Source organism: Oncorhynchus mykiss, chromosome 8 (genome assembly GCF_013265735.2).
Source record: "Oncorhynchus mykiss isolate Arlee chromosome 8, USDA_OmykA_1.1, whole genome shotgun sequence".
In the NCBI taxonomy this organism is placed as follows: domain Eukaryota; kingdom Metazoa; phylum Chordata; class Actinopteri; order Salmoniformes; family Salmonidae; genus Oncorhynchus; species Oncorhynchus mykiss.
Window position 1 is genome coordinate 17,955,626 of NC_048572.1, and position 144,179 is coordinate 18,099,804.

At 42.9% G+C, this 144,179-nt stretch overlaps 2 protein-coding genes across 2 annotated transcripts; one reads left to right on the forward strand and one right to left on the reverse strand.

Annotated features, from left to right (window-relative positions):
- Positions 1-3,525: 3,525 nt before the first annotated feature.
- Positions 3,526-100,103, forward strand: LOC110529519 (heparan sulfate glucosamine 3-O-sulfotransferase 5). Its single transcript, XM_021611763.2, has 3 exons — positions 3,526-4,039; positions 97,833-97,974; positions 98,214-100,103. Exons 2-3 carry the CDS (start codon positions 97,868-97,870, stop codon positions 99,145-99,147), a joined length of 1,041 nt encoding a protein of 346 aa, XP_021467438.1. The 5' UTR covers positions 3,526-4,039; positions 97,833-97,867; the 3' UTR covers positions 99,148-100,103.
- Positions 100,104-113,526: 13,423 nt separating this feature from the next.
- Positions 113,527-116,969, reverse strand: LOC110529520 (myristoylated alanine-rich C-kinase substrate). The gene is made up of 2 exons (XM_021611765.2): positions 116,543-116,969; positions 113,527-115,383 (listed from the first exon to the last, which is right to left on the reverse strand). The coding sequence occupies exons 1-2, from the start codon at positions 116,636-116,638 to the stop codon at positions 114,703-114,705; spliced, it is 777 nt and encodes a 258-aa protein (XP_021467440.1). The 5' UTR covers positions 116,639-116,969; the 3' UTR covers positions 113,527-114,702.
- Positions 116,970-144,179: the final 27,210 nt, after the last annotated feature.

Below are 144,179 nucleotides of genomic sequence, written 5' to 3' on the forward strand. Positions count from 1 at the left end.
TAGTACCCACATAACACCAGTCTCAATGTCAACAGTGAAATAGCAACTCTGGGATACTGGCCTTCTAGGAGTCGTATGGCTTGGGGGTAGAAGCTGTTTAGAAGCCTATTGGACCTGTTTAGAAGCCTCTTGGACCTCTCTGAGGTAGCAGAGAGAACAGTCTATGACTAGGGTGGCTGGAGTCTTTGACACATTTTAGGGCCTTCCTCTGACACAGCCTGGTATAGAGGTCCTGGATGGCAGGAAGCTTGGCCCCAGTGAGGAACTGGGTGGATCGCACCACCCTCTGTAAGTGCATCGCGGTCGGAGGCTGAGCAGTTGCCATACCAGGCAGTGATGCAACCAGTGCTCTCGATGGTGCAGCTGTAGAACCTTTTGAGGATCTGAGGACCCATGCCAAATCTTTTCAGTTTCCTGAAGGGAAATTGGTTTTGTCTTCATGACTGTCTTGGTGTGCTTGGACCATGTAAGTTTGTTGGTGATGTGGACACCAATTAACTTGAAGCTCTCAACCTGGTCCACTACAGCCCCGTCGATAAGAATGGGGGTGTACTCTGTCCTCTTTTTCCTGTAGTCCTAAATCATCTCCTTTGTCTTGATCACGTTGAGGGAGAGGTTGTTGTCCTGGCACCACACGGCCAGGTCTCTGACCTCCTCCCAATAGACTGTCTCGTCGTTGTCAGTGTTCAGGCCTACCACGGTTGTGTCATTGGAAAACTTAATGATGGTGTTGGAGTCGTGCCTGGCCGTGCAGTCATTAGTGAACAGGGAGTACAGGAGGGGACTGAGTACGCACCCCTGAGCGGCCCCTGTGTCGAGGATCAGCATGGTGGATGTGTTGTTATCTATCCTAACGACCTGGGGAAGGCCCATCAGGAAGTCCAGGGTCCAGTTGCAGAGGGAGGTGTTTAGTCCCAGGGTCCTTAGCTTATTGATGAGCTTTGAGGGCACTATGGTGTTGAATGCTGAGCTGCAGTGAGTGAGTAGCATTCTCACATAGGGTGTTCCTTTTGTCCAGGTGGGAAAGGGCATTGTGGAGTGCAATAGAGATTGCATCATCTGTGGATCTGTTGGGGAGGTATGCAAATTGGAGTGGGTCTAGGGTTTCTGGGATAATGTTGTTGATGTGAGCCATGACCAGTCTTTCACAGCACTTCATGGCTACAGACATGAGTGCTACAGGTCAGTAGTCATTTAGGCAGGTTACCTTAGTGTTCTTGGGCACAGGAACTATGGCACTACTAAGGCACTACTAAGACACTTGCTAGTTGGTCAGCGCATGCTCGCAGTACACGTCCTGGTAATCTGTCTGGCCCTGCGGCCTTGTGAACATTGACCTGTTTAAAGGTCTTACTCACATCGGCTGCGGAGAGTGTGATCACACAGTATTCCGGTACAGCTGGTGCTCTCATGCATGTTTCAGTGTTACTTGCCTCGAAGCGAGCATAGAAGTAGTTTAGCTTGTCTGGTAGGCTTGTGTCACTGGGCAGCTCTCGGCTGTGATTCCCTTTGTGTCTCCAATGGTTTGTAAGCCCTCCCACATCCGACAAGCATCGGAGCCGGTGTAGTATGATTCAATCTTAGTCCCGTATTGACGCTTTGCCTGTTTGATAGTGCGTCGGAAGGCATAGCGGGATTTCTTATAAGCCTCCGGGTTAGAGTCCCACTCCTTGAAAGCGGCAGCTTAGTGCGGATGTTGCCTGTAATCCATGGCTTCTGGTTGAGGCTTGTACATACGGTCACTGTGGGGACAATGTCATCGATGCACTTATTGATGAAGCCAATGACTGGTGTGGTGTACTCCTCAATGCCATCGGAGGAATCACGAAACATATCCCAGTCTGTGCCTGCAAAACAGTCCTGTAGCTTGGCAGGCAAAGGGTGGCTATTTGAAGAATCTCAAATATAAAATATATTTTGATTTGTTTAACACTTTCTTGGTTACTACATGATTCCATATATGTTATTTCATAGTTTGATGTCTTCACTATTATTCTACAATGTAGAAAATAGTAAAAATAAAGAAAAACCCTTGAATGAGTAGATGTTCTAAGATTTTTGACCGGTAGTGTACAGTAGGCACACGGTAAGGGTTTAAAAATGTACATTTCTACAATTATCGACTTTTAATGTAGTGGGAGATACTGTATAGTCCATGTGAAGTACGTTTTGGAGTTGAATTTTTCTTAGCTAGGTTTACACCTGTTGTATTCTGTGCACGTGACAAATAAACGTTGATTTGATTTGGTTCTGTTAATGTGACAGGAGCGATCTTGTTAATATATTGGTATAATAATCATACATGCAATCATTAAAGCTTCAATCTAATATCACTAATGGCCAATATGGTAATTGTGGACCATTAAATGTCTTAACCTTCACATAATGTCTCTTTAGTGAATTTATGACCAGGTTTTGTTTTATTGCTTTTCACACATTCTTCTCCAACTTTTGGTAATTTCTATAATTGCATTTGATTTTATGTGATGCATTAGTGAACGGAGCAAACATTCAACATCTATTAAAAGGAATAACATGTTTTTTTTATGTGCAGATAAGTGCTGTGTGGTTAGTAAAAGTTGGAACAGGTAAATAAGGTTTTTTCACCTCTGCAATGAAAACGACACATTCTGCTCTCCAAAACAATTACGAAGCTTAACTACTGTAACTAAATCTTGAGCAACAGCACCTGCATACGCTTTATTAGTTACATTTGAATATGCAGGAATGTATATTCATTTATTGATGTAAAAAAATTGGTACCAACTCACTAGTACATATCCCATTGTTCCACTTGCAGCACAGGAAAAGACCAGCCAGGTTTTCTTACGCTTGACAGATTCAATCTGCTCTGGGATGACTGAATAATTAAAAAATCTAACGTATGACCATCTGGCAGCTGTGAATGCTACACATCCAGACTAGTTCTTCAAATAGCTTTTGTGACCAAACTAGCCTAGTGACTGAGAAGCCTCGTTATCGATATTACAATATACAACTGTATTAGGAGGTTGATCATCTTCTAATGTACTAATTGATATTTGTGGCACTGCGTCCAAAGGTATGCTTTGGATGCATCTTTATCAAATACCGACTTCAGTGCCAAATTATCTAGGGCATTCTCAGTAGAGCTGATGATATGAGTTATCTGCTAATTGTCCTATTATGTAATGTCATGACAGTGGCAAGCATGAAGCCCCTGGAAAGTCTTTCAAATATTAAGTGGTACTATTGGTTTTATGGATATTTAAGGACTTCTCCTTGTCAATAGCACACACAATTTGCCCTGGTTATGAATTATTTACATTCTACATAGTTGAGGATTTTTATATAAAGGACCACATGTGTTTTTATGGTAGGCTAATTTGATTCACATTTGATCATGGAAGTTGCAGTAGCCTACTTCACAAGAAACTTATTGCACTAGCTCCGACCATCACTTTTCTTGTCTGAGCTGAGCTGCATGTCTTTTCCGCATCCACCTTTCTTCTCCAAGAAACACGCCCAAACTATCAACATCAGTCGTCCGTCAGAAGTCTGCTGCTACTGGTCGAGGTCTGTGGTGGGGGGCGATCCTATTGTATTTGGAACTCAAAAGCTTGAACGCGCATATTCCAACAGCACAGTATTTGTTCAAGGTCCCCTAAAACCAGAGAGAACAGGAGTGGACGTACTTTAATGCAGATCTAACATTTCCGCGGGACAGCTCTGAGATTCACCAACACCATTAATATCCCACTAATTTAGCAGATTTACACCTGTCTTCTTATCGCCAAGACTGGTGACAGTCTGGAACCATCGAGATGATTGTTTAGAATACTTTGAGAGCATATGAAAACAGCCGACCAGAACATTTTCTAGACGACTCGCTCCGGGACAACTCTTCCGGCAGTGTGTGTTGGTGCTTGAGACGGAGAAGCACCTGCTCTAGCCTGCGGGAAGTTGATTATGTGTAGGCGCTTTCTGACCTCTACTGCGTCAGTTTTTGTGCATTTCGCTGCTGAGAGGATAGCCGTGTCCCGAGGAGGATGCCGTACAGGTACAGTAACATTTTGTTGGTTCAAAACCTTTTTCTAGACGTGTCGTGCGTTTCACAATGTCGGTACAGCGCTGGGTCCTGACTAGGCTGTTTTCTACCGACTAATTCGTCACTAAGGCATTTAGACAGGTAACTAGAAGGAAGCATAGGCTGTATTGACTAATTTTAAGTTTTCATCCCAAAGTAACTTAGTTCATAGAAATAATAGGCCTTTGCATTTTCCTCCATAATTCCACCTGTCAGGACAGAGCTCAAATTGACCTTCTAGACACCATTATTTTTGCCCATGATTTAATAATATAATATGTATAAACAAACAAACAAAGGTTTTCTTTTTGTCGCCTTTCAGTTCACAGTTAAACTAACTTCTGTATTGGACACAAAGTATACTATATCTCCATCTAATAACCATGTAATAACCTCCAGAATTTCAAATATATTTCCACTAAATTCATTTGTAACACTTTATCACCTGCTTATAGTTGATGTATTATAAACATGCACAGCCTCTACAGTATGTGTTTATGCTGTTATTTGCTGTAAATTGCTTTATGAATTCTTATAGCATGTTTTAGTATATACCGTACTATGGGAGTGATAGAGATCACTAAATGCATTACACAGGCAGTTCATAAAAATTGTTGATGATAAAACAAAACATCATATAGAGATAGCTTTTGAGATACATTCACCTACAGATTGCTTTTTAGGATGTACTGTAATACACTATATGAAGAAAAGTATGTTGACACCCCTTAAAATGAGTGGATTTCAGCCACACCCATTGCTGACAGGTGTATAAAATCGAGCACACCGCCATGCGATCTCCATAGACAAACATTACCAGTAGAGTGGCCTAACTGAAGCGCACATTGACTTTCAACGTGGCACCGTCATAGGATACCACATTTCCAACAAGTCAGTTCGTCAAATTTCTGCCCTGCTAGAGCTGCCCCGGTGAACTGTAAATGCTGTCATTGTGAAGTGGAAACGTCTAGGAGCAACAACAGCTCAGCCGCGAAGTGGTAAGCTACACAAGCTCACAGAACGGGACCGTGCAGCGCGTAAAAATCACCTGTCTTCCGTTGCAACATTCACTACTGAGTTCCAAACTGACTCTGGAAGCAAAGTCAGCACAATGACTGTTTCGTCAGGAACTTCATGAAATGAGAGAGCCCTGACCTCAATCCCATCGAACGCCTTTGGGGTGAATTGGAATGCCAACTGCGAGCCAGGCCTAATCGCCCAACATCAGTGCCTGAACTCACTAATGCTCTTGTGGCTGAATGGAAGCATGTCCCCGCAGCAATGTTCCAACATCTAGTGGAAAGCCTTCCCAGAAGAGTGGATGGAGGCTGTCATAGCAGCAAAGGGGGGACCAAATCCATATTAATGCCCATGATTTTCGAGTGAGATGTTCGAAGAACAGGTGTCCACATACTTTTGGTCATGTACTGTATTTTCTTAGACCTGTTCTCAAAGTTTTCACTTTCATCCAGCAAATTAAAATCAATAGAACCTGATTACTCTGATGTGCAAATAGAGCTCCCATGTCAGACATTTTCAGATCTTAAACAGGTCTGGGCTTCTAGTGATTGGGTAGGTAGATTGAAGAGGGTCTTTGCTTTATAAACACAAGAGCTAGTGTATTTTAATGTATCATTCAAATCAAATCAAATCAAATTTATTTATATAGCCCTTCGTACATCAGCTGATATCTCAAAGTGCTGTACAGAAACCCAGCCTAAAACCCCAAACAGCAAGCAATGCAGGTGTAGAAGCACGGTGGCTAGGAAAAACTCCCTAGAAAGGCCAAAACCTAGGAAGAAACCTAGAGAGGAACCAGGCTATGTGGGGTGGCCAGTCCTCTTCTGGCTGTGCCGGGTGGAGATTATAACAGAACATGGCCAAGATGTTCAAATGTTCATAAATGACTAGCATGGTCGAATAATAATCAGGCAGAACAGTTGAAACTGGAGCAGCAGCACGGTCAGGTGGACTGGGGACAACAAGGAGTCATCATGTCAGGTAGTCCTGGGGCATGGTCCTAGGGCTCAGGTCAGTTGAAACTGGAGCAGCAGCACGGCCAGGTGGACTGGGGACAACAAGGAGTCATCATGTCAGGTAGTCCTGGGGCATGGTCCTAGGGCTCAGGTCCTCCGAGAGAGAGAAAGAAAGAGAGAAGGAGAGAATTAGAGAACGCACACTTAGATTCACACAGGACACCGAATAGGACAGGAGAAGTACTCCAGATATAACAAACTGACCCTAGCCCCCCCCCCCGACACAAACTACTGCAGCATAAATACTGGAGGCTGAGACAGGAGGGGTCAGGAGACACTGTGGCCCCATCCGAGGACACCCCCGGACAGGGCCAAACAGGAAGGATATAACCCCACCCACTTTGCCAAAGCACAGCTCCCACACTAGAGGGATATCTTCAGCCACCAACTTACCATCCTGAGACAAGGCTGAGTATAGCCCACAAAGACCTCCGCCACGGCACAACCCAAGGGGTTGACAGGATGTCCCAGACAGGATGACCACATCAGTGAATCAACCCACTCAGGTGACGCTCCCCCTCCAGGGACGGCATAAGAGAGCCCCAGTAAGCCAGTGACTCAGCCCCTGTAATAGGGTTAGAGGCAGATAATCCCAGTGGAAAGAGGGGAACCGGCCAGGCAGAGACAGCAAGGGCGGTTCGTTGCTCCAGAGCCTTTCCGTTCACCTTCCCACTCCTGGGCCAGACTACACTCAATCATATGACCCACTGAAGAGATGAGTCTTCAGTAAATACTTAAAGGTTGAGACCGAGTTTGCGTCTCTGACATGGGTAGGCAGACCGTTCCATAAAAATGGAGCTCTATAGGAGAAAGCCCTGCCTCCAGCTGTTTGCTTAGAAATTCTAGGGACAATTAGGAGGCCTGCGTCTTGTGACCGTAGCGTACGTGTAGGTATGTACGGCAGGACCAAATCAGAGAGATAGGTAGTAGCAAGCCCATGTAATGCTTTGTAGGTTAGCAGTAAAACCTTGTGTGTGTAATGTGTATGTATGTATGTGTGTTTGCATTGTGTTGGTTCACAGGTTTACTCTTGAGGTTTCTCTGTGTTCTCTTTTGAAGGATGGAGACCAAGGCATTATTTAGACAGGAAAGTGCTGGTTGTATTGCACCCTAAGTTTGCTATGTGCTATCCAGTCATATTGTTCCTGTGCCAATGAAATTCATGAGTTTTAAGTGATACCAGACCGACCAACACAATGCAAACACACATACATACATACACATTATACACACACACACACACACACACACACACACACACACACACACACACACACACACACACACACACACACACACACACACACACACACACACACACACACACACACACACGTTATTATCTATCCTGATGCCTAGTCACTTTGCCCTGCCTTCATGTACTGTAAATATGTACCTCAACTACCTCTTACTTCTGTACATCTGTTACCGGTACTCACTGTATATACTATAGCTCCTTTCTTGTGTTTTTTATTTTATTCCTCCTGCGTTAGTATTTTATTTTTTATCTTTAAACTCTGCATTGTTGGGAAGGGATCGTAAGCAAGCATTTCACAGTAAAGTGTACACAAGTTGTATTCTGCGCATGTGACAAATACAATTGGATTTTGAATTGATTTCGATTTGATATGTAACAATACAACCAAATAATGGATAACATCAACAGATTCTCTCTCTCTCTCTCTCTCTCTCTCTCTCTCGCTCTCTCTCTCTTTGTCTCACAGCCTCCACTCTCTTTCATTTCCTATGTGTAGGCTCTTTGTTCTGTGTTCGTTTTTATCTCTTTGTGTCTTCCGCTCATTTCTCTGTGGTGATTTAGTTTCATTACTGTCTACAGATGCTTTTTGCAGTGTAGATTGGCCTGTCATCATTATTCTGCATTTATAATAGGTATTTTGCAATTAGTTAAGTGTCCAACCTCATCTATAACAGTCTGTGTAAACAAAGACATAAACCACACAGACCAATACTGAATAATGTGCAATGGCAGAATGAACCACGTTAGTATCTACACATTGCAGTACCATGTTATTGGATGTTCAACATGGGTAAAAAGACAACGGCATAACTACCTTAAGCCACCTGCCTCTGTGTTCTCCAGCTCAGTCTTGAACATGGGTGCACCTCAGCCACGCTCATGGTCCTAAACAATATCATAGCCGCCATTGATAAAAGACAGTGCAGCCGCCTTCATCGGCCTGGCCAAGGCTTTTGACTCTGTCAATCACCACATTCTTATTGGCAGACTCAATAGGCTTGGCTTCTCAAATGACTGCCTCGCCTGGTTCACCAACTACTTCTCAGATAGAGTTCAGTGTGTCAAATCGGAGGACCCATTGTCCGGACCGGTGGCAGATTATATGGGGGTGCCACAGGGTTCAATTCTCGGGCCGCCTCTTTTCTCTGTATATATCAATGATGTCGCTCTTGTTGCTGGTGATTCTCTGATCCACCTCTACGCAGACGACACCATTCTGTATACTTCTGGCCCTTCTTTGGACACTGTGCTAACAAACCTCTAAACGAGCTTCAACGCCATACAACACTTTCTGTGGCCTCCAACTGCTTTTGAATGCTAGTAAAACTAAGTGCATGCTCTTCACCCGATCGCTGCCCGCACCCTCTCGCCCGACTAGCATCACTACTCCGGACGGTTCTGACTTAGAATATGTGGACAACAACAAATACCTAGGTGTCTGGTTAGACTGTAAACTCTCCTTCCAGACTCACATTAAGCATCTCTAATTCAAAATTAAATCTAGAATCTGCCTCCTATTTCACAACAAAGCCTCCTTCGCTAATACCGCCAAACATACCCTCATAAAACTGACTATCCTACCGATCCTTGACTTTGGCAATGTCATTTACAAAATAGCCCCCAACACTCTACTCAGCAAACTGAATGTAGTCTATCACAATGCCATCCGTTTTATCACCACAGCCCCATATACTACCCACTGCGATCTATATGCTCTCGTTGGCTGGCCCTCACTGCATATCCGTTGCCAAACCCACTGGCTCCAGGTCATCTATAAGTTTTTGCTAGGTAAAGCCCCACCTTATCTCAGCTCACTGGTCACCATAGCAACACCCACCCATAGCACACGATCCAGCAGGTATATTGCACTGGTCATCCCCAAAGCCAACACTTCCTTTGGCCGCCTTTCCTTCAAGTTCTCTGCTGCCAATGACCTGAACAAAATGCAAAAATCACTGAAGCTGGAGTCTTATATCTCCCTCTCTAACTTGAAGCATCAGCTGTCAGAGCAGCTTACCGATCGCTGTACCTATACACAGCCAATCTGTAAATAGCACACCCATCCCCATATTATTACTTACCCTCTTGCTCTTTTGCAACCCAGTATCTTTACTTGCACATCATCATCTGCACATCAATCACTCTAGTATTAATGCTCAATTGTAATTATTTTCGCCTCTAGGGCCTATTTATTGCCTTACCTCCCTACTCTTCTACATTTGCACACACTTTACATAGTTTTTTCTATTTAAAAAAAAAATGTGTTATTGATTGGACGTTTGTTCATGGGTAACTCTGTGTTGTGGTTTTTGTCGCACTGCTTTGCTTTATCTTGGCCAGGTCGCAGTTGTAAATGAGAACTTGTTCTCAACTAGCCTACCTGGTTAAATAAAGGTGAAATAAATCTAATTAAAATAAAACATGGGCACCAGTAGACTTCACTAGAGAGCTTGATATCCTTCTCCTTCTCAGCAGAAACTGTAAGCAAAGGATGGATCTCATGAAAGGAGTGTCTTTCCCCTCTCCACTCACCTTCCACCCCACATAGGCAACAGTACACCACAGGGATGAACTAAGGGCTGCTGAATTGTTGAAAGCCTAATTTGAGATAATAAATGCCATAATGGCAAACAGTGGGAGGCAGCCAGGGCACCATATTGTTGTATTGATCTTAATGATTCCCGCTGGGTAGGGCTGCAGCAGGGTTCCCAGGCAGGAAGCTGAAAGCTGAATACAGGCCAGTCTCTGTTGACCTTCTGGAGGTAAAAAATGAGGTGTCCTGCTACTGGCTGATGAAACAACAGGCCTGGCTGGAGAGCTTGCCAAGCACTGTAAAACTCCCAGGAAAGAAATATATATATATATATATATATATATATATATATATATATATATATATATATAGAGAGAGAGAGAGAGAGAGAGAGAGAGAGAGAGAGAGAGAGAGAGAGAGAGAGAGAGAGAGAGAGAGAGAGAGAGAGAGAGAGTAAGTAACATGTCACTCAGAGTTTACAGTGTACTTTATGGTGAATACATTTTCTCCATCTCTCAAAACCCAAGATAGTTATGTTACATTTTATTCACGTTTGGGTGCAGAAGCACTAATTTAATGTATTTAGTATACAAGATAAACCATTAAAAACATACACAGTAGAAGCATGCCCTTATGAAGCAGTGTCATCATTTCTGATCCATAATAATCCATTGTGTTTGCAGAACAACAACTGAGATGAATTGCTTGCTTGCAATGAATGCAATTAGAGAAAGAGAAGAGATGGGCAAAGGTGTTAAAACCTGCTGCATATCATGTAAAAAATGTGTCAGTCCTCTGTGCTGACACCCCTATCTAAGTCATCTATCTACCTGTGGCTGGTGAGTTATAGCTAAGGTGACTGTGATCATTATTCACAGACCGATCTGCTCTTCCCTTGCATTCTGTTCCTCTTGGGTCTGATCAAGTGTGCTCTGTTATACCTCCCAGTAATGATTTGTGGAGGTCTGGCTGTGTAACGTCTGAAGGACAGCGGTGCGTACTAGCACCTTCCAAAACAATATCACAATCCACATCCTTTGGGCATATGGGTTTCATTCTCAGGATTCATCTGAAGCAATTTAGACGCCCTTTGTCATGTACTGTCATGTTGTGTCTTGTTTCTGTCCTTTCCCTTCACCCTGTCTCCCTCTGCTGGTCGTTGTTAGGTTACCTTTTCTCCCCCTCTTTTCCCCAGCTGTGCCTTGTCTCCTCCTAACTACCTCGTCACCCCTTTTCCCACCTGTTCCCTTTTTCCCTCTGATTAGTCCTCTATATCTCTCTCTGTTTCTGCTCCTGTCTTTGTCGGATTCTTGTTTGTGTTGTTCATGCCTGAACCAGACTATCGTCATGTTTGCTGCAACCTTGTCCTGTCCTGTCGGAACCTGCCGGTCCATCTGAGCCTACGTTTTGTTTTGTTATTAAAGAAGCTCTGTTTACGTTAATTCGCTTTTGGGTCCTCATTCACGCACCGTAACAGAAGAATCCGACCAAGAATGGACCCAGCGACTTCGGATCCTCTCCACTCAGCCGTCGAGATCCAGGGAGCGATGCTAGGCAGACACAAGCAGGAATTGTCTGCTGCTCGGCATGCCGTTGAGACCCTGGCCACCCAAGTCTCCAACCTCACAGAACAGGTTCACCATCTCCGCCTCGATCCACCGGCCACTTCCAGGGCTTTCGAATCTCCGGAGCCCAGAATCAATAACCCGCCGTGTTACTCTGGGGAGCCCACTGAATGCCGCTCGTTCCTCACCCAGTGTGATATTGTGTTTTCTCTCCAGCCCAACACTTACTCCAGGAGCACTGCTCGTGTCGCCTACGTCATATCTCTCCTTACTGGACGGGCTCGTGAGTGGGGCACGGCAATCTGGGAGGCAAGGGCTGAGTGTACTAACCAGTATCAGGACTTTAAGGAGGAGATGATACGGGTTTTTGATCGATCTGTTTTTGGGGAGGAGGCTTCCAGGGCCCTGTCTTCCCTATGTCAGGGTAATCGATCCATAACAGACTACTCTATTGAGTTTCGCACTCTTGCTGCCTCCAGTGGCTGGAACGAGCCGGCTTTGCTCGCTCGTTTTCTGGAGGGTCTCCGCGCAGAGGTAAAGGATGAGATTCTCTCCCGGGAGGTTCCTTCCAGCGTGGATTCCTTGATTGAACTCGCTATTCGCATTGAGCGACGGGTTGATCTTCGTCACCGAGCTCGTGGAAAGGAGCTCGCGTTCTCCGTTGCCCCCCTCTCCGCATCACTACCATCTTCCTCTGCCGGCTCGGGTGCTGAGCCTATGCAGCTGGGAGGTATCCGCATCTCGACTAAGGAGAGGGAACGGAGAATCACCAACCGCCTCTGTCTCTATTGCGGTTCTGCTGGTCATTTTGTCACTTCATGTCCAGTAAAAGCCAGAGCTCATCAGTAAGCGGAGGGCTACTGGTGAGCGCTACTACTCCTGTCTCTCCTTCAAGATCCTGCACTACCTTGTCGGTCCATCTACGCTGGACCGGTTCGTCAGCTTCCTGCAGTGCCTTAATAGACTCTGGGGCGGAGGGCTGTTTTATGGACGAGACCTGGGCTCGGGAACATGACATTCCTCTCAGACAGTTAAGGGAGTCCACGGCCTTGTTCGCCCTGGATGGTAGTCCTCTCCCCAGGATTCAGCGTGAGACGCTACCTTTAACCCTCACTGTTTCTGGTAATCTTAGCGAAACCATTTCTTTTTTAATTTTTCGTTCACCTTTTACACCTGTTGTTTTGGGCCATCCCTGGCTAGTTTGTCATAATCCTTCCATTAATTGGTCTAGTAATTCTATCCTCTCCTGGAACGTCTCTTGTCATGTGAAATGTTTAATGTCTGCTATCCCTCCTGTTTCCTCTGTCTCTTCTTCACAGGAGGAGCCTGGTGATTTGACAGGGGTGCCGGAGGAATATCACGATCTGCGCACGGTGTTCAGTCGGTCCAGGGCCACCTCTCTTCCTCCACACCGGTCGTATGATTGTAGTATTGATCTCCTTCCGGGAACCACTCCCCCCCGGGGTAGACTATACTCTCTGTCGGCTCCCGAACGTAAGGCTTTCGAAGATTATTTGTCTGTAGCTCTTGCCGCCGGTACCATAGTCCCCTCCTCCTCTCCCGCCGGAGCGGGGTTTTTTTTTGTTAAGAAGAAGGACGGGTCCCTGCGCCCCTGCATAGATTATCGAGGGCTGAATGACATAACAGTGAAGAATCGTTATCCGCTTCCTCTTATGTCTTCAGCCTTCGAGATCCTGCAGGGAGCCAGGTTTTTCACTAAGTTGGACCTTCGTAACGCTTACCATCTCGTGCGCATCAGGGAGGGGGACGAGTGGAAGACGGCGTTTAACACTCCGTTAGGGCACTTTGAATACCGGGTTCTTCCTTTCGGCCTCGCTAACGCTCCAGCTGTCTTTCAGGCATTAGTCAATGATGTCCTGAGAGACATGCTGAACATCTTTGTTTTCGTTTACCTTGACGATATCCTGATTTTTTTCACCGTCACTCCAGATTCATGTTCAGCACGTTCGACGTGTCCTCCAGCGCCTTTTAGAGAATTGTCTTTTTGTGAAGGCTGAGAAGTGCTCTTTTCATGCCTCCTCCTTCACATTTCTCGGCTCTGTTATTTCCGCTGAAGGCATTAAGATGGATCCCGCTAAGGTCCAAGCTGTCATTGATTGGCCCGTCCCTAAGTCACGCGTCGAGTTGCAGCGCTTTCTCGGCTTCGCGAACTTCTATCGTCGTTTCATCCGTAATTTCGGTCAGGTGGCAGCCCCTCTCACAGCCCTTACTTCTGTCAAGACGTGCTTTAAGTGGTCCGTTTCCGCCCAGGGAGCTTTTGATCTCCTCAAGAATCGTTTTACATCCGCACCTATCCTTGTTACACCTGACGTCTCTAGACAGTTCATTGTCGAGGTTGACGCGTCAGAGGTGGGCGTGGGAGCCATTCTTTCTCAGCGCTCCTTCTCTGACGACAAGGTCCACCCTTGCGCGTATTTTTCTCATCGCCTGTCGCCGTCGGAACGTAACTATGATGTGGGAAACCGCGAACTGCTCGCCATCCGCTTAGCCCTAGGCGAATGGCGACAGTGGTTGGAGGGGGCGACCGTTCCTTTTGTCGTTTGGACTGACCATAGGAACCTTGAGTACATCCGTTCTGCCAAACGACTTAATGCGCGTCAGGCGCGCTGGGCGCTGTTTTTCGCTCGTTTCGAGTTCGTGATTTCTTATCGTCCGGGCTCTAAGAACACCAAGCCTGATGCTTTATCTCGTCTCTTCAGTTCTTCAGTAGCCTCCACTGACCCCGAGGGGATTCTCCCTGAGGGGCGTGTTGTCGGGTTGACTGTCTGGGGAATTGAGAGGCAGGTAAAGCAAGCACTCACTCAAACTCCGTCGCCGCGCGCTTGTCCCAGGAACCTTCTTTTCGTTCCCGTTCCTACTCGTCTGGCCGTTCTTCAGTGGGCTCACTCTGCCAAGTTAGCCGGCCACCCTGGCGTTCGGGGTACGCTTGCTTCCATTCGCCAGCGCTTTTGGTGGCCCACCCGGGAGCATGACACGCGTCGCTTCGTGGCTGCTTGTTCGGTCTGCGCGCAGACTAAGTCCGGTAACTCTCCTCCTGCCGGCCGTCTCAGGCCGCTTCCCATTCCCTCTCGACCGTGGTCTCACATCGCCTTAGATTTTGTCACCGGACTGCCTTCGTCAGCGGGGAAGACTGTTATTCTTACGGTTGTCGACAGGTTCTCTAAGGCGGCTCATTTTATTCCCCTTGCTAAGCTTCCTTCTGCTAAAGAGACGGCACAAATCATCATCGAGAATGTTTTCAGAATTCATGGCCTTCCGTCAGACGTCGTTTCGGACAGAGGTCCGCAATTCACGTCTCAATTTTGGAGGGAGTTTTGCCGTTTGATTGGGGCTTCCGTCAGTCTCTCTTCCGGCTTTCACCCCCAGTCTAACGGTCAAGCAGAACGGGCCAATCAGACTATTGGTCGCATCTTACGCAGTCTTTCTTTTCGCAACCCTGCGTCTTGGTCAGAACAGCTCCCCTGGGCAGAATACGCCCACAACTCGCTTCCTTCGTCTGCGACCGGGCTATCTCCTTTTCAGAGTAGCCTCGGGTACCAGCCTCCGCTGTTCTCATCTCAGTTCGCCGAGTCCAGCGTCCCCTCCGCTCAGGCTTTTGTCCAACGTTGCGAGCGCACCTGGAAGAGGGTCAGGTCTGCACTTTGCCGTTATAGGGCGCAGACTGTGAGGGCTGCTAATAAGCGTAGAACTAAGAGTCCTAGATATTGTCGCGGTCAGAGAGTTTGGCTCTCCACTCAGAACCTTCCCCTTAAGACCACTTCTCGCAAGTTGACCCCGCGGTTCATTGGTCCGTTCCGTATTTCTCAGGTCATTAATCCTGTCGCAGTTCGACTTCTTCTTCCGCGATACCTTCGTCGCGTCCACCCGGTCTTCCATGTCTCCTGTATCAAGCCCGTTCTTCGCGCCCCCGCTCGTCTCCCCCCCCCCCCCCCCCCCATCCTTGTCGAGGGCGCACCCATCTACAGGGTCCGTAGGATTTTGGACATGCGTCCTCGGGGCCGTGGTCATCAGTACCTAGTAGATTGGGAGGGGTACGGTCCTGAGGAGAGGAGTTGGGTTCCCTCTCGGGACGTGCTGGACCGTGCGCTGATCGATGATTTCCTCCGTTGCCGCCAGGTTTCCTCCTCGAGTGCGCCAGGAGGCGCTCGGTGAGTGGGGGGGTACTGTCATGTACTGTCATGTTGTGTCTTGTTTCTGTCCTTTCCCTTCACCCTGTCTCCCTCTGCTGGTCGTTGTTAGGTTACCTTTTCTCCCCCTCTTTTCCCCAGCTGTGCCTTGTCTCCTCCTAACTACCTCGTCACCCCTTTTCCCACCTGTTCCTTTTTTCCCTCTGATTAGTCCTCTATATCTCTCTCTGTTTCTGCTCCTGTCTTTGTCAGATTCTTGTTTGTGTTGTTCATGCCTGAACCAGACTATCGTCATGTTTGCTGCAACCTTGTCCTGTCCTGTCGGAACCTGCCGGTCCATCTGAGCCTACGTTTTGTTTTGTTATTAAAGAAGCTCTGTTTACGTTAATTCGCTTTTGGGTCCTCATTCACGCACCGTAACACCCTTCTCACGGGTTTACCATTGGAATCCTTACATTAGAGTTTGTGCTTCTGATTCTCCTTTTCTTTTTTCCAATTGAGCTTCTCTTTCAAACACACATTTTTATTTCACATATGATATAAGCATGGTTTAATTAGAAATACAAAAATGCATGCCATAGTATTGGTGATATGTTGAGTAGCTTTTGCTACAGGTTTTCGAATCAGTCGCAGGGTAGATCAGGAATTGTATCTTTTTTCGTTTGTGTTTGGATGAACAATGAAAGTGATAGCTCTCCCTCTGTGGTGCTTGTGGTTTTAAAGCCGTTGAATGAAAACGCAGGGAATTACCCCTATCATGGATCCATATTTACTACCAGTGCTCTGTACTGTGTGTAAATGACTTTGGAATGCATAAATAATGACGATGACTCCTTCTGTGAGTGATGCCTACGACCTCGTTCCCTCCCGTGTTCCTCATCGTCCCTGTTGCAAGCTCTCGCTGTTCATTACTTACCCCACCCAGTCTCTGTTGTAGGCTAAGCCATGATAGCGCACCTGTAGCAGGGCTTCCATTAGGAATAGTGAGTGACCTGAGTGGAGGAATGTGTGCACTGTTATGCACTGTATGTTCAGTCCCATGGAAGACCCAATGCAGAAAGCTGCAGAGAGAAGGTCAACATTCCTAATAACAGGCATAATCTCCTCTATGCATGTCAGTCATCCCTTGTGTGTCTCTGTCCAGCTCTTTCCACAGCTTTCAATCATATGACACAAGTGATTGACTGTTGACTGACCATATTGGCCACTGGCTGAATACAAACACAAGATCAGATCATTCAAGATCGTTCAAATGTTATACATAAAGTGTCTCTTATAAGATGTAGTTTTAAATGAATGTTTAATTCTGGCATAAATCTGGCAACACAAAAAAAGATTCTGGGGAAGATATTACAATCTCCCCTTCCCCCTTCAAAGCTTCATAAAGTCTCACGCTTGTGAATCAATTGATAAACATCAAGTTTTATCTGATCTGCCTTCCTCTCCGGCTGTGTCCAGGGTATCATTCTCCAGCCTGACCTCTCTGTTGACAAAAATGATGAGAGCAATATTTGTTTGTTGTCTGACTGCAGAGCACTCACTCATCACTTCACAGACAGACAGAGGTTGTGGTGTTTTTTTCCCTTCTCCTCTGTGGCGTGTCGAGTTGCGTCAGGGTTCAGCGTTTTCTTGTTTTCTTTTGCATTAGTGCGTCGCTGCTGAAGTCTTGACCGTAAACAATATACACGGTTGAAGCTTGGTTGACTAATGGTATACATAACTAAATAAGAGTCAGGTTCATCAATTTCACAGAAATCACCTTCCTGGCCCCCATGTCTGCCAAGAATGAGGGGGAAAAGGACAGAGAGAGAGAGAAGGGACCTAATTTCTCTTCTTCAATTCACTCTGCTGAGAACAAGATATGAGAACTAATATATTCTGTAATGTTACCTTACAAGTGGCATCACAAACAATACCACCAAGTCATATGTCTGGTTTAGTGTTTACTACAGTATATAGACTTGAGATTATTTTTGGTGATTTATGCTAGTGAAACAACATCCCATTCTTGGCGAAGATGATTTGATATTTTTTAGGACGTCTAGACAAGTCTGTCAGTTTTTTTTATGTAGTGATAGAGTACTCTCCTAACTTGGGCCACATAGGAGCACAGAGTTACGGGGATACAGATTTGATCTGTCTGACAGTAGAATACAACACAAAGTGATAGAGAAGCGTGATTCATTTTGAGCTGCTATTCACCGCTATCAATTACACGTTTTATAGGGAGGTGCTCTCAGAGTTGCCATGGCAACCCCATGTCTTTGGGAGAGCTATGCATCCCCTGTAGGGCTTGTGGATGGAGTGCTACAAGTTTTACTGCCCTGTATCATTTTAAAGATTCAAAGTCTTCAGCGTCCAGGGACAGAAACAATAAGCATGAATACTTAGCAGTGTTGGCAGAGCGAGCATAGTGTGTACCGTGGACCCAGTTTCTCCACTGGGTTCTTTCGGCTTAGCTAGGATTGCTGAGGCTATTTCTTGCAAAAAGATTGGCTTTGACAATTTTGTACCGAGGCAAGAGTCTTTCAGAGGCAGTCATACAGCGGCATCGGTTCCAAGCCCCGGAGTATTTTGAGTTTAATATTTCCACTTTTCAACAGGAAATTGCCTGCGATAGGACAGTTAGACAAGCCTCTTAGATGGATCCAGGCAAATGAAAATGGATGGGTTGACAACTTGATTCAAGTCAAATAGTATTGAGATACAAATTCTGTACACAGTCTCCTCTGATTTAACCCTCAACCCTGAGTTTGCATCCACAGACTGAAACATCTAGGAATCTGCCATCTTGGACATACTGCTACTGGCGGCCAGGAGAGGTGAACCTGAAACATACAGAGATGAATGGAGAGACAGGGACATGGAGTCTGCAGTGCTTGATGTCAGTCAGATCTGGCTGAGCCACTGGAGAGTGATGCTGATGAGGAGTAATCTAACCGGCCCTCGGACAGAGAAAAATCTCTCTCTCTCTCTCTCTCTCTAGTCTACCCACTCTGAGTTATGGGCGGCATTTATCTGATGGAGTGCTTAGTTGCTGTTTGAGCCTTGTTTTCAAGTCCTTTTTTCACTTACGTTGTATCGATCTCTGTTGCCAGAGTGTTAATGATGAGTCATACTAATAAATGGGATGACCCACACCGTATTCAATTACCTCCCTTTCTTATAGAGATGGCCCCTTGTAATTGAGGTCTAAGCAGATGCACTTAGAAAAGAAGAACAGCAGGCAAAACACAATTACCCAGATAGCCTTCACACTGATACCAGTAGAGAAGAAATATGGAGCAGAGCAGATCTAAGGTTGTGTAAGTTTATAGTTGTCATTTTTTATTGGTTTTTCTCACTAAAAGAGATGAATGATTCGGTGAAACTAGTGAAATAAAATACTGGTGTGAAACTGACAGGATAATAATTTATTGGAATTAATAGGGGAGCACATGCTTTTTTAATTCTTACGGTGTGGTATTTTCCCCAAGTTGACTGTACTGTAGGTTGTGTTGGGAATGTGCAGTCACAGTTGTAGATGTAATGCCGAGGGCCTCCGGTCAGGCTAAGGGTTTATATACATGAATAATTGAATGTAACGAGGTTGTGTAGGACAGAACTGTGTAACCACAAGGCAAAGTGCTTCTGTTCAGCCCGTCATCACTCGAGACATCTTTTGACTTCATGTAGGCCACATGGAATGTAAAGAGTCTTAAAGTTCTATGTTGAATTCTACTGACTTGCTGTATATTTTTAGAGAGGAGGAGGAAGAGGAGGAAGAGGAAAAGGGCTATGGGATATTCTTGTCAGTGCTGGCCACCCTGTCTGGGTGTGTTATAAGCAGTGGAACTGGGGGGGGGAGCTGGAGGCTGCGTAACTTTCATCTAATAGCAAGCTGACTAATTCAAGAGAACCAACCAAGAAAGGTTTTAGGTAGAAATGGTCTGGATGTCTCCTGGGCACGTCTGACTTCTCACAGGAAACCAGTTAGAACACCCTGCTGCCCATTTAAACTATGTTCTGGGAAAGAAGTTGACCCAGGACTGCTTTGATTCATGTGAACATCTTTTCCTAATGCATAAGAACGTTGATCACTTAAACCATGACAAAACCTTCATGTTTGATCTCCAGTGCTTATGTGGATCAACGATTACATTTGATTGATTTGTGTTTTGCTTGCAGGCAGCATAACAAACACGAGGATCAAGTTTACATGGTTTCAGAATATCAGTCTACCAGCTCCTCTAAAATGGATTCATTTCATAGCCAGTTTACTCCCTGAATCTCTGAGAGGGCAGACTCCTCTCCTCATAACTTTATTATATTCTCAGGACAGTCTTGTGTCTGATTGCGTATTCAGGTCACCCTGTTGCAGCCCGAGGGGCGTTAAAAAGAGACATGTCAGAGGCCATAAAGGCTGTGAAACTGGAAAGTTTCTGCTGTCAAAACAGCAAAATCCCATTAATATTCAATTGGTCTCACATAGCAGAGCTAGGAGGCTACAGCATTCCTTTAGTCATCAATTAGCCCACGGAGTAGGGCACATAGGCTGAGTGACACCCAGTGCTCGCCCACGTCAAAGCCCTAAAATAGTCAGTCAGAACACCAGCATTGTCCTTTAGTTTGACGGCCCTGACTCCAGTGCTGCCCTACCACCAATAATAATTAGAGAACAATAAGAGAATGATGCTGTTGAGGACACTGTTTTGAATAGACAATGCAATCTGTTACGTGCATTTGAATAAGATATTCAACATTAGGTTAATGCAATAGACTGCAGGCCCTTTCTTAAGGCCGACAGGTGAAGGAAGAGCTGCTAGATCATCTTAACTCCAACTCTTACTGGCATCTGATTAACTATGTTAGAACAACTATGTTCTAACTATGTTATGGAGCATAATGGTTTAACATAGACTAACCAGGTATCCTAGATTTTAGTGACGTGTTTGTAGAAGGTAGTGGGTCGTTCCACCAATTCAGTGCCTTTTGTTTAAGAACGAAAAATAACCGATCCTCAGCACTAATTACTTGGTCCTTCTGTGAACTGTCATTATCCTCCCCCCTCATGAGGAACAGAAATGAGAAAATATCTTAAAGATATGTGGGTTTTTGGTAATGGACTTACAAGGCAAAAGTTACTGCTTCTTACAGAAGGTAAATAATTGATCCAAAACTAAATATGTGTTGATATTAGTTGTCAGTGGTTTTTACGTCAACATTATTGTGTGTTGATGTACACTGAGTGTACAAAACATTAAGAATCCCTTCCACAAGGTGAAGAAAGCTTTCCACAGGGATGCTGGCCTATGTTGACTCCAATGCTTCTCACAGTTGTGTTGAGTAGACTGGATGTCCTTTGGGTGGTGGACCATACACACGGGAAACTGTTGAGCGTGAAAAACTCAGCAGCGTTGCAGTTCTTGACATAAACCGGTGCGCCTGGCACCTACTACCATACCCCATTCAAAGGCACTTCAATATTTTGTGTTGCCCATTCAAAATGGCACACATACGCAATACATGTCTCAATTGTCTCAAGGCTTAAAAATCCTTCTTTAACCTGTCTCCTCCCCTTCATCTACACTGATTGAAGTGGATTTAACAGGTGACATCAATAAGGGATCATAGCGTTCACCTGCATTCCCCTGGTTTGTCTATGCCATGGAAACAGCAGATGTTCCTAATGTTTTGCACACTTAGTGTATTTCTGATACCTTTTAAGGCTTTTTCTGGTAGATGTTTTCTAAGATCCCTTTTCTATCTGTTTATCCAGAAACCAAAGCCTTTACTTATGCCTAATTTGTAAGATGGAAAATGGTTGAAAATGTATATACTGTATGCCTTAATTTCCCCAAAATATGGACTCTTACTGTAACTTTCATTTGACACCCAATTTGATATGCTCCTATGAACTTCCCATGTTGGTGCTCAAGGGTCCTTTTTGATGGAAATGCCTTGCTACAGCAAACAATATTACTATCATAAGATCATTACCCTCAAGCAGAACTATCAGGGACCTCGACTTAAAGTACTCTGACACTGTTGGCTTTTTGAAATATTAAAATCATCCTGAAAGCAAAAACTGTCACTTTTGCTTAGAAACTCATGTTCTCACTCGGCCAAACGTAAAGTTTTGTGTCTGAGCCCTCTCCAGGCCTGAGAGTGCAGTGCCCTTGCCCTTGCCAGTTAAATAAAGGTTAAATAAAAAATTTAAATTAAAACAAGACTCACCTAATGCGTTTCAATGTCAGATCCCACAATTACAAATACTCCCCTTCCCTCTACTTTTTGGTGCATGTGCTCAAGTATTAATGTGCAGGGTTGTTTCATGGCTAGCTTTATTTTTTGTATTTTTTTTGTTGTGTCTCCTAATAAAGTGGAAATAACCACACTCAAATGCAGTATTCAATTTGGTAATATTAGTGTGTAACATTTGCTGAAACTGTTCCAGTGCACCTCTTGCACTCCTCTGCTCTCTCAGATGCACACACAATCCATCATTACATTTTTTGTCACGGATAGAATGAGGTTCAAGTGGAGCTTGGCACAAGTCAAGGTACAGTACATCCTCCGGGATGTAACCTACAGGTTTTTATCCTCTCAGAGCTGCAGCCTTGCCTGCTGCATAACCTGCTTCTTAAGCTTACTGAAAATAATTCAGTTTTTAGTCATTTTTGTTTCGACATCTCTGTGCTCACACATTGTAAGCATGTTCCATGGTTGTATCCAGTCTCTCTCTCTCTCTCTCTCTCTCTCTCAAATGGCGTTTTCCTGAGCTGTGTAATATCCCAGAGGTCTCAATTGTAAGTGTTGATGGTCTTTTAGTCTTCAAAGCGGTTCTGTTGACTTTCTGTTTCTCTGTTTACTCCACAACACTGCATCAGCCATCCAGTTTGGCCCTTTCCGCTGCAGACAACATCACGTTTGCTGGGTTGTCTTTTAAATTTGCTGTACTAATTATATTATATGCAGAAATCTGACCTAATGCTAATGTACCAAAACACTGTAACCAACACAACAATGTAACTACAGTAGAAGAAAGGTACACTGTTCAAGCTTTAGGTTCATTCAATTGCTTCACTACTTACCCTAGACTCTGCTACTTACACATGCAGTGTTGAGTTCATATGAACACAATACATGCATGAACTGGGATGTATTATTCATTCTTCCATGTTTCTCTCTGCGTTTTGGATGATGTGGTAGGTGGTGGGGGGTAAAAGCTGAGGCAGCAGACAAAAAGGCCTTGAGAATAACAGTTTGCGTTGAGCACCGGAGCTGATGACCTCAGGGTCAACAAATGCATTTGCAGGTCATAGGTGCTCTCCATCTCCGACAGCCACTTCCATTAAGCAGCGGACAGCTGAGCGTCTTCCAAGATTAGGTGCAGCCTCTGCATCGCAAGGTGCAATGGAGATGAGGAGGATGTAGGGTGGGAGTAAGGGAGGGGGGTATGGACACGGACCGGGGGGAGATGGACTGGGGGTTGCAGCGAGCGAGGTCATCCATTCTGGAGCTCTAGCTACTGTCTAGGTCAGTAGATGTACATATATACACTACCGGTCAAAAGTTTTAGAACACCTACTCATTCATGGATTTTTCTTTATTTTTACTATTTTCCTACATTGTAGAATAATAGTGAAGACATCAAAACTATGAAATAACATATATGGAATCATGTAGTAACCAAAAAAAGTGTTAAACAAATCAAAATGTTTTCTATTTGAGATTCTTCGATTAGCCACCCTTTGCCTTGATGACAGCTTTGCACACACTTCTACAGTATAGAAAATAGTAAAAATAAGAGTGAGTAGATTTGATTTAGTGGTTCTCTCTAAATCAATACGCATGACTAATCCAGCTCCAGAACCAGCTGTTGAGCCAGCTGGCTAATCTTTTGAATACGGTGTAGTTAAAAAAAAACCCAGCAATAACAGATAACATTAGCTAGGTAGCTAGATAATGTCAGCATGCTAGCTAGCTACACTGACAGCTGTCAGTGCCTTATTTGTTGATGTTTATCAACTCCACGTGGAAATTCCCCAAACCCAATTTGTGAATATGTATCAGTAGCCTTCATCATTCTTTAGAGGTGAAACCTAAACATGCATTTTCTCTATAGGACAGGAAATTGCATCTAAATAGTGGTGGCAACTTCCTCTGGGGTGTTCCTTTAAATACTATTGAATACATATATTTACATTCAAGTGTTAGACATCGACAGCTAATGTGTTGGAACCATTACCAATGCAACCAGTGGCATAGACAGACCACAGAACTATAATGCGATGATATTTCTATGGGACAGACCTCCCTCCTAGATTGTGTAGGGCAGGCTACAGTATCCTCAGCCCCAGGGCTTCGTAGTACAGGATCTATAGATGAGAGCAGAGCAGGGCTGAGTGAAGGAGTCTGCAGGGTTGCTGTCTATGGTGCTGATTCAGCCCAAGGAGCAGGGAAAGCTATCACTCAGACTCAACTATGAACACTTTTACTAGAGTGAAGATACATATTTGCTTTTGGTCTGAATAATTCCATGACTGCGAGTCTGCGAGTGAATAGATCTGTGTCTCAATTATCCCTCATGCTTGTCATTTGACAGATATTAGGTGTATTTATTCAATTCAAATATGTCCCTGAGCAGTTCCCAAGTAGTGCATAAGCAGTGCTACTCATTTGTGCAAATAGATAGATTTATTTCCAAGGTATGCCGTTGTTCTTATCAGTCAAACGCTGCATCGTAGTATTGGTTCAGCAGAATTAAATCCAATAGACGTGGCTCTGTGTCTAAATGGATTTGCTGCTCTGTGATTTGTGGGATCGGTAGTGTCCTTTTAACACCATTTCACGGAACAAGAGATTATTGATAACAAGCCATGAATATAATGGCCGGCTGTTGCGTGCGTGGTCAGTGAGGACGGAAGTGTCATACGTTGGGGAAGATTGATGCAGGCCACCCTGTGTGGGGTCAAACACATTTCCAGAGCTGTGGCTAGGAAGACATGGCCAAGGCAAAACTCTACATCTACATACTATATGTGTAATATATCCTGTCAAACAGTTCTGCACTATGAGCCCAAGGCAAGGGGAAAAAGTTGTAAATAAACCCATTGCGATGCGATATGCATTATACAGCTCTGTCTAGACATGATAAAGCCATGAAAAGTTTAGACATGATATTATTGTACAGTATCTGCAACTCAAAGAAAATAGATGACTATCAACAGTCGGGTTATGAGGCAGAGTTTATATGAGCTCTAATCATTGGAATGCATGTTTATACCCGCTGTAAATAAACCATGGTAACAGTGGCCATGGTTAGATGAGCCTCCGTAAAAACCGCAGAATCCTATTAAAAAATATATTAAAGTGGCCATGTTTTATGAAGTCAAATCCACTCAATATTATTTCCAAGGTTCATAGCTTAGCATTGGGACTTGGGAGGGAGCAACTGACAGGATCTTATTACACAGGATGTATCAATGGACAATAACAATCCATAGATCTCAGGGCCCTCCACATTGAAGTCAATGTCTCTTGTATTCCATTTTACCGGAAAAAGTATTCATTTTGATGTCATCGGTTCCTATCAACAACCTCTCATGTGATAGCTGAAGAGTTATGTCTCTCTGTTGAGCATTGACAGGTCACTGTGGTGCTGTGCCTCAGAGAAACTATGTTCACATCCAGCCATCACAATAACAACTGAAATAGAGCCGTCCGCACTTCTACACTTCTAACCCACCTGAGCTTTCATTTTCTGCTGGGTTTCTTAACTAGTGATGCATCACAGCACACAGCATGCACAGAAAGGGCTGCTTCGTGGGAATAGCTGTTGCCTTGGCTGTTACATGACTTTTGGCTGAGTGTGTGATTTAATTTACTCTGTGGCCCCAGCTGATGCACTCTTCATTATTTGTCAACACAGCAGAGCATGACTTATTAATGATTTCTTCATGGTTTATTAATCTCACAGTCAAGAAACTTCACTGGGGACCTCTTTGGGGTAAAATTCCCTTTCTCTCCTCCCCCTGACAAAACAATTTCATGCTGAAAGAAGTTTAAAAAAAACCAGTTGTTTTTGCTTTACTCACAACACCTGAGTCACTGTACTCAACACGGTGTAAGGAAAACGATACTCCTGGGAACTTGATCATCACACGGGACTGGATTACTGCTTGTGTGCACTTTGCCTTGCGGTCATCTTGGAGCAGATTGTCCATGTTATTGCAGAGCTGTGTGTGCGGTATCAATCAGGCTTGCTTACCCTTAACCATTCATCCTTCGGCCTGTAGATGCCATTTAGAGGCCCTCCTGGTCAATGATTTCAGCCATCTACAATTATCACCGCCTCAACAGTGAGTGGCGGCCATGCCAAATGGAGCCACCTCAGGTCAGGAAGCACTGCCATCAAGAAGGCTCTGCTTATTTTATGCATGGCTCCTTTCCTCTACCCTGTCTGCATTATGGATGTGACTTGCTCTTGGAGCACATGGCAGCCTTGGAGTGAGACTAGAAATTTACTTTAGAGGGGGTTCTCTCTACCCTCTACAGTCTACACCGAGCACTGAGGTCTGAGAGACAAATGTTATTTTCCTGATTCTGTTTACTAGGTGGGCTCGGAGCCAGCGAAGCCAAGTTTACCACTGTGCTTGTTACTTTGCCTGTATCTATGTCTAGACCAACTCCAACTGTGTGATGTTCATGCAAAAAAAAGCAGAATCATTTTAGAGTTGGCAGGAAGAAATGTTCAGAATGACTCATTGTAAAACTAGATATTAAATCAGTGATCAAATAGTTCTCTGAGCAATTGTGTTAGTATAAAATAAAATAATTTCCCCAATTTCTTTTGCATACAATATAGATCAGTATGTGTGTTATTTATTTTCTACATCATTTTTTGCTCATCTTTATCAAGGGTGCCAATCATTTTGGACATATATGTGTGGAATTGTCATGGGTCTAGTTATACAATGACAACCCAGAGACTCTTCTGGTGTTTTTGCGCTTAGAGACAAATAAGATAACACATCAGTTGGGAATGACTTCATGTTGCTACATCTCAGCTCAAGTGATCAAAGTGGAGAGAAAACAAGCTAATTGGATCTCCTCAGGGAAATCAGGCAGGAAGACAGATCTTGCTTGAAATGTAGTTCAAAACACTGAAAAGACAGTCTAAATATATACAGTACAGTGCAATAGTATTTATGTCATATCAAATCATGTACACAGAGATTAGCATATGTTAAAACAGGCACAGCGAAATGCTTGTGTTTCTAGCACCAGCAGTGCAGTAAATGTCTAACAGTAAAAATACTAACACACAACTAATTTCAAAAGATGAAAAAAAAAGAAAAAGAACGACGAATGTCGGAGTCCGGAATATAAATATGTGGTGTGTATAGACAGTATGGACAGTATATAAGTAGGAAAATGTATGTATAACAGTAGATAGATAGGATGAGCTATGTCCCGAAGACAGTATGTACAGTTGAAGTCGGAAGTTCACATACACTTAGGTTGGAGTCATTAAAACTTGTTTTTCAACCACTCCACAAATTTCTTGTTAACAAACTATAGTTTTGGCAAGTTGGTTAGGACATCTACTTTGTGTAGGACACAAGTCATTTTCCCAACAATTGTTTACAGACAGATTATTTCACGTATAATTCACTGTATCACAATTCCAGTGGGTCAGAAGTTTACATGCACTAAGTTGACTGTGCCTTTAAACAGCTTAGAAAAATCCAGAAAACAATGTCATGGCATTAGGAGCTTCTGATAGGCTAATTGACATAATTTGAGTCAATTGGAGGTGTACATGTGGATGTATTTCAAGGCCTACCTTCAAACTCAGTGCCTCTTTGCTTGACATCATGGGAAAATCAAAAGAAATCAGCCAAGACCTCAGTAAAATAAATATAGACCTCCACAAGTCTGGTTCATCCTTGGGAGCAATTTCCAAACGTCTGAAGGTACCACGTTCATCTGTACAAACAATAGTACTCAATTATAAACACCATGGGACCACGCAGCCGTCATACCGCTCAGGAAGGAGACATGTTCTATCTCCTAGAGATGAACGTACTTTGGTGCGAAAAGTGCAAATCAATCCCAGAACAACAGCGAAGGACCTTGTGAAGGTGCTGGAGGAAACAGATACAAAAGTATCTATGACGTCAGTAAAATGAGTCCCATATCGACATAACGGCGGCAGGGTAGCCTAGTGGTTAGAGCGTTGGACTAGTAACCGGAAGGTTGTGAGTTCAAACCCCCGAGCTGACAAGGTACAAATCTGTCGTTCTGCCCCTGAACAGGCAGTTAACCCACTGTTCCCAGGCCGTCATTGAAAATAAGAATTTGTTCTTAACTGACTTGCCTGGTTAAATAAAGGTAAAATAAAAATAAAAAAAAAAAAATAACCTGAAAGGCCGCTCAGCAAGGAAGAAGCCACTGCTCCAAAACCGCCGTATAAAAGCCAGACTACGGTTTGCAACTGCACATGGGGACAAAGATCATACTTTTTGAAGAAATGTCATCTGGTCTGAAAATTAGAACTGTTTGGCCATAATGACCATTGTTATGTTTGTAGGAAAAATGGGGAGGCTTGCAAGCTGAAGAACACCATCCCAACTGTGAAGCACAGGTTGGCAGCATCATGTTGTGGGGGTGCTTTGCTGCAGGAAGAACTGGTGCACTTCACAAAATAGATGGCATCATGAGGCAAGAACATTATGTGGATATATTGAAGCAACATCTCAAGATATCAGTCAGGAAGTTATGGGTCTTCCAAATTGACAATGACCCCAAGCATACTTCCAAAGTTGTGGCAAAATGGCTTAAGGACAACAAAACTCAAGGTAATGGAGTAGACATCACAAAGCCCTGACCTCAATCCCATAGAAAATGTGTGGGCAGAACTGAAAAAGTGTGTGTGAGCAAGGAGGCCTACAAACCTGTCTCAGTTACACCAGCTCTGTCAGGAGGAATGGGCCAAAATTCACCCAACTTATTGTGGGAAGCTTGTGGAAGGCTACCCGAAACGTTTGACCCAAGTTAAACAATTTAATGGCAATGCTACCGAATACTAATTGAGTGTATGTAAACTTCTGACACACTGGGAATGTGAAATAAATAAAAGCTGAAATAAATCATTCTCTCTACTATCATTACTAGGATTAAATGTCAGGAATTGTGAAAAACTGAGATTAAATGTAGTTGTCTGAGGTATATGTAAACTTCCGACTTCAACTGTACATATAAAGTGAGTAATCAATTAGCTTAATTTCTCAGAAATCAAATTACATTTCAACAAAATAATGTTGCAGGGATGCTAATATTACATGCATGAAACGATTTCAGAGCAATAAACATTATGTAAAAAATTATTTAAGTGAACAGTGTTCAATGAGTCATTTACATTATGGCAATTCATCTTTTCATACACTACTTGACCAAAAGTATGTGGACACCTACTCGTCGAACATCTAATTTCAAAATGATTGGCATTTATATGGAGTTGGTCGGTCTCCCCTTTGCTGATATAACAGCCTCCACTAGAGATCGACCGATTATGATTTTTCAACGCCAATACCGATTCTGATTATTGGAGGACCAAAAAAAGCTGATACCGAATAATCGGCCGATTTTAAAAATGTATTTGTAATATGACAATTACAACAATACTGAATGAACACGTATTTTAACTTAATATAATACATCAATGAAATCAATTTAGCCTCAAATAAATAATGAAACATGTTGAATTTGGTTTAAATAATGCAAAAACAAAGTGTTGGAGAAGAAAGTAAAATTGCAATATGTGCCATGTAAGAAAGCTAACGTTTAAGTTCCTTGCTCAGAACATGAGAACATATGAAAGCTGGTGGTTCCTTTTAACATGAGTCTTCAATATTCCCAGGTAATAAGTTTTAGGTTGTAGTTATTATAGGAGTTATAGGACTATTTCTCTCTATACGATTTGTACTTCATATACGTTTGACTATTGGATGTTCTTATAGGCACTTTAGTATTGCCAGTGTAACAGTATAGCTTCCATCCCTCTCCTCGCCGCTACCTGGGCTCGAACCAGGAACACTTCGACAACAGCCACCCTCGAAGCAGCGTTACCCATGCAGAGCAAGAGGAACAACTACTCCAAGTCTCAGAGCGAAAGACGTTTGAAACGCTATTAGCGCTCACCCCACTAACTAGCTAGCAATTTCACATCGGTTACACCAGCCTAATCTCGGGAGTTGATAGGCTTGAAATCATAAACAGCGCAATGCTTGAAGAATTGTGAAGAGCTGCTGGCAAAACGCACGAAAGTGCTGTTTGAATGAATGCTTATGAGCCTGCTGGTGCCTACCATCGCTCAGTCAGACTGCTCTATCAAATCATAGACTTAATTATAACATAACACACAGAAATACGAGCCTTAGGTCATTAATATGGTCGAATCCGGAAACTATAATTTCGAAAACAAAACGTTTATTCTTTCAGTGAAATACGGAACCGTTACGTATTTTATCTAACGGGTGGCATCCCTAAGTCTAAATATTGCTGTTACATTGCACAACCTTCAATGTTATGTCATAATTACGTACAATTCTGGCAAATTCTGGCAAATTAGTTCGCAATGAGCCAGGCGGCCCAAACTGTTGCATATACCCTGACTCTTTGTACAATGAATGCAAGAGAAGTGACATCATTTCACCTGGTTAATATTGCCTGCTAACCTGGATTTATTTTAGCTAAATATGCAGGTTTAAAAATATGTCCTTCTGTGTATTGATTTTAAGAAAGGCATTGATGTTTATGGTTAGGTACACGTTGGTACACGCACCGCATTCGCTAGATAAACTAGTAATATTATCAACCATGTGACCATAACTAGTGATTATGATTGATTGATTGTTTTTTATAAGATAAGTTTAATGCTAGCTAGCAACTTACCTTGGCTTCTTACTGCATTCGCGTAACAGGCAGGCTCCTCGTGAGGCAGGTGGTCAGAGCGTTGGACTAGTTAACCGTAAGGTTGCAAGATTGAATCCCTGAGCTGACAAGGTAAAAATCTGTCGTTCTGCCCCTGAACAAGGCAGTTAACCCACTGTTCCTAGGCCGTCATTGAAATCAAGAATGTGTTCTTAACTGACTTGCCTAGTTAAATAAAGGTATATAAAAAATAAAAAAAACTGTCAAAATCGGCATCCCAAAAATATTTCCAATTGTTATGAAAACTTGAAATCGGCCCTAATTAATCGGCCATTCCGATTAGTCGGTCGACCCCTAGCCTCCACTCTTCTGGGAAGGCTTTCCACTACATTTTGGCCATTGCAGCTTGGACTTGCTTCCATTCAGCCACACGTGCATTAGTGAGGTTGGGCACTGATGATGGGCGATTAGGTCTGGCTCAAAGTCGGCATTCAAATTCATCCCAAAGGTGTTCGATGGTGTTGAGGTCAGGGCTCTGTGCAGGCCAGTCAAGTTCTTCCACACCAATCTCGTCAAACCATTTCTGTATGGACTTCGGTTTGTGCACAGGGGCATTGTCATTCTGGAAAGGGAAAGGGCCTTCCCCAAACTGTTGCCTCAAAGTTGGAAGCACATCATTGTCAAGAATGTCATGTATGCTGTAGCTTTAAGATTTCCCTTCACTGGACCTAAGGGGCCTAGCCCGAACCATGAAAAACAGTTTAGGCCATTATTCCTTCTCAACCTAACTTTACAGTTGGCACTATGCATTGGGGCAAGGTAGCGTTCTCCTGGCATCCACCAAATCCAGATTCGTCTGTCGGACTGCCAGATGGTGAAGCGTGATTCATCACCCCAGAGAACGCATTTTCACTGTTCCAGAGTCCAATGGCGGCGAGCTTTACACCACTCCAACCAACGCTTGGCATTGCGCCTGGTGATCTTAGGCTTGTGTGTGGCTGCTCTGCCATGAAAAACCATTTCATGAAGCTTCCGACTAACAGTTTTTGTGCTGACATTGCTTCCAGAGGCAGTTTGGATCTCGGTAGTGAGTGTTGCAACCAAGGACACGATTTTTACACGCTACACGCTTCAGCACTCGGCTGTCCCGTTCTGTGAGCTTATGTGGCCTACCACTTTGCGGCTGAGCCGTTGTTGCTCCTAAACATTTCCACTTCACAATAACAGCACTTACAGTGGACCTGAGAGCTTTAACAGGACAGAAATTTGACGAACTGACTTGTTGGAAAGGTGGCAACCTATGACAGTGCCATATTGAAAGACACTGAGCCCTTCAGTAATGTAACGGTTTTCTTGCGGTGAAGGAGAGTCGGACCAAAATGCAGCGTGGTATTCTTGATACATGTTTAATAACGAATAAACACGAACAATACAAAAACAACAAACGTAACGTGAAAACCTATACAGCCTATCTGGTGCAAACAAACACAGAGACAGGAACAATCACCCACGAAACACTCAAAGAATATGGCTGCCTAAATATGGTTCCCAATCAGAGACAACGATAAACACCTGTCTCTGATTGAGAACCACTCCAGACAGCCATAGACTATGCTAGAAAACCCCACTAAGACACAATCCCAAAACCTACGAAAAACCCCAAGACAAAACACACCACATAAAAAAAAAATGTCACACCCTGGCCTGACCAAATAAATAAAGAAAACACAAAATACTAAGACCCCCCCCCCCCCCAAGGTGCGGACTCCCGACCGCACAACTAAACCCATAGGGGAGGGTTCGGGTGGGGCGTCTGTCAACGGTGGCGGCTCCGGCGCGGGACGTGGACCCCACTCTAACAAAGTCTTAGTCCATTTTCCTCGCGTCCTTAGATAGGCGACCCTCGCCGCCGACCTTGGCCTAGTAGTCCTCACCAAAGGCCCCACTGGACTGAGGGGCAGCTCGGGACTGAGGGGTAGCTAGGCACTGAGGGGTAGCTCGGCACTGAGGGGTAGCTCGGCACTGAGAGGAAGCCCAGTACTGAGAGGAAGCCCAGTCCTGAGAAGAAGCTCAGTACTGAGAGGAAGCTCAGGCAGGTAGTTGGCTCTGGCAGATCCTGGCTGACTGGCGGTTCCGGCAGATCCTGGCTGACTGGCGGATCCTGGCTGACTGGCGGATGCTGGCTGACTGGCGGATCTGGAAGATCCTCCCTGACTGGCGGATCCTGGCTGACTGACGGATCCTGGCTGAATGTCGGATCCTGGCAGAATGGCGGATCTGGAAGATCCTGGCTGACTGGCGGATCCTGGCAGACTGGCGACTCTGGCTGATCCATGCTGACTGGCGGCTCTGGCTGCTCCATGCTGACTGGCGGCTCTGGCTGCTCCATGCTGACCGGCGGCTCTGGCTGCTCCATGCTGACCGGCGGCTCTGGCTGCTCCATGCTGACCGGCGGCTCTGGCTGCTCCATGCTGACCGGCGGCTCTGGCTGCTCCATGCTGACCGGCGGCTCTGGCTGCTCCATGCTGACTGGCGGCTCTGGCTGCTCCATGCTGACTGGCGGCTCTGGCTGCTCCATGCGGACTGGCGGCTCTGGCTGCTCCATGCGGACTGGCAGCTCTGGCAGCTCCTTGCAGACTGGCAGCTCTGGCAGCTCCTTGCAGACTGGCAGCTCTGGCAGCTCCTTGCAGACTGGCAGCTCTGGCAGCTCCTTGCAGACTGGCAGCTCTGGCAGCTCCTTGCAGACTGGCAGCTCTGGCAGCTCCTTGCAGACTGGCAGCTCTGGCAGCTCCTTGCAGACTGGCAGCTCTGGCAGCTCCTTGCAGACTGGCAGCTCCTTGCAGACTGGTGGCTCCTTGCAGACTGGCGGCTCCTTGCAGACTGGCGGTTCCTTGCAGACTGGCGGCTCCTTGCAGACTGGCGGCTCCTTGCAGACTGGCGGCTCCTTACAGAATGGCAGCTCCTTGCAGACTGGCAGCTCTGAACAGGCAGGAGACTCCGGCAACGTTGTAGAGGCGGAAGGCTCTGGCAGCGCTAAACAGGCGGGAGACTCCGGCAGCGCTGTAGAGGAGGAAGGCTCTGGCAGCGCTAGATAGGCGGGAGACTCCGGCAGCGCTTGAGAGGAGTAAGGCTCTGGCAGCGCTGGACAGGTGCACTGTAGGCCTGATGCGTGGTGCTGGCACTGGTGGTACTGGTCCGAGAACACGCACAGGAAGCATGGTGCGGGGAGCTGCCACCGGAGGGCTGATGCGTGGAGGTGGAACTGGAGAAACCGGACCGTGCAGGCGCACTGGAGCTCTTGAGCACTGAGCCTGCCCAACCTTACCTGGTTGAATACTCCCGGTCGCCCTGCCAGTGCGGCGAGGTGGAATAGCCCGCACTGGGCTATGCAGGCGAACCGGGGACACCGTGCACAAGGTTGGTGCCATGTAAGCTTCATGACACTTGGCTCGATGCTCACTCTAGCCCGGCCGATACGCGGAGCTGGTATGTACCGCACCGGGCTATGCACCCGCACTGGAGACACTGTGCGCTCCACAGCATAACACGGTGCCTGCCCGGTCTCTCCAGCCCCCCGGTAAGCACAGGAAGTTGGCGTAGGTCTCCTACCTGGTGTCGCCATACTCCCTGTGAGCCCCCCCAAGACATTTTTGGTGCTGACTCTCGGCTTCGATCCGCGTCGCCGTGCTGCCTCCTCATACCAGCGCCTCTCCGCTTTCGCCGCCTCCAGTTCTTCTTTGGGGCGGCGATATTCTCCAGGCTGTGCCCAGGGTCCTTCTCCGTCCAATTCGTCCTCCCACGTCCATTCCTCTTTCTGCTCCTGCTGCCGTTTCTCCTGCTGCACCTTGGGGCGGCGACACTCCCCTGGCTTTGCCCAGGGTCCTCTCCCGTCAAGGATTTCTTCCCAAGTCCAGAAGTCTTTATTACGCTGCTCCTGCTGCTGCCCGTTACCACGCCGCTTGGTCCTGTTGTGGTGGGTGATTCTGTAACGGTTTTCTTGCGGTGAAGGAGAGTTGTACCAAAATGCAGCGTGGTATTCTTGATACATGTTTAATAACGAATAAACACGAACAATACAAAAACAACAAATGTAACGTGAAAACCTATACAGCCTATCTGGTGCAAACAAACACAGAGACAGGAACAATCACCCACGAAACACTCAAAGAATATGGCTGCCTAAATATGGTTCCCAATCAGAGACAACGATAAACACCTGCCTCTGATTGAGAACCACTCCAGACAGCCATAGACTATGCTAGAAAACCCCACTAAGCCACAATCCCAAAACCTACGAAAAACCCCAAGACAAAACACACCACATAAAAAAAACACGCCACACCCTGGCCTGACCAAATAAATAAAGAAAACACAAAATACTAAGACCAGGGCGTGACAAGTAAGGCCATTCTACTGCCAATGTTTGTCTATTTTTTTAAATAATTGAATTGAATTTTTAAAATTTAACTAGGCAAGTCAGTTAAGAACAAATTCTTATTTACAATGACGGCCAATTCCGGACAAATCCGGACAACGCTGGGCCAATTGTCCGTCGCCCTGTGGGGCTCCCAATCAAAGCCAGATGTGATACAGCCTGGATTCAAACCAGTTATAATAGTGATGCCTCTTGCACTGAGATGCAGTGCCTTAGGCCGCTGCACCACCATAAGGAGATTGCATGGCTGTGTGCTTGATTTTGTACACCTGTCAGCAACGGGTGTGGCTGAAATAGCCGAATCAACTAATTTGAAGGGGTGTCGACATACTTTTGTATATGTTGTGTATCATGCAACACATGTAATGAACCATCCAATAAAACTTCATTTTTTATCATTTCTCAAAATGCAATTTGCCTGAAACCATTCTAAACACCGCACCTGATGCAAGCGGCATGCCAGTGACACTGATGGACTGGTTTGTGGTTCGGCTAGCTTTAACTAACATTAAATGGCACTTAAGTTTGACACTTTCTATAGACTGTAAGAGCAAAATTGGTTAAACTTCTTCAGGGTTGTGTACTATTTAGGAGAGGGGAGGATTGCTCAGGAGTTTTTTTAAATAATAATGTATTATTTTGGGGGTTTTGGTCAATCTGATTGGGTGGGCCTGGCAGAGCCTGGCTCGCCAGGCCTGCTCGCTGCTGAGTCATTACTCTATTTTCAGGGTGGTAATAGGTGACTGGCACATGCAGTTTGTCTGAGCTGGGTAATTACGTGGGCAGAGAAAACTACATTATCTGAACACTTGCAGGCAGCCGCTTTAAAAGCTTCCAAGTCTGCCATGGGAAAGAAGAAGAAAAGGAAGTGCTGGTACTTACTTACCATCAAGGTTGTTGTGTGCCCTCGCCCCTCTGTGGAGTTGCTCCCGCACTCTTGTATCTTCTCAGAGGCTGCACCTACTCTATTGTGTCTATTGTGGGTAAACATTGGATTTGTGCCGTTGGGTTGTGTTGTGATGGTGCATAACATTTGGATAATGTGCAGGGCTCGACACGTGCCCCGCTTGCCCGGAAAAAAAATGCCTGTCCTCTGTCGAGTTGATCCAACACTCTTGTATCTTCTCAGAGGCTGTACCTTCTCCATTGTGGGTAAACATTGGATTTATGCTGTTGTGTTGTGATGGTGCATAAAGTTTGGATGATGTGCAATGCTTGACACTAATGCTTGTCCGCTTTCCCGGGGCAAGTAAAAAAAAAAATGTCTCACAACAAGAATATAGATTTCAGTTATCCGAACGAATAAGTAAAAAATAAATCACAATATCAAACAAATACTCCAATAAGAATTGGATCAGAGAGGCCAACATGGGAATAATATTCAAATCTATTTTTCATAAATACAAAGGCCTACATGTCAAAGTGTAGGTGACATGCATATTGGCTACAGCCTCATGTCCAAACCGATGCTGAAAAGAGGGTTGCGCCAGAAAATGTTGCCAAAAGTTAATGAGACTTTTAATTACATAAATATAGCCTAGGCTAAACGGCAGTCGTGTTTTACTAATATAATGAAGGATAATTAACATCTAAAGGCTTGATTCTGTCAACATACTCGAGGCACGGTTTATTCAGATCAAATGGTCACAAGACCAGTGAGTGAAGGACAGTGCCTGCCCTGTTGCCCACTGCACATCACTTGCCTTGAATCTGAGTGGAGGTGGTCAGCATTTTTTTACTATTTAACCATAAACTTCATTGTTTAAAACCTGGACGTTTTATGTAATTTTATGAAGCATGTCTTACTTTGTTTCAAATTAGCTTAGTCCAGACAAAATACCACCATAGAAATGTTGAAGGAATTATTTTATAAACGCTTCATGTGCCATTGAAACCAGCATTTTCTCATGTTCTATTGGTTTACAAATCGTTATTTTATTGTCCAGCAACAAAGGGCATAATCCAACAGTGGCGAACAGTGCATATTGGACCTAGGCCTTCAGTTGGGGAAAACATTCCAATATAACATATCAAATTTAAAAAAATCTCGAAAATAACAGAAACAGAGAATCACTTAACCTTTCTGATCTCCCCATCCCGGATCCGGGTTCGTGAATACAGACTCAAGCTCATTACCATAACGCAACGTTAACTATTCATGAAAATCGCAAATGAAATGAAATAAATATGCTAGCTCTCAAGCTTAGCCTTTTGTTAACAACACTGTCATCTCAGATTTTCAAAATATGCTTCTCAACCATTGCAAAACAAGCATTTGTGTAACAGTATTGATGGCTAACGTAGCATTTAGCATTAGCATTCAGCTGGCAACATTTACACAAAAAAACAGAAAAGCATTCAAAAAAATCATTTACCTTTGAAGAACTTCAGATGTTTTCAATGAGGAGACTCTCAGATAGCAAATGTTCAGTTTTTCCTGAAAGATTATTTGTTTAGGACAAATCGCTCCGTTTTCTGCGTCACGTTTAGCTATGAAAAAAACCCTGTATCCAGGATTGTGTAAATCTATCAGCAAGCTCATTAGCATAACACAACGTTAACTATTTATGAAAATCGCAAATGAAATGAAATAAATATGCCATCTCTCAAGCTTAGCCTTTTGTAAACAACACTGTCATCTCAGATTTTCAAAATATGCTTCTCAACCATAGGAAAACAATCATTTGTGTAAAAGTAGCTAGCTAGAGTTAGCATTTCGCGTTAGCATTTAGCGTTAGCATTAGCGTTAGCATCCAGCACGCAACATTAACAAAAACATAAAAGCCTTCAAATAAAATCATTTACCTTTGAAGAACTTCTGATGTTTTCAATGAGGATACTCTCAGTTAGATAGCAGATGCTCAGTTTTTCCAAAAAGATTCCTTGTGTATTAGAAATAGCTCCGTTTTATACATCACATTTGGCTACCAAAAAAAATCCATAAATTCAGTCCTCAAAACGCAAACTTTTTTCCAAATTAACTCCATAATATCGACTGAAAACATGGCAAACGTTGTTTAGAATCAATCCTCAAGGTGTTTTTCACATATCTCTTCATTGATACATCGTTCTTGGAAACATGCTTTCTCTCCTGAATCCCAGGAGAAAATGCCTGCACCTGAAGATTACGCACAAATTTAGACAAAGGACACCGGGCGGACCTCTGGAAAATGTAGTCTCTTATGGCCAATCTTCCAATGATATGCCTACAAATACGTCACAATGCTGCTAAGACCTTGGGCGAACGACAGAAAGTGGAGGCTCATTCCTTGCGCAATCACAGCCATATAAGGAGAGAATGGAAAACAGAGCTTCAGAAATTCTGCTAATTCCTGGGTGATGCATCATCTTGGTTTCGCCTGTAGAATGAGTTCTGGGGCACTTACAGACAAAATCTTTGCAGATTCTGAAACTTCAGAGTGTTTTCTTTCCAAAACTGTCAAGAATATGCATAGTCGAGCATCTTTTCGTGACAAAATATCGCGCTTAAAACGGGAACGTTTTTTATCCAAAAATGAAATAGCGCCCCTAGAGCTCTAAGAGGTTAATGCGCCCAACATTATATTGTGTAGGCGGACTGTAAGAAAGGCTAACCTGCTCCCCTCCTCTCTACCTAACTTTCCCTCACAGTCCCCTTAGTTCCCCCACAACCCCCCAGCTATCCATCTCAGCATTTCGGATTCAGCCAATCAGCGTGCCCAAATGCACATCTGGACTCTTCCCCCTCCCTCCCCAGGTCAGAGTGTTATAGTCCTCGGAAGAAGACATTGTTTTTGGCTGATGAACAAGTTGACTGTGTTTACTAGAAAGATTGTGCTTGCATCTAAGAAAGGGAGTTGTGGGGCCTACAGTAGGGGATTTTAAGCTGCTAAACGATGCTTACTAATAGTACTAAGTACTAATAGTACTTGTATTGTATTGTAATAGTACTATGTTATCTTGCAGCTGTATATTTCAGATTGTGTATGTTGTTTTATTGTCTAAGTTGCAAGCATTGCCTTAATTGCATGAGTATTTGACAGTAGATGTTATTGTATAGAGATTGTTATTTGTATACCCTGTATGCGTAGCGGTATTCTGCGCTTTCATGGTTCTTGCTACTGTTATGCCATGGTGAGTTCTAGAACCTGCCAGAAGTCTCGGAGACATCTAAGCTCCCGCATGCACGGTAAGATGTAAGACTCTGTGGCACCCAGACACAGATCAGATAATATCTCCACCAGGCTGGCGCGAGAGGGCAATACATCTAGCCTATCAGAGTAATTTGTTTCTCTCTCAGAGATTTGTATATACTTACACTACATGACCAAAGGTATGTGGACACCTGCTCATCGAACATCTCGTTCCAAAATCATGTGCATTAATATGGAGTTGGTCCCCCCTTTGCTGCTATAACAGCCTCCTCTCTTCTGGGAAGGCTTTCCACTAATTGTCGAAACATTGCTGTGGGGACTTTCTTCCATTCAGAATCGTCTAGAAAGTCATTGTATGCTGTAGCATTAAGGTTTCTCTTCACTGGACCTAAGGGGCCTAGCCCGAACCATGAACAACAGCCTCAGACCATTATTCCTCCTCCACCAAACTTGACAGTTGCCACAATGCATTGGGGTAGGTAGCGTTCTCCTGGTCTCAGCCAAACCCAGATTAGTTTGTTGGACTGCCAGATGGTGAAGCATGATTCATCACTACAAAGAATGCATTTCCACTGCTCCAGAGTCCAATGGCGGCGAGCTTTACACCAATTCCAGCCGACACTTGGCATTGCTCATGGTGTGACAGTACACCCCCCCCCCCCCCCCCCCAAAGGTGCGGACTCCGGCCGCAAAACCTGACTCTAAAGGGGAGGATCCGGGTGGGCCTTCCTTACGGCGACGGCTCGGGTGCGGGACGTGGACCCCACTCCACCTCAGTCTTGGCCCACTTAGGTGGCGCCTCTGGAATGGGGACCCTCGCAGCGGGCCCGGACTGAAGACGCTCGTAGATGGCGCCACTGGACTGAGGGGCGCCTCTGGACTGAGGGGTGCCTCTGGACTGAGGGGCACCTCTGGACCGAGGGGCTGCGATGCTGGCAGCTCCGGATTGAAGGGCGACTCTGGCAGCTCCGGAGTGAAGGGCGACTCTGGCAGCTCCGGACTGACGGGCGGTTCTGGCGCCTCTGGACAGGAGGGTGGCCCTGGCAGCTCTGTACAATGAGGAGATGGCACGTGGGTATCTGCTTCTATAAACCAATGAGGAGATGGGAGAGGCAGGACTTGCACCGCGATCTGCGTCACAAATAGAATTGACTTCTACTTTAGCCCTTGGCAACGCAGACACTCTTTGATTCGCGCGAGCAGTGTGGGTGCAATAATTGAATAATATAGATTTCACATTTTATTTAGCAACGCACGTGATGCGAGCGGCGTAGTCAGGGTATGAGTTTTGTTTCGGGCTGCAGCTCACACAGAGACAGCACATGGACACAACAGTGAGAGACACATCAATAGCACCGGTGCATGTAAACACCACGTGTTTCCCAATGTTTCATCAAAATGTACAGTTGTGTGTTGTCCGCATAGCAATGAAAGTTGACAATGTCTTTCCGAATAACATCACCAAGAGTTAAAATATATATAGTGAAAGAAATAGTGGTCCTAAAACGGAACCTCGAGGAACAACGAAAATTACAATTGATTTGTCAGAGGACAAACCATCCACAGAGACTAACTGATATCTTTCCGACAGATAAGATCTAAACCAGGCAAGAACTTGTTTGTGTAGACCAATTAGGGTTTCCAATCTGGTCGTGGAAATTCTAATCAATAATGAGGAGAGACAAGGTCAATCACCAATCAGGATATTACTTTATTCAAAACTTATTAATAACATCGAATTAATTATTGCAATGAAGCTGGTCGACGAACCACCCTTAGATGATTCTTGAAAGCCCAACAAGCAGATTTGAGCCACAGCATTTTATAGCACATCCTCCTGAATGTTCATGGCACACAACAGATGTCTGATTCTCTATGTTGAAAAAGATAGCTTTTGAACTTGTAAAAAAAATGGCTAAAAAAGTGAATGATTTGATGCGAGGTAGCCACACAGCTAGTGACTCACTTCTGATGGGTTTGCCTGTATTGTTTCACTGATTACTGACTCGATCACACAACGATCTCCCTGATCAACTCTATCGGAGTAATTGACACGTAGACACTGAGGACTTGGGCCTGACAGTTTTATCAGTCACATCTCACACATGATTCAAACTTTAGTGTTTGCCCTTTTAGTCTTTGTCTTCATTTTATTTCCCCTTCAATCCCCCTGAAATTTCAACTAGGTACAGTGACTTTTTCCACATTTTGTTGTGTTACAGCCTGAATGTAAAATGTATTAAATTGAGATGTTGTGTCACTGATCTACACACAATACCCCATAATGTCAACGTGGAGTTATGTTTTTAGAACTTTTTACAAAAATATTTAGTCAATAAGTCAATAAGTATTCAACCCAAGTAAAAATGTGTTTAACACGTCACATGATAAATTGCATGGACTCACTCTGTGTGTTTAACACGATTTTTGAACAACTACCCCGAACATACAATTATCTTTATGGTCCATCAGCCGAGCAGTGAATTTCAGATTCAACCACAAAGAGCCGGGAGGTTTTCCAATGGTTCCCAAAGGAGGGCACCTATTGGTAGCAGACATTGAATATCCCTTTCAGTATGGTGCTGTAATTAATTACACTTTGGATGGTGTAACTCAGTTGCTTGAGAGGAAGGAAACCGCTCAGGGATTTCACCATAATGCCAGTGGTGATTTTAAAACAGTTACAGAGTTTAGGAGATAGGAGATAACTGAGGGTTGATCAACAACATTGTAGTTACTCCACAATACTAACATAAATGACGAAAAATATTCCACACATGCATCCTGTTTGAAATATGGCACTAAAGTAATACTCCAAAGAAATTGTACTTTTTGTCCTGAATACAAAGCATTATGTTTGGGGCAAATTCAACATACCACTGAGTACCATTTTTCATATTTTCAAACATGGTGGTGGCTGCATCATGTTAATGTATGCTTGTCATCGGCAAGGACTAGGTTTTTTTTTTTTTTGGGGGGGGGGGGGGGCAAAAATAAATGGAATAGAGCTAAGCATAGGCAAAATCTTAGAGGAAAAGTTGGTTCAGTCTGCTTTCCAACAGACAAGGTGTCACGTATGCTCCCGCTCCTCCTCTCTGGCAGTCCAGGGCGCCAGGTTGCCCATCATTACGCACACCTGTCATCATCATTACCCGCATCAGCACTTGCCGGACTCTGTTACCTTGTTGATTACCCCTCCTATATCTGTCTGTTCCTCAGTTAGATCCCTGTTTCAGCATTATTGTCGTTTTGCTTTCCCCTGTCCAGACGCTGTCCGTATTCTGTTCATGTCCGTGTTTCATTAAATGTTCACTCCCTGTACTTGCTTCTCGTCTCCAGCGTCTGTCCTCACACTGGGAGACATATTCACCTTTCAGCAGGACAATTACCTAAAACACAAGAACAAATATACACTGGAGTTGCTTACCAAGACAACATTGAATGTTCCTGAGTGACCTAGTTACAGTTTTGATCTAAATCGGCTTGAAAATCTAGGGCAAGACTTGAAAATGATTGACAGAGATTGAAGAATATTTAAAAGAATGATGGGCAAATTTTGTACTATCCAGGTGTGCAAAGCTCTTAGAGACTTACCTGGAAAGTCTCACAGCTGTAAATGCTGCCAAAGGTGATTCTAACATATTGACTCAGCGGGTTAAATACTTATGTAATCAAAATGTATGAGTGTTATATTTTAATAAAATAATATTCTAATAATTCTAACACTTTGACATTACAGAGTATTTTGTGCAGATCGTTGACAAAAAAATTACAATTAAATCAATTTTAATCCCACTTTGTAACACAACAAAATGTGGAAAAAGTCAAGTGGTTTGAATACTTTCTGAAGGCACTGTAAGCTCTGCCTTGGGTGCTGACAATAGAGATGATTTTTATTTATTTATTTAAACACAAGTTCCAGCTTTAAGTTTTACCAGAAAACCAAGCACTTGAACATAACTGACAAACAAACACAGAAGGCAGAAGGCATAACTTGGCTTTGATTGGCCACTTTTATATGTCAGTGAAATACCATTAGCTCAGTTGATTTGCATAAATCACTCACAAAGCCTGATGCAGCAGAAATAAAAGGGAAAATTAATGATGAAAATTGAGTGATTATGGGTTTCTCAGAGTGATACTTCCGGGTGTGAGTGCTGCTGTCACAGATATGTTGCTACCAGCCAACTGAAGAACAAGTAGAGAGAGTTTATTATGCACCCAGTAAAATAAAACGGGTACAGTATTTCCTGTTCCCATGGAGATTGTTCATAAAGTACAGCATGCTACTGGAGGTAGACCAACCAAAGGTGAAGTTCAAAGCCACTTAAATCTTTATGGTTCACTGTTCACACTAGCTAATTGGCTGTCCTTATGGGTCTGTACTCTGGCCACATACAGAACTGTCCTGCGTTTTACTGACCAAGCTTTAAAGGTCTCAGCATGATACTATGTAGCCACTAAGTGCTATTCTTTAAGCTGGTCAGTGATCATGTGGCACTGGCAACAGCTGATAAACTGGGAGATGAGGAGGAGATGAAGCCTTGGCTAGTAGTGGGCTGCTGCCGCTGTTGTTTGAAGGCTGTCAGTTTTACAGCTGACCTTGAGCAGAGTTCCAGTAATTTATGGGAAATAATGTTTTAAGGAGACCCATTTCCATGATTCACTGTCATTTTCCACTAAAGATCACTCTGCCTCTAAAGACAAATCTACACTCCTGACAAGGCAATCCTATAAAAAATATTGCCCGGCCCCTAGGTGTCCTATACAATAAGGTGGAGTGGAAATTAATACTTTTAAAAGTTGCTAGTTTTTGAATGGTAATTGCAATTTATTCTAGCCGGTTCCCTAGCGTTATGATCTGTTGTCTTATGGCATCATTAGTTTCTAGTGTGAGCGCCTTGCCTTGCAAAAGTGAACTGCATTGCCAACTCATTGATGTAATACTTACTCTAAATATTGAAGTCTGAGGGCAATCTATGTCACGAGCAGCTTGGTAATGGGTGACATTAGACCACTATATTTGAAGAATCTCAGGCCTGAACTTTGGTTTAAGAAAGGTTTTTACCAAAATAAATGATCAATTCATGTTAATGTATTGGTTATATATTAAAATATTGGTTATCAATTTGCAATGCGTTAATACTAAATAACCACATTTCCTAGCTGTATGTGTCGTTAGATTGTTGTTACAGTGCCTTCGGAAAGTATTCAGACCCCTTGACTTTCCACATTTTGTTAGGTTTTAGCCTTATTATAAAATGTACTACATAGTCCCCCCCATCAATCTACACACAGTAGCCATAATGACAAAGCAAAAACAGTTTTAGACATTTTTGCTAATACATTTTTTAAATCTGAAATATCACATGTACATAAGTATTCAGACCCTTTACTCAGTACTTTGTTGAAGCGCCTTTGGCAGCGATTACAGACATGAGTCTTCTTGGGTATGACGCTATAAGCTTTGCACACCTGTATTTGGGGAGTTTCTCCCATTCCTCTCTGCAGATCCTCTCAAGATCTGTCAGGTTGGATAGGGAGCGTTGCTGCGCAGCTATTTTCAGGTCTCTCCAGAGATGTTCGATCGGGCTCTGGCTGGGCCACTCAGCCAGAGACTTGTCCCAAAGCCACTCCTGCATTGTCAGAGACTTGTCCCAAAGCCACTCCTGCATTGTCTTGGCTGTCTGCTTAGGATCGTTGTCCTGTTGGAAGGTGAACCTTCGCCCCAGTCTGAGGTCCTGAGCGCTCTGGAGCAGGTTTTCATCAAGGATCTCTCTGTACTTTGCTTCATTCATCTCTGCCTCGATCCTGACTAGGCTCCTAGTCCCTTCCACTGAAAACTATCCCCACAGCATGATGCTTCACCGTAGGGATGGTACCAGGTTTCCTCTAGACGTGACACTTGGCATTCAGGCCAAATAGTTCAATCTTGGCTTCATCAGACCAGATAATCTTGTTTCTCATGGTCTGAGAGTCTTGCAGTGCCTTTTTTGCAAACTCCAAGCCGGCTGTCATGTGCCTTTTACTGAGGAGTGGCTTCTGTCTGGTCACTCTACAATAAAGACCTGATTAGTGGAGTGCTGCAGAGATGGTTGTCCTTATGGAAGGTTCTCCCATCACTACAGAAGAACTCTAGAGCTCCGTCAGAGTGACCATCGTGTTCTTAGTCACCTCCCCGACCAAGACCCTTCTCCCCCGTTTGCTCAGTTTGGTGGTTCCAAACTTCTTCCATTTAAGAATGATGGAGGCCATTGTGTTCTTGGGGACCTTCAATGCTGCAGAAATGTTTTGGCACCCTTTCCCAGTTCTGTACCTCGACACAATCCTGTCTCGGAGCTCTACGGACAATTCCTTTGACCTCATGGCTTGATCTTTGTTTTGACACTCACTGTCAACTGTGGGACCTTATATAGACAGGTGTGTGCCTTTCCAAATCATGTCCAATCAATTTAATTTACCACAGGTGGACTCTAATCAAGTTGTAGAAACATCTCAAGGATGATCAATGGAAACAGGATGCACCTGAGCTCAGTTTTGAGTCCCATAGCAAATGGTCTGAATACTTATGTGAATAAGGTATTTCTGTTTTTTTTAAAACATGTTTTCGCTTTGTCATTATGGATCCTGCTCTGGCACAGGTTGACCAAGGCCCTGGCCCAGGTTGCATCCCACATTTTTGGGGTCCCAAATGGGAGCCTATTCCCTTAATAATACACTACTTTTGACCAGGGCCATATAGGGCCCTATAGTGCCTCTAAGCAGCTCTGACTGGGATAAAGTGTGGAACTTCTCAGCTATTAATAATTAGAGTCCGGCACTCAAGGACATCTGTTTCCCCAGGCTGGATCAGCACATAAATACAGTAACTTGATGCAGGAGGGCTAAAAGTGAACTCACTGGGTGACACTGCAGTTTCTCACCAACCTTTCTTTGTCTTCATCTTGGTCCAATGCCAGATCATGTTATAAATTAGTGGATTAGCATTTGGTCTCCTTTCCCGTTCCCTACCCTGATAAAAACAACAGCCCATATTAGAGCAAGTGGAAAAACCCTGCCTCACAGCTGTAAAGAATGGATAAGACCTGAGTGGATGCTAAAGCCATTTGTTATCATAAAAAAATTGACTGCTGGGTCAAAAGGCATTCAAAAAATAGAGGGGGGATCCTGGCGAGATTAACCTCTTCCCTCTGTTCTACTGGTCACTTGATAATAAGATGGGTGACCTTCGATCATGGATTTGCTACCAATGGGAATCCCGAAACTGCAATATTCTCTGCTTTTCTCAAACATGGCTCTCGGACAACATACCCCCAATAGCCTATCCAACTCGATGGGTTCTCCATTCACTGTGCGGACAGGACAGTGGAGTCAGGGAAATCGAGAGGGGGAGGGGTTTGCCTCTTCATCAACAACAACTGGTGTGCTGATTTGAGCGTGGTGGAGGTGTCGACCCACTGTTCACCCGTCTTGGAATACCTGATGATCAAATACCGACCCTACTACCTCCCGAAGGAGTTTTCAACTGTTGTCTTGACTATTGTATACATTCCACCTCAGTACAATAAAAATAACAAGCTGGCTCTTAATGAACTGTACAAGGCTATAAACAAGCAGGAAGACGTACATCCAGTGGCTGCTTTTCTGGTTGCCGGCAATTTTTATTCTCGCGTCATCAAGACACTTGATACAAGAAGTCCCTCTATGACCTCTGCAAAGACATCAACCGAGCAAAAGGACAATATAGGAATACGGTGGAATCATATTACACAGGCTCTGACACTCCATTACGGATTACAAAGGAAGATCCAGCCATGAACTGCCCATGATGCCTCTCTACCAGACAAATTCCATGCATTGTATGGACACTTCGACAATAATAACATCGTGCTTGGTGTGTGGGCCGCCACCGACTTAGAGGATTGGGTGATCTTGCTCTCTGAGGCCGACGTGAGTAAGCGCTTTAATCAGGTCAACACCCGCAAGGGCGCAGGGCCCGGTGGTATTCCAGGGCGCGTTCTCAGAGCATGTGCAGAACAGCTGGCAGGCATATTCACAGTCATTTTCAACCTCTCCTTGTCCCAGTCTGTAATACTCAATTGTTTTAAGATGGCCGCCACCATCATTCCTGTTCCCAAGAACTCTAAGGCTTCATGCCACATTGACTACCGCCTTGTAGCTCTCACATCTGTAAGCATGAAGTGCTTTGAGAGGCTGGGTATGCCACACATCAACTCCATCATCCCAGACACTCTAGACCCACTCCAATTTGCATACCACCCCAACATACGTATAGACGACGCAACCTAAGTTGCACCCCAATGAAACTCTCTTGCCCATGTTCATTCCAATCCAATGCTTTTTAAACTTTAGTAGTAGATGTAAGAAGAGGAAAAAACTATAAGTCATGGCACATTTCACAATGTGCCAACTCCAAGCTGTGTTATGTTTATACAATATTAAACATGTATCACTGACTAACCCCTTCAAATAGGGTTAATAAAAACAACAGCAAAAACATTAGCAATTCAACACTTTTCACAAATCTATCAGTTCACAGCCTGTGTGTGTGTGTGTGTGTGTGTGCATGTGCGTTCCGCAGCTTACACGTGGCACTTAATGCCCTGCCAAGTTGCCCCTCCGGCTGGACAGTGACCTCAGACACAAACTTCGATGTGAGAAAGCTATATTTCTGAAGCACTGTGGTCCAGATGCTTGCTGGATTCATCATGCTGGCATCTTCCCGAGCACGCCCCTATCCATATCGACGGGACCGCAGTGGAGCAGGTGGAAAGCTTCAAGTTCCTCGCCATAAACATCACTGACGATCTGAAATAGTCCACCCGCATAGACAGTGTGGTGAAGAAGGCGCAACAGAGGATGGTGTGGTCTGCCCAACACATCACCGGGGGGAAACTACCTGCCCTCCAGGACACCTACAGCACCCGATGTCACAGGAAGGCCACAAAGATCATCAAGGAGAACAACCACCCGAGCCATTGCATGTTCACCCCGCCATCAGAAGGTGAGGTCAGTATAGGTGGATCAAAGCTGGGACAGAGAGACTGGAAAACAGCTTCTATCTCAAGGCCATCAGACTGTTAAACAGCCATCACTAGGTGGCTCCCACCCGGATACGTAACCCTGCACCTTAGAGCCTGCTTGCTTCCCCATATACATAGACTTGAAATCACTGGCCACTTTAATAATGGAACACTAGTCACTCTAATAATGTTTACATATTAATGCTTTACTCATCTCATATGTATATACTGTATTCTATTCTACTGTATTTTTGTCCATGCCACTCTAACATTGCTCATCCTTATATTTGTATATTCCTTAATTCCATTATTTTACTTGTAGGTTGTGTGTTTGTGTGTATTGTTGTGACTTGTTAGATATTACTGCATTGTTGGAGCTAGAAACACAAGCATTTCGCTACACCCGCAATAACATCTGCTAAACATGTGTATGTGACAAATTTGATTTCATCCCTGGTGTCCTGCTGCCCCACGGCTGTACGCTCAGATTTTCTGAAGTACAAAACACTGCTTCCCTCATCAATGGCATAATCTCTGATGAGTGAAGTGCCAGAGACACACGTAGGTCCATCAGGCAAGCTGCTGTAGGGGTTGGATCGAAGTTGGCTGCCGGAGGATTTAGTATGCATGCAAATTGCTCATGCAGTGACTATAGTGCTATTTATATTGGGAAAATTACAGGAGATGTTGTTCCACTTGAAACCAATAGGTTGCTCAACCATATTCATTGTTTCATCACACATAAAGGTGGTGGAATTATGAGGGAATTAAGTCAAGGTCAGAATATGGAGTGTCTTAGACACACCTTCGCCATACCTTAATTTCTTTGATCTTCACCCAAAACGAATAGCGGGTGTATAGCATGTGTCGTGGAAATTCTTACACAGGGACACTCAAAGTCAATGTTAAATGAATCATTGTTTATTATCAGAGTGCTAGAGAGGTTCCAACAAACTTGACACACCATAGTGCATGATTTAGCTTATTCATCATTCATAATTGATTAACGTTTGCTTCATTCGTGTGACCGACCAATACTGGTTCATGCATGTGGCAGACCAATACCTCACGAGGCTTCTTCTCTCTAAGCTGAGACCTTGAAACTGATATATCATTCTCAAAACAAGGGTCTTTGGTTACTACCAAATTGCAGATAATACAGTGAGGATTTCTCCCAGGCGTTCAATCAGTCACTTGCATGAACACAGAAATTTGTTTATAGAAAAGCACAAACAGAACACTGAAATGTGTTATTTAGAAAAGCATAAACATTTCCATCACATTCCATCCTTTTATTACTTGTAATAATCATTACATTTTAATGTAAGCATTTCATGTTTAGCTTCTATATCATATTTCAATTAAAGTAAGGGAAATCAAAACATAAAACCAGACACTTCATATTTTCAAACCCTTTGTTCTGGGTTATACAATCTAATTATTATGGTAATACTATCATCATAATAAAGGTTATCTTCTTACGGCTGAAATCCCGTTAACGGGATCGATTTGACAACAGCCAGTGAAAGTGCAGGGAGCCAAATTCAAACAACAGAAATCTCATAATTAAAATTCCTCAAACATACAAGTATTATACACTATTTTAAAGATAAACTTGTTGTTAATCCCACCACAGTGTCCGATTTCAAAAAAGGCTTTATGACGAAAGCATGCCATGCGATTATATTAGGTCAGCACCAAGTCACAGAAAAACCCAGCCATTTTTTCAGCCAAAGAGAGGAGTCACAAAAAGCAGAAATAGAGATAAAATTAATCACTAACCTTTGATGATCTTCATCAGATGACACTCATAGGACTTCATGTCACACAATACATGTATGTTTTGTTCGATAAAGTTCATATTTATATAAAAAAATCTCAGTTTACATTGGCGCGTTATGTTCAGTAATGTTTTGCTTCCAAAACATCCGGTGATTTTGCAGAGAACAACATCAACTTACAGAAATACTCATCATAAATATTGATGAAAATACAAGTGTTATGCATGGAATTAAAGATATACTAATGCAACCACTGTGTCAGATTTCAAAAAAGCTTTACGGAAAAAGCACACCATGCAATAATCTGAGTACAGCGCTCAGGCACCAAAACAAGCCATACAGATACCCGCCATGTTGTGGAGTCAACGGAAGTCAGAAATAGCATTATAAATATTCACTTACCTTTGATGATCTTCATCGGAATGCACTCCTAGAAATCCCAGTTCCACAATAAATGTTTGTTTTGTTCGATAAAGTCCATAATTTATGTCCAAATACCTCCTTTTTGTTTGTGCGTTTAGTTAACCTCTAGCGACGAGCAATCCCGTATCCGGGAGCGTAATCATAGCCTCAAGCGCATTACCATAACGCAACTTTTCCTATTCATGAAAATCGCAAATTAAATGAAACAAATACATTCAAACACAAGCTTATCCTTTTGTTAACAACACTTTCATCTCAGATTTTCTAGACAAGCATTTGTGTAAGTTTATCATGGCATAATGCTATGCTAGGCTCTGCTGGCAGCAGGCAACATTTTCACAAAAGTAAGAAAAGCAACCAAATTAAATCATTTACCTTTGAAGAACTTCAGATGCTTTCACTCAGGAGACTCCCAGTTAGATAGCAAATGTTCCTTTTTTCCAAAAATAATATTTTTGTAGGCGAAAAACGTCCCGTTTGTTCATCCTGCTTGGCTGAGAAATCGACCGAAAAATAATTCAACTATAACGGCAAACTTTTTTCAAAATTTGCTCCATAATATCGACAGAAACACGGCAAACGTTGTTTAGGATCCATCCTCAAGGTGTTTTTAACATATGTATTCGATAATATATCCGTCGAGGCAGTTGGTTTCTCATAAGAAACGATTGGAAAAATGGCTACCTCAGTATTTTACGCAAGGTTTTCTCCGGGAGACACCATGCGACCACACGCCCTATATGGTCTGTTACAGCTATTCTCCAATGGAAATGCCTAAAAAGACGTCACAATGCTGTAGACACCTTGGGGAAAACGTGGAAAACGTAAGCTGACTCCTAGCTCCTTCACAGCCATATAAGGAGTCATTGGCATGAGGCGATTTCAAAAAATGCGGCACTTCCTGATTGGATTTCTATCTGGGTTTCGCCTGTAACATCAGTTCTGTGGCACTCACAGACAATATCTTTGCAGTTTTGGAAACATAGCATTCTGCCAGACCTCTTAGTCAAACAGCTCTTATTCGCTCCCCCTTCACAGTAGAAGCCTGAAACAAGTTTCTAAAGACTGTTGACATCTAGTGGAAGCCTTAGGAATAATAATAATTGGAAATGGTCAAAAACGTGTTATTCAATTATTCATAACTCTGTCCCAAATTCCCACACTGTCCTTACCCCTTCACTGTGTCCTGTACAACCAGTTTGAGTACAGTGTGTACTGGCGTCTATCTATTTTTCCACAGGAAGCTTATCTCTAACACAAAGACCAGATGGCTGCCTCTAATTTCATATCAGTCCCAATGCTCAATCCCTGTTTGTCATGTAACCTTGTGTTGAAACATTTACCTCTTCACATTACTAAGACATTGCATTATTGGAATGCTTTCTGAAAGCCAATTACCATTCACTTTGTTACTTTCACTGGTCTCCATATCCGTTTCCTTCAACTAAGACTCCCTTCCCAATAGGAAGACCTCAATCACTACTGCTAATAGACACAGATCACTCTCAAACACATTCTGCTTTTCCACCTATTGCAAGGTTTAAAATGAAACAAAACAAACATGATAACTTTCTCTATATTGTAAGGCATTGTTTTAATTTGAGTCTACCTTCTATTTGAGTCTACTATTTGTATTGCCAGTCTCTGTTGGATATTCGCTTTCTGCTTCAATATTAATTATTTTAAGATTCATATTTAATGTTTTGAAGGGGTCATTATGTATTAACTGAGCTGGCACTGTCTATCAGTCTCCTGTAGATACTACAACCCTACTGATGGAAAACTGCTCCAAGGAACACTACTACTAAGGGCCTCTCAGATGAAGGGGGGGGGGGGATAGGGAGGCGCACAGATTGACTTGTTTATCACCTCAAGGTAAAGCCTTGAGGTGATATGTAGTGGCGTAATAATGTTATATGATGTACTGTTTTATATTTTGTTTATATTGTAGCAGGCTCAAGGGTGTGGGGTTTCCATGTCACCAAGTTCAATAACAAAACATACACCAGGAGCACAACAAGAATGCAAATGGGGAGTTTATTATGGATTTTTGTACATTGGGGAAGAAGGGGGAATTCACCAATTACTTCACAGTCCACTAGCCATTCTTGTTGTCCGTTCCGTTCTCTAGGGGTAATCCTAAAACTCGGGTCCTCAGCCAATCCGGTTCAGTACAAAAGGGGGGTAATCCGATAGTCCAGGTCACAACGGGTAATCTCACAGATTTTATTCTCTCTTCTCCCACTTTTCATAATGCACATTGGTCTCTCCTTACTCTGCCCCTTTATGCAGACTGCTTCCTCCTTTATCCCCAAGCACTCCCTGGCTTAACGAACAGCAGCCTCGCCTTGTTGGGGCAGGAAGTCCATATAAGGCTCGGGGGTGGAGCCAGCGGGCTGCACGATATCTCCCCTCAATAACCACTCCCCTCACCATTCCCTGCCGCCTACCACAATATGTAATGTAAGTGCTTTAATATGTTTGGACCCAAGGAAGAGTAGTAATAAATACAAATACAAAGGCTGCCCGTGCACATGTTTTTGTTCTCTACATTCAATTGCATATAATGGTATTATATATGTAGATACAGTGTGGAGATAGAGAGGTAAGAAGAAAGGAGAGGTCATTAAAATACAGTGCATTCAAATCAAATCCAATTCTATTGCTCACATACATGTGTTTAGCAGATGTTATTGTGGGTTTTGCGAAATGCTTGTGTTTCTAGCTCCAACAGTCCAGTAATATCTAACAAGTAATATCTAACAATTTCACAACAATATACACATTATACACAAATCCAAAGTAAAGGAATGGAATTAATAATGAATATATATATATTTGGACGAGCAACGTCGGAGCGGCATAGACTAAGCTACTGTAGAATATAATACAGGATATACATATGAGATGAGTAATGCAAAATATGTAAACATTATTAACCTTTCTGGCGCAGGCGTTCCGCTAGCAAACCCACCTCGACAACATCCGTTGAAATTGCAGGGCGCGAAATTCTAATTACAGAAATAGTAATATTTAGCATTCATGAAAATACAAGTGTCATACATCAGAAAAAAGCTTAACTTCTTGTTAATCCAGCCGCTGTGTCAGATTTCAAAAAGGCTTTACGGTGAAAGCACACCATGCGATTATCTGAGGACAGCGCCCCGCACACAAAATCATTAAAAACATTTTTCAACCAGGCAGGTGCGCCACAAAAGTCAGAAATAGCGATAAAATAAATTCCTTACCTTTGAAGATCTTCTTCTGTTGGCACTCCAAAAGGTCACAGCTACATCACAAATGGCCCTTTTGTTTGATGAAGTCCTTCTTTATGTCCCCAAAAACTCAGTTTAGCTGGTGCACTTCATTCAATAATCCATCAGTTTCACTTCTTCAAAATGCATACAAAATGAATCCCAAACATTACCAATAAACTTCTCCAAACTAGTCAAACAACGTTTATAATCAAACCTCAGGTACCCTAATACGTAAATAAACTATAACATTTAAGACAGATAATCTTTATTGTCTTTCCTGGATTTAAACAACAAAGAGCACACTCATCCACGAGCATGAAAACACGACAGCCAAAATGGGAAAAACTACAAATTCTAGCTCATTTTTCCAAAAACAAGCCTGGAACTCTTTCTAAAGACTGTTGATATCTAGCCCTAAGAACTGCAATCTGGGAGGTTTTCCCTTCATATTAAACATGACAGCCATTGGAAACAGTGATAGGCTGAAATATTTATTTTTCTGGATGGTTTGTCCTGGGGTTTTTGCCTGCCATATCAGTTCTGTTATACTCACAGACATTATTTGAACAGTTTTAGAAAGTGTTTTCTATCCAAATCTATATGCATATCCTAGCTTGGGGCACGCTTTTCATACAGACGTCAAAGAGGTTTTAAAGTGACCAGTATTAGTGACCAGTATTATTCCATTATTTTTTTTTCTCCCCAATTTTGTGGTATCCAATTGTTTTTTAGTAGCTACTATCTTGTCTGATCGCTACAACTCCCGTACGGGCTCGGGAGAGACGATACACAACCCAACCAAGCCGCACTGCTTCTTAACACAGCGCGCATTCAACCCGGAATCCAGCCGCACCAATGTGTCAGAGGAAACACCGTAGCGCACTGCGCCCGGCCCGCCACAGGAGTCGCTGGTGCGCGATGAGACAAGGATATCCCTGCCGGCCAAACCCTCCCTAACCCGGACGACGCTAGGCCAATTGTGGCCAGTGATTTCAAGTCTATGTATATAGGGCAGCAACCTCTAAGGTGCTTCTGATGGCTATTTAACAGTATGACGGCCTTGAGATAGAAGCTGTTTTTCAGTCTCTCGGTCCCAGCTTTGATGCATCTGTACTGACCTCGTCTTCTTTTTGGCCTTCCTGTGACATTGGGTGCTGTATGTGTCATGTAGGGCAGGTAGTTTGCCCCCGGTGATGCGTTGGGCAGACCGCACCACCCTTTGGAGAGCCCTGCGGTTGAGGGCGATGGAGTTAACGTACCAGGTTGTGATAGAGCCTGACAGGATGCTCTGAATTGTGCATCTGTAAAATTTTGTGAGAGTTTTAGGTGCCAAGCCAAATTGCCTCAGCCTCCTGAGGTTGAAGAGGTGCTGTAGCACCTTCTTCACCACACTGCCTGTGTGGGTGGACAACACAGTTTGTCAGTGATGTGTACTCAGAGGAACTTGAAGCGTTCCACCTTCTCCACTGCGGTCCCATCGACGTGGATAGGGGGGTGTTCCCTCTGCTGTTTCCTGAAGTCCACAATCAGCTCCTTTATTTTGTTGACATTGAGTGAGAGGTTATATTCCTGGCACCACACTCCCAAGGCCCTCACCTCCTCCCTGTACGCTGTCTCATCATTGTTGGTAATCATGCTTACAACTGTTGTGTCATCTGCAAACTTGATGATTGAGTTGGAGGCATGCATGGCCACACAGTCATGGGTGAACAGGGAGTACAGAAGTGGACTGAGCACGCACCTTTGTGGGGCCTCTGTGTTGAGAATCAGTGAAGTGGAGATGTTGTTTCCTACCTTCACCAACTGGGGGCGGCCCGTCAGGAAGTCCTGGACCCAGTTGCACAGGATGGGGTTCTGAACCAGGGCCCCGAACTAAATGATGAGCTTGGAGGTCACTATGGTGTTGAATGCTGAGTTACAGTCAATTAACAGCGTTCTTACATAGGTAGGGCATCGTGTGATGGCGGTTGCATCGTCTGTGGATCTATAAGTGCGGTAAGCAAATTGAAGTGGGTCTTGAAGAGTGTCAGGTAACGTAGAGGTGATATGATCCTTGACTAGTCTCTCGAAGCACTTCATGATGACAGAGTGAGTGCTATGGGGCGATAGTCATTTAGTTCAGTTACCTTTGCTTTCTTTGGTACAGAAACAATGGTGACCATCTTGAAGCATGTGGGGACAGCAGACTGGAATAGGGAGAGATTGAATATGTCCGTAAACACTCCAGCCAGCTGGTCTGCGCATGCTCTGAGGGCGCTGCTAGGGATTCCGTCTGGGCCGGCAGCCTTGCGAGGGTTAAAATGCTTAAATGTCTTACTCACGTCGGCCACAGAGAAGGAGGGCCCATAGTCCCTGGTAGCGGGCTGCATCGGTGGCGCTGTGTTATCCTCAAAGCAGGCTAAGAAGGTGTTTAGCTTGTCTGGAAGCAAGACGTCTGTGTCCACGACGTGGCTGGTTTTCCCTTTGTAGTCTGCCACATACATCTCATGTCTGAGCCATTGAATTGCTACTCCACTTTGTCACTATTCTGACGTTTTGCCTGTTTGATTGCCTTATGACGGAAATAACTACACTGTTTGTATTCTGCCATATTCCCAGTCACCTTGCCATGGTTAAAAGCAGTGGTTCGCTCTTTCAGTTTTGCTCGAATGCTGCCATCTAGGGTAGGATTTAATAGTCACAGTGGGTACAACATCTCCTATACACTTCCTGATATACTCAGTCACTGTATCAGTGTATTCGTCTATCTAATCTTGGAGGCAACCCGGAACATATCCCAGTACGCGTGATCAAAGCAATCTTGAAGCGTGGATTCCAATTGGTCAGACCAGCATTGAATAGTCCTTAGCACGGGTACTTCCTGTTTGAGTTTCTGCCTATAGGAAGGGAGGAGCAAAATGGAGTCCTGATCAGATTTGCCGAAGGTCGCGCCTGGGAGGACCTTATAGGCATTCCGGAAGTTGGAGTAGCAGTGGTCGAGTGTTTTAGCAGCGCGAGTACTACAGTCAATGTGTTTGTATTTTTGTTGGTATTTTATTAGGATCCCCATTAGCTGTTGCAAAAGCAGCAGCCACTCTTCCTGTTGATGAGAACCCAACTGGTTGTAAATCAAATCAAATCAAATTTTATTTGTCACATACACATGGTTAGCAGATGTTAATGCGAGTGTAGCGAAATGCTTGTGCTTCTAGTTCCGACAATGCAGTAATAACAAGTAATCTAACTAACAATTCCAAAACTACTGTCTTGTACACAGTGTAAGGGGATAAAGAATATGTACATAAGGATATATGAATGAGTGATGGTACAGAGCAGCATAGGCAAGATACAGTAGATGGTATCGAGTACAGTATATACATATGAGATGAGTATGTAAACAAAGTGGCATAGTTAAAGTGGCTAGTGATACATGTATTACATAAGGATACAGTCGATGATATAGAGTACAGTATATACGTATGCATATGAGATGAATAATGTAGGGTAAGTAACATTATATAAGGTAGCATTGTTTAAAGTGGCTAGTGATATATTTACATAATTTCCCATCACTTCCCATTATTAAAGTGGCTGGAGTTGAGTCAGTGTCAGTGTGTTGGCAGCAGCCACTCAATGTTAGTGGTGGCTGTTTAACAGTCTGATGGCCTTGAGATAGAAGCTGTTTTTCAGTCTCTCGGTCCCAGCTTTGATGCACCTGTACTGACCTCGCCTTCTGGATGATAGCGGGGTGAACAGGCAGTGGCTCGGGTGGTTGATGTCCTTGATGATCTTTATGGCCTTCCTGTGACATCGGGTGGTATAGGTGTCCTGGAGGGCAGGTAGTTTGCCCCCGGTGATGCGTTGTGCAGACCTCACTACCCTCTGGAGAGCCTTACGGTTGAGGGCGGAGCAGTTGCCGTACCAGGCGGTGATACAGCCCGCCAGGATGCTCTCGATTGTGCATCTGTAGAAGTTTGTGAGTGCTTTTGGTGACAAGCCGAATTTCTTCAGCCTCCTGAGGTTGAAGAGGCGCGGCTGCGCCTTCTTCACAATGCTGTCTGTGTGGGTGGACCAATTCAGTTTGTCTGTGATGTGTATGCCGAGGAACTTAAAACTTGCTACCCTCTCCACTACTGTTCCATTGATGTGGATAGGGGGGTGTTCCCTCTGCTGTTTCCTGAAGTCCACAATCATCTCATTAGTTTTGTTGACGTTGAGTGTGAGGTTATTTTCCTGACACCACACTAAGAGGGCCCTCACCTCCTCCCTGTAGGCCGTCTCGTCGTTGTTGGTAATCAAGCCTACCACTGTTGTGTCGTCCGCAAACTTGATGATTGCGTTGGAGGCGTGCGTGGCCACGCAGTCGTGGGTGAACAGGGAGTACAGGAGAGGGCTCAGAACGCACCCTTGTGGGGCCCCAGTGTTGAGGATCAGCGGGGAGGAGATGTTGTTGCCTACCCTCACCACCTGGGGGCGGCCCGTCAGGAAGTCCAGTACCCAATTGCACAGGGCGGGGTCGAGACCCAGGGTCTCGAGCTTGATGACGAGCTTGGAGGGTACTATGGTGTTGAATGCCGAGCTGTAGTCGATGAACAGCATTCTCACATAGGTATTCCTCTTGTCCAGATGGGTTAGGGCAGTGTGCAGTGTGGTTGAAATTGCATCGTCTGTGGACCTATTTGGGCGGTAAGCAAATTGGAGTGGGTCTAGGGTGTCAGGTAGGGTGGAGGTGATATGGTCCTTGACTAGTCTCTCAAAGCACTTCATGATGACGGAAGTGAGTGCTACGGGGCGGTAGTCGTTTAGCTCAGTTACCTTAGCTTTCTTGGGAACAGGAACAATGGTGGCCCTCTTGATGTATGTGCATGTGGGAACAGCAGACTGGTATAGGGATTGATTGACTATGTCTGTAAACACACCGGCCAGCTGGTCTGCGCATGCTCTGAGGGCGCGGCTGGGGATGCCGTCTGGGCCTGCAGCCTTGCGAGGGTTAACACGTTTAAATGTCTTACTCACCTCGGCTGCAGTGAAGGAGAGACCGCATGTTTTCGTTGCAGGCCGTGTCAGTGGCACTGTATTGTCCTCAAAGCGGGCAAAAAAGTTATTTAGTCTGCCTGGGAGCAGGACATCCTGGTCCGTGACTGGGCTGGATTTCTTCCTGTAGTCCGTGATTGACTGTAGACCCTGCCACATGCCTCTTGTGTCTGAGCCGTTGAATTGTACGTGTTTAGACAGTGTATCCCAAGAGAGCCATGTTTCCAAGTATGTTATAATCCCTGATGTCTCTCTGGAAGGAAATCCTCTCCTTGAGAATGTAAATTTTATTTGTTTGGGATCAGCTTCTGGAATCAGTTTAATTGCCCTGGGGAGTTCCTACATATGATCCGATTCGGGAAAGTCGTATTCCTGGTCATAATGCTGGTAATGCTGATATCCAAAAGTTATTCCAGGCTGTCATAAAACAAACACAATTATTGGCTAATAATGTAAGAAATAACACATACAAATCTAAATAGTGCCAATTTGCCTAAGAACAAGAAGCATGGCTGCCCTATCTGTCGGCGCCATTTTACATTGTTAGTATTCAGACCCCTTGACTTTTTCCACAATTTGATTCTTGATTAAAAAAATGTCCCTCATCAATCTACACACAATACCTAATGACAAAGCAAAAACAAGCATTCAGGCCAAAGAGTTCAATCTTGGTTTCATCAGACAAGATAATCTTGTTTCTCATGGTCTGAGAGTCCTTTAGGTGCCTTTTGGCAAACTCCAAGCAGGCTGTCATTTGCCTTTTACTGAGGAGCGGCTTCCGTCGGGCCACTCTACCATAACTGCCTGATTGGTGGAATGCCCTTCTCCCCTGATTGCTCATTTTGGCTTGGCAGCCAGCTCTAGGAAGAGTGTAAGTGGTTCTAAACTTTTTCAATTAAAAATGATGGAGGCCTTTGTGTTCTTGGCGACCTTCAATGCTGCAGAAATGTTTTGGTACCCTTCCCTAGATCTGTGCCTTGACACAATCCTGTCTCGGAGCTCTACAGACAATTCCTTCGACCTCATGGCTTGGTTTTTGTTCTGACATGCACTGTCAACTGTGGGACCTTATATAGACAGGTGTGTGCCTTTCCAAATCATGTACAATTCATTGAATTTACCACAGTTGGACTCCAATCAGGTTGAACATCTCAAGGATGATTAATGGAAACAGGATGCACCTGAGCTCAATTTCGAGTCTCATAGCAAAGGGTCTGAATATATATGTTCGCTTTGTCAATATGGGGTTCTGTGTGTAGACTGATGAAGAATACGTTTTATTTAATAAATTTTATAATAAGGCTGTAACGTAACAAAATGTGGAAAAAGTGAAGGGGTCTGAATACTTTCAGAATGCGCTGTAGTTATCTGCACCTGCGAGTAGTGTGAAGATGGTTATCATCTCTACGGGCGAATGTTGGGATATATCCTGTATTCCTGTACCTGCTTCACAGGTTGTATTCTACCTCATCAAAACATAGGGCTGTGGTTCATAATTAGGTAGGTGTAAGACACGGCAATCTGTTGCATGGAGAGCTGTCTCTTTTTTAATTATTAAAATGAATATACTCTTATCCCTATTTGCATAAGTTAAATTAATATTTGTTCTGCACCGCTAGGCAAACACATTCCCATTCCTAACAGTGTACAAGCTTTCTTACTTGCAATGTGTGCGTTTTTGTGGATCCTACAGGAGCAATATTCTCCATAGCTCCACTGATAGCAGAGAGAGGACACAGTTCAATGCCCTTAAATATGACCCTATCATATATGATTAATCTCCTTTCAATGCTGTCATGACACTAACTATTTTAAGTGATTCAAGTACTGTGCATTCCTTGAGGTCAGACCAACAACACCCTTTCCTTTTGACCTTTTGACCCTGTGACCTTTGGGGTCATTATAGAGCTCTGTAATCGCAATATTGCCTGCCTTCCTCCTATCTCCATCTCTGCCTTCTGCTACTAGTCCATAAGGATCAAGGAAATAGAGCCCAGCATATGAGTCTTATTGATTGTCATGAGCCCCCTACTCCAAACTGATGTTATAATATTATTGTGATGGAGCATAGTCCCATTGCATCAGCCTGCATGGAATACATTTTGGAGAGGCTTAAAGCCAGTTCAAATCAATACATTATATAAAGAGAAAGGTCTGTGAATAATTTTGGGGGGGATTTTGTGCTTTCGTGTCTGTATTGCATTCCTCCCTGAGCCTCAGAGTTCTAAGCTCAGAGACTTCCTATTGTCTGGGAGAATGTAGCTAGCAGTCCAGCCTGCCTGGGCAGGTTACATTTACAGCTTGATACTTTTGTGATGGTCAAAGTGGTTGAAGGTGAAGGCAATAGTAATTACAAGGTAGTAGACTTGCTGTGTAACTAACCACTGTGGCCCATCTGTTTACATAATGTTGTCTGAAAGTCCAATTGAATCATACTTAAAACCCCTTGTTTCCAGGGTTTCCAGGCGCTTGGCGGACCAAGATTGTTTCAGCGGAGAGAGAAACAGCATTAAAAATATAATAATTAAGTCTTATAAGTACAAGCAGTGCGGTTGTAAATACATTGTTTCCAGAAGCTTCCCGGAAAAAACTGCTTGTGTTTATGCTAATGTTTTGTTATAGCAATGAGTTCTGTGTTATTCTCGTCTGCTTGGACGCTTTTAACACAGCACAGTATCCCCCTGGTGTATGCCAGTCTATTTATCATACCTGCTAGAGGTGAATGAGCTTCTCCCTGCGTGTGAGGTAAAGAGATGTATTAATAATTTAATTTACAGATGTTTACTCTGATTTATACCACAGTATTGTTGAATACTCATTTCTGATTGGTTAGAAGGGCTAGAATGGACAAGGTTCCTTTATTAAAGTGTTTTAATTACCTACCATTCAAATTAGATGTAGTCCTGAAAAAATGATGACTCCATGTATTTTTGTCTCAAGGTGACATAGATGTATGTAGGTGAGTTTTTTATGTTTGTGTATTGTTGTGCGGTACTTGAGTACTGCACGTGTTTATATGGTCGTAGTAAGTGTTGCCTAACAGATGCAGTGAAAATTACGGCGCAGGATTAGCTGACCTTGTTGTCTGGCCTTGACTGTTTATGTTGCTGCAGGGTTACCTGTCCTTGGTGGTGACTTTGTCCTGTTCAGTGTTCACTTGTCAACAGTTGAGCTGAGAGGGGAGATGGCTGGCGAGCCCTGCTGCCTGCCTTTGTACACACTGTGAGGGGTGGTTGGGTGCCAGCATCGTCTGGGCTGGGGGGTGGCAGGCCACTAAATCTCCCCCACACTCATCCATCAATCTTCACATATTTCTGCTCTCTTCTCGCTCTCTCTCTTCCTCTCTCTCTCCCCTATCTCGCTCTCTTTCTCTCTGTCTCTTTCTCGCTCTCTTTTTCTCACCTTCCCTCCCCTTCTCTCTTTTAGCAGAGGCTGAGAAACCTCTGTGTCTACACAATTCCTGGGCTGCATGATTAATCCCACCTCTCATATCTCTGCTGATGTGTCAGCACTGTCACTGGTTTATAGGATTATTTTCAGATCAAGTGACAGTTCCACACTAAAATATCACCAAATTAAGATCACTGGCATGTGGAAACAACACAAATATAATTCTATATCGTAAATAAATATTTGAACCTGGTTGTTTTAACACTTCATTGGCCAGTAGTGCTGCTGTTATTCACTGGATATCAAATGCATGTAGTGTGTGTATAATCAGTTTACTATTAGCCAGTGGGGACATGTTTATTGCCTATACAGTACATTCAGAAAGTATTTAGACCCCATGACTTTACCCATATTTTGTTACGTTACAGCCTTATTCTAAAATTGATTAAATAAAAAAGTTCCTCATCATTCAACACACAATACCCCATAATGGCAAAGCAAAAACAGAAATACCTTATTTACATAGGAATTCCAACCCTTTGCTATGAACCTCGAAATTCAGCTCAGGTGCATCCTGTGTCCATTTATCATCCTTGAGATGTTTCGACAACTTGATTGGAGTCCACCTGTGGTAAATTCAATTGATTGGACATGATTTGGAAAGGCACACGCCTGTCTATATAAGGTCTCACAGTTGACAGTGCATGTCAGAACAAAAACCAAGCCATGAGGTCAAAGGAATTGTTTGTAGAACTCTGAGACAGGATTGTGTCAAGGCACAGAGCTAGGGAAGGGTACCAAAATATTTCTGCAGCATTGAAGGTACCCAAGAATGCAGTGGCCCCCATAATTTTTACTTGGACGAAGTTTGGAACCACCAACATTCTTCCTAGTGCTGGCTACCCAGCCAAACTGAGCAATCAGGGGAGAAGGGCCTTGGTCAGGGAGGTGAAGAAGAACCAAATGGTCACTCTGACAGAGCTCCAGAGTTCCTCTGTGGAGATGGGAGAACCTTCCAGAAGGACAACCATCTCTGCATCACTCCACCAATCAGGCCTTTATGGTAGAGTGGCCAGATAGAAGCCACTCCTCAATAAAAGGCACATGACAGCTCTGTTGGAGTTTGCCAAAAAGGCACCTAAAGTACTCTGACCTTGAGAAACCAGATTAAAAACCTGTTTTTGCTTTGTTATTGTAGGGTATTATGTGTAGATTGATGAAGAAAAAAAATATTGAATTACTTTTAGAATAAGGCTGTAAAGAAACAACATGTGGAAAAAGTGAATGGGTCTGAAAACTTTCAGAATGCACTGTATAAGAACATGTTATACAGATGAGCTCTACAAAGGTTTTGAGGTTTTGAGAGAAACTTTTCTGATCAGAGTTTATTTATTTATCTTTCTTGTCAGTTTTCCATAAACTTTTTACTTCTAAGTATTTCTCTATAACCTCAAGTAATATTTTCAACCCACATCTTTATCCAGAGCATATTTACTTTGAGCTTGTATCAAGTCACAGGGAGCATTCTGTTGTGTAACTACTTGAAAGTTTGTCAGGGTAAGTTTGTCAACTTGGTGGAAGTGTGAAGCACTTTGACGGGAGGGAAGGAAGGGAGCTTCTCCCACTGGAGTCTAATCCAAGGCAAGGCCCTGCAGTAGCCCCGCTGTGTAGCAGACAGATGGGTAAGGATTTTTACTGTGCAAGTTTTAGAGAAACGCTTACAGTCTGAGATCTGACTTACCTGCATATGCATGAAGTTAATTTGCTAAGTGTGTTGAATCCGCCAGGAAAAAAACGTGAAATAAGCTCCATCTCAAACACATTGTTTTGGCACAGCTCTGTAACCACATTTCAGACTGTTCAAGCATGTTTGAGTTATCACCCATCAGGACGGATTTAGCCCTGCTACTGAAGGGGGCTGGAATTTCATTTCTCAGATCTACCAGAGAAATAATTTTCTCCTTTCCATCCGCCATAAAATACAGGCATCTGTGAGACAGAAGCCTACCTATCAATATTCTTAATTTCTCTTTGGAAATGGAGGGATTTATCTCACGTTTACCCAGAATGCTTTGCACAACGATTAAGAAGTAGGAAGGGAAGGATATAAATGGAGTTCTGTAAGCTGTCCTAAGCGTGTTGACAGATGACAGCAATTATGGAAAAAAATCAAATACACAGAATTATTCAAGAATATGAGAAAAAAGAATATGATTATTCCATCTGAGCTTTCAGATATTTTCTTCCCCTCAGTCGGGTTTTTTTCATACACAGAGTATCTGTGCTAGGCCTACTAAACTGGGCTGAAATGTGACAACAGCTTGTGGCTAATTGTATTGACAGAGAAACATACATCATTTAGGCCATTTACATTTTCATCAGCTGAATCATTATCACTTTGACAAGACCAGCTGAAGGACAACAGCATTATGAAGTCTGCATTTTCTGCTTTGTTTATGATCAGCTGGCTGTTGAATCACGATGGAGGGATAACAGTGTTAGCTCACCTTTTGGAAAACATTTTGTATACAAGTAACTGGCCACAAGCAAATGGCACTAAAAGTAATGATGCAATGACCTTTAATTTTATGCAAATGGGATGCCTAGGTCCCAGACCTGAAACGTTCAATCAATGCGATCAAAGGCGGCCATCGGCCATCCTGTTGTGCCCTAAATGTTCCAGCAGAAATATCAAAGTTCTGCACTACTTACTGCCCCTCTCTCACCTTCAGGTGCTGCAATATTTCATCAACTCAATAGAATATATTGTTGGGCTGGCTTATTTATGGATCGACGGTGCTCCCTTTTAGTTTGCAGGGCAGAGCTCGGCCACGCTCTAATGAGGCAGAACACGAGCTGAAATCAATAGCTGCTTCAAGTGCAATGCAACGAGTTCTAAGCCAAGGCAACACAGCTAAGACACCAATAATTAAATGTATTTCACCATGTATAACAGCAGACTGGTTAAAGGTTGTAGGACCAAAGAATTACTCTGTAGATGCTGCCTGGCTGTCAGAATGGAGGTTATTCTTCTGTTGGAGGGAGACCATTTCACACTGGCCCTGGTACTGAAGAACATTTGCTTCATAGGGTTAGTGTACGTTGAAGGCCTGTTAGTTTTCACTGTAGGAGACAGAATACTTTGGCCCCGATGTTAAAGCTTGATGTAGCACAAATGACTAACATAGGACAGGAACAGGTCAAAAACCAGGAGGATGAGGAAAAAGATAGACTAGGGAAAAACAGGAGCTGAGACAAAACTTTGGTAGGCTTGAACAAACAAGACGAACTGGCAACAGACAGACAGAGAACACAGGAATAAATACACAGGGGTTAATGGGGAAGATGGGCGACACCTGGAGGGGGGTGGAGACAAGCACAAGGTCAGGTGAAACAGATCAGGGCCTGACAAGGTGGTGTAATACAGATGTTCAAATTTAAACTATATGTAACGTCTGAAGAAGAGGACCAAAGCGCAACGTGTTCATGATTATTTATTCAAACTGAACACTGAAACAAAATAACAAAGTGGAACAAAACGAAACCGTTCTGTCTGGTGCAAACACAAAACAACTACCCACAAAACACAGGTGGGAAAAAGCTGCCTAAGTATGGTTCTCAATCAGAGACAACGATAGACAGCTGCCTCTGATTGAGAACCACACCTGGCCAAACACACAGAAATAGAAAACATAGAAATAAAGAAACTAGAATGCCCACCCTAGTCACTCCCTGGCCTAACCAAAATAGAGAATAAAAGCCTCTCTGTGGCCAGGGCGTGACGCTATAAGAGATTTACAGCTTGTTTTAGGTTTTGGTAACACAGTATGTAGTTTTAAACAATACACATTGCACTCAGTTCTTGGAAATAGCAGATATTAACATCAGGGTCTGCAAGAGAACACAGCAAGCTTTTGCATCATAACCTCAGTAATGTCTTCTATTGACACAAATAATCGAAAAATACCACTTCCCTGTTTTATAATCAGCCTGTTATAATTTCCATATTTCCTATTATTCAGGAGTTTCATAAAACAAAGGAATATTCAGGGCCATTGCTCCAGGCACTGTGGCTTTATATTGCTGTATCCCGGTGCTAGGCAACCTTCCTGTGGAGGGCCATAATTGAAGTTGATATCATGAGAGGAACAGGACGAGGTCATCGGAGGAATACATCCAGCACGTGGCCAGATGACACGCTGGTGTAACCGAGCAGTCTACTGCCACCAGGGCGAGGGTACACAGTGGCGAAATGGATGCATAACCCACGGCCTTTCAAACAGGCCTTTGCCTTAGATACTTTGGCATAATTACATTGTGTATAGAGGTTTTTGTTATAATTTTGCTTGAGATGTACAGTGCTGTATTAGCTATAAGAGAATGTTTATTTATTTTTTATTTCACCTTTATTTAACCAGGTAGGCAAGTTGAGAACAAGTTCTCATTTACAATTGCAACCTGGCCAAGATAAAGCAATGTAGTTTGAAGGACAACACATGTTTTTTAAAGAGAGTTGAATGACTGTGTTCTTCATACGTACTGTATACGTATGACAGTGCTCTTCACATGCAATAGACTTAATATTTTAGGAGGCTACAACAGTGAGAGGTTTTTATGGAAGGTTTTGTCTGATTAGCTTTAGCAGAAATAAAGTTTGAGTTGAAATAGATTTGTTCAGGTTTGAGAGTAAATAGCAACATGTGTTAACAGTTTCATTCCACAGGTGATTAATTAACAGTCTAAATGGCTTGCAGGTTCTGTAGCCCAGATGGGGAAAACACAATATATTATATTCTGGAGTTCCAATTCACACTATCACACATTGCATGTTGTTTTTTGTGTTTTTTTTTCACCCCCCAAAGATTCAACGGATTCTAATCATACGCTTGTCTAGTTTCTACTGACAGGATTATACTGTGCATCCTCTCACTGAAGTAGGAAATTGGATACATACTATATTTCATTACACTCCAATACATGAACAGTTAATAGAGTTGATCTCTGCCTACATTTGTAGAACGTATAGACTGTAATATCTCCTAATGGGCCACTAGTGACATCTTCTAGACAGAGCCTGTAAAGTACAGTGCGATGGTATGTAAGAGTGTATGTATGAAGTCTTTATCCTACCCCAGAGTGCTTGGACTCTATGAGATATTCCTAAGATCACAGTCAATGCATGGCTTAGATATGTTTAGCAAGCACTGGGTTCACCAGGCACGTACACAAAATGAGAGAGAGAGAGGAGAGGGAGGAATGGTGTTATTCAGCAACACAGCAACACACTGAATCCATTATTCATGAGCCGTGTACTCAATGCAGTCTTCATTTCGTGTAACAAGGCTTTTCGATTCCATCCACCCGGCTTTGGAGGCAGAGCACCCTTCTATATGAAATGGTGGGTTTTGCCTACCTAATGTGGCCTTATAAATAATGAATTGTAATAAGTGGAGCGTCCAAGCTTCTATGTTTTATTGCCTCCCTCCCTCTGCATTGCCCTGGCATTCCAGAACTGGCAAATATGTCTGGAAATGGCCAGAGCACATTAATAATAGAGAAGGCTTTAGTTCTTTTGAGACTTCTCTCTCTAGCATGGCTTCAGAGCTGCACTTCTACTCCACATAGCAGGGTTTTCACCTCCGCGTTAATTCCCTTTCCTATTACCTCTTCCATTGTGCAAATGTTATGATGGATATAATATGGGGCGTAATACATGTTTTCATACAAAGCTTTATAAGTCGTTCATAAAGTCACCAGAGCCACGTGCTGTGGAACTGAAGGGAGGTTTTGGAAGCAGGACAAATGTCAGAACCTATTTGAGCAAAGCTATACTATGCAGAGCAATATCCGTACCTCTGTTTCTCGTTCTCTCTCTTCCTTCCCTTTCAGTCTTCCACTGAGCTCCAAATTCTCAGCTAGGACAAATGCGTGGTCCATCAGTGCTGTCTCTCTGCAGAGAAAAAAAAATGTCATTATTGTTCTCCATGCATTAGATAAATCCACCTCTCCACACTGTGACACATGGATTGACTATAGACTCTACTACTTTGAGCTTTTAGGTAATACTTCTCCGTGTGGCTTTGAGCAATGATTGTTCTAACACAGGGGTGTCAAAGTCAAATGGACGGAGGGCCAAATAAAAAAATCAGCTACAAGACGAGGGCCGGACTGTTCGAATGTTCATTGAAAAATTTTTAAATGACGCATATAGTCTAGTGAACCTAATTGAACCTACTGAAAACCTAACAAATATATTACAATATGATCAGATAAATAAAGCAATATTTTCTTATGGCTCTGTCAGTAATCTTTAATTTTCAACAGACACAAAAGACAAATTTCCTTTATATAAATATCCCCATAACATGAACATTAAATGAAAGAAACCGGTATTCAAGGCACCATCAGTAGACTATATTTTCTATTTTAGCAAAAGTGGGCTAAATTTACTTCAAAGAAAAAACAATAATAGCAATTTTCTATCATCCACTCAACTGAAATATTTTAAAAATATAATTGGATTGAAATACAAAAAAAATAAAGTGCAAAAATCTATTAATCAAAAACAACACTTTGTTTAAGGAGAAGTAACATGCAGTGAAAACAAATATTAAATTTTAACTTTTAAACTTGAACTGAGTAAAAACTCTAAATATGTGATTGCACAGTAATGTTCACTTGTTTGAGGTTGAGGGTGATACTTGGTGGTGTCCCATCTTTTCCACAAGTTCATCAATGTTCGGGGTAAGGCTCTGAGCTGAAGAAATCCTCAGAATTGAGTGGAGGTGTTCAGCAGTAAGTCGACTTCTGTGTGATGTTTTGTTCAGGTTCATCAAAGAAAACAGTTGTTCACACAGGTATGTGCTGCCAAACATAGACAACGTTTGAGCAGCCTGGATGCGCAGCTGGGGCATTGTGCCGGGGAGGAAACGGGCGAACTCCGCAGCACCCACTGCCGCATATTTTGCCCTCAGTGCATCATTGCATTGGAGGTCAATCAACTCCATTTGGAGGTTTGGTGGTGAGCTTTCCACGTCAACAGCAAATGGGTTACCGAGCAGTTCCAACCTGCTTTTTTGTGCTTCAAAGTCAGCAAATCGGCGTCGAAAGTCAGCGGCAAGCATACCTATTTTATCAGCCAACTGTGTGCTCGGGAACGCACTGGTAGAGAGCTTCTCTTTCATGGTCTGGCAGCTGGGAAAGTGGCTCAAATTTTCTTTCCGCATCTGCGTCTCCCACAGAGTCAGTTTGGTTTTAAATGCCTTCACTGTACTGTACATATCAGAGATGACACGATCCCGACCCTGCAGCTGCAAGTTTATTGCATTCAGATGACTCGTAATGTCACACAGAAAAGCCATTTCACACAGAAACATTTCGTCTCGGAGTTGTGTTGTGTCTTTCCCTTTGCTGTCCAAGAACAGACAAATCTCCTCACGAAGCTCGAAACATCTTTGAAGCACCTTTCCCTGGCTTAGCCATCGCACCTCTGTGTGATAAGGCAAATCACCATGCTCCGTTTCTAACTCCGTCAGAAATGCCTTGAACTGGCGGTGATTCAAACCTTTGGCTCTGATAAAGTTAACTGTGCGCGTGATGATGCTCATTACATGCTCCATTTTCAAGGCTTTACCGCACAACGCTTCCTGGTGTATGATACAATGATAAGCTGTCAGCTCACCTGTCGCGTTTTCCTCTTGCATCTTTTCCCGTATCTTCGCCACCAGTCCGCTCCTGTGTCCACACATCGCAGGTGCTCCGTCGGTTGTCAAACCCACGAGTTTTTCCCAAGGCAGCTCCATCTCATTTACACATCTTGACACCTCTTCATACAAATCATGCCCCGTAGTTGTGCCATGCATAGGACGTAAAGCCAAAAACTCCTCTGTCACGCTTAGGTTGGAGTCCACTCCGCGGATGAAAATTGACAACTGGGCAATGTCAGAAATGTCGGTGCTCTCATCCACAGCCAAGGAATATGCAATAAAATCTTTTCCCTTTTTCACAAGCTGCTCTTTTAGATTGATGGACAACTGGTCTACTCTCTCGGCAATGGTGTTTCTGCTCAGACTCACATTTAAAAAGAGTTGCCTTTTTTCTGGGCAAACTTCGTCACAAACTTTAATCATGCAGTTTTTGATGAAATCCCCCTCCGTAAATGGCCGGGCTGATTTAGCGATCTCTTCTGCCAAAATAAAACTGGCCTTGACAGCAGCCTGGCCTTGTGATTTGGCTTTTTTGAACAGAGCCTGTCGAGATTTGAGGCCTCGTTTTAATTCCTCTGCCTTTTGTAGCCTTTGTTCCATGTCCATATTCTTGTTTTTGTCCGCGTGTTTCGTTTCATAATGTCGTCTCAGATTATACTCTTTCAGTACCGCCACACTTTCTCCACACAGAAGACACACAGGTTTTCCAGCTACCTTCGTGAACATATACTCCGACTCCCACCTTGTTTGAAACCCCCGGTTCTCAGTATCCACCTTCCGTTTTGCCATTTTTGATGGGTATCTGAAAGTTAATTTTACTGTGATGCTGACGACTGCTGTGCCAATAAATATTGAAATGAAGCAGCCTACTGCTCGGTGCGTCACCTTTGCATTGTGGGAAATGTAGTATTGGTGCGTGTAAAAGATCTGCGGGCTGCCGGCTTGCTGCGGGCCGGTTCTAATAATAAATCAAGATCATCCCAGGGGCCGTAAAAAACCTTCTTGCGGGCCGGATGTGGCCCGCGGGCCTTGACTCTGACATATGTGTCTAACAGATGGCTGAAAAGAAGGTATAGGACAGGAGCTGCTACTGCCCATGTTGTCGTCCCTGATGAAGGAGTAGGGATGCACACAGAGGTTAAAAACATGGATTGTAAGTTATTCCTTGCATATGCAGCTGGTTTTAATCATACTGCTAATAGATTTGAGAGAAAAAGAGCCTGCAACAAATTCACAAATACCCCAAAATATGATATGATTTACAAAAGAAGCACGCAAACTATGTTCTCACATGGGGTTTTGTAGATGGACATCATGTTTATTTCAGTTTGATTGTGTCTGACAAAAAATAAAACAGAGCCTCTTTCTAAAAGTGAATCTGTTTGAATGTCTGTATTAGACGACATCGACAGGAGCACAAACAGGCCAGCATAAATATTTCATTCCTAGTTGAGAGGTATTCCACAAACAGAAAAACATGGCTACATATATTTAGAATACATTATTAATAGCACATCAGCTATTTAATGCGTTAGTATTCTCCGAAGACTCAATTTGATTTGACTGCTTTGCTGTATGAGATGGATCTAATGAGCCAGTTCTTCAGTGACACCATTAGTCGGGAGTGAGGGGTGATCCATTAGAACTAATTTTCTGTTTCGCTCACCCAGGTGATTCTGTTTTACCTTTAGTAGTGATGGACAAATCCTCTAAGAGTATGACATATACTTTGGTGATGAAGCTAATGCATAATGACACCAGGATGGACTTTGTTTGGCAACATGGTGAAACAGGCACTTAAGGAAAGAATCCGAATGTGCCGCCAATTAGTTTAGAGTGTGGCAAACCACCAGAAGCTGCCCGCCCGGGGCGACAGCACACTAGGCACACTTATTGGCCTAGATGGTGTGAATCTCCCCAGTGTTCAGTGGTAGAGAGAGGGTCTTCCTCCCACAGTGGGGTCTAACATTGTGTGACAGTTCCACTAATCAGCCGATCCACCGCGGCAATCTCCACGCTGTGGTTGGTCAGTACAATCAATCGCCTGATTGACCGGAGGCATTGACTGGGCTTGATGGAGTGTGATGGAGGAGGACGAGAGTCTAGAGACAATGAATTGTTAAAGGAGTGGATACATGATGTAAACAGAACTGATCAGCATTGGGACTACAGTAGCTATATACTCTATGTGGGTTTAGCTATTGTCAGCTGACATTTTAATCCAAAAAGGAAGCATGTTGTCAGTGGTGGAAAGTACTTAAGTTAAAATACTTTAAAGTACTACTTTTACTTCACTACATTCCTAAAGAAAATACTGTACCTTTTACTCCATACATTTTCCCTGACACCCAAAAGTACTCGTTACATTTTGACAGGAAAATGTTCCAATTCACACACGTATCAAGAGAACATCCCTGGTCATCCCTTACTGCCTCTGATCTGGTGGACTCGCTAAACACAAATGCTTTGTTTATAAATTAAGTCTGATTGTTGGAGTGTGACCCTGGCTCTCTGTCAATAAAAAAAGAAATGCTTAATATAAGGAATTTGAAATGGTTATACTTTTACTTTTGATACTTAAGTACATTTGAGCAATTCAATTTACTTCTGATACTTAAGTATATTTAAAACCAAATACTTTTAGACTTTTACTCAAGTAGTATTTACTGGGTGAATTTCACTTTTACTTGAGTCATTTTCTTTTAATGGTAATGGTGGTGAGACTTTAATGAAAGTTCCTAGTTTCACATTTGTTCATGATTATTAAGTTATAACAGTGATGATTCAACTCAACAGGGTTAAAGTTATCTGGACAGGGGACACCACTGAGGCAATTGCCCTGGAGCCCATTTTGTCGTCTCCACCTTGTTCACATCTCCCATTTTTCACTCTCGTAGACCAGACGAGGCCTTGAGCGGTGCACACTAACAAGGAACCAATTACAGCGAGAACATGGTGCTCAGGATCAGCTCATTACAGGGACTGAAGGAGTGCTTGCTTCGCTTCAGTCCGTTACAGCAGGGGATAAGTATCTACAGCCATTCAAGTGCAGGGAACAGCGATGGGGATCTCACTCACTCCAGTTCTCCACTGTGAATTTCCATTTAGATTCCCTGCGAGAACAAACTGCTTGTGTGATTGAAACATGAGATTGAATCTATCGATCCGGCGCTTGATTCAATATCATTGTTTTCCACCCCAAATGAAAAAAGTGTCAAATGCTAATATTGATTTGATTGTACGTGGCTGGTCTACTATTAAAGACATAGGAGATAAGACTATAACAGCATTAATAGGGATGTCATGCTGTGCTGAGATGGGCTGTTTGCTGACAACCTGATAGAGCAATGAAATCCTGGGCACCAATAGGTCTCTGCGGATCGGAATGGATGAAATGTTAAACAGCTTGGTGGGGTAGATTCTTTATGCAAGGCAGAGCAGCAGACCTGTCACTGAGAATCAGAAGGATCTTGATGGCTGTACACAGAGAATGTTCTGGGTAAGAAGAGCCTGCTGCATATATGGGTTAAAAGGTCCATGTGCATTTTGTTGTCTCTTGCCAGGGGGTCCCCCCACCCAGAACCCCTTCTCCCCCACACCTCTCCCCCACCAAATCGACCCTGGGCCCATTACCCATGAGCACTCAGGCAGACACCAATAAGCCTCATCTTCACCACTGCTGGAAGACAATTGAAAGCTGTGTGCACATACATTACCACAGTAGTAGTTACAGTACTCCATTTTCATACCAATATCTTGTGATACATTATCGTGTGCAATATGTCTGAAATGGATATCTTTATATAATGTACTGATGCTTCAGCACTAGGATATAAAACCTTCTTACATGCAGATACCCTTGTATGTTGCATTGCATTGCACATGAAACCTTCAGAGAGGAAGAAGCAGCCAGTATGAGGAAATGCTGACCCAAAAGGCTGGGATATGTTTCACATGACTCACAGGGTTGCATCTCAAATGTCACCCTATTCCTTATATAGTGCACAACTTTTACCAGAGCTCTGACAAGAGCCTCAGAGTCTGATAACTTACACATTAGTCAGCTTTTAACCTCCACGTGCACCTGCCTTGATCTGCTGTCCCTCAGACCCTTCATAGACCAGCTTTAAAATCATGGATGTGTCCCAAATCCCAAATGGCCCCTTATTCCTCATATAGTGCACTAATTTTGACCAGCTCTATGTGCCCTAGTCAAAAGCAGTGCTTTTTAGGGAATAGGAGGCATAGATGGTACAGCCAGACAGGGAGGAAGAGATATCTGACAGAGGCCACAAAGCTCTTCATCGAGCACCTCGTTGTCTTTAATAGCCACGGCTTCTTGTCTGTAGGTAGGCTGGATCGTCTACTACTGAAATTTAGCAGCCACCTGGGTGATGCTTCGGCAACTGTAAAGCACCAGTAACATCACCACACCTCAGCAGTGGTCCAGAAAAACCCTCTATAAAGCAAGCCTTTATATCCCCTTACACCGCAGTCCACTTCCCTCTAGTTACTGGGGCAGGGAGACAAAAAGCTGATGCTGTTGATCTGGTTTTGCTGCATCATTCAAATGGCTAAGCTCAATAAAAGCAGACTTGCCGTAATCAGTCCTGCAATTCAGTGGGTCACCACCAGATATTTCAGTTCATATATCAGCAAAAAAACTCTGCCTAGGCTACCTCACGGCGCTATGGTAACCCCGGAACCTCCGCGTACCTCAAAACACACACACAGTCCACACAGACCCACATTAATGCACCCTCATGCAGGCATGTCTCCTTTTAGATCCTGCCAACAAAAAAAGCCTTCTAGTCAGCGTGCTATGTCTAGATGACGGTATCCGCCTAGGAAACATACAGACACGGCACTGTTCTACAGAACTAAGCTTGTCTCCCCTGGATATCTGGATTAAGTTGTTTCCACTTGACAACCTCTGTTTTAGCCGTGCCTGCCCAGTCTCCTAGCTAGCTGTAATAGTGGGGGGCAGAGCAGTGCCCAGTACAGGCAGGGAACAAAGTTCATGTAGCAGTAATGGAATTGAATCAGAGGAGTTGAAGCAGCAGCAGTGGCTCTGGCTCTCGGGAGGTTGTGATTGTGCAGCACTGCTCCTCTGGTGGAGTACCAGACAGACAGACAGACATACCGACATCAGCCTGCCGATGGCCGAGCCGGGCGCTTTACTGAGCACTGAGCACAGCCAGCCAGCCTACATGGCCCAGCCGGCCTTCAGAGGAGAGTCTGCTGATAGGGAAGGGGGGTTGGGGGGCACAACTGTTAGGGGATCCAGCTGCTCCAGAACAGAGCCCATCTGTCAGATATGGCCCATGTTCTCCCCAGAGAGGAGAAAGGCAGCCAGAGGCGCCCCATAACCCCCTCGTACACCCCCACCCTATTGCATTCCCACACAACTAAAGTACATCACAAGTAAAATTAGCATATTTAACTATAAAAGTAAAAAAGGCCTTAATTCTATTAGCATACTTATCTACAATGGTAAAATCCCCCCTTCCCTGATACACGTGTAAATATTGGACTATAAATTGTGCCTTCCTATGTTATACTGATGCTAAAATGTCTATTCTATTCTACTGAGTTATTTACGTTATGTTCGTATTCTTTTATTATTTCTTATTGTTGTTGCATTGTTGAGAAGGAACCTGCAAGTAAGCATTTAGTTGGACATGTGGTACCTGTACATACACTTTATATACAAAAGTATTTGAACAGCCCTTCAAATTAGTGGATTCTGCAATTTCAGCCACAAACAGGTGTATAAACTCGAGCACAAAGCCATGCAATCTCCATAGAAAAACATTGGCAGTAGAATGACCTTACTGAAGAGCTCAGGGACTTTCAACGTGGCACCGTCATAGGATGCCACCTTTCCAACAAGTCAGTTCATCAAATGTATGCCGTGCTAGAGCTACCCCGGTCAAGTGCGGTTATTGCGAAGTGGAAACGTCTAGGAGCAACAACGGCACAGAACGGGACCCTGAGTGCTGAGGCGTGTAGCGAGTAAAAATGGTCTGTCCTCAGTTGCAACACTCACTATCGAGTTCCAAACTGCCTCTGGAAGCAACATCAGCACAAGAACCCATCGGTTTCTCGGCCAAAGAGTTTCCATGGACGAACAGCCAAACACAAGCCTAAGTTTACCATGAACAATCTCCGTTATTGGACTCTGGAGTGTGGAAACGTGTTTCCTGGAGTGATGAATCACTCTTCACCATCTGGCAGTTCGCCGGACAAATCTGGGTTTCGCGGATGCCATGAGAACGGTACCTGCCCCCCAATGCATAGTGCCAACAGTAAAGTTTGGTGGAGGAGGAATAATGGTCTGGGGCTGCTTTTCATGTTTCGGGCTAGGCCCCTTAGTTGACAATGCAGGGTATCTTGTTAGTCGTCAGTGTCTGTGACGATGCAGGGTATCTCGTTAGTCGTCAGTGTCGATGCAGGGTATCTCGTTAGTCGTCAGTGTCTGTGATGATGCAGGGTATCTCGTTAGTCGTCAGTGTCTGTAACGATGCAGGGTATCTCGTTAGTCGTCAGTGTCTGTAACGATGCAGGGTATCTCGTTAGTCGTCAGTGTCCGTGACGATGCAGGGTATCTCGTTAGTCGTCAGTGGCGGTGATGATGCAGGGTATCTCATTAGTCGTCAGTGTCTGTGATGATGCAGGGTATCTAATGACAGTTCACAACACAACACCTCCAGTTACAGATGTCTGTTTGCATTAACAAACCTAAGCAAACCACAGCCACATGGAGAACATGGCTGCTCCGAATGCAGTTAGCTGTGGTTTTGCTGAGGTTTGTTAATGCAAACAGACGTCTTTAATTGGAAGTGTGGTGCTCTCCTGTGCCTCATTTGTAAATGACATCTCATTCCTCTGTGAAGTAAGCTAAGTCTAAGTCACACAAATAGAGAAAGCATTTGTCTTACCTCGCAACGACGGTGTCTGTACTCGATTGAGGGACGAGCGTCCATAGGAGTTACGCCACCTGTCGGAAGACAATGTGTGTAACGGTTTTCTGTATGTGAAGGAGAGTCGGACCAAAATGCAGCGTGTAGATTGCGATCCATGTTTTAATGAACAAACGTAAAACACGAATCAATGCAAACACTACAAAATAAAGAACGTGATGAACGTAACGAAAACCTAAAACAGCCTATCTGGTGAAAAACACATAGACAGGAACAATCACCCACAAACACACAGTGAAACCCAGGCTACCTAAATATGGTTCCCAATCAGAGACAATGACGAACACCTGCCTCTGACTGAGAACCATATCAGGCTGAACATAGAAATAGACAAACAAGACATGAAACATAGAATGCCCACTCAGATCACGGGGCGGCAGGGTAGCCTAGTGGTTAGAGCGTTGGACTAGTAACCGGAAGGTTGCGAGTTCAAACCCCCGAGCTGACAAGGTACAAATCTGTCGTTCTGCCCCTGAACAGGCAGTTAACCCACTGTTCCCAGGCCGTCATTGAAAATAAGAATTTGTTCTTAACTGACTTGCCTGGTTAAATAAAGGTAAAATAAAAATAAAATAAAAATCACACCCTGACCAATCAAAACATAGAAATTACAAAGTAAACTATGGTCAGGGCGTGACAGTACCCCCCCCCCCCCAAGGTGCGGACTCCGGCCGCAAAACCTGAACCTATAGGGGAGGGTCTGGGTGGGCATCTGTCCGCGGTGGCGGCTCTGGCGCTGGACGTGGACCCCACTCCATGACAGTTTTAATCCCCCTCCTAAACGTCCCTAAATAGGTTACCCACCACAATGATAACATGGGACAGAGGGACAGCTCGGGACAGAGGTAACTCGGGACAGATGGGTAGCTCAGCACTGAGAGGAAGCTCAGCACTGAGAAGAAGCTCAGCACTGAGAGGAAGCCCAGGCAGGTAGTAGAAACTACCAGAACCTGGCTGGCTGGCGGTTTCAGCAGATCCTGGTCGACTAGAAGATCTGGAAGAATCTGGTCGACTGGCGGATCTGGGAGAATCTGGTCGACTGGCGGATCTGGGAGAATCTGGTCGACTGGCGGATCTGGGAGAATCTGGACGACTGGCAGATCTGGGAGAATCTGGACGACTGGCAGATCTGGGAGAATCTGGACGACTGGCAGATCTGGAAGAGTCTGGTCGACTGGCAGATCTGGAAGAGTCTGGTCGACTGGCAGATCTGGAAGAGTCTGGTCGACTGGCAGATCTGGAAGAGTCTGGTCGACTGGCAGATCTGGAAGAGTCTGGTCGACTGGCAGATCTGGAAGAGTCTGGTCGACTGGCAGATCTGGAAGAGTCTGGTCGACTGGCAGATCTGGGAGAGTCTGGTCGACTGGCAGCTCTGGCTGCTCCATGCTGACTGGCTGCTCCATGATGACTGGCAGCTCTGGCTGCTCCATGCTGACTGGCTGCTCCATGCTGACTGGCTGCTCTGGCTGCTCCATGCTGACTGGCTGCTCCATGCTGACTGGCAGCTCTGGCTGCTCCATGCTGACTGGCTGCTCCATGCTGACTGGCAGCTCCATGCTGACTGGCTGCTCTGGCTGCTCCATGCTGACTGGCTGCTCCATGCTGGCTGGCTGCTCTGGCTGCTCCATGCTGACTGGCTGCTCCATGCTGACTGGCGGCCCTGGCTGCTCCATGCTGACTGGCGGCCCTGGCTGCTCCATGCTGACTGGCGGCCCTGGCTGCTCCATACTGACTGGCGGCCCTGGCTGCTCCATGCTAACTGGCAGCTCTGGCGGCTCCTTGCAGACTGGCAGCTCTGGCGGCATCCTGCAGACAGGCAGCTCTGGCGGCTCCTTGCAGACTGGCAGCTCCTTGCAGACTGGCAGCTCTATGCAGACTGGCAGCTCCATGCAGACTGGCAGCTCCTTGCAGACTGGCAGCTCCATGCTAACTGGCAGCTCTATGCTAACTGGCAGCTCTATGCTAACTGGCAGCTCTATGCTAACTGGCAGCTCTATGCTAACTGGCAGCTCAATGCTAACTGGCAGCTCTTTGCAAACTGGCAGTTCTGAACAGGCGGGAGACTCCGGCAGCGCTGTAGAGAAGGAAGGCTCTAACAGCGCTAAACAGGCGGGAGACTCCGACAGCGCTGGAGAGGAGGAGGGCTCCGACAGCGCTGGACAGGCGAGGCGCACTGTAGGCCTGATGCGTGGTGCTGGCACTGGTGGTACTGGGCCGAGGACACGCACAGGAAGCCTGGTGCGGGGAGCTGCTACCGGAGGGCTGGGGTGTGGAGGTGGTACTGGAAAAACCGGACCGTGCAGGCGCACTGGAGCTCTTGAGCACCGAGCCTGCCCAACCTTACCTGGTTGAATGCTCACGGTCGCCCTGCCAGTGCGGCGAGGTGGAATAGCCCGCACTGGGCTATGCAGGCGAACCGGAGACACCGAGCGCAAGGCTGGTGCCATGTAAGCCGGCCCAAGGAGACGCACTGGGGACCAGCTGCGTAGAGCCGGCTTCATGGCATTAGGCTCGACGCTCAATCTAGCCCGGCAGACACGTGGAGCTGGAATATACCGCACCGGGCTATGCACCCGCACTGGAGACACCGTGCGCACCACTGCATAACACGGTGTCTGTCCGGTCTCTCTAGCCCCCCGGTAAGCACAGGGAGTCTGCCCAGGTCTCCTACCTGGCATAGCCATACTCCCTGTTAGCCCCCCCCCAAGAAATTTTTGGGGCTGCCTCTCAGGCTTCCATCCGCGTCGCCGTGCTGCCTTCTCATACCAGCGCCTCTCTGCTTTCACCGCCTCCATTCTTCGGTAACCTTCCTCGCACTGCTCCAGCGAATCCCAGGCGGGCTCCGGCACTCTCCCTGGGTCGGCCGCCCACCTGTCGATCTCCTCCCAAGTAGTATACTCCATACTGTACTCCTCCTTGGGCTGTTCCTGTTGTTTCTTCTCCCGCTGCACCTTAGTGCGGCTACACTCCCCTGGTTTAGCCCAGGGTCCTCTCCCGTCGAGGATTTCCTCCCATGTCCAGAAATCCTTATTGCGCTTCTCCTCGCGCTGCTCCTGCCTGTTGACACGCTGCTTGGTCCGTTGGTGGTGGGTGATTCTGTAACGGTTTTCTGTATGTGAAGGAGAGTCGGACCAAAATGCAGCGTGTAGATTGCGATCCATGTTTTAATGAACAAACGTAAAACACGAATCAATGCAAACACTACAAAATAAAGAACGTGATGAACGTAACGAAAACCTAAAACAGCCTATCTGGTGAAAAACACATAGACAGGAACAATCACCCACAAACACACAGTGAAACCCAGGCTACCTAAATATGGTTCCCAATCAGAGACAATGACGAACACCTGCCTCTGACTGAGAACCATATCAGGCTGAACATAGAAATAGACAAACAAGACATGAAACATAGAATGCCCACTCAGATCACACCCTGACCAATCAAAACATAGAAAATACAAAGTAAACTATGGTCAGGGCGTGACAATGTGATAGAATCAGGGTGACTGCAAGTGTTATCAAGCAATTGACTTCAAGGGATATCTCCAGTTTACATAGACAAAATGAGGTTGTGAATATTGTTTGTTTGCGCACATATGATTCGTATTTCATCAGTGTCTGGGATCTATGGTGCCATTCATATCATCTTCAGAATGGGTGGGGAAATTAGATGTAGAGTAAATGCCACCCTATAGACAGACTTTGTCTTGAGGGGTAGAAGCATAAACCTTGTATCTCTCCCTCTCTATCTCCAGGCTGTGAGTTTATTGCATCAAGGTCGCAGCATAGTCAGCAATAAAGCAGATATTGTCTTTTGAGTTAATTGCAGTGATGCTGTTTATTATTTCACCCCACTAGTTAACTTCCTCTGACCATGTCTGCATGACCTTTGTATGGATATTCTAAAGACCTCTCAAAGGGACTTCTACCAATTAGTGTCTTTATATTTGGCGTTGTGTCTGGTAGCAGCTTGCCTGGAGTTAAAAGGGAAAGCTGGCATTTATGAAGAGCTGAAGCACTTTCAGGTTGTCTAATTGAGCCTGACATTAGTAAAGTCGCTTGACATTAGTCATGTCCTGGGAGGATCAAGCCTTCACAAAGGCATGAATGGCTTAGTCAGTTGACCTGAAGAGATAGCGCTTTTTCGTGATTATATCCCCCCCCCCCACTTACCCTCAAAACAACCTCAATTCATCAGGGCATGGACACTACAAGGTGTCGAAAGGCTTCCACAGGGATGCTGGCCCATGTTGACTCCAATGCTTCCAACAGTTGTGTCAAGTCAGCTGGGTGGTCCTTTGGGTGGTGCACCATTCTTGATACACACCGGAAACTGTTGAGTGTGAAAAACCCAGCAGCGTTGCAGTTCTTGACACAAACCAGTGTCAAGGGTTTATGGTACTACCATACCCCGCTCAAAGTCACTTACATTTCTCAATTGTCTCGAGGCTTAAAAACCCTTCTTTAACCTGTCTCCTTCCCTTCATCTACACTGATTTGAAGTGGATTTAACAAGTGACATCAGTAAGGGATCATAGCTTTCAGCTGGTGAGTCTGTCATGGAAAGAGCAGGTGTTCTTAATGTTTTGTATACTCAGTGTATCATTTTGATATTAGCTTATTATGTTCCGTTGTGTACTGTGTTTGTCTTTACTGTGTAGCCAAAGCAGCCACCAACTGCTTCTTTTGATATGTAAATCATAACATTATCCCAATGTTCATGGCTTCTCTGCTGTCTATTTCCCCCAAATCACATGTTGATAATTCTCTCACTGTTGTGTCACATACAGCTGGAGTGTGAGGAGTGGGATCCTCTCCACGGACATGAACAGCACTTTTGAAATGTATTTTAAAATAACAGAATGCAGCACAGCGTAGACTTATTGAGTATAGGGTCAATCACTGTCCATGTCTGTGTGGTATAGAGCTTCAAAGCTGACTCACTGGATGGACACAAGCAGGGGTGTGCGTGCAAGCAAGCGTGTGTGTGTGTGAGTGTGTGCATGTGTGTGAGGGGGTGTGTCTGTGGACAATGAGGGGTGGCGGCTGGGCTGGCTGCAGCCAGGAGCGGACTGAGGCACGCAGACACGTTGGTGCCAGAGGAGAGTTCAGGACAAAGCCAATGCAGTGTGCTGGTGATAAATAATGTAGGTGTAATATCACAAAATGAAGGCTTGGAGAGGCTGGTGGAAGGGCTCGGGTGGAGGCTGGATGCAAACAGAACAGTAAAATCATTCCCCAGTGCATAAGCATACAGATCAATAATAATAATAAACCTCACACACACTGGTGAATTATTCATAACCATTCTGTATTTTTTCATCTCTTTCATCCATCCACGTTGTCCTCAGATGGCATTACTGGGCATTAGATGGAATAATGGGGCCAAAGTCTGTCTCCATTAAACTTCATTGGGATTTTTTTCATTAACAAAGAGCCACTTCGAAATGTGAGAGATCCAATAAAGTTGGTATATGAATATGTTCAGATGAATGGGATGGAATGTTGTTTGGCCTACATCAATAGTCTGTATCCTTCCTTGTGCACCGTCTACTGCCCAATCCCAGTCTTCTGTCAGCTATGGAGAATGAGATTCCTATTAATCCCAGTCTTCTGTCAGCTATGGAGAATAAGATTCCTATTAATCCCAGTCTTCTGTCAACTATGGAGAATGAGATTCCTATTAATCCCAGTCCTGTCAGCTATGGAGAATGAGATTCCTATTAATCCCAGTCTTCTGTCAGCTATGGAGAATGAGATTCCTATTAATCCCAGTCTTCTGTCAGCTATGGAGAATGAGATTCCTTTTAATCCCAGTCTTCTGTCAGCTATGGAGAATGAGATTCCTATTAATCCCAGTCTTCTGTCAACTATGGAGAATGAGATTCCTATTAATCCCAGTCTTCTGTCAACTATGGAGAATGAGATTCCTATTAATCCCAGTATTCTGTCAACTATGGAGAATGAGATTCCAATTAATCCCAGTCTTCTGTCAGCTATGGAGAATGAGATTCCTATTCCTGTGTCAAGTAGACTGTCAATTCTAGTGGTAGTTTCTCTGCTGCTGGACTCTTGCCAGCAGCAGTGTTACAAATAAATGGTATGAGGTAAATCACTCAACTCAAAGTACTTGCCCCAAAAGTAAGTGAATTTCACCTCTAATATTCAGCAGTCACATTACATGAGCATAACTCAAGATGGGACATGATTCTGAATAAAATATAGTAATTTGCTGTGAACAATGACTCGTTTGAGGAAAAATGTTCCTCCTGGAAATAGTTCCTCATATCACTTCTTTGTGTGGATCATTACCATTTCCTAATGTTCCGCTCAATCCCATAGACATTCTGTTTCCCCAATGGTTTATTTGAAGTGGAGAAAATGGTATTGATCTGACATGATAGTTTAGATCAGAGACAATGTGTTTCTCTAGACAGTTCTTACGGTATCCATGTGATGTGACACTCCACAGCTTCTGACTGTTGCTGTTGCTGCTACTGCAGGTGTCCCTGTGCCCTAGCCGCCTGTCTGTCCTCATGGTCCTTGTGACAAACAGGGAGTAGCCTAGCAGGCAGTAGCCCTGAGACTCTACTCTGTGAGGCTCTTGAGGGGCAGGCAAGACCAGAGACTAGGGCGGGTTGGGGTAGGGATAGGGGGTGCTGGGGGTCTTCCCTGGCTTGTCTATCAACACTGGCCCACTCAGGTGTTCTACTATGAGCTCAGACGACCATGGACTCCACTGAGACCAACTGCAGCACTGATCTATTCTTACCACCCGACCACTGCATGATGTCCTGAGAATTAGAACAGCAGCATAGCGGTGTACACATAATTAGCAGAACACAGCAGGCACCTTAATAAGTCAACAAGATTTTATGCAGTATCACTGTCTATAAGCACATGCTACAGTACACTAATATGAGGGCTTTATTATAGGGTGCAATAGTCTATATTTAAATGACTGTTATTATGTAGCCTGTGGATATTAAACATTTACTCAATGTAGCATATAATGATCTCCATGCTATTTGCAATTGCAGAGGACGCATTGTGGTAAAAAAAACATTGTATTTTGAAGCCTATGCTGTACTTCAGAACTCATGTCAGTCAAAATAAATGTGGGAAACAAATAGTCTGCCCTCTAGCTCTGATTAGCATACAATAAATATTTGAGGTAAGAATGCTCTGAGACAGTTACAGACATGCTCTGGAACTTTTTCGACTAGTAAGTCATTTTTAAGCCTCCCGCTTTGAGCTGGATGTGTCAATGTGTAGTTCAGACATGTGTAATCTATGAGCAATTTTCGGGGACCACTTTTGGCTTGTGAACGTTACTTTCTGAACTACTGGCTAAAAAGTATACAAAAGGTCAGGAGCATAGATGAGAAAAAATTGAAAATTACTGAATAAAAGGTTATTTATCCGAGAACTGAAATATCAGAGTGCCTTATTATGGATATCCATGCTTTGATGTAAAAAAAATCTACACAAGAGACTACCAGATTTAAGACTAGAATCCCATACATTAATGTAAATCCCTTGTGTTGTCTGTTAAACTGTATATTTGCTTAGAGTTGGACAGAGCAAGACTTTTTTGTCAAACTGAGAAACTAAAAATAAATGCATCTTGTCATAAACTTGCTTCCAGAATCTAGTAAAATTGTCAAGGTGAAAGCGATTCCTTCTCAAAATGTGTATTGATGCTGCTGTTCAATTTATTTGTATACAATTCCATTTCTCTCTCAAAGGACCTGCCTGCTTACAAATGCATCAAAACACATGTCAGTCTTCATTTCCCTCTGTCACTAGTAGCTGTACACTCTCTACTCTGATTGTTCAAACTTTTCTCTTTGTCAAATCCATCAAAGGGAATATCTCTGAGGCTCATCTCGGTTTATTTAGGTCACATTGTGTGAGTCTGCTGCTCGATTGCCTTCTGAGACTATTGTGCTCCTAACTTAGTTTTTGCGGCTATAGACTATATATACAGTGCCTTCAGAAAGTATTCATACCCCTTGACATAATCCACATTTTATTGTGTTACAGCCTGAACTCAAAATGGATGAAATAAATAAGAAATGATGTCACGCATCTACACACAATACTCCATAATGACAGTGAAAACATGTTTTTAGACATTCTCACACATTTATTGAAAATGTAAGACAGAAATATCAAATTTATATAAGTATTCACACTCGAGTCAATACTTTGTGGAAGCCCCTTTGGCAGCGACTACAGCTTTGAGTAGTCTTGGGTATGTCTGTATCAGCTTTTGGGATTATCTCCCATTCTTCCTTGCAGATTTTCTCAAGCTGTGTTACGTTAGATAGGGAGCAACGGTAAACAGTAATCTTCAAGTCTGAGTTGTCCTTATGTTAGGCCCTGATCTGGCTATGCCATATTGGTGTGGGCTACACCAGTTCATTTAGCAGACAAGATTTGTTTAGAATTCTGTGGCATTATTGGTATTATTTAAAGTATGAAGAATACAATTGAACATAGCTAAATCAAATAGAAAGGATGTTTTCTCCAAGCGATTTGAAAAAGTGTGCACATGCGGCTATTCTGTGCTGAGCGGTTAACAAAGAAACAGGTACTACTCTATGCTTCATTTAGAGTTATTTATGTAACTTTATTTGTGAAACAAATGTTAGGCTATATGTTTAGATTTTTTATACATTCTAAGGCTGCATGATGCGACTCTAGTGATGTTTTTTTTTAAAGTTGCATGAAAGGCATAAGCTCTGCTTAGTTTTTTTTTTGAGCAGGCTGTACACACGTCATCAGTCTTTCATTCACAATTTGACAAGCACTTGATAATGCCTCAAATTCCCTTTGTGTGGCCGTAATGCCCCCTAAAAAATGCATGCCTTTTGCGGCCAGTTTTGTGCCCTTGGGCTGAATATAATAATTATAATTCCCAGTAGTGTAAGTACTTAAGAATACTTTAAAGTACTACTTAAGTATTTTTGGGGGGTATCTGTACTTTACAATTTATATTTTTGACTACTTTTACTTTTACTCCACTACAATCCAAAAGAAAATATTGTACTTTATACTCCATACATTTTCCCTGACAACCAAAAGTACTCCTTACATTTCTAATGCATAGCGGGACAGGAAAATTGTTAAATTCACACACTTATCAAGAGAACATTTGGTCATCCCTACTGCCTCTGGCCTGGCGGACTCACTAAACACAAATGCATCTTTTGTTGGAGTGTGCCCCTGGCAATCCGTACATTTTACAAACAAGAAAATGTTGCCGTCTGCTTTGTTTAATATAAGGAATTTATTTACATTTAGACTTTTAGTCAAGTAGTATTTTACTGGCTGACTTTCACTTTTACTTTAGTAAACTTTCTATTAAGTTATCTAAACTTTTACTCAAGTATGTCAATTGGGAGCTTTTTCCACCACTGATAATTCCCTTCTCCCGGCTGCATGCTCCAAAGCACCTCTCACTCACGTGGCTCTCCATCATGTGATCAGGTCTTTCTCACAGGCTACAAGTGAAGACAGACATCTGGGACGCAACTGTGTGTGTCCTTATCCAATTCTGAGGCGCATGAAGATTTTGGAAGAACTGTCCACATTTACTTTCGTCAAGATGAGTAGGAATAACAAACAGCAAAAATGAAAATTATATTCTAATATTGTCACCCATCAGACTATTCTTGATTTTAAATTGTCTTTACATATACTAAATCATATACAGTGGGGAGAACAAGTATTTGATACACTGCCGATTTTGCAGGTTTTCCTACTTACAAAGCATGTAAAGGTCTGTCATTTTTATCATAGATACACTTCAACTGTGAGAGACAGAATCTGAAACAAAAATCCAGAAAATCACATTGTATGATTTTTAAGTAATTAATTCGTATTAACGTACTTTTTTCCCTAACTGTATGTAAATTAGATATTTTTGCATTTCATTTTCAATACATTTGAAAAGATGTTTGTGCTGTCGTTATGGGGTATTTTGTGTAAAGGGGTGGTACAAAACTCTATTTAATCCATTTTGAATTCAGGCTGTAACACAACAAAATGTACAATAAGTCAAGGGGTATGAATACTTTCTGATGGCAATGTAATACTAAAGTACAGTTAGAAGAAGACTGGCCACCCCTTTGGAGCGTGGTTCCTCAAAGTTTCTTCCTAGGTTCCTGCCTTCTAGGGAATTGTTCCTAGTGTTACAACCTGGCTCAAGATTGTAACAAACAATGGGATACCACACACTGAGTAAAGGAATAACAAAATGAATTTATTCCATAAATAAAGTAAACACTTACAAAAATAATCAGATGAGGCATGGTCAGTAAATTAAGTGTCAACTGCCGAAGTCACAACCAAAGGAATGCATGGAGAGAGGGATTCTCTTGCTGAATATGGGGGGGAAGACTTTATGCCACAGCTGAGTTTTCACAGGTGTGCCCCATCAGTACTGACGACACTGACGACCACCAATCTCTTGCAGGAAGTAAGCACAGCAAAACCCAGAAGTGTCACGTTCACTATCTTCAAATTCCCTGTCATAAATGAGCCAAGGCGCAGCGTGCATGTAATTCCACATTTTTTATTCTCGGTGGCGGCTCCGGTTCGGGGTGTAAACCCCGCTCCGCACGCTTATCCCTCCGCTTCCGTGGAACCGGACCGTGGATCGTCGCCGGAGACTCCGGACCGTGGATCGCTGCCGGAGGAACCGGACCGTGGATCGTCGCCGGAGGCTCCGGACTGCAGACCGCCACTGGAGGCTCCGGACTGGGGAACATCGCTGCAGGCTCCGGACTGCAGACCGCCGCTGGAGGCTCCGGACTGGGGAACGTCGCTGAAGACTGGGGACCGTCGCTGGAGGCTCCGTGCCATGGATTTTCACTACTGGCTCCGGGCCATGGATCATCACTGGATGCTTCGTGCCATGGATCATCACTACAGGCTCTGGGCCATGGATCATCACTGGAGGCTCCGGGCCATGGATAATCACTGGAGGCTTCTTGCCATGGATCATCACTAGAGGCTTCATACGCGGAGCCGGAACAGGTCTCACCGGACTGAGGAGACATACTGCAAGCCTGGTGCGTGGAGCTGCCACAGGCTGGGGAGACATAGTGGAGGCCTAGTACGTGGAACCGGAACAGGTCTCACCGGACTGGGGAGATGCACTGGAAGCCTGGTGCGTGGAGCAGGCACCGGATACACTGGGCCGTGGAGGCGCACTGGAGGTTTCGAGCGTAGAGCTGGCACAACCCATCCTGGCTGGATACCCACTTCTGCGCTGGCACAGAGCGCACCAGCCTGTGAATGCTCACTGGAGACAGTGCGCATCACCACATAACACGTTGCCTGACCTGACATGCTCCCCACGGTAAGCACGGGGAGTTGGCTCAGGTCTAAACCCTGACTCCGCCAATCTCCCTGTGTGCCGCCCCAAAAGTTTTGGGGGGAGCTGCCTCTCAGGCTTCCGTGACCGGGTCTTGTCCCCTGACATAACCTTCTCCCTGGTCCAGCTCGTCCTCCAAGTTGGCGCACGCTGCTTGGTCTTTTTGTGGTGGATAATTCTGTCACGTTCACTGTCTTCAAACTCCCTGTCATAAATGAGCCAAGGCGCAGCATGCATGTAAGTCCACATCTTTTAATCGTAGTGAAACCTTCACAAAAAAAAACAGGAAAACAGAAACCGAACGAGACGCAACAGTGGCGCACACAAACACACACAGAAAATAAATAATTACCCACAACATTAGGTAGGAAAAAGGCTGCCTAAGTATGATTCCCAATCAGAGACAACGATAGACAGCTGCCTCTTATTGGGAACCACACTCGGCCAAAAACAAAGAAATAGAAAACATAGAATGCCCACCCAAATCACACCCTGACCTAACCAAATAGAGAAATGAAACGGCTCTCTAAGCTCAGGGCGTGACAAGAAGGCAGAGAAGGGAGGGGGTGTCACATTAGTCACTGTGCTTCTTCACCTGCATTGCTTGCTCTTTTGGGTTTTAGACTGGGCATCTGTAAAGCACTTTTATATTTGATCAAATACATTTCATAATAAAGTGTTGACTGTTTATGTTGACACTCGGGATTCATAGAGAAAACCCCATATGGCCAGTGCACAACTCTTCTTAGCTCATGATGACCAAAATGTAAATTTAACATGTTCCTGATAAGCGCAAACACGATCATGTTGCAGAGGTTCACAACATGGGTCAAGAAAACTGGTCTGAAAGGCAATTTACGATACATTACTCTACTCTAAAACTAATTGGACCACAAGTCTCTCAGACATCTTTGCAGTGCTAAAATAAGTCAGGGTTCATCATGTGAAAGAGGCAATTAATTCAGACACGATTAGACTAACACTGTGGATTCAACAGTCTGAGTGAATAGAAGGAATTTAAATACATCAGTATTTGGTAAGACTACTAGAGATATGGGGGTAGCAGGGGAATATGTTTCCCACAGATTTCCTACAATTGAGTCAAATGTAGGTCATCTGTCCCTGACCAAAGCGTAGTAGAGGATAGGAAAGAATGGACACCCTGGTATTCTAAGGGTGTACATTAAGTGTACTCTAAAGTAGGTTGGGACTTCAAAAAACAGTACATTGATTTTGAGAGTCAACTTCAGCATTGTAAGTAGGAGCATTGTTCTGCAAATGACACCCTCTATAAACCAAAGAGCCATTAAAATGAAAGCTCCCCCCAGGAGATCTGTGAATCGCTCCCCAGCCCTCTCAAAGATATCACCTGTAATGAAAAACATTTCATTTCCAAATGGGAATCCACAAACAAGGGGACTGAACTGGCCCTCTGGCTAAATGGGTTTATTCTCCTATATTGTTAGACTGATAAAATAGCAATTGCTTGGCTAGAGTCCCTTTAGAGGCCAGGCAAGGCAATATGACTTATTTTGTAGTTACAGCGAGAGTCAAAAGCCCACTCGACATGCCTGTTATGTGTTATATTAAATCAAATGAAATGCTATTCATCACATGCTGATAATAGGAAAGTAATAACACATAATAATATAAGTAATAATAAATACACAATGAGGAACGATAACTTGGTTATATACATGGGGTACCAGTACCGAGTTGATGTGCAGGGGCACGGGGCAATTGAGGTAGATATGTACATATTACTAGGAATAAACTGACTAGGCGACAGAATAGATAATAAACAATAGCAGCAGCATATGTGATGAGTTCAATAAAGTTCAATCAAAACAGGTCAATGATAGTCCGGGTAGCTATTTGGTTAAATATTTAACTAACTATTTAGCAGTCTTATGGCTTGGGGGTAGAATCTGTTCAGGGTCCTGTTGGTTCCAGACTTGGCACATCAATACAGCTTGACATGCGGTAGCAGAGAGAACAGTCTAGGACTTGGGTGACTGGACTCTTTGAAAACATTTTGGGCCTTTCACTGACCACGCCTGGTATTGAAGTCCTGGATGGCAGGGAGCTCAGCCCCAGTGATGTACTGGGCCGTACCCACTACCCTCTGTAGGTCCTTGCAGTCGGATACCAAGCAGTTGCCATACCAAGCGGTGATACAGCCAGTCAAGATGCTCTCAATGGTGCAGCTGTAGAGGATTTGAGGGCCCATGCCAAATCTTTTCAGCGTCCTGAGGTGGAAAAGGTGTTGTCGTGCCCCATGACTGTGTTGGTGTGTGTGGACCATGATAGATCCTTAGTGATGTAGACACAGAGGAACTTGAAGCTCTCAACCCACTTTGCTACAGCCCCTTTGATGTGAATGGGGGTCGTGCTCGGTCCTCCATTTCCTGTAGTCCACGATCGGCTCCTTTGTCTTGCAGAGGGAGAGGTTGAAGTCCTGGCACCACACTGCCATGTCTCTGACCTCCCTATAGACTGTCTCATCAATATCAGTGATCAGGCCTGTCGTCAGCAAACTTAATGATGGTGTTGGAGTGATGAGCGGCAATGTAGTCGTGGGTGAACAGAGAGTACAGGAGGGGACTAAGCATGCACCGCTGAGTGGCGCCTGTGTTGAGGGTTAGAGTGGCGGATGTGTTGTTGCCTACCCTCACCACCTGGGGGCGGCCTGTTAGGAAGTCCAGGATCCAGTTGCAGAGGGAGGATTTCAGTCCCAGGGTCCTTAGCTTTGTGATGAGCTTGATGGGAGAGGGCAGTGTGGAGTGCAAAAGAGGAGTGCAATGGAGATTGCGTCATCTGTGGATCTGTTGGAGTGGTATGCAGATTTGAGTGGGTCTAGGGTGGGTCCAGGGATGATGGTGTTGATGTGAGCCATGACCAGCCTTTCAAAGCAACAGATGTGAGTGCTATAGGGCGATGTAATTACGCTCTCTGTAGCCGATGTGAGTAAGACCTTTAAGATGGTAATCTGGCCCGGTGGCCTTGTGAATGTTAACCTGTTTAAAGTTCTTACTCACATTGGCTACGGAGAGCGTGATTACACAGTCGTCCGGATCATCTGCTGCTCTCGTGCATGGTTCAGTATTGATTGCCTTGAAGCAAGCGTAGAAGGCATTTAGCTCATCTGGTAGGAACCCTTCACTGGGCAGCTCACGGATGGGTTTCCTTTGGTAATCCGTGATGGTTTGCAAGCCCTGAAACATCCAACCGGCTACCTCGTATTGTATTTGGAAGATCTAAGCCGGATATTCCCAACCTGGGGTACGCACAATGCCGCCGGAGGTACGCCAAATAAAAATAGATTTTCCAATGGGGCTACACATTTGGGTGTATATTTTTTTCTCACCTGAGTAGCCTCATTTCACTGCCAAAAATAAAATTAAACCATCTAGTGTTGAGCGAAATAACAACACAGTGTAAAATACAGGTAGCCTAGTCAAATAATTAACATCCACTCACATTAATTGATACTCTCTCGCGGGAAACCGTCACTCTTGAGCAGATATTTAATAACGAAACATGCCAATTTGAAAAATAAGTCACGGCAGTGTTTGGAGCGAAAATTAAGATGACTTTTGAGTAGTAAGATCTGTATAAAAGCAACAGGTACCATTAATAAGAAGGGGCTAGAAGCTACCGAGTGGCTAGGACAGGCAAGCCCCATACTATTGTGGAGAAAATAATTATTCCTGCTGCCGTTGATATGGCTGGGGGAATGCTGGGGGAAAAGGCCAAAAAATATATACAGACAATGCCTTCATCAAACAACACTGTTTCTTTTTTCTTTTTTTTCTTTTACCCCCTTTTCGTGGTAAACAAATGTTAGTAGTTACTATCTTGTCTCATCGCTACAACTCCCGTTGAGAGACGAAGGTCGAAAGCCATGCGTCCTCCGAAACACAACCCAACCAAGCCGCACTGCTTCTTAACACAGCGCGCATCCAACCCGGAAGCCAGCCGCACCAATGTGTCGGAGGAAACACCGTGCACCTGCCGACCTGGTTAGGGTGCACTGCGCCCGGCCCGCCACAGGAGTCGCTAGTGCGCGATGAGACAAGGATATCCCTACCGGCCAAAACCTTCCTAAACCCGGACGATGCTAGGCCAATTGTGCGTCGCCCCATGGACCTCCCGGTTGCGGCTGGGGGCGACAGAGCCTGGGCCCAAACCCAGAGTCTTTGGTGGCACAGCTAGCACTGCGGGAGGCCCTAAACAACACTGTTTCATGACACATCAGTGACATGGCAGGAGATGTTTTGAAACAATTACACTTGTCTGACCGCTTGCATGATGATGTTTTTTCTCACCTGAATGATCTGAATCTAGCATTACAGGGACTCTCCACAACTATATTCAATGTGCTGGACAAAATTGAGGCTATGATTACGAAGTTGGAGCTCTTCTCTGTCTGCATTAACAAGGACAACACACAGGTCTTTTCATCATTGTATGATTTTTTGTGTGCAAATGAACTCAAGCTTACGGACAATGTCAAATGTGATATAGCGAAGCACCTGAGTGAGTTGGATGCGCAATTACGCAGGTACTTTTCCGAAACAGACGACTCAAACAACTCCCACTGTTAAAAAACTGATGCCCTTTGCAACCACGTACCTATGTGAGAGTGGATTCTCAGCCCTCATTAGCATGAAAACTAAATACTGGCACAGACTGTGGAAAATTATTTAAGACTGAGACTCTCTCCAATACAACCCAACATTGCAGAGTTATGTTCATCCTTTAAAGCACACCCTTCTCATTAACCTGTGGTGAGTTATTCACATTTTTTTATTAACAAATAAGGTTTTATATGTAAGATGGCTAAATAAAGAGCAAAAAGATTGATTATTATTATATAATTATTTGTGCCCTGGTCCTATAAGAGCTCTTTGTCACTTCCCACGAGCCGGGTTGTGTTAAAACTCACAAATTCTCATGTTTAATAAATGTATTGTATTGTGTGTGTGTCTGTGTGTCTGTGTGTGTGTGTGTGTGTGTGTGTGTGTGTGTGTGTGTGTGTGTGTGTGTGTGTGTGTGTGTGTGTGTGTGTGTGTGTGTGTGTGTGTGTGTGTGTGTGTGTGTGTGTGTGTGTGTGTGTGTGTGTGTGTGTGTGTGAGACAGGCTTACAATTATGGCAAAACAACATTTGAGAGTGTGCTGACCCTGGTGCTAGAGGGGGTACGCAGCTGGAGGTTGAATGTTTGAACGGGTACAGCGCTATTAAAGGTTTGTCAACCACTGATCTAAGCCATCTGCTAATTGGTTTTGGAGACTGATCTCTCTGGGTCCACAGGGGTAAACAGTCAAGGCTGTGTAATTTGTCAGTTGGTGGTTATTCTTTGGGGAGGAAGTGGGCTTCCATTTGCTGATCATAACAGCAGTTACTTTCTATTGTAAAGCCTACAAACATCAGTATGTTGCAGACCTGCAAAAATGATCTCTCTAGACTCAAATGTCAATAGTCTAAGTCTACATAACTTTGCAAAGCAGTGTTCTACTGCTCCCTCTTATAATTGTTCTAAAATATTAAACATCTGCAACTACTAAAAACCACTATTATGTCTCAACCTGGAGCCCGATAAAAGACTTGTAGAAAAAAAACGGTGATGTCTGTGAGAGTCACAGTACTTTGATGTCATTCTTCGATAATGAAATACTGCCCCCGCTTGGTTTAACAGGGGAACAGGTTTTACTTTTACATCATTGAAGGTCAAACGAGTCATGCTGTACACGATAAAGACACAGCAGTTTTATTTTGTATGCTAATCACAACAAGGGAGATGTGCTGAGGCAGATGGTTATTGATGATCTTACACTATTAGCACCAACAGTAGTCTCTGGGCGGAGTTTTTCAAAAATGATCAATCTGGGTTTCGTCTACCGGATAGGAATAGAATAATTAGAATGGGTCCCAATTCAGAATGAATACAATGAGTCCCAGTTCAAGTAAATTATTTGTATAATGGGAGTCCACATTCAAGTAAATTATTTTTTTAATGGGAGTCCCCATTCAAGTAAATTATTTGTACATTCTATTCATTCTATTTCTATGCATGTACTCATAGCCGTAATCAAGATAGACAAAAAAAAAATGAATCCCTTTCCGCTCTAAAGTGTAAAAAAACACACATATAATGTTGTGAATACTAGGATCTGTTCTAGATTACAACAGTAGATGAAGTGTAGCCTACAATGAATTGAGGTCAGGTTTTTCTGTTTCTTTTGATCATTTTTGTTTTGTTCCCATGCAGCAGCTTCTCACAGTGATGCTTTCTTTTCATAGAACATGATAGTGCGTGTGTGTGTGTATGTGTGTGTGTGTGACAAAAGGGTTTGAACATCTAGTTAACAACATCCAAATATACCATTTCTATCCTGTTTCCAGACTTTGGAGGTGAACTATTTTCACGTGGCACCAATTTACAGTATATATTCTAGACTGCTGGTTTTTCTGTAGCTCCTCAATCCTCTGAAACGTTATAATTGAATGGAAGTCACAGTAATCTAGAAAGTTAAATATATATATATATATATATATATATATATATATATATATATATATATATATATATATAGTTTCATTAGCTAGAATAAGATCAAGTTTAACTTTCTAGATATATATATATACAGTACCAGTCAAAAGTTTGGACTTTCCAGGGGTTTTCTTTATTTTTACTATTTTCTACATTGTAGAATAATAGTGAAGACATCAAAACGATGAAATCATGTAGTAACCAAAAGAGTGTTATACAAATAAAAATATATTTTATATTTGAGATTCTTCAAAGGAGCCACCCTTTGCCTTGATGACAGCTTTGCACACTCTTGGCACCTGGAATGCATTTCAATTAATTTAACAGGTGTGCCTTGTTATAAGCTAATTTGTGGAATTTCTTTCCTTCTTAATGCGTTTGAACCAATCAGTTGTGTTGTTCCGCTAGCGGAACCCCTCGCCAACAGCCAATGAAATTGCAGGGCGCCAAATACAAATCAACAGAAATCTCATAAATCAAATTTCTCAAATATACAAGTATTAGTCACCATTTTAAAGATAAAATTCTTGTTAATCCAACCACAGTGTCTGATTTAAAAAATGCTTTACAGCAAAAGCTCCACAAACAATTATGTTAGGTCACCACCAAGTCACAGAAAAACCCAGCCATTTTTCCAGCCAAAGAGAGGAGTCACAAAAAGCATAAATAGAGATAATATTAATCACTAACCTTTGATGATCTTCATCAGATGACACTCATAGGACTTCATGTTACACAATACATGTATGTTTTGTTCGATAAAGTGAATATTTGTATCCAAAAATCTCATTTTACATTGGTGTGTTATGTTCAGTAGTTCCAAAACATCAGATTTTTAAAAAAACGTCACGGAAAAAAGCATACCATGCAATAATCTGAGTAGCTCAGAGCCCAAACCAGCCAAAATAAATATCCGCCATGTTGCGCAGGATATTATAAATATTCACTTACATTTGATGATCTTCATCAGAATGCACTCCCAGGAATCCCAGTTCCATAATAAATGTTTGATTTGTTCGATAAAGTTCATAATTTATGTCCATATACCTCCTTTTGTTAGGGCGTTTGGTAAACAAATCTAAACGCGCGTGCAACTTCCAGCGGAAAGGTCTGACAAAAATTCCAAACAGTTAGATTACTGGTCGTAGAAACATATCAAACGTTGTATAGAATCAATCTTTAGGATGTTTTAATCATAAATGTTCAATAATGTTCCAACCAGAGAATTCCATTGTCTGTAGAAAAGCCATGGAATGAGAGCTAACTCTCTCGTGAGAGACTGACTGCTTTCTTGGCCCAAGCAAGTCTCTTCATCTTATTGGTGCCTTTTATTAGAGGTTTCGATCAAGGCCTGATTCATGCAGTCTCCTCTGAACAGTTGATGTTGAGATGTGGCTGTAACTTGAACTCTGTGAAGCATTTATTTGGGCTGCCTTCTGAGGTCCTGTTAACTTTAATGAATTTATCCTCTGCAGCAGATGTAACTCTGAGTCATCCTTTCCTGTGATGGTCCTCTTGAAAGCCATTTTCACCATAACGCTTGATGGTTTTTGCGATTGCACTTGAAGAAACTTTCAAAGTTCTTGAAATGTTATGGACTGACTGACCTTCATGTCTTAAAACATCTTTGGGATAGGGGGCAGCATTTTCACTTTTGAATGAAAAGCGTGCCCAGAGTAAACTGCCTCCTACTCAGTCCCAGATGCTAATATATGTATATTATTAGTAGATTTGTATAGAAAACACTCTAAATTTCTAAAACTGTTTGAATGATGTCTGTGAGTATAACATAACTCATATGGCAGGTGAAAACCTGAGACAAATCCAACCAGGAAGTGTGAAATCTGAGGGTTGTAGTTTTTCAAAGCTTGGCCTATCGAATACACAGTGTCTATGGGTCAAATTGCACTTCCTAAAGCTTCCACTAGATGTCAACCGTCTTTAGAAACTTGATTCAGGCTTCTACTATAAAGGAGGGGGAATGAGGGCTGTTTGAGTCAGTGGTCTGGCAGATTGTCACAGGCTGAGTGGTCTCAGTCTGACTGGTGGAAATCTGTCCTTTGGTCTGATGAGTCCGAATTTGAGATTTTTTGTTCCAACTGCAGTGTTTTTGTGAGATGTAGAGTAGGTGAACGGATGATATCCTCATGTGTGGTTCCCACCGTGAAGCATGGAGGAGGAGGTGTGATGGTGTGGGGGTGCTTTGCTGGTGACACCGTCTGTGATGTATTTAGAATTCAAGGCACACTTAACCAGCATGGCTACCACAGCATTCTGCAGCGATACGCCATCCCATCTGGTTTGCAGTTAGTGGGACTATCATTTGTTTTTTAACAGGACAATGACCCAAAACACAGCTCCAGGCTGAGGAGGGGCTATTTGACCAAGGCGAGTGATGGAGTGCTGCCTCTACAATCACCCAACCTCAACCCAATTGAGATGGTTTGGGATGAGTTGGACCACAGAGTGAAGGAAAAACAGCCAGCAAGTGCTCAGCATATGTGGGAACTCCTTCAAGACTGTTGGAAAAGCGTTCCTCATGAAGCTGGTTGAGAGAATGCCAATAGTGTGCAAACCTGTCATCATGGTAAAGGTTGGCTAATTTGAAGAATCTAAAATATATTTATATTTGTTTAACACTTTTTTGGTTATTACATGATTCGATATGTGTTTTTCCTAGTTTTGATGTCTGCACAATTATTCTACAATGTAGAAAATAGTAAAAATAAAGAAAAATCCTTGAATGAGTGGGTGTGTCCAAACTTTTGACTGCTACTGTATATATATATATATATATATATATATATATATATATATATATATTCTCAGTCGGTTTTGTCTGTTGCAAAACGTTTTGCAAAGGAAACCTTTTACTGTTTACTCTATGAACCAAACGGAACCAAACGTGGAGGGACCTACCTGAATTTGCCCAATAGAAACTATATTTTTTGTTGGAAAACGTTTTACGTTTGGAGTAAACGGTTTCTGTTGCAAAACGTTTTGCAACAGACAAAACGTTTTACAACGGAACCCGACTAACCCCAGCCGTCTGCCCTAATGGCACTGCAGCACTTTGCAGGCTCCTGTGAGTTTGGCTTAATCACTTGTAAGACTTGATTTAGTGTGTGTTAATAAACATTAGTCTGTCTCTCTCCTCGCCAGTGATTAGTGGTTTATGTGCTCTGCTCTCCCGTCCCCAGGCTGAAGACGCAGTCCTGAAGATTGATGGAGGGCCATGCTATTCAAACAGCAGGCGTTGCTGAGACAGAAGCTCTTCTTGTTGGGCAGCCTTGCTATTGGGAGTCTCCTCTATCTAGTGGCCAGGGTTGGGAGCTTGGATAGGTACATTGTTTGCTGAAAGCAATGCCTGTTGAATGTCAAGTATAGAATGATTTTAGTTTATATAAATAATCTAATATTTTTTTCAAATATCAAAATCTTGATCATATATGATTAGATTATGATAAGACTTCATTGTATTTAACAATGTGTTTAAAGTTAATTCAAAAATGCTCTAAAGTTTATTGATGAAATTATTATATAGAACTAAATGTCTCTTTCTGTGTTTTCCCCTCCTCCAGGCTGCAGCCTATTTGCCCCATAGAGAGCCGACTGGGCCCTCCTCACCTGCCGGAGCAGATCCCTCTCCGGACCCTGCAGTATAAGCGTGGTCTGCTCCACGAGATCCGCAAGGGCAATGCCACCAAAGAGCAGATCCGCCTGCACAACCTGGTGCAGCAACTGCCACGGGCCATCATCATCGGAGTGCGCAAGGGGGGCACGCGCGCCCTGCTGGAGATGCTCAACCTGCACCCAGCTGTGGTCAAGGCCTCGCAGGAGATCCACTTCTTTGACAACGAACAGAACTACGCCCGGGGCATCGACTGGTACCGGGAGAAGATGCCCTTCTCCTTCCTCCACCAGATCACCATTGAGAAGAGCCCCGCCTACTTCATCACAGAGGAGGTCCCCGAACGCATCTTCAAGATGAACTCCTCCATCAAGCTGTTGATTATTGTGCGTGAGCCCACCACCAGAGCTGTGTCCGACTACACACAGGTGCTGGAGGGCAAGGAGCGTAAGAATAAGACCTACCACAAGTTTGAGAAGCTGGCCATCGACGGCAACACGTGTGAGGTGAACACAAAGTATAAGGCGGTACGGACCAGCATTTACACCAAGCACTTGGAGCGCTGGCTGAAGTTCTTCCCCGTGGAACATTTTCACATTGTGGACGGCGACCGTCTGATCACAGACCCGCTGCCTGAGCTGCAGCTCGTCGAGCGCTTCCTCAACCTCCCCTCCAGGATCAGCCGGTATAACCTGTATTTCAATGCCACCAGGGGATTCTACTGCCTGCGATTTAACAATGTCTTCAACAAGTGCCTGGCAGGCAGCAAGGGGCGCATCCACCCTGAGGTGGACCCCTCAGTAGTGGCCAAATTGAGGAAGTTCTTCCACCCCTTCAATCAGAAGTTTTATCAGATTACTGGGAGGACGTTCAACTGGCCCTGAGAAACTAAGGGAAGGTCTAGGCCTAGCCTATTTGAACTTCTTAACTGAAGTTGTTCTGTTGGCATTTTCAAGATGTCAACCACAACAATATTAAAGGACATTAAAAGCACTTTGATTGAATTTAATACGTCGAGGAGAGTGGGGTAAGTCGAGCCGAAGGGTTAGTTGAGCTACTCCTTGTTTCTAGGAAACCATACACAAAATGTACCATGTGACCAAATATTAAGGAAGAGGTCGTCATTTCATGGAGTCTATGAAGAAAAAAACACATGGACAAATTGGTAAGCAAGTTAGGGCAAATGAATGTATTGTGTTATAGGTTTCATGCGACTTGTAACTAAACCAAGGTGGATTGTTTTGTATATCAGTTGGGGTCTCTATAAGCTATAATATGAGGTCCTAAACCTAGCATGAAAGCGCATCCTTGTACCTATGTGGGCTAATATAGTAAAAATGTTTGCCTTGGGGTAAGTTGAGCCAATGGCCACCATAACCCATACAGATTATGATTACATATAGTCAGGTTTATGCATAATATGCATAGTATTTTTGCAATGTGTCATGCATATGAACTCAATATACTGCATTTGTATTGTTATAGAGCAGACCTAATCATTCCCTGTGTATACAAATGTAAAACATGCAGGGATCTAGCCCCTCTTTAGGTTCTTGAGAGAGCAGCCAAGGAAGTGAGAGAAGGGAAAAAGTCCATTCCAGAAGCACCAAGGGATGAAAAAATGTACTGAATGACGCTGAGGTACATTGACAAAAATGAAAACAAACATGTACCTGTGTGAAAGAGAGGCTGTGACAGAGTAGCAGAGACACACAAGGTCTTATCTGATGACATGGAGTCTGAGCTGTATAAAGAGAGGCTGTGATAGAGTAGCAGAGACACACAAGGTCTTATCTGATGACATGGAGTCTGAGCTGTATAAAGAGAGGCTGTGATAGAGTAGCAGAGACACACAAGGTCTTATCTGATGACATGGAGTCTGAGCTGTATAAAGAGAGGCTGTGATAGAGTAGCAGAGACACACAAGGTCTTATCTGATGACATGGAGTCTGAGCTTGCTAAACATATCCAGAATATCGCAGACCAGCTTCATGGGCTTAGTAGCCTCAAATGCAATGAACTTGCCTACGAATTGGCACATCGAAACAATATCACTGTCCCAGACAACTTGTCAAGAAATGCAAGGGTAAGTCATATTTAACAGATCCATCTATATCTGAATATAGGCATACATTTGAAATGTACAGTACAATATACCTCACCCCCATTCCATGAATTAAACTTTGACCACCATCACCCACTGTCACAGGGCACCTACACCGACTTACCCCAAGGTGGCTCAACTTTTTCCCTATGCTCAATTTACTCTGGGATAAGTTGTGCAAAGAGACCAATTTTGTTTTTGACAAACTATGTTTTTAAAACTGTTATGCTTACATGAATTATAATTATTTCCAGGGATACACAACATCCTGAAATATATGTAGATATCTTTGTTAAAAAGAATACTATATTGCCGTAGTGAGGCTGAATGTAAAAATGGCTCAACATACCCCACTCTCCCCTGTGAGAATGACAATGTGACCAAAATCTGTAATGGAATCAATGTATGTTTGTTTCTTAATATGTAAGGGGGCATAAGAGGATAAAGGGTTTGTGAGTTGTGTGATTACAAAACAATTCAGTTTAATGCACCTGATCTTTCTTCATAATAATTCACCTGTCTGACACTTGTGCCCATTATAAACTCTGCATTTTGCCATCATCTCAGCCAATATTGAATGAAGGGTATACTACAATGAGCGATAAACATGAGATTATGTTAAGTGAACATGTGGATTTTAAAAGACGAATTGTCAGTCAACAACACACACATTTAACATATTTAAAGGCTGTATCATGAAGCTATATATGTGGCAATGTTTCATATAAAAACAACCTTGACAAAGACGTAGGCTTACATGTTCTTGCAGTTCTAAGTGTGATAGTCTTGCATTTATTACAGTCCTCTCATTTTGGTTTCGCTTTTCTCCTGCATGTGTATTGAACATACAATTGACAAAGCATGGGCTCACTAATGTAGTTTTGTGTTATTTCATTTCTTCCAGTATCATTCTTTAAACATGTGCTACTTTTATTTGTTTCTATGTTGTTTTTAGGTAGTTTAATTTTTCTCAAACTACCATGACGTACTTGTATCCATAATATAACCCAGAAATCTGTAGAAGGGTAGGAGATTCTCATGAGGGAATGGGAACATCGATTTCTCATAAAATTCTGACTCCGATGACGTCCTCATACATCAAGCATTTAAATGTTGAATAAGAGATTTAAGAGGTAACTTTGTTCTCGTTCTTTTTCTCCAGTATTAATAACATGTTTGTCATTCCCCTTGGTGAAAAGCCACAGTAAAAAAGTAATTTGTTAGTTACTGTCAAACCATCTAATGCTTATTCTACTACAATTAACATATTTGTCTTATGTGCAAATAGCCATCCTGTATCATAAATGTGTTGTTCTGTATCAAAAAATGATTGAATTAAAATGACATTTAAACACGTGTCAGCTGAGTCATTCATTATTTCTGTTTTGTCTCGTAATCTATTGTGTGGTTCAAAGACTGAGACTCTTCCTTGATCAAATCAAATTTATTTATATAGCCCTTCTTACATCAGCTGATATATCAAAGTGCTGTACAGAAACCCAGCCTAAAACCCCAAACAGCAAGCAATGCAGGTGTAGAAGCACGGTGGCTAGGAAAAACTCCCTAGAAAGGCCAAAACCTAGGAAGAAACCTAGAGAGGAACCAGGCTATGAGGGGTGGCCAGTCCTCTTCTGGCTGTGCCGGGTGGAGATTATAACAGTACATGGCCAAGATGTTCAAATGTTCATAAATGACCAGCATGGTCAAATAATAATAATCACAGTAGTTGTCGAGGGTGCAAAAAGTCAGCACCTCAGGAGTAAATGTCAGTTGGCTTTTCATAGCCAATCATTAAGAGTATCTCTACCACTCCTGCTGTCTCTAGAGAGTTGAAAAGAGCAGGTCTGGGACAGGTAGCACGTCCGGTGAACAGGTCAGGGTTCCATAGCCGCAGGCAGAACAGTTGAAACTGGAGCAGCAGCACGGCCAGGTGGACTGGGGATAACAAGGAGTCATCATGCCAGGTAGTCCTGAGGCATGGTCCTAGGGCTCAGGTCCTCCGAGAGAGAGAGAAAGAAAGAAAGAAAGAAAGAATGAGAGAATTAGAGAGAGCATACTTAAATTCACACAGGACACCGGATAAGACAGGAGAAATACTCCAGATATAACAGTCTGACCCTAGCCCCCCGACACATAAACTACTGCAGCATAAATACTGGAGGCTGAGACAGGAGGGGTCAGGAGACATTGTGGCCACATCCGATGATACCCCCGGACAGGGCCAAACAGGCTGGATATAACCCCACCCACCTTGCCAAAGCACAGCCCCCACACTACTAGAGGGATATCTTCAACCACCAACTTACCATCCTGAGACAAGGCCGAGTATAGCCCACAAAGTTCTCTGCCACGGCACAACCCAAGGGGGGGCGCCAATCCCATTTCATTAATAATCACTGGGTCATTGTATTGAGTCTGTCATTTCAATTAAATTAGAACTAGAAACTCCTGGTACCTTCATTAATTGCCCACATCTCAGCAAATACATAATTCCACATATACAGGGGGGCAAAAAAGTATTTAGTCAGCCACCAATTGTGCAAGTTCTCCCACTTAAAAAGATGAGAGGCCTGTAATTTTCATCATAGATACACTTCAACTATGACAGACAAAATGAGAAAAGAAAATCCAGACAATCACATTGGAGGATTATTAATGAATTTATTTGCAAATTATGGTGGAAAATAAGTATTTGGTCAATAACAAAAGTTTATCTCAATACTTTGTTATATACCCTTTGTTGGCAATGACAGAGGTCAAACGTTTTCTGTAAGTCTTCACTGAACACTTTTATTTTATCTTAAATAAAATGTTAAATTTATCTTAATATAAACATAAATAAAATATAATTAGTCTCAAATAAATAATGAAACATGCTCAATTTGGTTTAAATAATGCAAAAACACAGTGTTGGAGAAGAAAGTAAAAGTGCAATATGTGCCATGTAAAAAAGCTAACGTTTAAGGCCCTTGCTCAGAACATGAGAACATATGAATGCTGGTGGTTCAATATTCCCAGTCCTTCAATATTCCCAGTTAAGAAGTTTTAGGTTGTAATTATTATAGGAATTATGACGTGTCGTCTATTTCTCTCTATACCATTTGTATTTGACTATTGGGTGTTCTAATAGGCACTTTAGTATTGCCAGCCTTATCTCAGGAGTTGACAGGCTTGAAATCATAAACAGCGCTGTGAAGCAAGCATTGCTAAGAGCTGCTGGCAAACGCAGTAAAGTTTGAATGAATGCTTACGAGCCTGCTGCCACCTACCACTGCTCAGTCAGACTGCTCTATCAAATCATAGACTTAATTATAATATAATAAACACAGAAATACAAGCCATTGGTCATTAATATGGTCAAATCCGGAAACTATAGTTTATTCTTTCAGTGAAATAAATCATCGTTCCATATTTCATCGAACGGGCAGCAACCCTAAGTCTAAATATTGCTGTTAAATTACAACCTTCAATGTTATGTCATAATTATTTAAAATTCTGGCAAATTAGTTCACAACGAGCCAGGCGGCCCAAACTGTTGCATATACCCTGACTCTGCGTGCAATGAACGCAAAAGAAGTGACACAATTTCCCTAGTTAATATTGCATGCTAACATGAATTTATGTTAGCTAAATATGCAGGTTTAAAAAATATACTTCTGTGTATTAATTTTAAGAACGGCATTGATGTATATGGTTAGGTACATTGGTGCAACGATTTTGCATTTTTCGCGAATGCTAGCAACTGACCTTGGCTCCTTGCTGCACTCGCGTAACAGGTGGTGAGCCTGCCATGCAGTTTCCTCGTGGAATGCAATGTAATCGGCCATAATCAGCGTCCAAAAATGCAGATTACCGATTGTTATGAAAACTTTAAATCGGCCCTAATTAATCGGCCATGCCGGTCTACCTCTAGAGTTGTTCACCCTTTTCAAAATACCCCATATCCCTGCCTCTTTAAGGTGCTTTCCTCATTTCAGTGCCTAGACCTGTATCCTGGAAGGAAATGTTCAGGCCACTGAGACCGGTGTACTTTCATGGTTTACTTAATACAATTGAAAAAGAAAAAGAGAGCCTCACACCCTAGGAGCTCAGATGCAATAATTGTGTCAGTACAGTTTCTACAAACAAGCTGTATAATGGGGTATAATGACAAACACAGCGGGTCACTAATTTATATACTTTTAAAGGATTTACTTAATACCAGGATTTACTTAATACCAGGATTTACTTAATACCAGCTGACTAAGCAGAATGTCATTGTTCCACCAAGTGTGTGAGGACATTAGAGCAGTCCCCGACCCCCAAAAATATTGGTCCACCGAAAGTTGTCTGTTCTTTTGACCAATTGATCGGTCAACATTTCTTTATGTGTATTTTTCCATATATAGACATACCCTATGTGTTTTAATAAAATCAACTATACGCATTGAGCTTACGGTTTGATGAAATAAGACAAATGCCTCAAGAGGGCGCCAGAGGTCTAGAAGACCAGAAGAAAAACCTTCAACTTTACCCAACTATTCTCCTCCCGCTCCTGCTGGCTTTTGCAGATTATGCCATTACTCTCGTGAAGTTGCCGGTAATAGGCTACATGAGGAGTTGGCCACCTTTGTCATGTGAAATGACAATTTATCTTACCATTTCTAACGATGTGCATGTCAGTTATGGTTTTCATATTCACATCTTAATTTAATTTAATAATGTCTTCATATCTCAATCATTGTCATGTGGTGTTTGAAAATTCTATCTAAATCAAAAATGATACAAACCTTAAAAGTGGCTTCTATTGCCCACTATGTTAAAATATCCTACATAAAGCCAACAAATGAAAACATTGCAGCCGCAAGGTAGAAATAGAACCTATTTCAGTCTAAGTCAAGCACTGATAAGAAGTAATCAGGTAGGCCTATTTTATGACGTTTCCACTGGATCAGAGCATAACATTTTCCCCTTTCAGGCAGAGTGGTTATGGAGAAGGAGAGAGCTGGAACAATTTTTCAAATACATTGAGGAACTATTGTAACTCTTAATGGATGTAAATACAGACTTTGTTTGCTTGAAGTTTGAGGTGAAGAAAACCTTACTTTGAGAAGCTCTACATGTCATTAATTGGGGTGTGTTAAGCCAATCAGAAATACTATCAGATCCCCAAATGGGCACATTTATAGGCCTACATTTACAGGCAGGCCAGGTAGCCTATAACAGGCAGGCCAGGAAGGCCTACTTCTCTGTGTGCAACATTGACAGGAGTTCTCCAAAAAAAAGACAATGACTAAATTGACTAACTAGTAAATGGAATTAAATAAACCAAAACTTGTTCCTCACAATTGAAGCATAGGTTTTGCTCTCTGCAAACAATGTGCCCACTCTGACAGTGATAACGGGAAGACTGGAATAATAATATTGAATGCATTAACAGAAATTACCATAACCAAGGTAACATTGTAGATTATAAATTATAGGCATTAACATTAAATGTACTACTGGTGATATATGTCATGGGGAATTGATCTACACTAACAGTCAAATGCAAACAATTCACATGGATTAGTTCACTGAGATGGGTGCAACTTTTCCCGTCCCTTCCTTATGTTTTATCTTTCTTTTCAGAATTGCCATACAACGATTACTTTGAGTAGTTTGGGCCTGGCTTCAAGCTGCACATCAGCCCATCTAACATGACCAACCAGAACATATCAGAGTACATGGATAAGATCAAGTAAGGACCGAGTCTGTCAGATGTATCATATCATATGTACTTCAGTAACTCCAGTTGGATGTGTCATATTCATAAATTTTGCATTGTGAGGTTGTTGCATCTGCATTGCCAGTACTGTATGAAACGGGTATTCTGGTGGGGGTGTTGTAGTCTACTTACTTTTTCCTTATTGTCATATTATCCACATTTCTTAGAGCCTTCTCGTGGTCTTTTGGGCTGATGGTGGTTACTGCACCGATATTCGTTGCGTTAAAGGCATTGTCCTTTGTTTGAGAACCCTTCTGTTTAAGAACCGGATGCTACCCAACGCCCCGGGAGTGGTGCAGATGCAGGCTATCCCTGAGGATGCCATCCCTGATGACACAGTGGACGAGGATACAGAGGACAAACGCATATCCGGTAAGACACGCCTCCTCTAACCCATCACAACCTCTGAACCATCTCATTGACCTTCCCTGTAAATACTCTCTGTTGCAGTTATATCACTCAGGGGGTTCTATTTCATTTGTATTTTCTTTTGCCAGGATTGTAAACTCTACTGTTTTCCAGTGAGTCCTCGGTTCCATTCGTATTGTATCAGAGGCTGTATTTTCCATATTCAATCCTATTGGATCCCATTTTGGATCCTATTGCCAGCAGCAGCATCAGAATGGTGACTTCCTGTCTCGTTTCAAACAGTGCTTCAGACAAGAGGATAGCCTAAGATAAGGAGTTCTCTGACTCGGAGGACAAGGGACAGGAAGGAATGAGGAACGTGGCCGATAACAAAAAAGAACAAAGCGGCCCCGGGTAGAGGAAGACAAAGAGAGAGAGGAGAAGAAAGAGTAAGTTGGTGAGTATTCAGAACTTATCCTGAATACAAACCTGGCAAGAGCACTGAGTTCAATGTGATAATAGAAAAGCACCTAGCAATATTTCATCCAAGTGGTGATAGCTTGATGTAATGCCGCTTGTGATGTAGCTTCCTGATATATGTGTATATTTGTGCTGTTAGAGGTGAAAGAGGAGAAAGCAAAAGAAACAAGCACTGAGAGAACTGACACAAAGGTAAGAGTGACTGTGGTCTCTGCTATATTCACTTGTCAGGACTACGCTTATAGTTGGACCATGCATTTATGATTTATTAGAGGTAGTCACAAATGTATTCAGACCTGACAGTGTCTTATTGGAGGTGAAATGGCACTCTCATTTTTCCATCTGTTCTTTCTAGTGTGAAGACTGAGCAGACTAGTAGTGCCTGATTCAGCCACATGGTGGCACTGTGATCTCTCCATGGACAGTCCGGAGTGTGGCAGTAAGGGCAGCTCATCTGGGCTGATTCTACTCCCTCGTGTCAGACTCCATAACTGAAGCATTATATTTATTGTCATTGATCTGTATAAAAGATAATTTCTTATATTGACATGGTGGTCGAGGGACCACTCTAGCAATGGAAATGCATGCCCTCAAAGATGGAAGGCAGGCGAGATCAGGTGGGACCATTCTAGCAATTTTATGAGAGGGCAGATACGCATGTGAACAACAGACAACTCTGATAGTTGTTTTTTAAAAGGTGCCGAAATGCCACGTGCATCCACTTATGTCAGTGCATTCGTAACAACCTAACCATTACACACCTTCTATATCAGGGATCATCGACTAGATTTAGCTGGGGGCCAATTAGTTTTTTCTTGAGCAGATGGTCATAGAGCCAGAACATAATTATAAATCATGTGTAGACTACAAATTGACAGCAAGAAGCCCAAAGATATCATTTTTTACTAAAACATAATCATTTCTAATTTTGCTTACATTTGTACATGATCATGTGTCTATCTATTATCCATAGGAATTCTTGGGAAAATATTTTTATCAGAGCTTTTATCCGTAAACTGCATAGCGGACCCAGTTATAGCGTTCTCTTTCTTTTCATCAATATGTATCTTCATGGCTGATAAACACGCCCTGTTAAAGCGAATTAGGCAAACAACTTTAACTAATTCTTGGTTCTCCTGTGATTTGAAAATCCTTTTCCTGCAAAAGAATCAAGCATGGGCCTTTGGCGAGGAAAACTTGTGAAACATCTGATTGGCTGCTTTTTAGGCAATTGAGAAATAAATGGACTGGAGGAATAAAAAAGGCTAAATCTAGGTATTTTCTTGATGCTATGACAGAGTCTGCTGGTGATCCCGCTAAATTCTGGAAAACTGTTAACTCACTTAAACGAAGAAAGTCCTTGACTTCCCTACCGAAGCAAATTACATCGGAATCTGGGATCATCAGTGGCCGAACTGAAATTTGTGATGCTTTTGATAAGCATTTTAATTCTGCTGATTTTCTTTTTGAAAGAAAAAATGGCCAACATGGTCCTGACCGGTCTATTGTTTCAGCCCCTCGGCCTTCAGCTGATGTGGAAAACAGTAGGCCGTTTTTTCATTTTCAAAAAGTCACAGAAGATGAGGTCTTATCTGCACTATCTGCTATAGATTTTAAGGCACTGACAATCTGGATCCATATTTACTCAAGTGTGCGGCACCTATCATTGCTAGTGCAGTGATGCACATCTTTAATCAAACATTAGTGGTAGGAAAGATTCCTAAAGCTTGGAAAACAGCTTTTGTTTTACCACTCCTCAAGGGAGGTGATGGTAGTGAATTGGATAATTATCGGCCCATCTCTAAGCTCTCCTGTTTGGCTTAAATTCTAGAGTCATTGGTGAATAGGCAACTACAATCTTTTTTAACTGTTAACAATACTCTTTCTAGCAATCATTCTGGCTTCAGACCTAAACACAATACCACTACGGCCACTGTACATGTTGTAAATGACCTTACTAATGCCCTAGATAATAGAAAGTACTGTGCCGCCTTGTTCATAGATTTGTCTAAAGATTTTGACACTGTAGACCATGCAATACTTTTGGGTAAGCTGTCGTTAATAGGACTGGGATGGGATGCCTGTCGTTGGTTTCATGACTATTTAAAAGATAGAGGTCAGGCTGTTAGAGTCGACGGCATCCAGTTGGAGCCATTGGAGTTGGTTAAAGGGGTTCAACAAGGTTCTATACTTAGTCCATTACTGTTTACTCTCTACATAAACAATATCGGTGATGAGATAAGAAAGTGTAAAATGTATTTATATGCTGATGACACTCATGTACTCTATCGCTTCAACGGCTGACCAAGCATTATCACTATTTGAGACAGATTTTAAGATATTACAAGGGTCTTTTATACATCTGAAACGTGTTTTAAATGCAAAGAAAACACATTTTATGATTTTTAATAGATTCAAAAAGTTGGTTGAAAATACACTTGCACTTACAAGCTTAGATGGTTCTCGAATGAATCAGGTCTCTGCATATAAATACTTAGGGATGTGGTTGGATGATAAACAGTCTTTTAAAATGCATGTTGATGAACTTTGTAAACGGCTAAAAATCAAGCTAGGCTTCCTCTATAGAAACAGGACATGTTTGTCCTCTACAAATAGAAGACACCTTGTGCAAGCTTAGACCTTTGTTGAAATAAAGGTTAAATAATTTCCCAAATTGAAATCACTTGGAGCTGACTTCATATTGTTTTTACAGTCTTATGTCCAACAATAATAAAAGTGTTTTTGTTTTTTATTGCTCTGAAAACTTGGGGGTGGGGGGGGGGGGGGCAAATAAAACCCGCTGGCCGCCAGTTGGGGAACCCTGTTCTATTTGATCAAATAAATCTCACTGAGCAAATTAGAAATTACATTTTATGTTCACCGATTTCTACACTTTCTCATTGACCTCCATACAACAATGCCTACATTCGTGGTCTTATTTTCGTGGACAGATTTTAGGCAAAAAAAACCACTATCTTCGCCTCGTATGTTCTAGTTGTTGTGAAGATTTAGTTTCCTTTATGTACTGTAACAGTTGATTTCTAGGATTCACAAAAACAACCTGGATTTACCGTGCTTCCCTTTGGTACTCTTTGAATGCACTTATAGTGTGACATGCTTTATCTTCTGAATGAAATATCCACCGTTTAATTAATGAAATGTTTTTAGAGAAGATGATGTGGGTGGTCGCATAATTGAACCTACTATCATTTCATATTTGTTGAAAATGTGATATTTTGCATTTGCCAATTAAAACCTTTGTATACTAATTCTTAGTGTGAATGTATGAATTGGAGTAGTTAGAAATCAGTTAAAGTATGGGCTAAATATGCTAAATCCACCATGATCATTTAAATGATTTATACCCATTGACTCCTGAAGAATATACATTTTAAATGCCATGAGTTTAGGTCAAATGTAACCAACCCTATCATAATCCAATATATAAGGTTGTTTTACTCTGTTTACAAATAATAATGTACTGTATTTTCAAATATGCATAATGTACTATGTCAAATCTAAGATACAAAACCCACTAGAGATTTTTGTGGTTTATGCATTACATGGCAGCCACACGATGGCGTTATAACACCTACAATACACAGGTCATTATTTTCATCAACACACCTACAATTTAGGCCTATTTATTTCAACCGCCATGATTGCTAGCTAATACAACCTTGATCTTCAAGTTGTGTGGACTTTACACCTGAAGAACAGACAAAGTCAATTTAGATTTGCAGTCCAGCAACTTACTAGTATTAGTGATTTACATGCACCTGCAAGAGGGAAACGAGCATGTGTGGATTTAAAAAATTGGAGTAGCATGTGCACATGTTTATTTTTGGCCTAGCCATAGCTGTGGGAAGATATGTTGGGTTGCGGCCTTCCACCCTCGCTTATATGGTGCTCCCACCAGGAATAATAAAGGCGTAGTTCACTGATTTGATTGAAAAAAACACGACGACCGGAGTAATAAAGGCCTGTGTCCCCCAAATTTTGGGGGTAAAAAACATTAAAAAACAAACAAATAAATGGGCATGCTGCAGCACCCTCAACACCCCTACTTCCTGCAACTATGGACAACTAGAATTGGTTCTTAACTGACAATTTATGAGGCATGTATAACATGCTCTTTAGTTTTGTTGCAATTATTGCAATGTTGTATAACATAACTTGATACAGAATGATATATGCTACAATGTTGCAGATCCCCAACTGCTTATTGAGTCATTTGCCAATTTCACTTTACTTGGAACCTGTTGCACAGGCCACTGCCACAGTTTTGACCAAGAAGCCACAATCTTCATTAGGTAGTAGGTAAACTGGGCTAATATGAAATATTTCCCATTTCTGCAACAAATGAACAAGAACAGATGCCAAATGACTAGTCTGTTGTGAAATAGGCCTTTCCTTGAAAAGGTTTGTAACCAATGCATCTGACATCAAAATATGTTTTGTGTCTGCAACACCATTCATTGAGTCTCTGAAGCTGAAGACCATGGTAACAGGTTAATGAACACCTCCTTACAGAATATATGGCCCATATAGGCCCTAAGCTACAATAGAAACTAACGTATAACATGTAAACACTGTAGCCGGGCCTTTTACTGCCAGGTGTTACCCCAGCACCTGTAAAATAGGTACATTTTAGTCTCTAAACATGGGCACCTTGCAAACTTTGACTAGGTTACTTGTGAGTTAACCTGGCTGGGAGGGACCCCTGGCCCTGAAACTAAATCTGTGATAAGCATATTGCATTGTCCATGTGTAGCTTCAATCAACCATATTGATGGTTTCTTTTAATGTCTTGGGTGGGTCTGTGATCGATTCATTGTTCAACGTCATTGCAAAGTATTGAGTCTGCAGTGACGGTCTCTTGCTACAGCAATGAGCTGCTCAATAGATCTGCACTGACTTTTTTTTATATTTTCAGTTAAAATTGTACCAGTCACAGAATAACTATTGTTCTACAATCTCACACCAGTCAAAATATAATTAGCAAACGTGAACGTAGTTAGTGTCAGTGATGTAGACAGCATCTGATGTTGAGGTGGAATAGCACTCTAATAGTGGAACTTGCAATTAAAAAAACTGATCCCTTTGACAAATGCATGTACAGTGCATTCTGAAAGTATTCAGACCCCTTGTTACATTACAGCCTTATTCTAAAATGGATTCAATCGTTTTTTACCCCCTCAAATCTACAGACAATACCCCATAATGACAACGCAAAAACAGGTTTAGACATTTACATAAGTATTCAAACCCTTTACTCAGTACTTTGCTGAAGCATCTTCGGCAACGATTACAGCCATGAGTCTTCTTGGGTATGACGTTAATAAGTTTGCACACGTATTTTGGGAGTTTCTCCCATTCTTCTCTGCAGAGCCTCTCAAGCTCTGTCAGGTTGGATGGGGAGCGTCGCTGCACAGCTATTTTCAGGTTTCTCCAGAGATGTTTGATCGGTTTCAAGTCCGGTGCCACATTTCCTCCAGACGTGACGCTTGGCATTCAGGCCAAAGAGTTTAATCTTGGTTTCATCAGACCAGAGAATCTTGTCTAATTGGTGGAGTCCTGCAGAGATGGTTGTCCTTCTGGAAGGTTCTCCCATCTCTACAGAGGAATTCTGGAGCTCTGTCACTCCCTGACCAAGGCCCTTCTCCCCCAATTGCTCAGTTTGGCCGGGCGGACAGCTCTAGGTAAAGTCTTGGTGGTTCCAAACTTCTTCCATTTAAGAATGTTGGAGGCCACTGTGTTCTTCAATGCTACATTCTTTTTTTGCTAGCCTTCCCCAGATCTGTGCCTCGACACAATCCTGTCTCTGAGCTCTATGGACAATTCCTTCAACATTGTTTCTTGGTTTTTACTTTGGCATGCAGTGTCAACTGTGGGAACTTACATAGACAGGTGTCTGCCTTTCCAAATCATGTTCAAACAATTGTATTTACCACAGATGGACTCCAATCGTTGTAGAAACAGTTCAAGGATGATCAATGGAAACAGGATGCACATGAGCTCAATTTCAAGTCTCATAGCAAAGGGTCTGTAAGTTGTATTTTTTTATAAATAAGCTTAAACCATGTTTTTTGGGGGGGGGGGTGTAGATTGATGAGGAAAACAATTAATTTAATCAATGTTAGAATAAGGCTGTAACAATCAAGTGTGGAGAAAGTCAAGGGGTCTGAATACTTTCCAAAGGCACTGTATTCAGGTCCATACTTGATTTTAAAAGGCTTTGAACAAGTTAGACCTAGTTTATGCTAGTTGTAATAATGTGAGATTAAATAGATTTGGCCAAACCATTGAGGAGTCCATGTTGGACTTGTGTATATGACTGAGGGGCATTGACACTGGCTTTGATCAGCAAAACCATCTCGGTGTTGTTGCTTAAAGCAAGGTGCTTTTGCAAACATACCTAAACTTTTGAGTATGTAGAAAAGGCAGTTAGCCTGAATACACTACTGTTAACACACTTGTATCCAATGATGACAAGTCTTCACTTAGCTGTTGAAATTACTCAATTTACCACCTCCATCTTTACAGTTAACTGAACAGAAATTGGTTAAATGAAAACACAGATGCTGCACAAATTTTATTCACATTTATTTTTGCTTTTAGTGTGCTCACAGAAAATTAGAACACCTTAAGCAGGAGTTTAATAGCAATTTTTGTAAGCAAAGTTACATTCCATCTCTAAGTCAAATTGGTAAAACCTTCTCCAGTATTTACAAAAGAAAAGAAAGAGACAAGATGCTACACAAACATTGCATCTGATAGAGATTCCTTAATTCGTCAAAGACCACTGAAAAGCATTGTCTGCTGTAATCAAAACATACCACAGTATATAAACAGTAACCATTCCACTTATCACAGCTTGGTTGAGTTCAAAATTGCTTAAAAGGTCTTCCAGGATGAATTTGTTTTCGTTATCTTACAAAAATGAGCGGGTGGAAAAAGAGCTGCAAACTTCATGTGCTTCTTGAGATCAAGATTTCATTTGTACAATAATCACAGTTAAAAACACCCCGCCTATACATACTTACACTTTATTAAGGTCATAAAACCAGCAATAAACAATAAAGCCTATACAACTTGTATTTCTACTGAATCACTGACTGGTACAGCTAATGAGAAGTGAAAAGCTCCTATGATTTCTTTTAAATGACTTCCTAAACCTAGCTCTGGGAATTTAATATTTTGTCTCATAGTAAAAATGACTTAGTGTTGTAAATCGCATGGTACTCTCGTGGTACACAGGTGTTGGTCGTTTCATTCAAATTTTTTAAGATTACTCTTTACATCAGTCTGTGGCACAATTGTGCCACCTTCTATTCCATCCCCTGCCCACCCCAAAATCCCCTTCATTTACAACTCAACTTTTCCCCACCTCCTTCATACCATGGGGATGTCCATACATTTTGACAAGTTTACATTTTGTATAAAAATGCAAAAACAAAACATGTAATACTGATGCAAAAAATATATGGCAGAGCGTGGATGTATTTTTCTGTAGTTTTACATTTAAGCCACCCACCTCTGCCCGTTGGAATGGTAGTAACAATGGACCGAGACAGGTTTTGTGGAGGGGGAAGGGAAAACCAAAAAAAGGAAAGCTTTAAAATATCCCTGGTTGTAGACAAGTTCTCCAAAGCCATCAACTGGCACCACTCCAACATACAAACAGGGAAATGTTCTTTGATTATCTTTTTTTCTCCTTTTTAATTTTTATTTATTCTGTTTTGCTCTGAGTTTCCAGCTTTACTCAACAGCGGCCTCTGCAGTAACGGGGGCTTCTGGACTGGATGCAGCCTCTGTTGCAGGTGCAGCCTCCTCCGAGATGGGTGCTTCCTCTGCAGCAGCAGGCTCAGCTGGCTTTTCTTCTGCCTTTGGCTCCTCAGTGGCTTGGGCTACCCTGGCCTCCTCAGCGGGGGCTGCTGCTGTTTCCTCAGGCTTGGCCTCTGCAGGGCTAGCTGCTTCCTTGGCCTCCTCTTCAGCAGCAGCAGGTGCAGCCTCTCCCTCAGCAGGCTTGGCCTCCTCACCCTCTGCCGTGACCTCTGGGGCCTCGGCTGTCTCAGCCTTGGCCTCCTCAGTGGACGCAGCAGCCTCCTCACCCTCTGCCCCATCGCCAGTCTCCTTTTTGGTTTTCTTGAAGGAGAAGCCACTGAGCTTGAAGGACTTTTTGAATGAGAAGCGCTTCTTCTTCTTTTTGGGGGTCTCATTGCTGGTTGAAGCCGTGGCTCCCTCCGGCTTGGTGGCCTCACCCTCAGCTGCTGGAGACACAGTCTCTGCATTCACCCCATCTACTGCCGCCACTTCTGCAGGCGCAGCCTCTTCTTTTGGAGCCTCCTCAGCTGTGGTGCTGCCATTGGCCTGCACCTCCTTGCCTGCCTCGGCAGCTGCAGGAGAGGCATCCCCATTCACTTTCACATGGCCATTTTCCTAAAGAGAAATTGAAGTCTTATCATACAAGTAACAAACGTGGAAATATAATGTGTGGCTTGGACCATTGCCACACAGTTACACAAGGGGCAGTAGACACCACAAATTAAACGGAGACAAAAGCATATAGCCTCATCTCAAGTTTTTACCTGTTTGGTATCACTGGGCTTTTAGGCACGTGCGGCGGTAATTACTTTGCTAGTTAAGAATTCAACATTTTTTTTTGTGATTCATGATTGAAACATTTCCCCACTAATCACAAGCGAGAATGAGCTGATTCTAGCAATGACGGAGGCAATGTTTCGGGTGTTTCACTAGGGGGCGATGCGCCTCTGCCAGTCTCTCCAGTACCGAAGCACCAACGCAAAGCAGCTGCTCATTAATACACCCGACTACGCAGAGCAACGTCTAGATGGATATCTCAAAAACTACACAGAACCTTCAAACAATCATATTTTTGTTGTTGCAATATCGCGTTCATAAACACCACCCTTTCCAACACTTAGTATAAGATCTACAGGACGGGCGCATTAATCGAATGTGGCTGAGCTGCCTTCAGTGTCATAGTAACCATCCCTGTTCTCTACACGAGCATCTGTAACAAAAGGCGAGGTGATGTGGCCGTGTAGACCGTGGCAAGCCATTGTTGGCGTCGTGCATCTCCCCCATTCACTTACCGATGGCATCAAGTTACTACATTTGTGCTCAGTTTTAAATATGATTTTGATTCAAAATATTACCGATCCAATTGCCATTTACCAATTCATGGCCACCTATGGTCCATAGGACCCTACAATGTGATACCAATTCCCAATGTCTCACAATCAGACATTTCAAACAAAGGCTGTGGATTTTAACGGTGTGGAAATCCCCACATCGCAAATGAATCAATGAAAACGAGTTTAATTTACAGCATTTGTATGCACATAATTATCCAAATCAGTTTGACTTAATATATTTTTTAGAAATTACATTTCAACTCAATGATCAAATAGTACTGATTATATAGAACATGTAATCTTGTGAATCAATGTTTTCCCATCGTGGTCGTTTGCTCCAACAGCCCGGCGTGCGTCTCCATAAGTGCCCACAATAACGCAGAGAAAACTTTTACGCAAACCAACCGTATACATATATTTCATTTAACAAACGCAATTACCTGTCCATTGGTCTTGGTTGGTGAAGCGGCAGCCTCTCCAGGCTTTTCAACCGCGGTTTCGCCATTTGCAGCTGTCTTGGAGAATTGCGCTCCCATGCTTTCGCTCCAACAAAGAAACTCAACAGATCCAAAAAACGAACAAAGACCACTAGCCTCTTTTTTAAACGCAAGCTCTTTGCGAAGGTTCCTCTTTGAAAAGTTTACTGGAGAAGCAATCAAAGTCCAGTCGCAGTGAACAAAATGGGAAAATGTCAGAAAACCTGCCAACTGAAGAGAAGTAATAAAAAATCCCAGATTTGTGGCTTTCGCTGTAGACAGGGTGGAAAATGGAGAAATTTCCCTTGTTGCTAATAAGATGCGGAGTCCAACGCCCAAGTACACAGATGAATGAGCATTCCGAGCGATGACGGCATCCGCGCTCAGATACAGCCAATCAGAGTCCTCACACAGAAAGTGGGCAAGGCTTAAAAACGAGTGAAACAATGGATTTTTTTCAGATTGTAACAAATATGAAAAAAATAATCTTGTCGCGGCAACACATTTTACTTTCAAAATCACAAAATTAAAAAAAGTCGACCGAAAAGGTAATTTGGGCAATTATGGTGCATACAGAGGTTTGAAATACGTTTTAATCACTCATAACAAAGTCATACCTAATGATTGATTAATAATGATCCATTTGTTAGGGTGACATTATTGTTTGTAACAATTTAATCTCAATTATGTAATGTGAATATGAGGAATCGGCATTTGCATTAGGCAGAAATTGGTGTTTGGCTTTTTGGCTCGGTGAGCTCGAGCAGCCACCGCTTTCAGAACGTGCTCTGAATACAGCCAGATTCACTTGAAACAGACAGTGTTCATAGAAGGTATATTTAGTTGCGGCTGTTTTTCATATTGAAAAAATACTGTTTATGTGAGACAATCAAATATTGATAAAATGCACATTTCAACCCTTTGCCATCTTGTAAGAAATGAATCTCAAATCACAATATGAACCACATTTAAGTTACGTTTATATATTTTTTGTAATTTAATATGTTTATTTTTAATAAAGATACCGTCGAATGGATTGCATCATTCTATGTATTCTACAGTATACAAAACGTCAGTTAGGATATTAATAATGAGCAATTATGGTGCAGTTTTCCCCTCAATGCACACCGTGTGTATACATACACAATACATTGACTGAGCGAATAATATTTGAGTGTCCCGTTATGCCTACCAAACGAAACGAGAGGGAGGGGCGACAGGCTTAAATTAAAGCTATATAAAATGCAATAGCCTTGGCTACTGAATACATGTTTAAAGTCAGAGGTTTCAAAAACGTTGCTGTGGAAATTCTCAAATGTCTTGACAACATGGTCTAACTGTACTTTTCCCTCATTGATTGCAATACTTATTGCATGGCAGTGATATATGTGTATGTAGTCTATGGAAAGAATCGTATTTGGATTTATTGAACACATTTTTTTTCTCAACTCAAACATTCAGTGTTCTCCTATTGTCTTGTCGCTCGGAATCATCATGTTTCCATGGTAATCCGACCGGTTTAACTGAGGTCAAAGCTTCAAGGAGAGGCGAGTAGTAGACTTGCACAAAGCTTTCAGCACACCGTCAGCGTCTCAGCAGAGTAGTGTCATTCGAACGCGGTATGCAAAACTCCACGGAATCTTGAGGAGGGTGAATGAGAGAAGTCGTTATTGAGCGCACAAGAGCACAAATGCTGGGTGGTGACTTGTATTTTCGTAAAGTTAGGTCTTCGGATATTTTATTACAGTCAGCGGCCGTGTTCGAGATAATCAAAACGTAATGCATAATGGGTAAATTGTGACTGACTGATGTACAAGTAATAATGAGTAGTTATTTATGACGCAATTTTCTTTGTAGATCTGTCAGTCGTCTGTCGCCTGCACAGTCGGCTGCAATGTCGAACAAGCCCAATGAGAAGGACATGACGCTGCGATTCAATTGTCAAAAGTGGAGAGACTGACTGCAATGTAAGGCTAAATCATTCAGGGGATCTACTTTGCTGAGGACACCCCTAGTTGACTGATTGCGGAAGTTGCATACTTTTGGCATTATGCACAACTTTTTGGAGACTAATTTGGAACCCAAGTGGTCACCATTCTGCTTTTCTTTTTCTTCTCTGCTTTTCCAAGACACATTAGCTGGACTGAAGTAATACTTTTACTGTATTGAAAACCTAGTTAAATATATGTTCTCTTGAAGTATGTTAGAGATGATTATTAAGTGAACTTAGAAGATAAAGTTAAACCTTGATGGGTTTTTGACTTACTTTGCAAGCCATATTGGTTTGTGTAAGCATCCAGAAATATTATGCATGATTTGATTTATCACTAGTGTGTATGTATGTCTGTCTTTCTGTCTTGCATTCATTTTGCAAGTTGCCATATTTCCATTGTAAAGATGTGTGGTAACAAAAGCACAGTAAAGATGACCATCTCCTATTCACACTTCCCTGTCTGGCCATGGTTCTGCAAAATAGTTTGTCCACAGTTTCATAGTTGTGGTGTTACACAAACACACACACACACATTCCCCAAGTTGGACAAATAGCTTATGGCACTTTGCTTATTTCACTTATCTGAGAGATAGGAATGGTGACAAATGATGGGTGAAGACTTTCTCCACTCAGGTGACAGGTCAGGGGCAAAGAGCCTTTCAGGGTCAGTGATAAAACTGATAGCCATTCTCTCTCCCTGCACATTCCTTTCTCAACAGCTCCCCTTGGAAGAATTCTGATAAAATATCCTCTGTGTACAACATAGAACACCAAATAATGCATACCCGCTAATGATCAAAATCCAGAAAAGAGCCGTTAAATTCTACAACCACCTAAAAGGAAGTGATTCCCAAACCTTCCATAACAAAGCCATCACCTACAGAGAGATGAACCTGGAGAAGAGTCCCCTAAGCAAGCTGGTCCAGGGGCTCTGTTCACAAACACAAACACACCCCACAGAGCCCCAGGACAGGAACACAATTAGACCCAACCAAATCATGAGAAAACGAAAAGATTTGACACATTAGAAAAAAATAATTAATTCCTGACCACATTGACAGACCCAAACCTAAGGAAAGCTTTGACCATGTACAGACTCAGTGAGCATAGCCTTGCTATTGAGAAAGGCCACTGTAGTCAGACCTGGTTCTCAAGAGCAGACAGGCTATGTGCACACTGCCCACAAAATGAGGTGTAAACTGAGCTGCACTTCCTATCCTCCTGCCCAATGTATGCCCATATTAGAGACACATATTTCCCTCAGATTACACAGATCCACAAAGAATTTGAAAACAAACCCAATTTTAATAAACTCCCATATCTACTGGGTGAAACATCACAGTGTGTGCCATCACAGCAGCAATATTTGTGACCTGTTGCCACAAGAAAAGGTCAACCAGTGAAGAACAAACACCATTGTAAATACAACCCATATTTATGCTAATTTATTTTCCCTTTTGTACTTTAATTTGTAAATCGTTACAACACTGTTTAAATATCTAATATGACATTTGTAATGTCTTTATTATTTTGGCTCTTCTGTGAGTGTAATGTTTACTGTTCATATTTATTGTTTATTTCACTTTTGTATATTATCTACTTCACTTGATTTGGCAATGTTAACATATGTTTCCCATGCCAATAAAGCCCCTTGAATTGAATTGAAAGAGCAGTGTGTTGGGTGAGATGACATATCACAGTAAACACTGTGGCAGCCAATCAGGAGCTACAGCCACTTAGAGTAGTCACTCAGCTACACTCTTGAGGTCTGAGTCTCCCCCTTGTCACTCTCTCAGCTAAATGATGGTTTAACAAGCTCCCGTCGTTTTGGCAGTGGTGGAGAGGGGAGGAGGAGGGAGGGGGGTTCTGCAGAAGGGAGGAAGTGGTCTCCCGAAAGTTTCAGTTACTCACAGCACAGGCTTGTTGACATCTAGTGATTGGCCCTAGGGGGAAGTGAGTGTTCAAAAGGTACACGGTTTGCAGTGCAATTGCAGCACCAAAATACAGTACTCTCTCGCCTGATAAAGAAATAAAATCAAATTGCATTGTTCACATGCACATGGTTAGCAGATGTTATTGCGAGTGTAGCGAAATGCTTATGCTTCTAGATCCGACAGCTTAGCAGTATCTAACAGGTAATATCTAACAATTCCACAACAAAACCTAATATCTAACAAATTCCACAACAAAACCTAATATCTAACCAATTCCACAACAAAACCTAATACACACAATCAAGTATAGGAATGGGATGAGAATATATAAATATAAAGTATATGGATGAGCAGTGACAGAGCGGCTAAGATGCAATAGATACTAAGATTATATAGTGAAGGATACAGTATACAGTATATACACTACCGTTCAAAATGTTGGGGTCACTTAAAAATGTCCTTGTTTTTGAAAGGAAAGCATTTTTTTTGTCCATTAAAATAACATCAAATTGATCAGAAATACAGTGTAGACATTGTTAATGTTGTAAATGACTATTGTAGCTAGAAACGGCAGATCTTTAATGGAATATCTACATAGGCGTAAAGAGGCCCATCATCAGCAACCATCACTCCTGTGTTCCAATGGCACGTTGAGTTAGCTAATCCAAGTTTATAATTTTAAAAGGCTAATTGATCATTAGAAAACCCTTTTGCAAGTATGTTAGCACAGCTGAAAACTGTTGTTCTGATTAAAGAAGCATTAAAACGGGTCTTCTTTAGACTAGTTGAGTATCAGGAGCATCAGCACTTGTGGTTTCGATTACAGGCTCAAAATGGCCAGAATCAAATAACTTTCTTCTGAAACTCAGCAATTTAAGAATTGCGCTAACGTTAGTTTGTAACTTCCTTCAAACTACACACAGAGACATAAAAATTATATCCACAAGTTCATCTGGCTCTGGAAAAGTAGATAAAGGGCTTCATTGCCAAAATCCTGAAGTATACCTTTAATATATAGTGATAACAATATCTAGCTTTCTGTTAACAACAGCACCAAAGTATGACCAGAATCACTGAAATCCTCTGAATACAGATCCACACTCTCTTTGTTTTCTTTTTTTACTTCCCTGTTTCTTATTGGTTCTGTCAATGTTGACTTTTTTCTATTGCCTCATAGGAAAACATTCAATAGCCTTGCTCTGAGCATTTCTTCAGCATTTAGGAATGCAATAATTCATTTGTTTAGGGTCAATGTTGTGTAACGGCACTGAGGGCAGGAGGAAGCAGAGAGGTGAAGGCACTGGGCGATGGAGGGAGAGCTGTGAATAGCTGCACACAAAACACTAGGGAGGAGCCTGGTGACCTGGCTGAATAGGAGAGGGACATGAGGTGAAAGGAACCTCTTTAAAACTCAATCTGGCCAACCGTAAATGTTAGTCCACACAGCTTTTCCACCACCATTACAGGAATCCTATTAGTTGTGCCCATTGTGTCCTCCACTCAACTGCAATGGCTAAACTAATATTTGTCCATGTAGTTGTACCAACAAAAGGTACAGGAACCAGACACCCCAGTCTGCACAAAAGATGTGGAAATATAATACTCTATTTCATAAGCCTGAGTTTTTTTGTGTGAGGTAGAGGAGGAACAGCTTCTGCTGGGCTAATAATTGCAGGTCTCCACTCCCCTCTGTGGATCTGGCCTTGATTCCTACTCCCGTTGCTTTGTTTCTTCCTCTGCACCACTACCCCACCCCCCTGGGTGCATTGGGGGAATATCTCCTTCTGTTTTGGGTGTGCCTCTGTGCTGACACAGATGGCGATTCAAGCCCCTGCATTTCAAACACCACAGTGTGCTAGCCTAGCTTATCTCTCACAGCGACTCCACTCTCCACATGGATGGCTTTTATTTATCCACCAGATCACATTCTGAAACAGAAGTAGTAAGATATGTGACATTTTTAAAGCCCTGGTTTCTGCCATCTTGTTGAAGCATTTAAGCAGCGGGACTGGGTGTGCATGCAACATGGTTTTACCCTCCCTCTCCACTCCCCTATCCCCTAGGACCCATCCCATGCAGGGCCTGTTAACTATCCCCTCAGCCTCTTCACATCTGTGAGTGGGAGCAGCACAACACCGGAAGGAACACCATTCAAATGTTGTTATGGAAATGCTTCTATTATGCAAGTGAATTACATTTGTGTTTTACTGCAAAGTGTTTTTGGAATTATGATCATGTTTTATATTCCCCACAGTACCACATTGTAGGAAATTCACTGGAAAGTCAAAGTCCCAGTGCTCCCAAGTGTGACTTAAATGCATCATTGTATTTAGATGTTTACATATTAATGATCTTGGTAAACATTCAAGTACTCCACAGATATGGCTCTTTTGCAACTTGTGGATAAAATCTTTCAAGCCCTGAACTACAATGAATACGCTCTTGGCATTTTGATTTATTTATCCAAAGAGTTTGACACGGATGATCATGAAATATTACTTTCTAAATGGCATTGTTACAATTTTCATGATTATACATATAATTGGCTATATAGTTATGTTTATGGTAGAGAACAATGTGTTTATGCAAACGGCTGTGCATCTACCCGAGCCAAGATATCCTGTGGCGTGCCACAGGGTTGGATAATTGGACCATTGTTATTCCTAATCTATATCAATGACCATGCTGCTGTCTTCTACCGTACTTCCCATTTTTCTTTGCTGATGACACCAATTAGATTTTATCACACAATAATTTTGATTCACTAATTACTGAAGCCAACACAGGCATTGCCAAATGTTATGAATGGTTCAATATATTGTTCATTGTCATCAATTTGTCATCTCTTAATCTCTGGTTAAATTACTGAAATAGTGAGTGTGTGTATGTGGGGGCATGGGCAGCTGGAAGTAATAGTTACACAATCCCAAGGTGATGTAAAATGTTTCTCATTAGTACAGGAGGAAACAGTCGCTCCCATTCAACCTTAAAGCATGAAAGCTTTCCATCCACACATCCTTGAAAGAGACCTCATTATTATTCACCTTGAATGCTGAAGCATCTATCATCGGTGTCTTTCACAAGCAGCCAGATAGCAGAAGGGATCAGGCTCAGTCAGATCAATTGTGCTTCTCTGATCAGTGACACTAAGATGGCCCTCTCCTATGACTGATGGAGATTACACCGCCACCCCTTTTGGAGAGATACAATTGATTAAAAGCAGGCCCTGGGGTTTGGAGTGGAGAGTGGTGGTGGGGTTGGAAGGGGCAGACTGTTGTTTGTGTGGTGGTTCGATAAGACTTTTTGTCTGCACACATCGCTGCCTCAGCACAGGCTGCAGCTGCAGGAATGCCACCGTCTGACAGATGCACCAGAACAGAACCGTCATGTGTCTGTCTCCCAGAGTAACTGTTCAGCCCGACAGCCGCGGTGGGTGCCAAGCTCACTGTTTCAATCTGACCACCATCCTGTCCGTACCCCCTCTTAGACCACAGGGAGAAAAGCCACGGCATTGTGTAAGCTTATGATCCCGGTATCTTTGGTATGCCAGTTAGTGTCGATGCCACCCCAACCAGTGTTATTTGTAGATATAATGAACGAATGGTGGGCATAGAGCTATGTGCACTGAATGTTTACAGTCATATCGTTAGTCTATCTGACTGACTTCTTTCCCAGGATAATCACTGCTCTTCCTAGCTAGAATCAGGAAGTAAGGACATGATAATGGCCAGTGGCCATGCTTCAATAGAACATGTGCTGCACATATTGGAGTAGCATTTCTGCCCAATATGTGACAGTACAGAGTTGTCACAACATGATGGCTGGCTGGTTAAAACTTGATCACAGTAAATTATCATGATATACACAATACAGCCTAGACATATCTGCTTCCCAAATGGCACCCTATCCCCTACATAGTGCAATACTTTTCAGCCCAATGGGCCTGATCAAAGTAGTCTACAATAAAGGGAATAAGGTGTCATTTGGGGGACACATATTGTTATTCTTGACCATGGTACTGACTGAGCTGGGCTCCTCCTTCCTGGGTGTGGTGCTCTCCACTCCCCTCAGACTCCACTCACTGCCCCCCAGCAACCAACGGTCCCCCTATGGCCTCAGGAGTAAACACCCCTGCCCCCCTCTCCTTTGATCCCCTGCCACCTCTCCTTTGATTGTCCCATTGGCCAAATTTGGTATTTGGTATTTTATTAGGATCCCCATTAGCTGTTTCAAAAGCAGCAACTACTCTTCCTGGGGTCCACACAAAATATGAAACATAATACAGAATGACATAATACAGAACATCATTAGACGAGAACAGCTCAAGGACAGAACTACATACATTTTTAAAAAGGCACACGAAGCCTACATATCAATGCATACACTGTCTAGGTCAAATAGTGGAGAGGCGTTGTGCCACGAGGTGTTGCTTTATCTGTTTTTTGAAACCAGGTTTGCTGTTTATTTTGTTGCTCCCAATTAATGACAAACACGTGTCTGGGATTTTTGACCTCTGACCTCAGTAAACAGGCCTGCCGCTGCGTGTGTTGCATGAGATAAGAGGTGGTTTAAAGCAGGAATTTAAGGGGCACAAGAACAGGGACAGAGTACCCAAAAAGTTCTATACCTGCACCATTGACAGCATCTTGACTGGTTGCATCACTGCCTGGTATGGCAACTGCTTGGCATCTGACCGCATTGCGCTACAGGGTAGTGCATACTAACCAGTACATCACTGGGGCCAAGCTCTCTGCCATCCAGGACCTCTATACCAATCGGTGTACGACGAAGGCCCTTAAAAATGTCAAAGACTCCAGCCACCCAAGTCATAGACTGTTCTCTCTGCTACTGCACGGCAAGCGGTACCGATACATCAAGTCTGGAACCAACAGCACCCTGAACATCTTCTACCACCAAGTCATAAGACTGCAAAATAGTTAGTCCAGGTAACTATTTAACTATCATTAACCATTTTTGCACGAACTCTTTTGACTCATCACATGCGCTGCTGTTACTGTATATTATCTATCCTGTTGCCTAGTCACTTTATCCCTACCTATATGTACATATCTACCTCAATTACCCCTGCAGATCGACTCTGTGCTGGTACCCTGTGTACATAACCAAGTTATTGTTACTCATTGTGTATTTATTCCTTGTGTAATAATTTTTTTTCTTCTCTGTATTGTTGGGAAGGGCCTGTAAGTAAGTACTTCACTGTCAGTCTACATCTGTTGTTTACCTTGTAGCCCCCACAAGGCATTCCAGCTTCCCTCTCATCAGTTAAATCAGAGATAAATAACCACACCTTTAGGCCATAAGTGGGAGGAGTCTTCTCCAAATGTGATTGATGGACGGATCAATTGGCACATTTTGCACTTGTAACAGTTATTGACAAAAAATACATTGTGTTTTATTGATGTAAATCATTTGATTGAAAATCACAAAGCAGGAACAAAGTTGGGATGTTTTTGATCAAAAGAGTTTTAAATGCTGCCATATGGGTGAATTATGGAATGAATACAAGTCTTTCTTGATCGATATATTTGGCAAAGTCAATGATGGCAATGGAGATTTGTGTTTTGCATGAATAAGTTGTTCGAGCCAGTGTTTAGATGTATGGATATGTTTACAAGCAAAATACTTTTTGGAACTGCTCAAGTTACTTTAAAGAGGAAGTTCACCCATATTTCCATGTAAACTTATTTTCACTTGTTCAAAATGGGTGAACTTCCCTTTTAAAAGTGCTTTGAATCTCTTCCAATTAGAGAAAGTATCCCTAATTGGCATGATTGTGCCTTGAATAAAAACATCACTCTTTATCGGAGGAGTAGCTTCTATTTAGGCTCAGTGTGTTGGTGATGACACACAATGAATGATGCTCTCCAGATTACCTAGGCTCTGATTGTCTGTACTCAGACAATGGTGACATAAACTGAACGTTTCCCTTTTTCAACAAAAAATTCCAGTGCACAATGCTGATTAATCAAACATGGTTTCAGTGGTTTGCAGTGTCAAGCATTTTGAGTATGAGTCGGTCGGTAGTCCAGCTCCAAACAAGATGACTATCAGTTTGCTTCGAATCCAATTTACTTAGTTTTCATACAGAAAATAATTACTGCTTGGTGTAAGCACTTGAGTTGGTTCTCATTTTACTTGTTGCTACCCATTGGAGGCAAAAGTGTGCATGATTTAACATAATTACAGAATTTGAATAACTCTCAATGAGTCGTTCAGCATGGGGTGGAGAAAAATAAATACATAACCAGTGGAGGCTGCTGAGGGGAGGACGACTCATTATAATGGTCAGAATTTTACATTTTAAATGTATTTATTTCACCTTTATTTGACCAGGTAGGCAAGTTGAGAACAAGTTCTCATTTACAACTGCGACCTGTCCAAGATAAAGCAAAGCAGTGAGACAAAAAACAACACAGAGTTACACATGGGATAAACAAAAGTACAGTCAATAACACAATAGAAAAAATATATACACAGTGTGTGCAAATGGAGTAAGGAGGTAAGGCAATAAATAGGCCATAGTAGCGAAGTAATTACAATTTAGCAAATGAACACTGGAGTGATAGATGTGCAGATGATGATGTGCAAGTAGAAATACTGGTGTGCAAAATAGCAAAAAAGTAAATAAAAACATTATGGGGATGAGGTAGGTAGTTGGATGGGCTATTTATAGATGGGCTGTGTACAGCTGCAGTGATCGGTAAGCTGCTCAGATAGCTGATGCTAGTGAGGGAGATATAAGTATCCAACTTCAGCGATTTTTACAATTCATTCCAGTCATTGGCAGCAGAGAACTGGAAGGAAAGGCGGCCAAAAGAAGGAATGGAGTGAATGGAATGGTATCAAACACATGATTTTGGAATGGAGTGGTGTTTGATATCATTCCATTCACTCCATTCCAGCCATTACACTCCATTCCAGCCATTATTATGAGGCATCCTCCCTTCTTCAGCCTCCACTGTGCTTACCAAAGAATGCAATGCAAATATAATTTCATAATGATGGTGATGTATCAGGGAGTTTGACGATATCTTCCATCTTTTCTGCTTGGTTGGTTCAGAGGCCCAGCCTGCACAGATATATACATAGTTACACAAGAGGAGAAAGGAGTTCCTCTTCAACCCTTTATCTCAGTTTGGCAGTGCTCATTCTTGCATTTTGAGTGTTTTAAGTCTTACATAAATCACAAAAAGGACAAATTAGTAATGGCGATGAATAAATGCACATTGCAGTGCTCTGAGGAATTCCACATGTAGGATTTTAAATACATGGTATATCCTATAATGTATAATTTGGAATTAATCCATTTAGCTGGTAGAAAATGTGCAAAAAAGTAAACACCAATCCAGTTTCAGAATTTAATGTTTGCTATTTCTGCTCCTCTAAACAATAAGTAGTGTGACTCAATGATGCAAGTTAGCCTCTTAGCTAATTCCGGATGTCCATTAAACCTTGTTTTTGTGTTTTTGTGGTGTGGTTAGACCTACTAATCTATCTGGAAACCACAATGTGGCATGTGCATCCCCTGCTACTCCTGAAAACCTGACCCTAAGCAACACTAGGGTCTGGTTGCAATGAGAAACTTTGTAACTTCCTATGTCGATGAGGGGAAAAAACTTTGCTGGGGACTCTCCCAACAGATTACGAGGCAGACATGTCTGAACGTCGCAATTCAAAACCAAAGTTTGCAGGAAAAATCTTTGCAGTGATTAAGGTTAAGGTAGTTGACACAAACTAGCCACTTGTGAAATGCACTCATGCACCATCTTGCTAGCTACTGTTTTGTATTTTATTAAAGCGAATAAAGTAGGGACGTAGGCAAAAAGAGTCCATCATTGAAACCAGACCCTAGTCACTGTATTGTTGTTGGGAGAGGTGCTCTGTTCTGGCAGCCAGTCAACTAGCATAACAGTAACCTTGGAGAGAGAGATTGTTTTGGGTGGTGGGGGAGGGAGGCAATTGCCTGGATAACAGCTTGCGAGCCCCTGCCTGCACAGCCCTGATGCACCTGTTGTTTGTCCAACAGCAGCAATCATGTAAGTAAATAGCCCATAAAGCCTCAGTATTGAATACACCAAAGTAAAATAATCCTTATTTGTATAGGGTAACTCCCGGAAGAAAAACATTGGCCAAAAATAGTATTTGGCAAGAAGTCAGATTGTATCTGTGAGCGAAGGCTTAGCAGAGGGTCAATAAAGCCGTTTCATCTACAATATAAAAACTCACTTCCTTTCATTTGTTAGGTTACCATAGAAAGGCAACATCAATCACCTGTCAAATTGTAATCAGTGACCAGGTAATCGGGCATGCTCAAGATCACTTAACTGGGGAATTGGCCAGATAATAATAATGTCAAACGCCAAGTAATATAGAATACATAAGGTCTAATTATGGTATGTTTCTGTTGATTAGGCCTGCATAGGCTGTACACCTAATCTCTTCCCTTTAAATCCTAAAACACTAACGTTACACAGTGGATTCACTCTGTGTGATCTTCTCTGTCAATTCTATCACCATAGTATCCAACTAGCTACAGTGAGACTACTATAATGGATTGTTGTGCAGCTGCACTTCCTATGAAAAGCAATGAAATCCAAAGTATCTATCGTTGTATGTAACTGGGCACACCACGTAATTTCAACATGGATAATTGGGTAATATGGTAATATTTGGTTGTGGCGTTGATCATTAAGATTACAACCTATATCCACGAACAGCCAAAAGTTAGCAACGTTTTCTATGTGTTATTACTATGCTTTCAGCCATCTAGGAGCACAACCAAATTCCAATTCCTATACGTGCTATCTTGAACATGTGCACTTTATATTATTACATAACAACAGCAACCATGGATGTATAACTAATTTTAATGTTAGTTTGTAAGATAGCCTTCATTTTAGGCTATTTACTGTATTACAAAAAAAATCTTGCTGAGATAGTTGTATGATTAAGACATGAATCTACTGTGAATCTACAGTCACTGTTATACTGTGCCCCATAGAGAAAGTCCCCTTAAAAGTTGTCATTCATGTTCTTTGACAGATTATTAATGGTACAATCCTCTGGGGCCTTTCGGTAGAAACAGATGAAATCTGGATTTGAAAAATAAAATTAGAGCAAATGGATTGGTTTGGGATAATACTGTAGGCCTACAGTTGACTGACTAGCATGTGCGTTTGGCTAATGTGAGTGTGGGCTGGGGCATGCTTCAGCTTCATCATGCAGATCAGATCAGATCAGTCCTGTACTGTTCACCCTGCTGCTATCACACAGATCATCCCAGATTACCACTGTAATTAGTTCGTCTCAAGACAGGATCAGTCCTTAAACCTGTAGAAAGAGATAAAGACCCGGAGCCAGGAGTTTTATCAGTTTGCTGTACTATAGGATTCCATTATTGAATGTATTGTAGCCAGTGAAGCGCTTAAAGTAGAAATCTGAAGAGACAGTTTATAGAAGCCACTTTGGAAAGGTAAACAGTGCTTTGTAGACTATCAAACCAGTTGTTTCCAGTGGATTTACTGCTGTTAACGCAGATAGATTAACACAGAGCAGCCTATCTGACAGTAGCCAGCTTATTCTTCATCAGAGTGTCGGGGTTAAAAGCTTGGAGAGCTTCTCTTCTGCTCATTTAACATCTGTTTCTGTTTGGCTGGTCAAGAACCTACTTTATTGGATGTGTTGTCTGCCTAAAACACTCCGGAATCTGTGTTCAGTCTGTCTGTTCAAGGATTATACATTATTTTCAGGAGCTAAAAGAGGAGCACCAAGCTCACCCATGGGTTTGTCATGAAAATAGCATTGCAAACATACTTCTCCTCAATGTCCATTCTGCATACGTTAAGTAGGTTATGTTGACTCTGCCCTGATTTGTCAACACAGTCTTAATCTGCCACTGATGTTTTCTTCTGTTTTTCTTCTCTGCTCCTTCATTAGCTGCAGATGTGGTCCTTTATTGGCAGCTAGTTAAGAGAACATTCTTTCTAATTGGCCCTTAGTAGCCGCTCTGATCTTTCAGCTCATTCAGCGACAGCTAAACCCCTACATACTTCCTCTTGCTCCTTAAATGTGTCCGCTCAAGAGGACACTGCATCAATATTTTGTCCAGCATTGTTTATCGATACAAAACGTGACATAAAGTCATCACCCACCCTAGCTGATAATAGATGACCATTGTCTCTGAGTGATGACTCATCTTGAGCTGATGGCCGGTATGAAAAACGACGTATTCCTTAGCCTCTACTACATTGTGATTACTAATACAGTTGTAGGATTATTTGATGAGGAATATTATTATTGACTGCATTCACAGTAAATGCTGCATATATTGGCTCAAACGGAAATTACCTTTACATTTCTATTGCAAGATTTCTAATGCTTCAGCGTTACAGATTGAATAGAGCCATAAATCACTGTTACGTGTAGTTCTAAAATATAGTGAATCAGGGGTCTATTCATGACGTCTTGCAATGGAAATCGTTTACCGTTTAGGAACCAAACGGAAGCAAACAGAGCAAATGGAACAAAACAGGGAATTACCTACCTGAATTTGTCCAATAGGAACTCTTGTTTTCTCTGCAAAATGTTTTCTGTTTGAGTCAACAGTTTATGTTGAAAAACTTTTTGCAACAGAATCGGCGTAATGAATACACCCCAGTTGTTTGGGTATTGGCATTGTTTACCTACCTGGCAACAACTGCTCTATTATCATTGGTCAGATGTTTTCTAATTGTTGGGAGAGAACAGGAAGTAGTTAAGTTGATTCACATAGCTGGCCCAGAACTATGAGTTAGTTCTACAATGGCGTTCCTTGAGAGGGACAGAACAAGACGTATGTCAGGAGAAGTGCTGTATTATCATAAGGATACGTATACTTGGAGGAATGAAGGAAAAAAAGAGAGGCAGAGGTGGTCGAAGAGAGAGAGGGAGGAAGAGGGGGAGCTTGAATCGGTTAAAAATGGCGGAGAAAGGGGAGATGGTTTGTTAACGAAGAATGGTAGAAAGTGTAAGCAGAGTGAGCTGTATGCCAGATCGAAGACAGGAGGAGACATGGAAGTGAGTGAGGGCGAATTGTCTGATGGGGTAGGTGTGGTGAAGTTCTCGGAGCCCAAGGCTTGCACCGAGGGTCAGGATAAAGATGAGTCTGTGGTGACAAGGGGGACAAATGATATGAATTGTTTTGCTCTCAAGAAAAGGGCACTATTGAAAGGAGTGATTACTGGGGTAGCAGTAAATGTAAAAGTTGTTCAACTGTAGGGGAAGATTCCCGATGTTTGCTGCGATGCACACAGGGTGGCGTGAGTGGTGAAACAGAAGACTTGTTGCCTGTTCTTTTGAGTTTTGATGTTGAGTCTTTGCTGGACAAAGTAATGTAAGGATATTCAGTGCCTTCGGAAAGTATTCAGACCCCTTTTCCAAATAGTTTTACGTTACAGCCTCGTCAATCTACACACAATACCCCATAATGACTAAGCAAAACAGTATAAAAAAAACAGTATTCAGACCCTGTTGAAGCACCTTTGGCAGCGATTACAGCCTGAAGTCTTCTTGGGTCTAACACTACAAGCTTTGCACACCTGTATTTGGGGAGTTTCTCCCATCTTTCTCTGCAGATCCTCTCAAGCTCTGTCAGGTTGGATGGGGAGCGTCGCTGCACAGCTATTTTCAGGTCTCTAGAGAGATGTTAGATCGGGTTCAAGTCTAGACTCTAGCTGGGCCAAAGGACATTCAGAGACTTGTCCTGAAGCCACTCCTGCGCTGGAGCCAGATTTCCTCCAGATGTGACGCTTGGCGTTCAGGCCAAAGAGTTCAATCTTGATTTCATCAGACCAGAGAATCTAGTTTATCATGGTTTGAGAAAGCTGCCTTTTGGTAAACTCCAAGCGCGCTGTCATGTGCCTTTTACTGAGGAGTGGCTTCCATCTGGCCACTCTACCCTAAAGGCCTGATTGGTGAAGTGCTGCAGAGATGGTTGTCCTTCTGGAAGGTTCTCCCATCTCCACAAAGGAACTCTGGAGCTCTGTCAGATTGACCACCGGGTTCCTGGTCACCTCCCTGAACAAGGGCCTTCTCCCCCGATTGCTCAGTTTGGCCGGGTGGCCAGTCTAGGAAGAGTCTTGGTGGTTCCACACGTTTTCCATTTAAGAATGATGGAGGCCACTGTGTTCTTTTGGACCTTCAATGCTGCAGACATTTTTTGGTACTCTTCCCCATATCGGTGCCTCGACATAATCCTGCCTCGGACAATTCCTTCAACCTCATGGCTTAGGGGACCTTATGGACAGGTGTGTGCCTTTCCAAGTCATGTCCAAACTATTGAATTTACCACGGGTGGACTGCAGATATCTCTGACTTTCTTCCGGAGAGATATCAGGGATTATAACATACTCTGTTTCATGGAAACAATGCTCTCTCGGGATATACCTTACTGTCTGAGTCCGTTATGCCAGTTGGGTTCTCATTTTATTCATCGCGTAGACAGGAAGAATATCTCTCTGGGAAGAAGAAGGGAAGGGGTGTATGTTTCATGATTAACTACTCATGGTGTGATTGTGATAACATACAGGAACTCAAGTCCTTTTGTTCAGGCGACCTAGAATACCTCACAATCAAATGGCGACCGTAGAGAATTCCCTTCTCAGTTATAGTCACAGCCGTGTATATTCCCCCTCAATCCGATACCACGACGGCCCTCAAAGACCTTCACTGGCCTTGATGCAAACAGGAAACCACATATCCCGAGGCCACATTTATTGTACCTGGGGATTTTAACAAAGAAAATTTGAGAAAAAAGTTATCGAAGTTCTATCAACACATTGACTGTAGTACTCACGCTGCTAAAACACTCAACCATTGCTTCTTCAACTTCCCGGATGCCTACAAGGCCTTCCCCCACCCTCCCTTTGGCAAATCTGATCACAACGCCATTTTGCTCCTCCCTTCCTATAGGCAGAAACTCAAACAGGAGGTACCCGTGCTAAGGACTATTCAACACTGGTCTGACCAATCAGAATCCATGCTTCAAGATTGTTTTGATCACGAAGACTGGGATACAGTATGTTCCGGGTAGCCTCCAAGAACAACATAGACAAATATACTGATACAGTGACTGAATTTATCAGGAGGTGTATAGGAGATGTTGTAACAACTGTGACTATTAAAACCTACCCTAACCAGAAACCGTGGATAGATGGCAGCATTCGAGCAAAACTGAAAGCTCGAACCATCGAATTTAACCATGGAAAGGTGACTGGAAATATGGCCAAATACAAACAGTGTAGTTAATCCCTCCGTAAGGCAATAAAACAGGCAAAACGTTAGTATAGACTAGGTGGAGTAGCTCAATGGCTCAGACACGAAACGTATGTGGTAGGGTCTACAGACAATCACGGACTACAAAGGGAAAACCGGCCACTTGCTTCTAGACAAGCTAAAAACCTTCTTCGCCCACTTTGAGGATAACACAGTGCCACCGATGCGGCCCGCTACCAAGGACTGTGGGCTCTCCTTCTCTGTGGCCGGCTTGAGTAAGACAGTTAAGTGTGTTAACCCTCGCAAGGCAGCCGGCCCAGAAGGCATCCATAGCCGCATCCTCAGAGCATGTGCAGACCAGCTGGTTGGAGTGTTTATTGACAAACTATTCCTATCCCAGTCTGTTGTCCCCACATGCTTCAAGATGTCCACCATTATTCCTGTACCCAAGAAAGCAATGGTAACTGAACTAAATGACTATTGCCCATTTGCACTTACGTCTGTCATCATGAAGTGCTTTGAGAGACTAGTCAAGGATCATATCACCTCTACCTTACCTAACACCTTGGACCCACTTCAATTTGCTTACCGCCCCAATACATCCACAGCGATGCAATCGCCATCGCACTGCACACTGCCCTATCCCATCTGGACAAGAGGAATACCTACAGTATGTAAGAATGCTGTTCATTGACTATAGCTCAGCATTCAACACCATAGTACCCTCCAAGCTCATCATTAAGCTCGAGGCCCTGGGTCTGAACCCTGCCCTGTGCAACTTGGTCCTGGACTTCCTGACGGGCCACCCCCAGGTGGTGAAGGTAGGAAACAACACCTCCACTTCGCTGATCCTCAACACTGGTGCCCCACAAGGATGCGTGCTCAGCCCCCCTCCCTGTTCACCCATGACTGCGTGGCCATGCACGCCTCTAACTCAATCATCAAGTTTGCAGACCATCACTAGCATCACTAACCATCACTAGCACATTAGAGGCTGCTGCCCTATATACAGTTGAAGTCGGAAGTTTACATACACCTAAGCCAAATACATTGAAACTCAGTTTTTCACAATTCCTGACATTTAATCCTCGTAAAAATTCCCTGTTGTAGGTCAGTTAGGATCACCACTTTATTTTAAGAATGTGAAATGTCAGAATAATAGTAGAGAGAATTATTTATTTCATCATTTATTTATTTCATCACATTCCCAGAGGGTCAGAAGTTTACATACACTCAATTAGTATTTGGTAGCATTGCCTTTACATTGTTTAACTTGGGTCAAAAGTTTTGGGCCTTCCACAAGCTTCCCACAATAAGTTGGGTGAATTTTGACCCATTCCTCCTGACAGAGCTGGTGTAACTGAATCAGGTTTGCAGGCCTCCTTGCTCGCACATGCTTTTTCAGTTCTGCCCACAAATTTTCTATGGGATTGAGGTCAGGGCTTTGTGATGGCCACTCCAATACCTTGACTTTGTTGTCCTTAAGCCATTTTGCCACATCTTTGGAAGTATGCTTAGGGTCATTGTTCATTTGGAAGAGCCATTTGCGACCAAGCTTTAACCTCCTGACTGATGTCTTGAGATGTTGCTTCAATATATCCACAAAATCTCCCTTCTTCATGATGCTATCTATTTTGTGAAGTGCACCAGTCACTCCTGCAGCAAAGCACCCCCACAACATGATGCTGCCACACCCGTGCTTCACGGTTGGGATGGTGTTCTTCGGCTTGCAAGCCTCATAATTTTTCCTCCAAACAGAACGATGGTCATTATGGCCAAACAGTTCTATTTTTGTTACATCAGACCAGAGGACATTTCTCCAAAAAGTACGATCTTTGTCCCCATGTGCAGTTGCAAACCGTAGTCTGGCTTTTTTTTATGGCGGTTTTGGAGCTGTGGCTTCTTCCTTGCTGAGCGGCCTTTCAGGTTGTGTTGATATAGGACTCGTTTTACTGTGGATATAGATACTTTTGTACCTGTGTCCTCCAGCATCTTCAGAAGGTCCATTTCTGTTGTTCTTTCGCACAAAAGTACGTTCATCTCTAGGAGACAGAACGCGTCTCCTTCCTGAGTTGTTTGATGAATGCGTGGTCCCATGGTGTTTATACTTGCGTACTATTATTTGTACAGATGAACATAGTACCTTCAGGAATTTGGAAATTGCTCCCATAGATGAGCCAGACTTGTGGAGGTCTCCAATACTTTTCTGAGGTCTTTCTTTTGATTTTCCCATGGTGTCAAGCAAAGAGGCACTGAAATTTGAAGGTAGGCATTGAAATACATCCAACGGCACACCTCCAATTGACTCAAATTATGTCCATTAGCCTATCAGAAGCTTCTAAAGCCATGACACAATTGTCTGGAATTTTCCAAGCTGTTTAAAGGCACAGTCAACTTAGTGCATGTAAACTTCTGACCCACTGGAATTGTGATACAGTGATTTATAAGTGAAATAATCTGTCTGTAAACAGTCTTTGGAAAAATTACTTGTGTCATGCACAAAGTAGATGTCCTAACCGACTTGCCAAAACTATAGTTTGTTAATAACAAGAAAGTGGTTGAAAAACTAATTTTAATGACGCCAACCTAAGTGTATGTAAACTTCCGACTTCAACTGTACATAGACTTGAAATCACTGGCCACTTTAATAATTGGAACACTAGTCACTTTAATAATGTTGACATATTTTCTCATATGTGTATACTGTATTCTCCCCTATTGTACTGTATCTTAGTCTATGCTGCTCCGATATTGCTCGTCCAAATATTTATATATTCTTAATTCCATTTCTTTACTTTAGATTGTGTGTATTGTTAGATATTGATCGATAGATGTTACTGCACTGATGGAGCAAGAAACTCAAGCATTTTGCTACACCCACAATAAAATCTGTTAAACACGTGTGTATGACAAATACAATTTGATTTGATTTCTAAACACCTTTAGCTTTGTCATTGTGGGGTATTGTGTGTAGATTGACGCTCATTTTTAATTGATCTAATTCCTTTTAGAATATGGCTGTAACGTAAAACATTTGGAAAAAGTCAAGGGGTCTGAATTCTTTCCGAATGCACTGTTACTCTTCAAACCTGATTATTAGTATAGAGCTCTGCTCTATTGCAATGTCTATGGCAATGATAATGATAATGACGTTGCCAAGTGTGAACAGTATGTTTTTGTAGCCTACTATGTTTTCATGTTTGTTTGTTTTTTTAACCACACCAGACAAAAGTTCCCTAACTGGAAGAATAAAGTGAATTGATTGAAACAGGGCCAACAAATAGCGCTGTAGCAGAAAGCTTGTAGGTAGCATAAATAATGGATACAAGATCCAGCAAAGATGAAACATAACTTAAAATTGCAGGAAATAAATTACACTTCAGACAAGACTAAAATCATTTCCCGTTATTAGTCTTATTATTTAAAGATTGCTTTATATTACACGTTTTGACAGTGGGAAGGATACAAACACCAAAGCATTGATGGACAACAGAAGATGCCTGTATCAATCTGCTGAACTAGAACACAGGATAAAGTCTGAAAGATAGTTACTAATTCAAAATGTCTTCTTCTTTAAAGCAGGATGTCTGACACTGAATCTCCTCTCCAGCATCTTAATGTTTTTGTTATATTTCAGTCTTCAGTGATGTATATAAAGTGTAATATTGGGATTCAAATTCAAAATGGAATATATTTCAACTCTATATCTGACATGGTACAGGTGTCTTATTTTTTTGTGAGGTGTATACTTAATACGTTACATTTGTTTCAAAGTAGATTTGTTTAACTGAGTGAATGCCAGTTTGGAGGAAACAAACATTTAGCTTGTAATTAGTGACACTATTTGAATGATTCTCACATTAAAACATTTAAAAACATGCACCATTAACATGCAATTTCAACCACTGCTCTACAAAGGTGTATTTCTCATCAGGGTTGGAATTACATGGCACATCTCCCCCGATGACGACATGACAACCAAATGGACCAACTTGTAGACACAAGGTTGCCATGTAAATAGACACTCTCAGCCTATGACGTCCCCTGTTCTGCTGAATGTTTAGACAGTTATTTTTATCAGCATTGTGAGTGGGGCGATGACACCTCATCCACAGAGTCGTGACACTCTTGAGAGGCTGTTGGCAGACAAACAGAAGTGAACAGAAGGCCACTTCTGCTCTCCTCTCGGTGGAGATGACATGTGGGCCACAGATGCAGGTCTGTGAGGCCCTGTGGACTGTGACAGCAAGCTGGCGTCTCACCACACAACAAATCAGTGGTGAAGCTATTTCATGTTCCTCACAGGCCATTTGGCACCCATCCCTGTTTAGGACAGGAATAAACAACTTTCATTTTCATTCTCAAACACTGCAGCTGCCCCATACAGTAAGCGTCAATGGACGATGCACAATTACAGCCTCTGGTCAGGTGTAAGCCTATTGTGAGAGAGAGGGCAATTGTTGATAGATTAGGTATCAATTAAGCTCAATATGAAAACAACAGCCCTGATAAATGAAGCAGGATGTGTCTCTGGAGTCCTCTGGAGGTAGTTAGTTGTCTGCTCTGCAGCTGATTGAGCCCTGGATTAATGGAGGGTGTTTAGCTCCCAGTCTTCAGCCTATGGCATGCTAATGTTGTTATCAGTCTGCCTGTGAACAGCCACATCGTCAGCCACAGCTACTGATACAGAGACAAGCAAATTAAAGCTTGTTTGGACCTTTCGTTTGTTGAAGATAAACTAAAGATGGCGTCAGACTGGTTTTGAAGGGGTCATTGACTTTCAAGGGCTATGGGGAGTGGGGATGGGGAAGTTCACAGATGCATGTTTTGCTTCAGAACTAGATGTAGGCCTATGCTCCAGTGTCTGGGATAGGTCCCTCTAAAAAATGTTTTTATTTAGCTAGGCAAGTCAGTTAAGAACATATTCTCATTTTCATTGATGGCTTAGGAACAGTGGGTTAACTGCCTTATTCAAGGGAAGAACAACAGATATTTACCTTGTCAGCTTGGAGATTTGATCTTTCAACTTTTGGGTTATTAGTCCAACGCTCTAACCACTAGGCTACCTGCCACCCCCAAAACTAGGGAACTCATCTCTGGCATTTATTATGGTCGTAGATAAGAAATTATACCGTGAAACAGACTGATTGCATTATATTCCGTCTCGCTTGTAATTCACTTTGATGGTTGGAAGGAAATTCTTAATTATATGATACACATGAACTGTTACACTTGCCTGGGTTTAATCCCCTGGCTGGAGTTATACTGCGCTGCCTGGCCTGCCACTATGGCTGGGTTCGGTGCCTCATGCTTTACAGATCCGTGTGCTCATTGAATCGGCTGGGATTAAAGGGTTGATCACAATTGGGCTGTGTTTCCCCAGACAGTACCTCACATACCTATTGTACTCCATCACAGGCTAATTGTCAGCCCTTTAGACTAGATCAGATGGCTCACTTGTATGATTCCTTTACGATGTGGAATGCGAACAGTCCCCCATGCTATAGGGTATATATGCATACAGTGTATGTAGCCTGGAATGCCGGATGTGCATTGTTGGGGGCTTTTGAAAGGTCTTCTAAGGTCCATGAATGTTATGTTCCCAAGCCCCCTACATATTGTATCTGACAGCCAACTAATTGCTTTGGGTTGAGCTTTCATGAAAAGAATGGCAAGGCCATGGCCTGCATGGAATTTCTCGGGGAATAAAGAAATCAGTCGACATGGAAACAGTGTCATATGGGGTAAGCATCTAACACAATAAGAAAATCTTCAAATGATAGGCCCTAACAAAACAATGTTTTGGCTGTCCACATATTTAAAAAAGTATCTCTGTCATTTATGTCTGGGTCAAAATTGATGTGACTTTTTTTCTCCACCTTTTTACCATTAAGGAAATACGATAACCCCCCCCCCCCCCCCCCCCTGAAAAAAAAAGAATCACCTTTTGTGTCAGGTGCACGGAAGTGTTTTCTGTGAGGATTTTGTTGTGCTGCTCTTTGCCCGTTGAGAATAAAAGGTCTCCAGGTGTCTGCAGTGATAGCACACTCCCTGGTTACACAATCATCCTTTTGTTTGGGGAATTCAGTTACAAGTGACAACACTGTTGGAGGAGGGTCTAAACATCTCTAGGTTGTGCGTCAGCAACACAGTATTTGGAGAAGAGAAAAGGCTGATTTAAAACTGCAGGAACCGATACAGGCGATCCCGCCCTCTCCTTTCAACGAGAATCCCCATGAAAGTGTAAATATGAAACGTATATCTCTCTGCACTTAATTTCCAGTAGGAACTAGAACAGTCATCAATATGATATTTCTAATGGTCAATGGGTTTTTGTGGTCAAAGGAAAAACTATGAGCATACAATGGCATGATCTGTTGCCAGAAAAACTTTTTAATTCCATATTGCTTTCAACTATGTAGTGCATTTTTTTCTGTGTTAGTTCTGCTGAAAACAATCATTGAACATCTCAACGTTTTCCCTAGAGTTGTGGGTAATCCATGCTGATGTACGTGTTCTTGTCTCTCTGTATTACGTTTCGAGTCCTCAACAAGTCCTCAACAATGCAGACCACAGATACAAGATATAAGATAGGCCTATGTCATATTTGTTTACTCTTTTCAAAATGATCTAAGGTAGAGTGATTTGCTGTTGGAGCCATTTTTATTGATATTGGACATATTTCTATGGTCTAGCCTATATAAACCAGCAGTTTCTTAATTTTGAGTGGGCTAACAATAAAAACATTTATGCAATCAGCTGTCTTGCAATAAAAGTTATTCAGAAAATAATCAAGCTGCTCTGAACTAGGCATGAAACACTGGTTACTAAGTAACTTAGAAATTTACACTATATATACAAACGTATGTGGACACCCCTACAAATGAATTATTTCAGCCACACGCGTTGCTGACAGGTGTCGAGCACACAGCCATGCAATCTCCATAGACAAACATTGGCAGTAGAATGGCCCGTACTGAAGAGCTCAGTGACATGGCACTTTCATAGCATGCCAACTTTCCAACAAATCAGTTCGTAAAATTTCTGCCCTGCTAGAGATGCCCCGGTCAACTGTAAGAGCTGTTATAGTGAAGTGGAAATGTCAAGGAGAATAGTCAGCCGCACTACTCAGTCGCAAAGTGGTAGGCTGCACAAGCTCACAGAACGGGACCGCCAAGTCCCGAAGCGTGTAGCACTTAAAAATGGTCTGTCCTCGGTTGCAACACTCACTACTGAGTTCCAAACTGCCTCTGGATGCAACATCAGCACAAAAACTGTTCGTCGGGAGCTTCATGAAATGGGTTTCCATGGCCGAGCAGCTGTACACAAGCCTAAGATCATAATGCGCAATGCCAAGCGTTGGCTGGAGTGGTGTAAAGCTCGCCGCCATTGGACTCTGGATCAGTGGAAACGCGTTCTCTGGATTGAAGAATCGCGCTTCACCATCTGGCAGTCCGATGGATGAATCTTGGTTTGGTGGATGTCAGGAAAACCTAACCTGGCCAAATAGAGACAACTGTTAAGTTTGGTGGAGGAGAAATATTGGTCTGGGGCTGTTTTTCATAGTTCGGTCTAAGCACCTTGGTTTCAGTGAAGGGAAATCTTAACGCTACAGCATACAATTACATTCTAGACGATTTTGTGCTTCCAACTTTGTGGCAACAGTTTGGGGAAGGCCTTTTCCTGTTTCAGCATGACAATACCCCTGTGCACAAAGCGAGGTCCATACAGAAATGGTTTGTCAAAATCAGTGATGAAGAACTTGACTGGACTGCACAGAGCCCTGACTTCAACCCCATCGAACACGTTTGGGATGAATTGGAACGCCGAATGCCAGCCAGGCCTAATCACCCGACATCAGTGCCCGACCTCACTAATACTTTTGTGGCTGGATGGAAGAAAATCCCGCAGCAATGTTCCAACATCTACTGGAAAGCCTTTCCAGAAGAGTGGAGGCTGTTATAGCAGCAAAGGGGGGACCAACTCCATATTAATGCCCGTGATTTTGGAATGAGATGTTCGACAAGCAGGTGTCCACATACTTTTGGTCATGTAGTGTAAGTAGATATTATAGATAACTGTGATTTCGGTACTGTTTGCTTGAGTGAAAGAATGAAACACGTTTTCCACGGTAGAGGTATTTTGGGAAACCAATTTAGTGCTTATGTAAGTGTTTTATAAAAGCCTCCTCACTGGGCAAAAACTGGTTCAATCAATGTGGTTCCAAGTTCCCCCCCCCCCCCCCCACCCCTAAATCAATGTGATGACGTTGATTCAACGTGGTAAACTTTTTGGATTTGGAAAAAGTCATCAGTGTAAGGGCATTTTGTCTTAATTCATCCAACTTTTAACCTTAATCCAATGACAGGGACATTTTGGGTTGATTTCACGTTGAATTCACACATTAGTTGAATTCACTCAACCAAATGTTAATCAAAACTAGATGTTGAACTGACGTCGTTGACCAGTGGGTCATCACCAAGTATGGCAACCATATCTCATTCACTGTGCCTTTTTGAATTCGGAAGTAATTGCAGGCTACTCTTATAACTGGTTAATAAGTGCATGTTGTCAAAAATGTTGGATTCTTACACAGCACATTGTGTGGTCAATGGTGAGATTCTTGTTAGAAAAATAGGACGGATCAATGTTATTTTTTGAGACACTGGCTTCTTCCCCGTTTGCTAGCTACACTGTTTGCTGTATCCAAGCTTTTATTTGTCTATCCTTTGCATTTAATGCCAGTGCTGAACCTTACTACACTGTTGTATAATAAATATGCAAAACAGGCGTCAGGTGTACGCAAAACATTTACCAAATCTATTTCTGAGGGACTTGTGTCAAGACTACCAATGTTGTTTGTGACGGAGTGCAATCAGCACGCAGTGAGCTGTGACAAATCCCACAGTTGAATCAGTATTAAGCTGCTGAAAGTGGCAAGTCAGGAGCTTGGAGGAATAATACATGATGCTGTGTTATTCCTAGTTCTTTGACATTTAAGTGTTTGCTATTGAATAAGTTACTCATTTAGCCTTACCTTCATAGTTGTGAATCAGCATGATGAGAGAGAGTCCTTCCCCGGTTTCACCACCACCCTTTTACTGCCAGCATCCAGTCTGTGTTTTCTTTGGGACAGGGACACTCTCAAAAGTAGTGGATGCCACTAGGCCTATTCACTGACTTTAGCCTGCCTATTTTTGTGTTGTTCTCTTCGGTTTGCTAGTAAAAAAAAGTTCATTGTTGCAAGTTTTCCGGACGTCAAAGATTGACCGAGGTTGACTGACTGTGGTGCTGAGGGCTTTGGGAGACCCTCTGGGAGACTTTTGAATGTCAGTTATAGAAAATGCCCAAATAACTAGGCTTGTTGAAACTTCAAGTGAAATGTTAGCTTCAGATATTTTCTTATAAAGCAAATGAAGCAAATGATTAAACAGGTCATTTTGGACTCTCTGAGTCTTCCTCTGGAAAGTTCGCAGTTAGTCAAAATACTTTTGAATTTTGCCCTAAAAGAGAGTATTAGCAGAGGTATGGCTCTCGACTAGCCAAGACTATTCAGGTCTTTTGGACGTATTTTCCCACAAAATGTGACTTAACCTTAATGGATGTTTAAAACCCTGATGTGCCCGGATGATGTTATCAGACACTGTTCTTTTAATAACATAATATTTCACATAGTAATCTAGGCCTATAGAGACAAACACCTCCCTGTGTACTGTATACTGTCATGTGATAAAAGTAGCCGTGCTGAAGCTAGATTAGACAGATGGATATTTTCACTCTGAAACAAACATCATATGGATACTCACAAACATACACAAAGACATGAATAATCCATTCAGAACCCGATGTGGGAAATCACATCGAAGGCCATGAAAAACTATGTTGGCAAGAGAGAGACTGCATAACAGTATTAGGGAGTATTTACTGTGACACAACGAGGCGATTTAAGGATTTGTTATGATGGCCCTTGGTGGCCCTCTTTCAATTTGGTAAGTTGTCATGTCCTGTTGCTGACAGACTCAACACTCAGAAAACCTGCCATTCTCTAAAGGAAAAAGTGAAGGACTTCTTTTCCTATGATAACCCTTTAATATTGTCACGACTTCCGCCGAAGTCGGCTCCTCTCCTTGTTCGGGGGGCGTTCGGCGGTCGACGTCACCGCCGCTCCATTTTTCATGAATCCATTTGTTTTGTCTTGTTCCCTACACATCTGGTTTTCATTCCCCAATCAATCTACATGTATTTATTGCTCTGTTCCCCATCATGTCTTTGTGTAAGATTGTTTGTGTTACTTGTATTTTGTCTATTGGTGTTTTTGTTATGCGCCAGACATGTGTCTATGTTCCGTGTTTTGGGCACGTTGTTTGTGCTTTTGATATTTTACCAGAATAAAGTGTGAGTC

Bases quoted from the DNA above. Each gene is read 5' to 3' on its own strand.
- LOC110529519 (XM_021611763.2), top strand. From the start codon at position 97,868: ATGCTATTCAAACAGCAGGCGTTGCTGAGACAGAAGCTCTTCTTGTTG. The intron at 97,975-98,213 runs GTACATTGTTTG...CCCCTCCTCCAG, and splicing joins AGGGTTGGGAGCTTGGATAG to GCTGCAGCCTATTTGCCCCA.
- LOC110529520 (XM_021611765.2), bottom strand. From the start codon at position 116,638: ATGGGAGCGCAATTCTCCAAGACAGCTGCAAATGGCGAAACCGCGGTT. The intron at 115,384-116,542 runs GTAATTGCGTTT...ATTTCTCTTTAG, and splicing joins CAACCAAGACCAATGGACAG to GAAAATGGCCATGTGAAAGT.